The 132,416-nt window shown below is 50.9% G+C and overlaps 1 protein-coding gene across 1 annotated transcript; it reads right to left on the bottom strand.

Annotated features, from left to right (window-relative positions):
* Positions 1-19,873: 19,873 nt before the first annotated feature.
* LRRC38 (leucine rich repeat containing 38) lies at positions 19,874-70,101 on the bottom strand. The gene is made up of 2 exons (XM_082274487.1): positions 69,218-70,101; positions 19,874-20,442 (listed from the first exon to the last, which is right to left on the bottom strand). The coding sequence occupies exons 1-2, from the start codon at positions 69,846-69,848 to the stop codon at positions 20,201-20,203; spliced, it is 873 nt and encodes a 290-aa protein (XP_082130613.1). The 5' UTR covers positions 69,849-70,101; the 3' UTR covers positions 19,874-20,200.
* Between the last annotated feature and the right edge of the window lie 62,315 nt (positions 70,102-132,416).

The raw sequence follows: 132,416 nt of genomic DNA, 5'->3' as shown, positions 1-132,416 counted from the left end.
GTTGGGAGGTATGGAAGTGAAGCGCTGGGAATATTTCCGGATGCTCTTTATTTTATTGTACTGTCAGTGAAATGTCTTCCTTTACATTATACAGTGCTGTGTAAACTGTTGGCACCATATAAATCCTCCTCTATAATAATAATAATATGGCTGCCCCAGTTCAGTTTATCGTTACATTAGACCATGAGTGTCCAACCTGCGGCTTTCCAGCTGTTGTGGAACTTCAAGTCCCATGAGGCATTGCAAGGCTGACAGTTGCAAACATGACTCCCAATGGCAGAGGCATGATGGGGCTTGTAGTTCTGCAACAGCTGGAGGGCCACAGGTTGGACAGCCATGCATTAGACCATTCCTTGCAGACAGGGAGCTCCCCAGCAGATATTTCAATGTATGGCTGAGGGGCGGCTGATTTTCCTTCTCTGATTATTCAACAAATCAGCAGAAATGGGAAATATAGCGGCCAAGGCGGCCATGTCTTGTCTATAGTATTTCCCCCTGCGCTACACCTGGACCCGGCTTCCCATAGGAAGAAGCCACTTCCATTCTCCCTTCGGGTTGGCTCTCCTCTGCTGTCCAATCCAGAGACATCCTGGCAGGCAGAGGCATGACTAGAACCTTCAGGGCCCTGGTGCAAGAACCCATGAAGGCCCCCCCCCGGACCCCTGACTGGGGCCCTTCCCTTCAAGCCTAGGGCTCTTCCCACTGATCCTGGGGCCCTTTACTCTCATTGAGGGGCCCTTTATTACGGTCCCACAGCGGGACCTTTTCACAAGTTCTGCAGTGGGCCCCCTTCCTGCCATCTTGGGGCCTCCCCATGGTGGTGGAATGCCAGGGCCCGGTTGCAAGTGTGACCTTTGCGATCCTGGAAGTTCACCCACTGGTGTCAGTAGTTTTTATTTTTTGGAATTCTAATTGTATTATTTTTTATCATTTTACTTTATTTTTATACAATGTCACTGACTATGACTCTGTCCATTCAGAAAAGGAGGAGCTGGTAAATTACCGACCCCTTCCTGGTTCTCTATTGTGGCACATCCCCTGCAGCAGCCGGCAGGAGAGGGGAGGGAGCACAGTGGGGGGGGGGGGACCAGGGGAGCACACAGGGGCCCAGAGACAGCAGAACACAAGTGAACTGGATAGGAGGAGTGGCGGGGGCTGCATACAGAGGAACCAATCTCATTCATTTTCCTCCTGCAGCTACAGGAGGAAAAAGGAGGACAGTGATTTCTCTACATGCTGCCCCCTCCCCCCATCCAGGTGTACAGGGGAGCCACATGGGCCCTGGAGCATGGGGCCCGGTTGCAATTGCAACCCCTGCAACCCCTGTAGTTACACCCCTGCTGACAGGTAAACCTCTGCTGTGTGGAGGGACGATCCATCATAAAGCTGCTCACATTTCCTAATGAAGTGGCCGATTCTCGCCCTGTGGGACCCTCCTGGCTGCCTCTCGCCTGACATTCCTCAACTGAATAATCAAAGGAGCCAGGCAGAAAATTGTTGGCTGAACAAAGCCGGTCTCCAATCAGACGCGTGCAATGTTGGGGTCTATGGACAGCTGATGGGGCCGCAGCTGGAGATTTGTCCATCAGCACCTTGAATGGAGGGAACGGCCCGGGGGGACAGCTTGGTACGGCTGTGCGTAGAATGTCAGCGCTAACCTTCCAGAAATGTGAATTCCATGAATAAATCTTCTTATGGTCATCCCAGCAGAAACTTTGTCTGTCTTGCTGTTTGCTGTGGCCTTTAATGCTGACTTTTATTATCATCAAGATGTCAAATCGCAGAGGACGAGGCGAACGCACAATGACTGCATCCCCAAGCAGAAAACGGAGGCCGTCCTCCTCCGGAGCTGTCAGCCCGCATTACACCAATGGAGGAGCCGATCCACCGGGACACCGCTGATATTTCCACTCTTCATATTCCTATATGAGTCTCACAGTGGTGTCCCTGACCAATCACAGCAGAGCTCAGCTACAACCTCCAACTCCTGTCCCTGGTCCTCCCTCCTCCACCCAACTACAACCTCCAACTCCTGTCCCTGGTCCTCCACCCATCTGCAGCTTTCAACTCCTGTCCCTGGTCCTCCACCCATCTACAGCCTCCAACTCCTGTCCCTGGTCCTCCCACCCATCTACAGCCTCCAACTCCTGTCCCTGGTCCTCCACCCATCTGCAGCCTCCAACTCCTGTCCCTGGTCCTCCACCCATCTACAACCTCCAACTCCTGTCCCTGGTCCTCCCACCCATCTACAACCTCCAACTCCTGTCCCTGGTCCTCCACCCATCTACAGCCTCCAACTCCTGCCCCTGGTCCTCCACCCATCTACAGCCTCCAACTCCTGTCCCTGGTCCTCCCAACCATCTACAGCCTCCAACTCCTGCCCCTAGTCCTCCCACCCATCTACAGCCTCCAACTCCTGTCCCAGGTCCTCACACCCATCTACAGCCTCCAACTCCTGTCCCTGGTCCTCCCACCCATCTGCAGCCTCCAACTCCTATCCCTAGTCCTCCCTCCTCCACCCATCTACAGCCTCCAACTCCTGTCCCTGGTCCTGACACCCATCTACAGCCTCCAACTCCTGTCCCTGGTCCTCCCACCCATCTACAGCCTCCAACTCCTGTCCCTGGTCCTCCCACCCATCTACAGCCTCCAACTCCTGTCCCTGGTCCTCACACCCATCTACAGCCTCCAACTCCTGTCCCTGGTCCTCCCACCCATCTACAGCCTCCAACTCCTGTCCCTGGTCCTCCCACCCATCTACAGCCTCCAACTCCTGTCCCTGGTCCTCCCACCCATCTACAACCTCCAACTCCTGTCCCTGGTCCTCCCTCCTCCACCCATCTACAGCCTCTAACTCCTGTCCCTGGTCCTCACACCCATCTACAGCCTCCAACTCCTGTCCCTGGTCCTCCCACCCATCTACAGCCTCCAACTCCTGTCCCTGGTCCTCCCACCCATCTACAACCTCCAACTCCTGTCCCTGGTCCTCCCTCCTCCACCCATCTACAGCCTCTAACTCCTGTCCCTGGTCCTCCACCCATCTACAACCTCCAACTCCTGTCCCTGGTCCTCCCACCCATCTACAACCTCCAACTCCTGTCCCTGGTCCTCCACCCATCTACAGCCTCCAACTCCTGCCCCTGGTCCTCCACCCATCTACAGCCTCCAACTCCTGTCCCTGGTCCTCCCAACCATCTACAGCCTCCAACTCCTGCCCCTAGTCCTCCCACCCATCTACAGCCTCCAACTCCTGTCCCAGGTCCTCACACCCATCTACAGCCTCCAACTCCTGTCCCTGGTCCTCCCACCCATCTGCAGCCTCCAACTCCTATCCCTAGTCCTCCCTCCTCCACCCATCTACAGCCTCCAACTCCTGTCCCTGGTCCTGACACCCATCTACAGCCTCCAACTCCTGTCCCTGGTCCTCCCACCCATCTACAGCCTCCAACTCCTGTCCCTGGTCCTCCCACCCATCTACAGCCTCCAACTCCTGTCCCTGGTCCTCACACCCATCTACAGCCTCCAACTCCTGTCCCTGGTCCTCCCACCCATCTACAGCCTCCAACTCCTGTCCCTGGTCCTCCCACCCATCTACAGCCTCCAACTCCTGTCCCTGGTCCTCCCACCCATCTACAACCTCCAACTCCTGTCCCTGGTCCTCCCTCCTCCACCCATCTACAGCCTCTAACTCCTGTCCCTGGTCCTCACACCCATCTACAGCCTCCAACTCCTGTCCCTGGTCCTCCCACCCATCTACAACCTCCAACTCCTGTCCCTGGTCCTCCCTCCTCCACCCATCTACAGCCTCTAACTCCTGTCCCTGGTCCTCACACCCATCTACAGCCTCCAACTCCTGTCCCTGGTCCTCCCACCCATCTACAACCTCCAACTCCTGTCCCTGGTCCTCCCTCCTCCACCCATCTACAGCCTCTAACTCCTGTCCCTGGTCCTCCACCCATCTGCAGCCTCCAACTCCTGTCCCTGGTCCTCCCACCCATCTACAGCCTCCAACTCCTGTCCCTGGTCATCCACCCATCTGCAGCCTCCAACTCCTGTCCCTGGTCCTCCCTCCTCCACCCATCTGCAGCCTCCAACTCCTGTCCCTGGTCCTCCCTCCTCCACCCATCTACAGCCTCCAACTCCTGTCCCTGGTCCTCCCTCCTCCACCCATCTACAGCCTCCAACTCCTGTCCCTGGTCCTCACACCCATCTACAGCCTCCAACTCCTGTCCCTGGTCCTCCCACCCATCTACAACCTCCAACTCCTGTCCCTGGTCCTCCCTCCTCCACCCATCTACAGCCTCTAACTCCTGTCCCTGGTCCTCCACCCATCTGCAGCCTCCAACTCCTGTCCCTGGTCATCCACCCATCTGCAGCCTCCAACTCCTGTCCCTGGTCCTCCCTCCTCCACCCATCTACAGCCTCCAACTCCTGTCCCTGGTCCTCCCTCCTCCACCCATCTACAGCCTCCAACTCCTGTCCCTGGTCCTCCCTCCTCCACCCATCTACAGCCTCCAACTCCTGTCCCTGGTCCTCCCTCCTTCACCCATCTACAGCCTCCAACTCCTGTCCCTGGTCCTCCACGCATCTGCAGCCTCCAACTCCTGTCCCTAGTCCTTCCACCCATCTACAGCCTCCAACTCCTGTCCCTGGTCCTCCACCCATCTGCAGCCTCCAACTCCTGTCCCTGGTCCTCCCACCCATCTACAGCCTCCAACTCCTGTCCCTGGTCCTCCACCCATCTGCAGCCTCCAACTCCTGTCCCTGGTCCTCCCACCCATCTACAGCCTCCAACTCCTGTCCCTGGTCCTCCACCCATCTACAGCCTCCAACTCCTGTCCCTGGTCCTCCCTCCTCCACCCATCTACAACCTCCAACTCCTGTCCCTGGTCCTCCCACCCATCTACAACCTCCAACTCCTGTCCCTGGTCCTCCCACCCATCTACAGCCTCCAACCCCTGTCCCTGGTCCTCACACCCATCTACAGCCTCCAACTCCTGTCCCTGGTCCTCACACCCATCTACAGCCTCCAACTCCTGTCCCTGGTCCTCACACCCATCTACAGCCTCCAACTCCTGTCCCTGGTCCTCACACCCATCTACAGCCTCCAACCCCTGTCCCTGGTCCTCCACCCATCTACAGCCTCCAACTCCTGTCCCTGATCCTCACACCCATCTACAGCCTCCAACCCCTGTACCTGGTCCTCCCACCCATCTGCAGCCTCCAACTCCTGTCCCTGGTCCTCACACCCATCTACAGCCTCCAACTCCTGTCCCTGGTCCTCACACCCATCTACAGCCTCCAACTCCTGTCCCAGGTCCTCCCAACCATCTACAGCCTCCAACTCCTGTCCCTGGTCCTCCCACCCATCCGCAGCCTCCAACTCCTGCCCCTGGTCCTCCCTCCTCCACCCATCTACAGCCTCCAACTCCTGTCCCTGGTCCTCCCACCCATCTGCAGCCTCCAACTCCTATCCCTGGTCCTCCCACCCTTCTACAGCCTCCAACTCCTGTCCCTGGTCCTCCCTCCTCCACCCATCTACAGCCTCCAACTCCTGTCCCTGGTCCTCCCACCCATCTGCAGCCTCCAACTCCTATCCCTAGTCCTCCCTCCTCCACCCATCTACAGCCTCCAACTCCTGTCCCTAGTCCTCCCTCCTCCACCCATCTACAGCCTCCAACTCCTGTCCCTGGTCCTGACACCCATCTACAGCCTCCAACTCCTGTCCCTGGTCCTCCCACCCATCTACAGCCTCCAACTCCTGTCCCTGGTCCTCCCACCCATCTACAGCCTCCAACTCCTGCCCCTAGTCCTCCCTCCTCCACCCATCTACAGCCTCCAACTCCTGTCCCTGGTCCTCACACCCATCTGCAGCCTCCAACTCCTGTCCCTGGTCCTCACACCCATCTACAGCCTCCAACTCCTGTCCCTGGTCCTCCCAACCATCTACAGCCTCCAACTCCTGTCCCTGGTCCTCACACCCATCTACAGCCTCCAACTCCTATCCCTGGTCCTCACACCCATCTGCAGCCTCCAACTCCTGTCCCTAGTCCTCCCTCCTCCACCCATCTACAGCCTCCAACTCCTGTCCCTGGTCCTCACAACATCTACAGCCTCCAACTCCTGTCCCTGGTCCTCCCACCCATCTACAACCTCCAACTCCTGTCCCTGGTCCTCCCACCCATCTACAGCCTCCAACTCCTGTCCCTAGTCCTCCCTCCTCCACCCATCTACAGCCTCCAACTCCTGTCCCTGGTCCTCACACCCATCTACAGCCTCCAACTCCTGTCCCTGGTCCTCACACCCATCTACAGCCTCCAACTCCTGCCCCTAGTCCTCCCTCCTCCACCCATCTACAGCCTCCAACTCCTGTCCCTGGTCCTCCCACCCATCTACAGCCTCCAAATCCTGTCCCTGGTCCTCACACCCATCTACAGCCTCCAACTCCTGCCCCTAGTCCTCCCTCCTCCACCCATCTACAGCCTCCAACTCCTGTCCCTGGTCCTCCCACCCATCTACAGCCTCCAACTCCTGTCCCTAGTCCTCCCTCCTCCACCCATCTACAGCCTCCAACTCCTGTCCCTGGTCCTCACACCCATCTACAGCCTCCAACTCCTGTCCCTGGTCCCTACACCCATCTACAGCCTCCAACTCCTGTCCCTGGTCCTCCCACCCATCTACAGCCTCCAACTCCTGTCCCTGGTCCTCACACCCATCTACAGCCTCCAACTCCTGTCCCTAGTCCTTCCACCCATCTACAACCTCCAACTCCTGTCCCTAGTCCTCCAACCACCACCCATCTAGATCTCCAACTTCTGGCTCTAGTCCTCCCCCTCCAGCAATCTACAGCCTCCAACTCCTGTCCTTAGTCCTCCCACCCATCTACAGCCTCCAACTCCTGTCCCAGGTCCTCCCAACCATCTACAGCCTCCAACTCCTGTCCCTAGTCCTCCCACCCATCTACAGCCTCCAACTCCTGTCCCTGGTCCTCACACCCATCTACAGCCTCCAACTCCTGTCCCTGGTCCTCCCTCCTCCACCCATCTACAGCCTCCAACTCCTGTCCCTGGTCCTCCCACCCATCTGCAGCCTCCAACTCCTATCCCTGGTCCTCCCACCCTTCTACAGCCTCCAACTCCTGTCCCTGGTCCTCACACCCATCTACAGCCTCCGACTCCTGTCCCAGGTCCTCCCAACCATCTACAGCCTCCAACTCCTGTCCCAGGTCCTCCCACCCATCTACAGCCTCCAACTCCTGTCCCTGGTCCTCACACCCATCTACAGCCTCCAACTTCTGTCCCTGGTCCTCACACCCATCTACAGCCTCCAACTCCTGTCCCTAGTCCTTCCACCCATCTACAACCTCCAACTCCTGTCCCTAGTCCTCCCACCCATCTACAGCCTCCAACTCCTGTCCCTAGTCCTCCCACCCATCTACAGCCTCCAACTCCTGTCCCTGGTCCTCCCACCCATCTACAGCCTCCAACTCCTGTCCCTGGTCCTCACACCCATCTACAGCCTCCAACTTCTGTCCCTGGTCCTCACACCCATCTACAGCCTCCAACTCCTGTCCCTAGTCCTTCCACCCATCTACAACCTCCAACTCCTGTCCCTAGTCCTCCCACCCATCTACAACCTCCAACTCCTGTCCCTAGTCCTCCCACCCATCTACAGCCTCCAACTCCTGTCCCTAGTCCTCCCACCATTACCCTTCTACAGCCTCCAACTCCTGTCCTTAGTCCTCCCACCCATCTACAGCCTCCAACTCCTGTCCCAGGTCCTCCCAACCATCTACAGCCTCCAACTCCTGCCCCTAGTCCTCCCACCCATCTACAGCCTCCAACTCCTGTCCCAGGTCCTCCCACCCATCTGCAGCCTCCAACTCCTGTCCCTGGTCCTCCACCCATCTGCAGCCTCCAACTCCTGTCCCTGGTCCTCCCACCCATCTACAGCCTCCAACTCCTGTCCCAGGTCCTCCCAACCATCTACAGCCTCCAACTCCTGTCCCTGGTCCTCACACCCATCTACAGCCTCCAACTCCTGTCCCTGGTCCTCCTACCACCACCCATCTAGATCTCCAACTTCTGGCCCTAGTCCTCCCCCCTCCAGCAATCTACAGCCTCTAACTCCTGTCCTTAGTCCTCCACCTCCACCCATCAACCCATCACACACCTATTTTTATAAACAATTCTCATAAAGCGCAACTCTGACTCCATGCTCTCCCCCTCCAAAGGCCTCTTGTGGTCCCCCCAGTGGTATTTTCTGAATTTTCACACATACCTTTTTCTTATATCTTTTGGAAGGTCACAAAGAACTCTGGGTCCTCTTCTTCTTCTGATATTCTCCAATAGTGGGTGGTTCTCCAATAGTGGGTGGTCCTCCAATAGTGGGTGGTTCCCCAATAGTGGGTGGTTCCCCAATAGTGGGTGGTTCCCCAATAGTGGGTGGTCCTCCAATAGTGGGTGGTTCTCCAATAGTGGATGACCTCAGAGCCCCTCCCCCATCACTAGGCTATGAATGACAACCCTCAGGGGATGGAGCCATAATGTCCTCCAATAATAGTATGACCTCAGTTTTCTGGGTAGAATGATTTAGAACATCTTATGGCAATAAAGAAGTCCCATGGGGGGTATCTCTGAACTGAAGGGGCATTTTGCGGCCTGAGCTGATTTTTTTTTTATTTTCACTATACGGTCAGCAATGGCGGCCTCCATATTTATCTATCTCAGTAATCAGAGTTTTTTTGTAATATACTTACCGGCAGTTATACTTCTCTTACAGCTCCTCCATTTGTGAGTCCAGACCCTCCTTAGCACTTGGAAACCTCCAATGTATGAGACCTCCAATGTATGAGACCTCCAATGTATGAGACCTCCAATGTATAAGACCTCCAATGTATGAGACCTCCAATGTATGAGACCTCCAATGTATAAGACCTCCAATGTATAAGACCTCCAATGTATGAGACCTCCAATGTATGAGACCTCCAATGTATGAGACCTCCAATGTATGAGACCTCCAATGTATGAGACCTCCAATGTATGAGACCTCCAATGTATAAGACCTCCAATGTATGAGACCTCCAATGTATGAGACCTCCAATGTATAAGACCTCCAATGTATAAGACCTCCAATGTATAAGACCTCCAATGTATGAGACCTCCAATGTATGAGACCTCCAATGTATGAGACCTCCAATGTATAAGAACTCCAATGTATGAGACCTCCAATGTATGAGACCTCCAATGTATGAGACCTCCAATGTATGAGACCTCCAATGTATAAGACCTCCAGTGTGCCCGGTTCCTATGTAGAATTCACGGGGTCTCTGCTGTAGCCTCACCTGTGCCAGAAGGAATTCCTGTCCATGAACATCCCAACATTCGCCCTTCTGTCTCCAAGCTGACACGAGGAGGATGAACTTGTTCTTCCTTTAGGACTCCCGAGTCCCACCACCTCTGATTTCACACCCTCATTGCAGAACCCGAGGACAGGCCAGTCTATCCGGTGTCCTGGTGTCACCACAATTCTGTTTTGTCCTTGTCTGCCAGAACAACAGCCTCATCCTCACAGACTCCCATTATTCCTTGGGAGAGGACAGCTGGAGTAACGGGAGAACTCAGTTTATGGGATGCAATAGAACTTCTCATAACGAGTTCCTTACAGCAGCGGTCCTCAACCCTGGCCTACAGGGCCCTCTAACAGGCCAGGTTTTAAGTATTACCTTGGGGAGATGCAGACTAGAATACTGCAATCACTGAGCAGCAAATTATATCAACTGGTAGAAAAGACAAAAAAGAAAGAGGGGCGCACCGACCCAGTGCATTACCATAAAACCATTTATTAAAATATTAAAAAATGTACAAAGTACTCACAAGACTGGTGTGATACAACACACATCAACATAGCATATGCAGTCTCCAAGGTAGCCAAGGTCCCAAATGTAGCGAATAGACATGCAGATTGTCGCATGGGGCTGCTGTGGCTAGGCTGACGCGTTTTAGGGGCGTTTCAGCAGCACTCTTTCTGGCTCTGAGGAAGGGGGTTCACCCCTGAAACGCGTCAGCCTAGCCACAGCAGCCCCATGCGACCATCTGCATGTCTATTCGCTACATTTGGGACCTTGGCTACCTTGGAGACTGCATATGCTATGTTGATGTGTGTTGTATCACACCAGTCTTGTGAGTACTTTGTACATTTTTTAATATTTTAATAAATGGTTTTATGGTAATGCACTGGGTCGGTGCGCCCCTCTTTCTTTTTTGTCTTTTCTACCAGTTGGTTGTGGATACCCTTGTTCCTGAAGGGAGCAGCAAGTCCGATAGCTCTTTTAAGACCTGAGTTTGTAGTGCACCTCTTTTCACTCCATCAGACATCACTCGAGCGCAGGAGATTTTGTTTTACTACAGCAAATGATATCACCTGGGATGTATTTCAGTTATCTTGCAAACCTGGCCTGTTAGTGGGCCCTGTAGGCCAGGGTTGAGGACCACTGTGTTACAGAAATGCAGCATCTGGTAGAGGTTCTCTTGGGGACCGGTGTCCCCTTCCTGTTAGCCGGCCTCTCCCCGATCCTCCTTGGTAATGGACCTTTGGGTGTCTAAAGGGGGAATCCTGTCCACATCTCTCATATTGCCTCATATGTCTTCTCCATCACACATGTAGATGTTGGATTTCTTTCCAGACTGACCTCCACCCCCCAGGAACAGACAGACATTCTTCTGATCGGAGGAGAAAACAAAAGTATCAAATAAGAGTCTACCCAATAAAGCCGGCCATAGACGGTTGGAATCTCGGCCAGTTCAGCAGGGACTGGCCAAGATTTGAACCATGTATGGACAAGCTGATTGTACCCAAGTTGATCAATTGACTTGGATATAACTGGCATCTGCCGATAGCAGTAACCATTGTATTCCGCCAGCCTGGAATGCTCTCCCTGCTGGCAGACAATGGTAGCGCAGCGGGAGGCATTCCGTGGTGGAAGGAGAGAAAATCGTATAATCTATGGCCGGTCTTACACTTGCGGGATGGTGGATCTGCTCCCCTGTATTTCCACGTTTGTGGGCAGATTGAAGAACCCCCACCATATGATTGTTGTGTTAATATTCCAAGTCCCAAAACTGAATTTAATAAAAGTGATTGGAAAGATGGAACAAGGATATCGTATAGTCGGTGTGATCCCGATTGGTGGAAATACCTTCTCATGGGCCACATTCCAGCAGGAGCAGATCATTGGCTGGGATCACAGGTGTATGCTGGGTAATGACAGGCTGAGAGGAGAACTTCCTATCCTAGGTGACAACTCTGCCCGAGCTCAGGAGAAGTACAGCGCCCTCCTCTGTTATTAATAAACCATTGCCAATGACCAGACCAGCCGCGGAATGGACGTCTCTTTATTGGATGGACGACATATTTGTGACACCAAAATCTTCCTCAATAGAAGAATGACAATGACAGTCATTGCATTGTGCAATCATACAATACAGACGAGACATCGGACACATCCAATCCCGCAATCCGCGTCTACAAATGTCCCTCTACAGTCCTCATACATGGCACTGAAATATTTGTCACCCCTCCCCCTCCCGCCAACACTCAGTTCTCAACATTTAAAGGGCAGCCTGCAAAAAAAAAAAAACTCCATATCCCCCCCCCCCCCACAGCCCTCCCCCCACTCGCCAACAACACTTCAGATGGAGAAGCTCCATATTCCCGCTGATGTGGTCCAGGATCATCTCATTATGATAGGTTTTCATGCGCTGGACCCGCCCACTTATCTCAACGCCACGTTTGGTGCATGTGAGGAGGAACCCCGCTAGGGCGGTGCACGCCGGACACAAATCCTGAGATCACTGAGGACCCTGGCAGGGTCACATGGCGCAGAACAGACAAAAGTCCAAACCTCGGGTCTGTAATTGTATTGGGGGGAGGGGGGCAGTTTTTGGGGTAATACTGTACATTTCCAAATTAGAGGAAATTACATTTAGAGGTCACCAATTAAAGGACCTGTGTGACTAGGTTTGATGGAAGCAGCTCACTCCTGTACCACATACATCAATAAACAGAGAGAATAAATGGGGCAACCTACAGGAGTAGCCAATAGGAGGGACTGACGGGGAGATAAAGACAAGTCCTAATATAAAGTATTGATAGAAAATGGCTGAAACCTCTGTCAGGTTTTTATTGCTATTTCAGGTACCCGTCGGGGTCACCTTCCTCCACCCACCTTCCTCCACCCACCTTCCTCCACCCACCTTCCTTCACCCACCTTCCTCCACCCACCTTCCTTCACCCATCTTCCTTCACCCACCTTCCTTCACCCACCTTCCTCCACCCACCTTCCTCCACCCACCTTCCTTCACCCACCTTCCTCCACCCACCTTCCTCCACCCACCTTCCTTCACCCACCTTCCTTCACCCATCTTCCTCCACCCACCTTCCTTCACCCACCTTCCTTCACCCATCTTCCTTCACCCACCTTCCTTCACCCACCTTCCTTCACCCACCTTCCTTCACCCACCTTCCTCCACCCACCTTCCTCCACCCACCTTCCTTCACCCATCTTCCTTCACCCATCTTCCTTCACCCACCTTCCTTCACCTACCTTCCTTCACCCACCTTCCTTCACCCATCTTCCTTCACCCACCTTCCTCCACCCACCTTCCTCCACCCACCTTCCTTCACCCATCTTCCTTCACCCATCTTCCTTCACCCACCTTCCTCCACCTACCTTCCTTCACCCATCTTCCTTCACCCACCTTCCTCCACCCACCTTCCTTCACCCATCTTCCTTCACCCATGTTCCTTCACCCACCTTCCTCCACCTACCTTCCTTCACCCACCTTCCTTCACCCATCTTCCTTCACCCACCTTCCTCCACCCACCTTCCTCCACCCACCTTCCTTCACCCATCTTCCTTCACCCACCTTCCTTCACCCATCTTCCTTCACCCACCTTCCTCCACCTACCTTCCTTCACCCATCTTCCTTCACCCACCTTCCTCCACCCACCTTCCTTCACCCACCTTCCTTCACCCATCTTCCTTCACCCACCTTCCTCCACCTACCTTCCTTCACCCATCTTCCTTCACCCACCTTCCTTCACCCATCTTCCTTCACCCACCTTCCTTCACCCATCTTCCTTCACCCACCTTCCTCCACCCACCTTCCTCCACCCACCTTCCTTCACCCATCTTCCTTCACCCACCTTCCTTCACCCACCTTCCTCCACCTACCTTCCTTCACCCATCTTCCTTCACCCACCTTCCTCCACCCACCTTCCTTCACCCACCTTCCTCCACCCACCTTCCTTCACCCATCTTCCTTCACCCACCTTCCTCCACCTACCTTCCTTCACCCATCTTCCTTCACCCACCTTCCTTCACCCATCTTCCTCCACCCACCTTCCTTCACCCACCTTCCTCAACCCGCCTTCCTTCACCTGACTTTCTCCACCCACCCAGCTTCCTCCACCTACATCCCTCCACCCATCTTCCTTCACCTGCCTCCTCCCACCCACCTTCCTCCAACCATCTTCTTCCACCTACCTCATTCCACTAACCTTCCTCCACTCACCTTCCTTCAACCACCTTCCTCCCACCTGCCTTCCTCCACCTGCCTTTCTCCACCCACCTTCTCCAACCCGCCTCCCTCCAGTCGCCTTCCTGCACCCAACTTCCCCCACCCAACCTCCTCCAAATACCTCTCTCCACCCGCCTCCCTCCACCCACCTCCCTCCATTACCCTTCATCCCACCCTCGTTTTTCCCATCCAGCTTCCTCCAACAACATTCCACCCACCCAGCTTCATTTCACCCCTCTCCCTCCACCCACCTTCCTCCAACCCCCTCCCATCCCACCCAGCTTCTTCCGTCTGCCTTCCTCCTCCCACCTTCCTCCAACCAGCTTCCTTTAGCCCCCTTTCTCCCACATGCCTTCCTCCACCTACCTTCCACCCACCCGCCTTCCTCCAACAAGATTCCTCCCACCCAGCTTCTTCCACCTGCCTTCCTCCATCCACTTTCCTCAAACCCACCTTCCTCCATCCAGCTTCCTCCACCCGCCTTCCTCCACCCGCCTTTCTCCAACCAGCTTCCTTCACCCACCTTCCTCTCCTCCACCTTCCTCCACCTGCCTTCCTTCCGATCCACCTTCCTCCATCCAGCTTCCTCCACCCACCTTCCTCCACCTAGCTTCCCTCAACCAACTTCCTCCACCCGCTTTCCTCCCACCGCCTTCCTCCACCCGCCTTCCTCCACCCGCCTTCCTCCACCCGCCTTTCTCCAACCAGCTCCCTCCACCCACCTTCCTCTCCTCCACCTGCCTTCCTTCCGATCCACCTTCCTCCATCCAGCTTCCTCCACCCGCCTTCCTCCACCTAGCTTCCCTCAACCAACTTCCTCCACCCGCTTTTCTCCCACCGCCTTCCTCCACCGGGCCTTCCTCCACCCACCTTCCTCCACCTACCTTCCTTCACCCATCTTCCTTCACCCACCTTCCTTCACCCATCTTCCTTCACCCACCTTCCTTCACCCATCTTCCTTCACCCACCTTCCTCCACCCACCTTCCTTCACCCATCTTCCTTCACCCACCTTCCTTCACCCATCTTCCTTCACCCACCTTCCTCCACCTACCTTCCTTCACCCATCTTCCTTCACCCACCTTCCTCCACCCATCTTCCTTCACCCACCTTCCTTCACCCATCTTCCTTCACCCATCTTCCTTCACCCACCTTCCTCCACCTACCTTCCTTCACCCATCTTCCTTCACCCACCTTCCTTCACCCATCTTCCTCCACCCACCTTCCTTCACCCACCTTCCTCAACCCGCCTTCCTTCACCTGACTTTCTCCACCCACCCAGCTTCCTCCACCTACATCCCTCCACCCATCTTCCTTCACCTGCCTCCTCCCACCCACCTTCCTCCACCCATCTTCTTCCACCTACCTCATTCCACTAACCTTCCTCCACTCACCTTCCTTCAACCACCTTCCTCCCACCTGCCTTCCTCCACCTGCCTTTCTCCACCCACCTTCTCCAACCCGCCTCCCTCCAGTCTCCTTCCTGCACCCAACTTCCCCCACCCAACCTCCTCCAAATACCTCTCTCAACCCGCCTCCCTCCACCCACCTCCCTCCATTACCCTTCATCCCACCCTCGTTTTTCCCATCCAGCTTCCTCCAACAACATTCCACCCACCCAGCTTCATTTCACCCCTCTCCCTCCACCCACCTTCCTCCAACCCCCTCCCATCCCACCCAGCTTCTTCCGTCTGCCTTCCTCCTCCCACCTTCCTCCAACCAGCTTCCTTTAGCCCCCTTTCTCCCACGTGCCTTCCTCCACCTACCTTCCACCCACCCGCCTTCCTCCAACAAGATTCCTCCCACCCAGCTTCTTCCACCTGCCTTCCTCCATCCACTTTCCTCAAACCCACCTTCCTCCATCCAGCTTCCTCCACCCGCCTTCCTCCACCCGCCTTTCTCCAACCAGCTTCCTTCACCCACCTTCCTCTCCTCCACCTTCCTCCACCTGCCTTCCTTCTGATCCACCTTCCTCCATCCAGCTTCCTCCACCCGCCTTCCTCCACCTAGCTTCCCTCAACCAACTTCCTCCACCCGCTTTCCTCCCACTGCCTTCCTCCACCCGCCTTCCTCCACCCGCCTTTCTCCACCCACCTTCCTCCCACCCACCTTTCTCCAACCAGCTTCCTCCACCCACCTTCCTCTCCTCCACCTGCCTTCCTTGCGATCCACCTTCCTCCATCCAGCTTCCTCCATCCACCTTCCTCCACCCAGCTTCCCTCAACCAACTTCCTCCACCCGCTTTCCTCCCATGCCTTCCTCCACCCGCCTTTCTTCGAGAGGTTGCCAGGATTTCCTTGAGCAATCAGCAATTTCTACCTCTCAGATGGGTGACCGCTGACCACCAATATAATGTGGTCCTCATAGACTTTATAGGGGACCATTTCTGGAACTGATGTATGACATAAGGACTATACAGGGCACGTCTAGTACTATTTCTATGTTCTTGGGATTGATATTGCTGTAACTTATAAAATAAATCTTTCTCTGTAGGAGACAGGTCAACTTTGTTGTTCATTCATCCTCCCTTTACAGTAAATGTTGTTTAGTTTGTGATAATAAATATAATTAAACTGCCATTAAAAATGTATGCAGTTTAAAGGAAACGCCTACTTCCTATACCTAAGTGTTGGACAATATTAAGCTCCGCCCCCACCCTCCTGACCATACCCTGGATATATCAGATATACCCAAATTGTGCAAAATCCTGTCTATTGTTTTCAGAGTCTCGGGTCCAGAATCCGGCTCTGTTCAGCAATGTGCCGGTCATCGGGAAGTCTTACTTATAATTCAGAAAATGAATGTATATTTTTTATTTGGTCCTTAATTAAAGGGTGAGCCCCTTCCAAGCCACACCCACTCAGTCCCTGATCCCAGCCAATAGAATTCCTTCCCTCTTACAGTAAACCCCCCCATACACCTCTCTGGGGTCTGACCCTACCTGATCATTTCTAGTGATGTCCCACCACCCAACTGGACCATCCATAGGAGGAGGTGGAGTCTGGGACACCACAGAGTCATGTGACCTGAATGGAAGACTGCAGTCAGTACTAAGATGTTGGGGGGAAGGGGAAGCAGGATTCTCCTTGACGGGACCACAGGAACTTTCACTCATTCATAAAGTCCTCCTTCAGTACCTTACATACAAACATAATACTGCCGTTTTGTGTTACTTACCTGATACGGGTATAGAAATAATCCAACAGCATAGAGACTTACCTAAAGAGACCCTGTCACCATTCCCAATCAGTGCAAAGCGACAAAGTCTGTGCACCCCCTATCCTCCACCCACTTCATACACCCCTCTCCAGCAATTCCCACATACTCCATCTTCATACACCCCTCTCCAGCAATTCCCACACACTCCATCTTCATACACCCCTCTCCAGCAATTCCCACACACTCCATCTTCATACACCCCTCTACTGCAATTCCCACACACTCCATCTTCATACACCCCTCTCCAGCAATTCCCACACACTCCATCTTCATACACCCCTCTCCAGCAATTCCCACACACTCCATCTTCATACACCCCTCTCCAGCAATTCCCACACACTCCATCTTCATACACCCCTCTCCAGCAATTCCCATACACTCCACCTTCATACACCCCTCTCCAGCAATTCCCATACACTCCATCTTCATACACCCCTCTACTGCAATTCCCACACACTCCATCTTCATACACCCCTCTCCAGCAATTCCCGCACACTCCACCTTCATACACCCCTCTACTGCAATTCCCACACACTCCATCTTCATACACCCCTCTCCAGCAATTCCCACACACTCCATCTTCATACACCCCTCTCCAGCAATTCCCACGCACTCCATCTTCATACACCCCTCTCCAGCAATTCCCACACACTCCATCTTCTACGGCCACTCTGCTGCAAAATACCCCGGTCCTTCCATGGATAGGGGGTCACGTCACCTCTTAAAATCTCCTGAGATGCAGGGCCGGGTCCTAAGTCCCTGAGATCTGACACCAGATGACACCAGGCCGAGGCGTAACTAGAACCTTCAGTGCCCCGGTGCAAGAAACCTCTAGGGTCCTACTGAGCCTCGGCTGGGCCCTTTCCCTCCGAGCCTGGGGCCCTTCACTCCTGTTACCATGTGCTGCCCCTTTCACATGTTCTGCAATGGGCCCCATTCATGCTGTCTTGGGGCCCCCCAACAGTGGTGGAATGCCAGGGCCTGGTCACAAGTGCTACTTTTGCGATCCTGGTAGTTCCACCACTGGTGACAGTATCTTTTTATTTTAGTTTTTCAATTATTTTTTTACCATTTTATTTATTAAATTTAAAATTTTATTTTTTTATTATTTCTTTACAGTTTTTTAGGACCCCTGTTGGGGGGCTTTGGTGAGATATTGGGGGTCCTCTGATGTTTCACCCTTGAGACAGAGAAAGAAGATTGAGGACCCAGCCCCCCCATGTCCATCTCTGCAGCCTCAGCTGTACAGCATGAATGGACAGGAAGAGCTCTGTACAGAGGCTTCCTATTCATTCATAAACTGAAACATAGAAAACACAGTTATGAGTGGACCCAGTTTACTATGCTTCAGTTATGAATGGACGCAGGAGTGATCGGTACTGATCACAAACTCTGTCCATTTAGAAAAGGAAGGGGCTGGTCAATGGCAAAGACCCTTTCCCACTCTCCATACTGCATACTTACAGCATCCCCTGCAGCAGCCGGTGGGAGAGGGGAGCGGGGGGACCAGGGGTGCACATAGGAGATTGGGGGCAGAAGGAGACAAGTAACCCAGACAGGAGGGGCTGCAGGGGCGGCATGTAGAGAAACCGATTCCTTCTGTTTTCCTCCTGTATCCCCTGAATGCCTGCAGGAGGGAGAAGAGGAGAAGCGGGCTTTTAGCAGCTGCAGGAGGAAAATGGAGAGGATTGGTTCCCCTACATGCCACCCCTACAGCCCCTCCTATCCAGGTGTACAGAGTAGCCCCACGGGCCCCCTAGAGCATGGGGTAGGGGTTGCAAATTGTGTCCCATGCAGTTATGCCCCTAAAACCAGGTATTTTGGTGTCGGGCACAACGGAGGAAGGAGTGGTGGGGGAGCACTGAAGAGGGAAGTACACATTGGGGTGGGCTTTATATAGACATTGCAACTTTGTCCTGAATGGGAAAGTAGACAGGGTCTCTTTAAAGGAAACCTTTACAAAAGAAATGCAGGGGCTGTCCCATTGCTCACTCCCCTAAAAATACTAGCTGCCTGGCTGTCTCTGACTTCAATGCTTTCTAAGTCATTGACCTAGAACAAGCATGCAGAAATGCAGAATAGTGAGGGGAGAACTTTTCTAGGTCAGTGCCTCAGAAATATTGGAGCTTGGTGATCAACATGACCGCCAGTCCCCTTTAAGAAGAAGTGATCATCAGAGGCAGAATCCATATTTATCTCAGTATAGGCTTCACCTGTCACCCACCCCCCATCATTCAGAATTGGTATTGGGGGAGGGGGGGGCAACTATTGTCTTCTCTTGTGTAGTCTCTATTGGTAGGATCTCACTGGTGATGGGGGGGGGGGGGGTTCTCCTCGTTTAGCAGCTAGACATGTACCAACCCTTCCTATCCAATCCCTTCCACCAACCCTCCCTCTCCGATCCCTTCCACCAACCCTCCCTATCCGATCCCTTCCACCAACCCTCCCTCTCCGATTCCTTCCTTCAAACCTACTTCTCCGATCCCTTCCACCAACCCTCCCTCTCTGATCCCTTCCACCAACCCTCCCTATCCGATCCCTTCCACCAACCCTCCCTCTCCGATCCCTTCCACCAACCCTCCCTCTCCGATCCCTTCCACCAACCCTCCCTCTCCGATCTCTTCCACCAACCCTCCCTCTACAATCCCTTTCTCTGATCCCTTCCTCAAAACCTACCTCTCCGATCTCTTCCTCCTATCCCTTCCACCAACCCTCCCTCTCCGATCCCTTCCACCAACCCTCCCTCTCCGATCCCTACCACCAACCCTCCCTCTCCGATCCCTTCCACCAACCCTCCCTCTATGATCTCTCTTCCTCCGATCCCTTCCAACAACCCTCCCTCTCTGATCTCTTCCACCAACCCTCCCTCTCCAATCCCTTTCTCTGATCCCTTCCTCAAAACCTACCTCTCCGATCTCTTCCTCCGATCCCTTCCACCAACCCCCCCTCTCCAATCCCTTCCTCCAAACCTACCTCTCCGATCCCTTCCACCAACCCTCCCTCTCCAATCCCTTCCACCAACCCCCCCTTCTCCAATCCCTTTCTCTGATCTCTTCCACCAATCCTCCCGCTCAAACCTCTTCCTCCCATTGTAATGACAATTCATGGCCATGGTGGAGCTGGGAACCAATATACAGAGACCTCTCCATCCCAGGCCCTATGTATGAAGCTACAGATTGGTTTCTCCTATTGCCAATGGAAAGGAAGCTATTTGGTTGGGATAACCATTTACTAAAAAAAGCTATGGTCAAAGAGCAGTAACCGCTGTCGTCCAATCAGCATCCAGCTTTCATTGTCCTGACGGCTGTAAACTGATAAAGGTCCAGTCTGCTGCTTGGGGCTGGTACAATGAGCTCACAATTATTGCTCTTTTTAGTTCCATAAGGGGCTACATGTGCAGTTCCTACTTCTCATCCTCATCCTCATCTTCATCCTTACTCGGCGCACATCTTTGGAAGCAGTGCACAGTTGTCGCCAGGAAGAAGCTGGAAAAAATGGCAGCGATGGAGACAGCGACTCCGGAGAAGATGATGATCAGGAAGTCGGTCAATGACAGGCTGAATTTGCATTCACTGAAGCTGATATCGGACAGCTCGTGCAGGAAGACTTTTCGATCCTCTAAGATGCACTGAATTTCCTCCACACCTGGGGAAAAAAGAGAGAAGTATGAGGCTGAGAGCCGTAAGGGCCACCGGGATTGTAAAGAGACTAACAAAACCTGAAACACACCCGACCTTCAATCAGACCTAAAGCCCGTGTTCTCCTGAGATGTGTACAATTTTGATTGGCTCCCTCTAAACCAGACCTAACCTCAGATATTTTCCAGGTGCGGTGTGATGTTGATAAGTGCTCCTCATGCAGGTATTTGTAGGAAGTGTTGGGCTGCAGTTTGTTTGCGGACCTGAAGGTGGCACTGTGCCACTTCTTCCTGCTGGCAAGAAGCCCATGGGGACTAACGTGTCCCTTACTATGGGCTCCAGGCTGCCCTCTTGGAGAGGGTGGCATCTCCTATTGGATGCCAAACTTAGATGCAAGGTTTGAGTGCCCGTCTTGACAATGATTTGTTTAAATAGCAGATTGTGCTTCATTCAGTGTGCGGGGGAAGGTCTTGGAAAGTCCCTTTTGTTAGGGAAAGGGTAGAAGCAGCGATGGAAGGGGGAGCAGCGATAGAAGGGGGAGCAGCGATAGAAGGGGGAGCAGTGATAGAAGGGGGAGCGGCGATAGAAGGGGGAGCAGAGATAGAAGGGGAAGCAGCGATAGAAGTGGGAGCAGTGATAGAAGGGAAAGCAGCGATGGAAAGGGGAGCAGCGATAGAAGTGGGAGCAGCGATAGAAGGGGGAGCAGCGATAGAAGGAGGAGCAGAGATAGAAGGGGGAGCAGCGATAGAAGGGGGAGCAGCGATAGAAGGGGGAGCAGCGATAAAAGGAGGAGCAGCGATAGAAGGGGGAGCAGCGATAGAAGGGGAGCAGTGATAGAAGGAGGAGCAGAGATAGAAGGGGGAGCAGCAATAGAAGGGGGAGCAGAGATAGAAGGGGGAGCAGCGATAGAAGAGGGAGCAGCAATAGAAGGGGAGCAGTGATAGAAGGGAGAGCAGCGATAGAAGGGGGAGCAGAGATAGAAGGGAGAGCAGAGATAGAAGGGGGAGCAGCGATAGAAGAGGGAGCAGCAATAGAAGGGGAGCAGTGATAGAAGGGAGAGCAGCGATAGAAGGGGGATCAGTGATAGAAGGGGGAGCAGGGATAGAAGAGGAAGCAGCGATAGAAGGGAGAGCAGCGATAGAAGGGGGAGCAGCGATGGAAGGGGGAGCAGGGATGGAAGGGGGAGCAGTGATAGAAGGGGGAGCAGTGATAGAAGGGGAAGCAGGGATGGAAGGGGGAGCAGTGATAGAAGGAGAAGCAGCGATGGAAGGGGGAGCAGCGATAGAAGGGGGAGCAGAGATAGAAGGGAGAGCAGGGATAGAAGAGGAAGCAGCGATAGAAGGGAGAGCAGCGATAGAAGGGGGAGCAGCGATAGAAGGGGGAGCAGCGATAGAAGGGGAAGCAGAGATAGAAGGGGAGCAGGGATAGAAGAGGAAGCAGCGATAGAAGGGGGAGCAGCGATAGAAGGGGGAGCAGAGATAGAAGGGGAGCAGTGATAGAAGGGGGAGCAGCGATGGAAGGGGAGCAGGGATGGAAGGGGGAGCAGTGATAGAAGGGGGAGCAGCGATGGAAGGGGGAGCAGCGATAGAAGGGGGAGCAGCGATAGAAGAGGGAGCAGCGCAGCGATAGAAGTGGGAGAAGAGATACAAGGGAGAGCGGTGATGGAAGGGGAGCAGGGATGGAAGGGGGAGCAGTGATGGAAGGGGAAGCAGCGATGGAAGGGGGAGCAGCGATAGAAGTGGGAGCAGTGATAGAAGGGGGAGCAGCGATAGAAGGGGGAGCAGCGATAGAAGTGGGAGCCGAGATAGAAGGGGGAGCAGCGATAGAAGGGGAGCAGCGATAGAAGGGGAGCAGCGATAGAAGTGGGAGCAGCGATAGAAGGGGGAGCAGCGATAGAAGGGGGAGCAGGGATGGAAGGGGGAGCAGCGATGGAAGTGGGAGCAGCGATAGAAGGGGAGCAGCGATAGAAGGGGGAGCAGGGATGGAAGGGGGAGCAGGGATGGAAGGGGGAGCAGTGATAGAAGGGGGAGCAGGGATGGAAGGAGGAGCAGTGATGGAAGGGGGAGCAGTGATAGAAGGGGGAGCAGCGATAGAAGAAGGAGCAGCGATAGAAGTGGGAGCAGAGATAGAAGGGGGAGCAGTGATAGAAAGGGGAGCAGCGATGGAAGGGGGAGCAAGGATGGAAGGGGGAGCAGTGATAGAAGGGGGAGCAGGGATGGAAGGGGGAGCAGTGATGGAAGGGGAGCAGTGATAGAAGGGGGAGCAGCGATAGAAGAAGGAGCAGCGATAGAAGTGATAGAAGGGGGAGCAGTGATGGAAGGGGGAGCAGTGATGGAAGGGGGAGCAGGGATGGAAGGGGGAGCAGCAATGGAAGGGGGAGCAGCGATAGAAGGGGGAGCAGGGATAGAAGGGGGAGCAACGATAGATGGGAGAGCAGCGATAGAAGGGGAAGCAGCGATAGAAGGGGGAGCAGCGATAGAAGGGGGAGCAGCGATAGAAGGGGGAGCAGGGATGGAAGGGGAGCAGGGATGGAAGGGGGAGCAGTGATAGAAGGGGGAGCAGAGATGGAAGGGGGAGCAGCGATAGAAGGGGGAGCAGCGATAGAAGAGGGAGCAGCGCAGCGATAGAAGTGGGAGAAGAGATACAAGGGAGAGCGGTGATGGAAGGGGAGCAGGGATGGAAGGGGGAGCAGTGATGGAAGGGGAAGCAGCGATGGAAGGGGGAGCAGCGATAGAAGTGGGAGCAGTGATAGAAGGGGGAGCAGCGATAGAAGGGGGAGCAGCGATAGAAGTGGGAGCCGAGATAGAAGGGGGAGCAGCGATAGAAGGGGAGCAGCGATAGAAGGGGAGCAGCGATAGAAGTGGGAGCAGCGATAGAAGGGGGAGCAGCGATAGAAGGGGGAGCAGGGATGGAAGGGGGAGCAGCGATGGAAGTGGGAGCAGCGATAGAAGGGGAGCAGCGATAGAAGGGGGAGCAGGGATGGAAGGGGGAGCAGGGATGGAAGGGGGAGCAGTGATAGAAGGGGGAGCAGGGATGGAAGGAGGAGCAGTGATGGAAGGGGGAGCAGTGATAGAAGGGGGAGCAGCGATAGAAGAAGGAGCAGCGATAGAAGTGGGAGCAGAGATAGAAGGGGGAGCAGTGATAGAAAGGGGAGCAGCGATGGAAGGGGGAGCAAGGATGGAAGGGGGAGCAGTGATAGAAGGGGGAGCAGGGATGGAAGGGGGAGCAGTGATGGAAGGGGAGCAGTGATAGAAGGGGGAGCAGCGATAGAAGAAGGAGCAGCGATAGAAGTGATAGAAGGGGGAGCAGTGATGGAAGGGGGAGCAGTGATGGAAGGGGGAGCAGGGATGGAAGGGGGAGCAGCAATGGAAGGGGGAGCAGCGATAGAAGGGGGAGCAGGGATAGAAGGGGGAGCAACGATAGATGGGAGAGCAGCGATAGAAGGGGAAGCAGCGATAGAAGGGGGAGCAGCGATAGAAGGGGGAGCAGCGATAGAAGGGGGAGCAGGGATGGAAGGGGAGCAGGGATGGAAGGGGGAGCAGTGATAGAAGGGGGAGCAGCGATGGAAGGGGGAGCAGCGATAGAAGGGGGAGCAGCGATAGAAGAGGGAGCAGCGCAGCGATAGAAGTGGGAGAAGAGATACAAGGGAGAGCGGTGATGGAAGGGGAGCAGGGATGGAAGGGGGAGCAGTGATGGAAGGGGAAGCAGCGATGGAAGGGGGAGCAGCGATAGAAGTGGGAGCAGTGATAGAAGGGGGAGCAGCGATAGAAGGGGGAGCAGCGATAGAAGTGGGAGCCGAGATAGAAGGGGGAGCAGCGATAGAAGGGGAGCAGCGATAGAAGGGGAGCAGCGATAGAAGTGGGAGCAGCGATAGAAGGGGGAGCAGCGATAGAAGGGGGAGCAGGGATGGAAGGGGGAGCAGCGATGGAAGTGGGAGCAGCGATAGAAGGGGAGCAGCGATAGAAGGGGGAGCAGGGATGGAAGGGGGAGCAGGGATGGAAGGGGGAGCAGTGATAGAAGGGGGAGCAGGGATGGAAGGAGGAGCAGTGATGGAAGGGGGAGCAGTGATAGAAGGGGGAGCAGCGATAGAAGAAGGAGCAGCGATAGAAGTGGGAGCAGAGATAGAAGGGGGAGCAGTGATAGAAAGGGGAGCAGCGATGGAAGGGGGAGCAAGGATGGAAGGGGGAGCAGTGATAGAAGGGGGAGCAGGGATGGAAGGGGGAGCAGTGATGGAAGGGGAGCAGTGATAGAAGGGGGAGCAGCGATAGAAGAAGGAGCAGCGATAGAAGTGATAGAAGGGGGAGCAGTGATGGAAGGGGGAGCAGTGATGGAAGGGGGAGCAGGGATGGAAGGGGGAGCAGCAATGGAAGGGGGAGCAGCGATAGAAGGGGGAGCAGGGATAGAAGGGGGAGCAACGATAGATGGGAGAGCAGCGATAGAAGGGGAAGCAGCGATAGAAGGGGGAGCAGCGATAGAAGGGGGAGCAGCGATAGAAGGGGGAGCAGGGATGGAAGGGGAGCAGGGATGGAAGGGGGAGCAGCGATGGAAGTGGGAGCAGCGATAGAAGGGGGAGCAGCGATAGAAGGGGGAGCAGTGATAGAAGGGGGAGCAGGGATGGAAGGGGGAGCAGTGATAGAAGAAGGAGCAGCGATAGAAGTGGGAGCAGAGGTAGAAGGGGGAGCAGGGATTGAAGGGGGAGCAGTGATGGAAGTGGGAGCAGCGATAGAAGGGGGAGCAGCGATGGAAGGGGGAGCAGGGATGAAAGGGGGAGCAGGGATAGAAGGGGGAGCAGGGATGGAAGGGGGAGCAGTGATGGAAGGGGAGCAGTGATAGAAGGGGGAGCAGCGATAGAAGAAGGAGCAGCGATAGAAGTGGGAGCAGAGATAGAAGGGGGAGCAGTGATAGAAGGGGGAGCAGCGATGGAAGGGGGAGCAAGGATGGAAGGGGGAGCAGTGATAGAAGGGGGAGCAGGGATGGAAGGGGGAGCAGCGATGGAAGGGGGAGCAGTGATAGAAGGGGGAGCAGCAATAGAAGAAGGAGCAGCGATAGAAGTGGGAGCAGAGATAGAAGGGGGAGCAGTGATGGAAGGGGGAGCAGGGATGGAAGGGGGAGCAGCAATGGAAGGGGGAGCAGCGATAGAATTGGGAGCAGCGATATAAGGGGGAGCAGGGATAGAAGCGGGAGTAGCGATAGAAGGGGGAGTAGCGATAGAAGGGAGAGCAGCGATAGAAGGGGAAACAGCGATAAAAGGAGGAGCAGCGATAGAAGGAGGAGCAGCGATATTTTTTATCAATAATAAGCATCAGGAGATCAATGAAGATAAATTATTTTCACTGTATCAGACTGCTGGAATATTGTAGGAGTTTGTCTCATAGAGGGGTTTGTTATGTGTTTATTGTTAAGTGTCTTCCTCCTATTATTAATTGGATCACCTATTGTTTCTGTCTGTCTACTAGTATTAGGTCCAATCCACCTTGGTAGCAAACTATTGGGGATGTTATATGTTTAAGTGGATTCGTTTATGGGTTAAATAAATCACTATTCAGCTAATAATTGCTAGAAGGGGTGGGGGAAAGGAGGAATTTCTTCAACGGTTCTTCCTGTTGATAAGTCCCTCATATATATGTTTGGTCACACTGGGATATCAATTGGTGATTATCAGTCCAAACGAAACCAAAATGTAGTTTTTAGATCTTATGACCTGAATAATTTTTATCGCTTTTTATATGTTTTGGAGACTCCAGTGTTGAGATCCCCCCCCCCATAATTCACAGTCCCTGTGTGTGGAAGACCAGAATCATTTCTCCTGATATTTTCCTTGAATTGTTTTATTTAAACCTGAATATCTACCACTACAGATAAAATAAGGAATGTCCTGGGGTCTCAAGGAGGCCATTGCCCTATAGGTGGATGGAGCCTATTATTATTATTATTATTATTATTATTATTATTATTATACAGGATTTATATATTATTATTATTATTATTATAAAGGATTTATATATTATTATTATTATAATACAGGATTTATATATTATTATTATATAGGATTTATATATTATTATTATTATTATTATACAGGATTTATATATTATTATTATACAGGATTTATATAATTATTATTATTATTATTATTATTATTATAAAGGATTTATATATTATTATTATTATAATACAGGATTTATATATTATTATTATATAGGATTTATATATTATTATTATTATTATTATTATTATTATTATTATTATACAGGATTTATATATTATTATTATTATTATTATTATTATTATTATTCAGGATTTATATATTGTTATTATTATTATTATATAAGATTTATATATTATTATTATTATTATTATTATTATATAGGATTTATATATTATTATATAGGATTTATATATTATTATTATTATACATGATTTATATATTATTATTATACAGGATTTATATATTATTATTATATAGGATTTATATATTATTATTATTATTATTATTATACAGGATTTATATATTATTATTATTATTATTATTATTATTATTATTATTATTATTATTATTATTATTATTATTATTATTATTATATAAGATTTATACATTATTATTATTATTATATAGGATTTATATATTATTATATAGGATTTATATATTATTATTATTATTATATATGATTTATATATTATTATTATTATTATACAGGATTTATATATTATTATTATACAGGATTTATATATTATTATTATATAGGATTATATGGTGCTAGCAGTTTGCGCAGGTCAGACAGTACAGTTACAATACAATACAGGAGAAATCAGAAGGCCCCGGTTCTGAGAGCTTACCATCTAAAATCATTGCACGCTGCCTATGTTGGTTGGAGAGTCCAAATTATCAGACCCTCAGGGGTGGGGCCTATCAAAAGGGGTGTGGCTGTAGTAAATTAAAACCTCTAGGACTGAGTTTGAGTACATTTGGCTGGTATTTAAATATTCTAATTGTTTAACTATATGAGTGTGTGATCAGCCTCCTGAGGAGCACCGGGGTGTCTTTTATTTCTGGGGCCCCCCCGATGTCAGACCTACCCCCGGGACTATCATTTCTGCTTTTCATATACATTGTATATCATTTTTTACATTTTTTTATTTAAAGGAAAGCTTTAGTGCGCAGAGAAGAATATAGATGGTGAAATGAGACCCCTCCTATGAGCCGAGAATATTCTACATCCTCAAATGTCCATTTATTATTGTAATGGGGAAATGTGAGAGAAGTGAGTGTCACCTGACCCGGGATTGTGTTTTCTCCCCTCCCCCCAGTGACAGGAATTCCGAGAACTCTCCATAAGGTCAGGAGGACAAATGTTATTATATTAAATGTCTTCTCACCCGCCGGCCAGGTCACACCGAGCCGAGATATCTAATGGAGGATCCATTGCGCGGAGGGAAGACTTGGAGAACCAATTGGAAACATTGATGCCGAAAGCCGTGTCTGAACCCATGGAATATCCAGAGTTTATTTCCTATGGAATTCTCCTTCATTCTATCACTGGGTATATTTTGTATTATTAGAAAGGTGGAGGTATTTGGGGAGTGGGCACAGAAAATGCCTTTTATAACTTCCTAATAAAGCCGAACCCCAGCCAAAAAGACCGTCCATTTTTAAAAGCTGAAGAAGTAAAAAAAAAATGGGATGAAGAACTGAGGGGGGAGACAGAGAAATAGGGGGGTTGTATTCCAATAAAATTCTTCCCTTGAAAAGAATGAAAGAATAACTTTGGGCATTGGACTTCTAGAGAATGGCTGCTGCTTTATAAGGACTCCATAGTATTGGAGGTTGGAGGCATCTCAGTGTTTGTCTGAGAAGTTCACCTCCTTCTCCTTCCCCCCAGGAACACACAATGGGCACAGCAACCCCAGAGGCCAGGAGACTTCTGACTGACCTCTAATGGATGGGCAGGGGAGGGCTGATGTTACCAGAGGGAGGAGAAAGAAGGCGGGGAAATCAGAAACTCCAGGCTTTGCCTTTTCTCCTCTCTGCGTGACCCTACAAGAATCACAAGGGGGGCATGGACGGGGGGGGGCAGTGTCTGGGGTACTGTGAGAGGAGTGCTGGGGGGCAGGAAGGTTCAGAGTCAGGGGCGCAGAGGGGGTTCAGAGGTGGGGGTGACTTGGAGACCTCACAGATCCAGGTCATGGTGTATCTAGTAGTAGTTGGTCTCATGGATCCAGGTCACGGTGTATCTAGTAGTAGTTTGTCTCATAGATTCAGGTTATGGTGTATCTAGTAGTAGTTGTTCTCATGGATCCGGGTCATGGTAGATCTAGTAGTAGTTGGTCTCACAGATCTAGGTCATAGTGGATCTAGTAGTGGTTGGTCTCATGGATCCAGGTCATAGTGGATCTAGTAGTAGTTGGTCTAATTAATACAGGTCATGGAGAGTATTCAGTAGTAGTTGGCCTTATGGTTCGAGGTCATGGTAGATCTAGTAGTAGTTAATCTCATGGATCCAAGTCATGGTGTGCCTAGTAGTAGTTGGTCTTGGTATGGGAGCGGTCTGGTATGGAGGAGAGCCGATATAGGAGAGAACTCGTACAAGAGAGACCCGGTATGGTAGAGATCCGGTATGGTAGAGGTCCGGTATGGTAGAGGTCCGGTATGGTAGAGGTCTGGTATGGTAGAGGTCTGGTATGGGAGAGGTCCGGTATGGGAGAGGTCCGGTATGGGAGAGGTCCGGTGTTCTTTTACCTGTATAAACTCTTGAAGGCATGCATCATTTGTGATATTTATCATTTCTAGAATATGGACAATCAGTGTTTGTGGACACCTCCCAATATAAAGCAAGCCCCCCCCCCCCCCACTATCTACAAAAGTGATCTACAGCCAACAGGTCACCAAAGGCGGAGTTCAGGCGGAGCCAGACAATCAGTGGCTTCTCCTCTATGGAGATCTCTTTGTTGTGTTCCAACGGCTGGATTTGGGCTCTATGGTGACAAAATGTTTGAGAACCAGAGAGACAATTTCAGGAAACAATCTACCTCTACCACAGGAGGGCAGCACTGCAACACCCAGAGATATTATCAACCAGAAGACCATCCAGAAAAGGTTTCCCAAAATTATCACCAACTGAATAAATAAGATAAACCACCAAACAGGGAGGCGGAGCCTAAGCCAAAAATCCCCCCCAATCCTGAATCTTCCAGAAGAATCTCCTGGGCTCATTACAAAGCATATTGGGAGGATTTTGTTATAATTAGTAATATTTGTATTAAATAAAATCTATGAACCCCGATGACTGCACTGTGACATCATACACTATACAGGGTATGAGACCCCCCCCCCCCGGGGGTTCAGGTGTTACCATTACCAGTGAAGGGTGCTACTAACACTACAATCAGCCAGAACATTATGACCACCCTCCTAATATTGTGTAGGTTCCCCTTTCCTGACCACCACCCACCCCCACCACTAACCTCACTAGACCTCTGAAGGTACTCTGTGGTATCTGTCACTAAGCCGTCACTAGCAGATCCTTCAAGTCCTGTAATTTGGGGGGGGGGGGGACTCCAAGAATGGGAATTGTTTTCCAGCAACTCCCACAGATGCTTGATTGGATGGAGAATTTGGAGGCCAATTTAACACCTCAAACTCCTTGTTGTGTTTTTAAAACCATACTTGAACTCATCAGACTAGTCCACCTTCTTCCATCACTCCAGTTCTGATGCTCATGTGCCCATTGTAGGCAATATTGGCTGTGGACACGGGTCACCATGGCTCTGCCGCTACACCACCCCGTACACGACAACCTGCGATGACCATCAACTTCAGGTACAACATGTTCACTTTCCCTCTAATATATCCCACCCACTTTCAGGTGTCATTGTCACCAGATAATCCATGCTATCATGTCAGAATGTTCTGGCTGATGGGTGTATACAGAGGGGGGAGGGGTGTACAGTATATGTATCATATACAGGCAGTAGTCAGAATGTTCTGCTTGGTAATCCAAATTGTTAATCAGCCAATCACATGGCAGCAACGCATTTAGGCATCTAGAGGTGGTGAAGACTGTGACAGACGCGGATATCAGATCCTTGTCCTCCTCACTAACTCGTGACGAAGGACCGACCAATCTCACACCCCGCTGTCACTTACGTTACAATGCCACTCTCAGCTGCACCCGGCACAAAGAGTGCCAGCAGCCTGAGACCAGTTGTCACTGGGCTAACTAAGCAATTAACCCTTTCAATGCCACCACCTCCGTTTGGTCCGAGCGGGAGGAAGCTCGTAATTCCAGCAATACCAATTCTGATTTTAGAATAATGATCCGTAACACGCACTGTCACCACAGACAGGAATGTTCAGAGGATTTATCCTATACAGTATCACTCTTCAGGAGACAGCTTCTTTGTTAGCTTGCAGTAAGAGCCTAGGGACAAGGTAACACTTTTCAAAATTAGGTTTTAATAATGAAAAGATCAAAATTGGTGCAAATAAAATATTTACAGAAAAAGGTGTTTCAAAGAAATAGAGAAATAATTCAGCAATAGAAAAATAAGGTAGAATTGAGGAGGAAGATTACTGGCAGTCAATGTCCTGAGCGTTATCAGAGTTTATTCGATGAGCCGGGTGTTATCGGTTCTCAAACTCAAAGACAGATGTTCCTTCTTTGATGTTACCATGAGAACTGATCACTGGTTAGGGGGTCTCCCTTTTTCTCTAGGATCAAAGGGGTGGTGACAGATGCCCTTGACCAATTAAAACGGAGTGGCCTTAGGCTGACCATATAGGGTCCCTCCTCTTTGGACAGTTCCATCACTCTCCACGCCCTTCCATCACACTCTGCCCCCTTCGGCCACTCCCTGCACCCTTCCATTACACTCTGCCCCCTTCCGCCACTTCCTGCACCCTTCCATCACTTTCTGCGCCCTTCCATCACACTCCACACTCCTTCCATCACCTTCTGCGCCCTTCCATCACACTACGCACCCTTCCATCACTCTCCACGCCCTTCCAACACACTCCACGCCCTTCTGTCACACTCCGCGCCCTTCCGTCACACTCCGCGCCCCTCCGTCACTCCCCACACCCTTCCATCACTCCCCGCAACCTTCAATCACTCCCTGCACCTTTCCATCACACTCCATGCCCTTCCATCACACTCCATGCCCTTCCATCACACTCCATGCCCTTCCATCACACTCCGCGCCCTTCCATTACTCTCCACGCCCTTTTATCACTCTCCACGCCCTTCCATCACACTCAGCGCCCTTCCATCACACTCAGCGCCCTTCCATCACACTCAGCGCCCTTCCATCACTCTCCACGCCCTTCCATTACTCTCCACGCCCTTTTATCACTCTCCACGCCCTTCCATCACACTCTGCCCCCTTCCGTCACTCCCCACACCCTTCCATCATTCCCGCACCCTTCAATCACTCCCTGAACCCTTCCATCACACTCCGCACTCCTTCCATCACATTCTGCGCCCTTCTATCACAATACGCACCCTTCCATCACTCTTCATGCCCTTCCAACACACTCCACGCCCTTCCATCACTACCTGCGCCCTTCCATCACTCCTCACATCCTTCCATCACTCCCCACACTCTTCTATCACTCCCTGCGCCCTTCCATCACACTCCACACCCTTCCATCATTTCCTGCATCCTTCCATCACTCCCCACGCCATTCTATCACTCCCTGCACCCCTCCATCACTCCCCACGCCATTCTATCACTCCCTGCACCCCTCCATCACTCCCCACATCCTTCCATCACTCTCCCCGCCCTTCCATCGCTCCCCATGCGCTTCCAGCACTCCCCGCACTCTTCCATCACTCCCTGCTCACTTGCATCACACTTCACATCCTCCTTCCATCACTCCTCGCACCCTTCTATTACTTCAGCACCCTTCTATTACTCCCTACACCCTTCTATCACTCCCTGTGCCCTTCCATTACACTCCACACCCTTCCATCATTCCCCATGTTCTTCCATTACATCTCACATCCTTCCATCACTCCCGACGCCATTCTATCACTCGCGCATCCTCCCATCACTCGCCACACCCTTCTATAACTCCCTGCACCCCTCCATCACTCCCCACGCCATTATATTACTCTCAGCACCCTTCTATCACTCCCCACGTCCTTCCACACTCTCCCCGCCCTTCCATCGCTCCCCATGCGCTTCCAGCACTCCCCACACCCTTCCATCACTCCCCGCACTCTTCCATCACTCCCTGCTCACTTCCATCACACTTCACATCCTTCCATCACTCCTCGCACCCTTCTATTACTTCAGCACCCTTCTATTACTCCCTACACCCTTCTATCACTCCCTGTGCCCTTCCATTACACTCCACACCCTTCCATCATTCCCCATGTCCTTCCATTACATCTCACATCCTTCCATCACTCCCCATGCAATTCCATCACTCCCAGCACCCTTCTATTACTCCTTGCACCCTTCCATCACTCCCTGCACCCTTCTAATACTCCCCCACATCTTTCCATAACTCCCCACACCCTTCTATTACTCCTTGCACCCTTCAATCACTCCCCACAACCTTCCATCATTCCCTGCACCTTTCCCTCACACTCCACACCCTTCCATCACTCCCCACGCTATTCCATTACTCTCAGCACTCCTCTATCACTCACCGCGTCCTTCCATCCCTCCCCGTACCCTTCCATCACTACCCACACTCTTCCATCACTCCCGCACCCTTCCATCACTCCCCACACCCTTTTATCGATACCTGCACACACTCCACACTTCCATCCTCCCTCACATCCTTTCATTACTCCTCACATCCTTCCATCACTCCCCACGCCATTCCATCACTCCCCGCACCCTTTCATCAGTTCCCACAACCTTCCATCATTCCCTGCACCTTTCTCTAACAGTCCACACCCTTCCATCACTCCCCATGTCCTTCCATCATTCCGCACATCCTTCCATCACACCCTACACATTTTTATCACGCCCCGCACCCTTCCATCACTTCCCACACCCTTCCATCACTCTCTGCACCCTTTCATCACTCCCTGCACCCTATTATCACTCCCTGCACACAATCCGCACCCTTCCATCTCTCCCCGCACCCTTCCATCACTCCTGAAGTAACCAGTACAGTGGAGAAAAGTAGTGATGTGGTTCTAGAGATGGTATGTTGGGTGGACAAGATAACTGGACAGTATAGATCTCACCATACATTGAGTCCTGTTTTTGAAGTGAAGGACGATGTCAGTGACTTCGTGGATGGTGGTAAGGACGGGGGGGGGGGCTTTGGGGGTAATTATTAAAGGCATAGCCACACCTATAGCTAGATCCCCCTGAGACTTCACCCTGTATAGATGTGCCCTCCTGAAAAATAATTACCCCCAACCCCCCCCCCCCCCCCCGTCCTTACCACCATCCACAAAGTCACTGACATCGTCCTTCACTTCAAAAACAGGACTCAATGTATGGTGAGATCTATACTGTCCAGTTATCTTGTCCACCCAACATACCATCTCTAGAACCACATCACTACTTTTCTCCACTGTACTGGTTACTACACAGGGGGTCACCAAACTTTTCTTTGGCACCGACTTCACCACCTGTCCCCTGGAGCCCGTTCCTTCAGAACATTTTCCTTACCCCATCGGTCTATTCTACGCTCTCTCATTTATTTCAAACTGTCCCTCTCTACTGGCATCTTCCCATCCCCTAAAACATTTACTTATTATCCCTATAATTATACAGCCCATGCTGAACCCCACTGGTCTAATTGACCCACTCCCTTGCTCCTGGTTACCACCACAGAGTGCCCCCCTAAAACCCACCAATGAGTTACTACTCAAGATCAATAACAACTATCAGTCCCTCCCCTCATGCCCAGGTGCTAGGTGTAATCCAGGACTCTAACCTCTCCTTCTCCCCACATCCAATCTCTATCCAAATCTTGTCGACCTTCACCTCCGTAACATCTCTAAAATTCTATCCCTTCCACACCAACCATACTACCAAGCTACTTATTCACCGCCTTTTTAACTCTCACCTTGACTACTAAAACTCTCTCCTCCTTGGCCAACCACCACACAGTCTATCCTCCCTTCAGTCTTTCATGAATGCTGCTGCCAGACTCTTCCCTCAGTCCCTCTCTGCCAATCCTTCCAATGACTGCTCAATGCCCTCTAACCCTCTCTGCCAATCCCTCCACTGGCCTCAATTCAGTGTCCTCAATGCCCTCCAACCCTCCCTACCAATCCCTCCACTGCCCGCTCAATGCCCTCCACCCCTCTCTACCAATCCCTCCACTGACCGCCATTCAGTGTCCTCCCCCCTCCTCTGCCAATCCCTCCACTGGCCTCCATTCAGTGTCCTTCACCCCTCTCTGCCAATCCCTCCATTGGTCTCAATTCAGTGTCCTCCACCCCTCTTTGCCAATCCCTCCACTGCCCTCCATTCAGTGTCCTTCACCCCTCTCTGCCTATCCCTCCACTGCCCTCCATTCAGTGTCCTTCACCCCTCTCTGCCAATCCCTCCATTGGTCTCCATTCAGTGTCCTCCATTCCTCTCTGCCAATCCCTCCCCTGCCCACTCAATGCCCTCCACCCCTCCATACCAATCTATCCACTGGCCTCCACTCAGTGTCCTCCACCCCTCTCTGCCCATCCCTCCACTGACTTCCTCGCACAAGGAACACAATTCAAAATTTTTGTGTTCTGAACTGACCTGAGTTGAATTGGCCCAGAACGGCGCTGACCGCTTAGTCAGGAATAGGAATTCTGACACCAGCGCATCGGTCTGATCACGACCGTACCAAACACTGCTTGCCTGCCGCAATCAGGCGCCATATAACAGTTTTGTGCATTTCTGTAGGATTCTATACACGCTACAAATACAAATTTACATGTACTTGTAGCCCAACACGTGAGCCATAAGAAGGAATTATTTTCATCTCTCTGCCACTAATATTTTAACTATTATGAGAGATAAAATAAATTCCTTTGATCTGATGATACCAATCAAAGCGTGCAGACTGTTTGGAGGCTATCATCGCCCCCCTGCGGATCCCCGCAGCCAAGATGACCAGCAGCTCTCTTTGAGGCTTCCGGATGGTGACAACTTTTGTTCACTTGCATGGGAGACTTTAATTTGGCATCCAGGTGTCACCTCCATCCCAGGGAATGGCCTTGTCCTTTTCCAATGCTAATAAAAGGACATATGTGTATGACTGATACTAAATACTACATTTCCTAATAACCCAAAATGACACTAAATCTACAATCATACTATTTCTACAGATCACTTCATATCTCACTAATGCAAAGCTACCTTATATCTGACATTTATGTCACAGCTGCTATTTGCATTTCTTGCAGTTTATTTACATGCTCTATCACCCATAGGCAGCAGCAATTTCCTCTCACAACTATATATTCATTTTTTGTGGCGCGAGTGTTTTCTTTTCTTCTTTCTCTTATCTCCAGAGCATCTCCCATTCTCTGAAACTCACTACCCCAATCTATCCAGAGTCTCCCCATTCCAATCTGTTCACAGCCTCCCCCATCCTCTGGAATTCTCTACCTATATCTGTCCAGAGCCAATTCTAGCCAGGTACTCCCTACTCCAATCTGTCCAGAGCCATTCCCCATCTTCCGGAACTCTCTATCCCAACCTGTGTGGATATATCCTAATCTGTCTACTTCTAGGTGATCCCTGAACCCTCAACTCTTCAGAGAAGCCGATCCCACCGCCACCTATCAACTGAACTTTTATTTCCTCCATCACTTCATCTCTCACGGTTATTTGGAATCCCTCGCCCTCCTGTATTGTAGTGTCTCCCTTTATGTTGTAAAGAGATGTGCAAACTGTTGGTGCTTTAGAAAATCTGAATTATAATAATATTATTAATAATAAATCCACAGGACTGTATGACAGCCAGGCAAATAGCATTTTAAAAAGAGGTCAGCGAATGCAGTTTCCAAGTTTCTTAATGACAGATATCCTCTGAAGTTTTCCCCCGCAGCTTCCGGCATTTATACTTCAAACTCCACCAGCCAAGACCACAATACAATCCCTCATTACTCCTATTAGCAGGAAATTCTGCTCCTGGCTGCTCCACGGTGTGGTGGAAATGAATGGGATCTGGCGCATAGAAGTTCACTCGGTGCGCGGAGAAGTTCGCTGCGCTGAAAAGCACATTTGCGGATGGTAATACGCGCCAAGCGCCATTAATCCCTTCTACTGAAAAGTTCAATGTACAGCTCTTTGTATAAAGAAATCCGAACGCGCTCGGTGACAAAGAGAGAAACCAGGCGCACGCTGTGTCACCATCGATGTCATCAGAAAGAGTCCCTTCTTCAACACAGGGCCCTGGATTATTTATAGTCAGGAAAAAGGGGAGGGGACAACTGTACAGCACAACCAATCACACACATTCAAAGGATCAATAGAAAATGGAATGTACATGCAATATTTTATATTCCTTTGTGGAGGATTGCACCCGAATGCGGCTTTAGTGAATGACCCCCACAGCCAGGGAAGTAGTCGGAGAAGCGGAGTCAGAGAAGCGGAGTCGGAGAAGTGGAGTCGGAGAAGCGGAGTCGCTGGCTGAGCTGATGTCATGTTTCAAGGTTAAACCTCTGTGAGACGTTGGTTGTGCGGAGATGTAGAACACAATCTGCTCATCATCAGACGTTCTGACCTGCATGGCATCCGATGCGCGCCTGCGAGGTGTTACCTTCACTTTACCTTTAAAGACGAACGGTGCCAGAGAAAAGCCAATGTTTAATTAAGTGCTTAAAGACTTTTCTGTAATAGCACCGGGGTGTGAGAAGAATATCTCACCTCTGCGAGCGGAGCCGCGTGCCTGGGTTTCCCGCCATTGGGTGCACAAGCGACCATGCACTATTGCTTGATGAAACCCACGTGTAGGAAAAATGCCCGTCAAACACTATACAACGGAACTGGCGTGTATCTCATGAACATTGTCCTAATAATAGGTGTGCATGCACTCCCGTCATAACCTGTTAGAGTGAATCCTATATAATATAGTTCAGGAAAACCATATTTGATAGTGATTATACTATTGTTCCAGTGATTAGAGACGATATCTGCAAAGGACAATAGCAGCCATATTTCAATCATGCGGATCAAGCATAATAGAAAGCCACCAGCCATTATTCCAGCTAAAGGGCAGATAAAAACGATAATAATTCCACATAGATACATAGTTAGTCAGATTGAAAAAAGACACAAATTCCATCCGGCTCAACCAATAAAAAACATAAAAACAAAAGAAACAGTAATTAAAACCCAACCATACAATCCTATATAAACAATCCTATACCCTCCCCAACCATACAATCCCATATACACAATCCTATACCCTCCCCAACCATACAATCCCATATACACAATCCTATACCCACCCCAACCATACAATCCCATATACACAATCCTATACCCGCCCCAACCATACAATCCCATATACACAATCCTATACCCTCCCCAACCATACAATCCCATATACACAATCCTATACCCTCCCCAACCATACAATCCCATATACACAATCCTATATCTGCCCCAACCATACAATCCCATATACACAATCCTATACCCTCCCCAACCATACAATCCCATATACACAATCCTATACCCTCCCCAACCATACAATCCCATATACACAATCCTATATCTGCCCCAACCATACAATCCCATATACACAATCCTATACCCTCCCCAACCATACAATCCATATACACAATCCTATACCCTCCCCAACCATACAATCCCCTATACACAATCCTATACCCACCCCAACCATACAATCCCATATACACAATCCTATACCCTCCCCAACCATACAATCCCATATACACCATCCTATACCTGCCCCAACCATACAATCCCATATACACAATCCTATACCCGCCCCAACCATACAATCCCATATACACAATCCTATACCCTCCCCAACCATACAATCCCATATACACAATCCTATACCCTCCCCAACCATACAATCCCATATACACAATCCTATACCCACCCCAACCATACAATCCCATATACACAATCCTATACCCTCCCCAACCATACAATCCCATATACACAATCCTATACCCGCCCCAACCATACAATCCCATATACACAATCCTATACCCTCCCCAACCATACAATCCCATATACACAATCCTATACCCACCCCCAACCATACAATCCCATATACACAATCCTATACCCACCCCAACCATACAATCCCATATACACAATCCTATATCCTCCCCAACCATACAATCCCATATACACAATCCTATACCCACCCCCAACCATACAATCCCATATACACAATCCTATACCCACCCCAACCATACAATCCCATATACACAATCCTATACCCTCCCCAACCATACAATCCCATATACACAATCCTATACCCTCCCCAACCATACAATCCCATATACACAATCCTATATCTGCCCCAACCATACAATCCCATATACACAATCCTATATCCGCCCCAACCATACAATCCCATATACACAATCCTATACCCACCCCAACCATACAATCCCATATACACAATCCTATATCCTCCCCAACCATACAATCCCATATACACAATCCTATACCCACCCCCAACCATACAATCCCATATACACAATCCTATACCCACCCCAACCATACAATCCCATATACACAATCCTATACCCTCCCCAACCATACAATCCCATATACACAATCCTATACCCACCCCCAACCATACAATCCCATATACACAATCCTATACCCACCCCAACCATACAATCCCATATACACAATCCTATACCCTCCCCAACCATACAATCCCATATACACAATCCTATACCCTCCCCAACCATACAATCCCATATACACAATCCTATATCTGCCCCAACCATACAATCCCATATACACAATCCTATATCCGCCCCAACCATACAATCCCATATACACAATCCTATACCCACCCCAACCATACAATCCCATATACACAATCCTATATCCTCCCCAACCATACAATCCCATATACACAATCCTATACCCACCCCCAACCATACAATCCCATATACACAATCCTATACCCACCCCAACCATACAATCCCATATACACAATCCTATATCCTCCCCAACCATACAATCCCATATACATAATCCTGTACCCACCCCTACCATACAATCCCATATACACAATCCTATACCCGCTGTTGATCCAGAGGAAGGCGAAAAACCCAACAAAGTATGATCCAATTTACTACAGCAGGGGGAAAAAATCCTTCCTGATCCCCCGAGAGGCAATCGGATATTCCCTGTATCAACTTTACCTATAAATATTAGTACCCACTTATATTATGTACACCCAGGAAAGAATCCAGGCCTTTCTTATTGCAATCTACTGAGCTGTCCAGACCCACCTCTGGAGGGAGTCTATTCCACATTTTCACAGCTCTTACTGTGAAGAAACCTTTCTGTATTTGGAGACAAAATCTGTTTTCATCCAGACGTAAAGAGCGCCCCCTTGTCCTCTCTGATGACCTTAAAGTGAACAACTCAACACCAAGTTCACTATATGGACCCCTTATGTATTTATACATGGAGATCATATCCCCCCTTATGTATTTATACATGGTGATCATATCCCCCCTTATGTATTTATACATGGAGATCATATCCCCCCTTATGTATTTATACATGGAGATCATATCCCCCCTTATGTATTTATACATGGTGATCATATCCCCCCTTATATATTTATATATGGTGATCATATCCCCCCCCTTATGTATTTATAAATATTTATATTTATATATGGTGATCATATCCCCCCTTATGTATTTATACATGGAGATCATATCCCCCCTTATATATTTATATATGGTGATCATATCCCCCCCCTTATGTATTTATACAGGTGATCATATCCCCCCTTATGTATTTATACATGGAGATCATATCCCCCCTTATGTATTTATACATGGAGATCATATCCCCCCTTATATATTTATACATGGAGATCATATCCCCCCTTATGTATTTATACAGGTGATCATATCCCCCCCCCCTTATGTATTTATACATGGAGATCATATCCCCCCTTATGTATTTATACATGGTGATCATATCCCCCTTATGTATTTATACGTGGAGATCATATCCCCCCTTATGTATTTATACATGGAGATCATATCCCCCCCCTTATGTATTTATACATGGAGATCATATCCCCCTTATGTATTTATACATGGTGATCATATCCCCCCTTATGTATTTATACATGGAGATCATAACCCCCCTTATGTATTTATACATGGAGATCATATCCCCCTTATGTATTTATACATGGTGATCATATCCCCCCTTATGTCTTTATACATGGAGATCATATCCCCCCTTATGTATTTATACATGGAGATCATATCCCCGCTTATGTATTTATACATGGAGATCATATCCCCCCTTATGTATTTATACATGGAGATCATATCCCCCTTATGTATTTATACATGGAGATCATATCCCCCCTTATGTATTTATACATGGTGATCATATCCCCCCTTATGTATTTATACATGTTGATCATATTCCCTCTTATCCCCCCTTATGTATTTATACATGGTGATCATATCCCCCCTTATGTATTTATACATGGAGATCATATCCCCCCTTATGTATTTATACATGTTGATCATATTCCCTCTTATCCCCCCTTATGTATTTATACATGGTGATCATATCCCCCCCTTATGTATTTATACATGGAGATCATATCCCCCCTTATGTATTTATACATGGAGATCATATCCCCCCTTATGTATTTATACATGGAGATCATATCCCCCCCTTATGTATTTATACGTGGAGATCATATCCCTGCTTATGTATTTATACATGGAGATCATATCCCCCTTATGTATTTATACATGGTGATCATATCCCCCCCTTATGTATTTATACATGTTGATCATATTCCCTCTTATCCCCCCTTATGTATTTATACATGGAGATCATATCTCCCCTTATGTATTTATACATGTTGATCATATTCCCTCTTATCCCCCCTTATGTATTTATACGTGGAGATCATATCCCCCCTTATGTATTTATACGTGGAGATCATATCCCCCCTTATGTATTTATACATGGAGATCATATCCCTGCTTATGTATTTATACATGGAGATCATATCCCCCCCCCTTATGTATTTTTTACATGGAGATCATATCCCCCCTTATGTATTTATACATGGAGATCATATCCCCCCTTATGTATTTATACATGGTGATCATATCCCCCCTTATGTATTTATACATGGTGATCACATCCCCCTTATGTATTTATACATGGTGATCATATCCCCCCTTATGTATTTATACATGGAGATCATATCCCCCCTTATGTATTTATACATGGTGATCATATCCCCCCTTATGTATTTATACATGGAGATCATATCCCCCCTTATGTATTTATACATGGTGATCATATCCCCCCTTATGTATTTATACATGGTGATCATATCCCCCCTTATGTATTTATACATGGAGATCATATCCCCCTTATGTATTTATACATGGAGATCATATCCCCCTTATGTATTTATACATGGAGATCATATCCCCCCTTATGTATTTATACATGGTGATCATATCCCCCCTTATGTATTTATACATGTTGATCATATTCCCTCTTATCCCCCCTTATGTATTTATACATGGTGATCATATCCCCCCTTATGTATTTATACATGGAGATCATATCCCCCCTTATGTATTTATACATGTTGATCATATTCCCTCTTATCCCCCCTTATGTATTTATACATGGTGATCATATCCCCCCCTTATGTATTTATACATGGAGATCATATCCCCCCTTATGTATTTATACATGGAGATCATATCCCCCCTTATGTATTTATACATGGAGATCATATCCCCCCCTTATGTATTTATACGTGGAGATCATATCCCCGCTTATGTATTTATACATGGAGATCATATCCCCCTTATGTATTTATACATGGTGATCATATCCCCCCCTTATGTATTTATACATGTTGATCATATTCCCTCTTATCCCCCCTTATGTATTTATACATGGAGATCATATCTCCCCTTATGTATTTATACATGTTGATCATATTCCCTCTTATCCCCCCTTATGTATTTATACATGGTGATCATATCCCCCCTTATGTATTTATACGTGGAGATCATATCCCCCCTTATGTATTTATACGTGGAGATCATATCCCCCCTTATGTATTTATACATGGAGATCATATCCCCGCTTATGTATTTATACATGGAGATCATATCCCCCCCCCCTTATGTATTTTTTACATGGAGATCATATCCCCCCTTATGTATTTATACATGGAGATCATATCCCCCCTTATGTATTTATACATGGTGATCATATCCCCCCTTATGTATTTATACATGGTGATCACATCCCCCTTATGTATTTATACATGGTGATCATATCCCCCCTTATGTATTTATACATGGAGATCATATCCCCCCTTATGTATTTATACATGGTGATCATATCCCCCCTTATGTATTTATACATGGAGATCATATCCCCCCTTATGTATTTATACATGGTGATCATATCCCCCCTTATGTATTTATACATGGTGATCATATCCCCCCTTATGTATTTATACATGGAGATCATATCCCCCTTATGTATTTATACATGGAGATCATATCCCCCCTTATGTATTTATACATGGAGATCATATCCCCCCTTATGTATTTATACATGGTGATCATATCCCCCCTTATATATTTATACATGGAGATCATATCCCCCCTTATGTATTTATACATGGAGATCATATCCCCCCTTATGTATTTATACATGGAGATCATATCCCCCTTATGTATTTATACATGGTGATCATATCCCCCTTATGTATTTATACATGGAGATCATATCCCCCCTTATATATTTATACATGGTGATCATATCCCCCCTTATATATTTATACATGGAGATCATATCCCCCCTTATGTATTTATACATGGAGATCATATCCCCCCTTATGTATTTATACATGGAGATCATATCCCCCCTTATGTATTTATACATGGTGATCATATCCCCCTTATGTATTTATACATGGAGATCATATCCCCCCTTATATATTTATACATGGTGATCATATCCCCCCTTATATATTTATACATGGAGATCATATCCCCCCTTATGTATTTATACATGGAGATCATATCCCCCTTATGTATTTATACATGGAGATCATATCCCCCCTTATGTATTTATACATGGAGATCATATCCCCCCTTATGTATTTATACATGGAGATCATATCCCCCCTTAATCTCCTCTTCTCAGGAGAGAATAAATTCTGTTCCTCTAATCTCTCCTCATAGCTGAGCTCCTCCATGCTTCTTATCAGTTTGGTTGCCCTTCGCTGCACTTTCTCCAGTTCCCCGATATCCTTTCTGAGAACTGGAGCCCAAAACTGAACTTCATATTCCAGATGAGGTCTTACTATCTACTACATCACAAACAAATCTCCGCAGTGAATACCGGGGCCCCCGGCTGGCTGATATACATTTGTGTGGTGGAGTTCGCATCGCACTGCCATAGACCCGTCTCTGCGTTTCGCTCCAGCAATAGCCGCTCAGAGCGCCCGCTGTTCGGGAGATCAGGTGAGTGGTGTGCAGTCTGCATTTAATGGAAGGTTTCCACTTACAGGTCTTTCCTCAATGCCAGGTAAAGCAATATTCTCTGTACATAGCGATTACCGGGAAACTGACACCGGGAGACATGATGGGAATTTATATAAAAGATTTCCTGAAAAATGCCTACAGAAATGTCATTACAATTCCCACAGCGGCTTCTCTGTAACCTCCTTCACATCTATAGGAATAGAGATTCATCTACTGAATCCGCATCTCAGGAAGCCCTGGAATCAGAGAATCAACATGACAGGCAACTGACGGGTACAAAACTAGGTCAGTTTGTATTTATCCATGACAGCATTGCTTTAAAGCGGAGTTCCGGGCACAAAATCGATCCCTTTTTTTTGTGCCCCTCCGCTAGTTAGACATCACCTGAAAAGGAATCGGATAGTTAGGTTTTTTTTTTGTTTACTCACCTTGTAATTGAAGATCGTAAATACTCACCTCAGAGTACTTCCTCCCTCGGAGCCGCGGCTCCGCCGTCACTTCCTGTCTCGCAATGATTCCTGGGAGCTGAACGTCATAGCTCCCAGGAATCAATGCAACGGCACCGGCCCCGCTCGTCACTTCCGGGCGGCGCTGTGGAGGAATGCGGCGCCGCACCGGAAGTGACGAGAGGGGCCGGTGCAGCGCATTCTGGGACAAGAAGACGCGGAAGAAGACACCGAAGAGGACAGCGCCGGCTTCAGCTGCCCACAAGAGAGATGGAAACACTGGAGAAGAAATTTCATAAGTAAGTATTTCTTCTTGCAGGTAAGTGTGAACCGGGACAGATCAGAGGCTATCCATTGTGGAATGTACCAATCCTGACTGTCCCGGGGGGATGATTATTGAAAAATCATTTCTGTGCCCGGAACTCCGCTTTAAGTGGTCCAAAAGAGGTGCCGGTACTCTTATTATAGCCTATACATTTTTTCTATATCAGGGTCCCCACAGAGGCCCCGCCCCCCACATCAGTTTCCCCACAGAGCCCCCCCACATCAGTTTCCCCACAGAGCCCCCCCTCACATCAGGGCCCCCACAGAGCCCCCCCCACATCAGGGCCCCCACAGAGCCCCCACAGAGCCCCCCCCCCACATCAGGGTCCCCACAGAGCCTCCCCTCACATCAGGGCCCCCACAGAGCGCCCCCCACCTCACATCAGGGTCCCCACAGAGCCTCCCCACAGAGCCCCCCCCCCTCACATTAGGGCCCCCACAGGGCGCACCTCACATCAGGGTCCCCACAGAGCCCCCCCTCACATTAGGGTCCCCACAGAGCCCCCCCATCCCCTCCCATTCCACATCAGGGTCCCCACAGAGCCCCCCATTCCACATCAGGGTCCCTAGAACTGCTCCTACTCACGTTTTTAGGCTGAGGGCCGCTGACACACAGAACTCGCTGTGCGGTGGTGGCCTGGAGTAGCTGGAGGGAGGAGGTTGGTGGAGCCAACACTCGGCGTGCAGCAGAGGAGGAAGGAGGCTCCGCAGTGTATGCTGGGGCCTCGCTCTCCTCCTCCTCAGATGACCTCCCTGGTTGCTAGACGCCGAGTGGCGATAGCAACAAGTGGGCTGGGACTCCAGAGCCAGGGGGACTCACTGGTGGTGACTGGTCTGGCGCAGATTTCCAAAATGAGCGTACCGGTAACGCTAAGGCGCACGGAGAGGTTGCGGTACCCTCAAGAGCCATGTTTGGAAGTGGCGGCACTGAGTACCAGTGCGTACCGGCCCACTTAAAGCACTGCATGACAGGTTCCCTTTACGGCAGTATTGTATGAGGGGATATCAGTAGAAGGTTTCCCGGTGTGAGGGGATAAAGTCTTTGAGCACTTAATTAAACATTGGCTTTTCTCTGGCACCGTTCGTCTTTAAAGGTAAAGTGAAGGTAACACCTCGCAGGCGCGCATCGGATGCCATGCAGGTCAGAACGTCTGATGATGAGCAGATTGTGTTCTACATCTCCGCACAACCAACGTCTCACAGAGGTTTAACCTTGAAACACGACATCAGCGCAGCCAGCGACTCCGCTTCTCTGACTCCGCTTCTCCGACTCCTTCCCTGGCTGTGGGGGTCATTCACTAAATCCTCCACAAAGGAATATAAATGATAAATGTCATCCCAGGCTTTAACCCCTTCAGCTGTGGGACGCACACCGCCTTCTTCTCCTGATATCGTCCTACAAGATTCATTTTTCTTTATTATGCGATCCACAGACAGAGAAATTGTAACAAAATAAAAATAAACTCACATTTTATGAACAGCATTCATATAAAAAATATATTATTAATGCAGATAAAGGGTTAATTTTCCTCATTGGTCCTGAATAGAACTTGTGTTGTCCTCCGGCTCTACAAAGACCGCCCCCTGAGTCAGAGGTAACAAGTGTCATAGACCCGCCCCCTGAGGCAGAGGTATCAAGTGTCATGGACCCGCCCCCTGAGGCAGAGGTAACAAGTGTCATGGACCCGCCCCCTGAGGCAGAGGTAACAAGTGTCATGGGCCCGCCCCCTTAGGCAGAGGTAACAAGTGTCATGGACCCGCCCCCTTAGGCAGAGGTAACAAGTGTCATGGACCCGCCCACTGAGGCAGAGGTAACAAGTGTCATGGACCCGCCCCCTGAGGCAGAGGTAACAAGTGTCATGGACCCGCCCACTGAGGCAGAGGTAACAAGTGTCATGGACCCGCCCCTGAGGCAGAGGTAACAAGTGTCATGGACCCGCCCACTGAGGCAGAGATAACAAGTGTCATGGACCCGCCCCCTTAGGCAGAGGTAACAAGTGTCATGGACCCGCCCACTGGGGCAGAGGTAACAAGTGTCATGGACCCGCCCCCTGAGGCAGAGGTAACAAGTGTCATGGACCCGCCCCCTGAGGCAGAGGTAACAAGTGTCATGGACCCGCCCACTGAGGCAGAGGTAACAAGTGTCATGGACCCGCCCCTGAGGCAGAGGTAACAAGTGTCATGGACCCGCCCACTGAGGAAGAGATAACAAGTGTCATGGACCCGCCCCCTTAGGCAGAGGTAGCAAGTGTCATGGACCCGCCCACTGAGGCAGAGGTAACAAGTGTCATGGACCCGCCCCCTGAGGCAGAGGTAACAAGTGTCATGGACCCGCCCACTGAGGCAGAGGTAACAAGTGTCATGGACCCGCCCCCTGAGGCAGAGGTAACAAGTGTCATGGACCCGCCCCCTGAGGCAGAGGTAACAAGTGTCATGGACCCGCCCCCTGAGGCAGAGGTAACAAGTGTCATGGACCCGCCCCCTGAGGCAGAGGTAACAAGTGTCATGGACCCGCCCCCTGAGGCAGAGGTAACAAGTGTCATGGACCCGCCCCCTGAGGCAGAGGTAACAAGTGTAATGGACCCGCCCCCTGAGGCAGAGGTAACAAGTGTCATGGACCCGCCCCCTGAGGCAGAGGTAACAAGTGTCATGGACCCGCCCCCTGAGGCAGAGGTAACACAAGCAATAATTTAGGTTGGATGAAAAGTTTAGTGCAGGATGCCCCATGCCAATGTAAACCACGCCCCCCGCCGAGTCATTTCCGCACCCCAATCACAAAGAGAAAGAATTCATACAAATAGGAAGATCCAATCAGAACATAGAAAGGAATGAGATTTCCTGAAAGCCGCAATAGGAATCTATCATATTCCATCGGGAGGGTGGGGGAGGGATTACTTTGATGGATCTGGGCTTATTTCTATCCATGGGGGGGGGGGGGGGTTCATTTCTCTCTATGGAGGGGCTCATTGCTCTCTATTGAGGGGCTCATTGCTCTCTATGGGGGGGGCTCATTGTTCTCTATGGAGGGGCTCATTGCTCTCTATGGGGGGGGGGTCATTGTTCTCTGTGGGGGGCTCATTGCTCTCTATGGGGGGTCATTGCTCTATGGGGGGCTCATTGCTCTCTATGGGGGGCTCATTTATCTCTATGGGGGATTCATTGCTCTCTATGGGGGGTTCATTGCTCTCTATGGGGGGGCTTATTGCTCTCTATGGGGGGGGGGGCTCATCGCGCCCTGTGGGTGGGCTCATTGTTTTCTGTGGGGGGCTCATTGCTCTCTATGGGGGGGCTCATTGATCTCTATGGGGGGGCTCATTGCTCTCGGTGTGGGGCTCATTGCTCTCTATGGGGGGGTCTCATTGCTGTCTGTGGGGGGCTCATTGCTTTCTATGGGGGGGCTCATTGCTCTCTGTGGGGGGCTCTTTGCTCTCTATGGGGGGGCTCATTGCTCTCTGTGGGTGGTCTCATTGCTCTCTGTGGGTGGTCTCATTGCTCTCTGTGGGTGGTCTCATTGCTCTCTGTGGGGGGCTCATTGCTCTCTATGGGGGGCTCATTGCTCTCGGTGGGGGGTTCATTGCTCTCTATGGGTGGGCTAGAGGCAGAGGTAACAAGTGTCATGGACCCGCCCCCTGAGGCAGAGGTAACAAGTGTCATGGACCCGCCCCCTGAGGCAGAGGTAACAAGTGTCATGGACCCGCCCCCTGAGGCAGAGGTAACAAGTGTCATGGACCCGCCCCCTGAGGCAGAGGTAACAAGTGTCATGGACCCGCCCACTGAGGCAGAGGTAACAAGTGTCATGGACCCACCCCCTGAGGCAGAGGTAACAAGTGTCATGGACCCGCCCCCTGAGGCAGAGGTAACAAGTGTCATGGACCCGCCCCCTGAGGCAGAGGTAACAAGTGTAATGGACCCGCCCCCTGAGGCAGAGGTAACAAGTGTCATGGACCCGCCCCCTGAGGCAGAGGTAACAAGTGTCATGGACCCGCCCCCTTAGGCAGAGGTAACAAGTGTCATGGACCCGCCCCCTGAGGCAGAGGTAACAAGTGTCATGGACCCGCCCCCTGAGGCAGAGGTAACAAGTGTCATGGACCCGCCCCCTGAGGCAGAGGTAACAAGTGTCATGGACCCGCCCCCTTAGGCAGAGGTAACAAGTGTCATGGACCCGCCCCCTGAGGCAGAGGTAACAAGTGTCATGGACCCGCTCCCTTAGGCAGAGGTAACAAGTGTCATGGACCCGCCCCCTGAGGCAGAGGTAACAAGTGTCATGGACCCGCCCCCTGAGGCAGAGGTAACAAGTGTCATGGACCCGCCCCCTGAGGCAGAGGTAACAAGTGTCATGGACCCGCCCCCTTAGGCAGAGGTAACACAAGCAAAAATTTAGGTTGGATGAAAAGTTTAGTGCAGGATGCCCCATGCCAATGTATACCACGCCCCCGCCGAGTCATTTCCGCACCCCAATCACAAAGAGAAAGAATTCATAAAATAGGAAGATCCAATCAGAACATAGAAAGGAATGAGATTTCCTGAAAGCCGCAATAGGAATCTATCATATTCCATCGGGAGGGTGGGGGAGGGATTACATTGATGGATCTGGGCTTATTTCTTTCCATGGGGGGGGGGGTGGGGGTTCATTTCTCTCTGTGGGGGGCTCATTGCTCACTGTGGGGGGCTCATTGCTCTCTATGGGGGGCTCATTGCTGTCTGTGGGGGGCTCATTGCTCTCTATGGGGGGCTCATTGCTCTCTATGGGGGGGTCATTGCTCTTTGTGGTGGGCTCATTGCTCTCTATGGGGGGCTCATTGCTCTATGGGGGGTTCATTGCTCTCTATTGGGGGGGGGGTCATTGCGCTCTGTGGGTGGGCTCATTGCTTTCTGTGGGGGGCTCATTGCTCTCTATGGGGGGCTCATTGCTCTCTGTGGGGGGCTCATTGCTTTCTGTGGGGGGCTCATTGCTCTCTATGGGGGGCTCATTGCTCTCTGTGGGGGGCTCATTGCTCTCTGTGGGGGGCTCATAGCTCTCTATGGGGGGCTCATTGCTGTCTGTGGGGGGCTCATTGCTCTCTATGGATGAAAAGTTTAGTGCAGGATGCCCCATGCCAATGTATACCACGCCCCCCCGCCGAGTCATTTCCGCACCCCAATCACAAAGAGGAAGAATTCATACCAACAGGAAGATCCAATCAGAACATAGAAAGGAATGAGATTTCCTGAAAGGCGCAATAGGAATCTCTATGAAGGGGCTTATTACTCCCTGTGGGTGGCTTATTACTCCCTGTGGGGGGCTCATTACTCTCTGTGGGGGGCTCATTGATCTCTATGGGGGGGGGCTCATTGATCTCTATGGGGGGGCTCATTGCTCTCTGTGGGGGGCTCATTGCTCTCTGTGGGGGTTCCTCTAATATGAGGTACTCTACCCCTTCCTCTAATATGGGGGGTACTCTACCCCTTCCTCTAATGTGGGGGGTACTCTACCACTTTCTCTAATATGAGGTACCCTACCCCTTCCTCTAATATGAGGAGGTACTCTACTCCTTCCTCTAATATGGGGTACTCTACCCCTTCCTCTAATATGGGGGGTACTCTACTCCTTCCTCTAATATGGGAGGTACTCTACTCCTTCCTCTAATGTGGGAGGTACTCTACCCCTTCCTCTAATATGGGAGGTACTCTACCCCTTCTTCTAACATGGGGTACTCTACCCTTTCCTCTAATATGAAGGGTACTCTACCCCTTCCTCTAATATGGGAGGTACTCTACCCCTTCCTCTAATATGGGAGGTACTCTACCCCTTCTTCTAACATGGGGTACTCTACTCCTTCCTCTAATATGAGGTACTCTACCCCTTCCTCTAATATGGGGTACTCTACTCCTTCCTCTAATGGGGGTACTCTACCCCTTCCTCTAATATGGGGTACTCTACTCCTTCCTCTAATATGGGGGTACTCTACCCTTTTCTCTAATATGGAGGGTACTCTATCCCTTCCTCTAATATGGGGGGTACTCTACCCCTTCCTCTAATGTGGGGGGTACTCTACCCCTTCCTCTAATATGAGGTACCCTACCCCTTCCTCTAATATGGGGAGGTACTCTACTCCTTCCTCTAATATGGGGTACTCTACCCCTTCCTCTAATATGGGGGGTACTCTACCCCTTCCTCTAATATGGGAGGTACTCTACCCCTTCTTCTAACATGGGGTACTCTACTCCTTCCTTTAATATGAGGTACTCTACCCCTTCCTCTAATATGGGGTACTCTACTCCTTCCTCTAATGGGGGTACTCTACCCCTTCCTCTTTTATGGGGGGTACTCTACCCCTTCCTCTAATATGGAGGGTACTCTACCCCTTCCTCTAATATCGGGTACTCTACCCCTTCCTCTAATGGGGGATACTCTACCCCTTCCTCTAATATGGGGTACTCTACCCCTTCCTCCAATATGGGGGCACTCTACCCCTTCCGGTAATATGGGGTACTCTACTCCTTCCTCTAATATGGGGGGAACTCTACCCCTTCCTCTAATGGGGGTACTGTACCACTTCCTCTAATATTGGGTACTCTACTCCCTACTCTAATATGGGGGGTTCTCTACCCCTTCTTCTAATGTGGGGGTACTCTACCCCTTCCTCTAATATGGGGGGAACTCTACTCCTTCCTCTAATGTGGGAGGTACTCTACCCCTTCCTCTAATATGGGAGGTACTCTACCCCTTCTTCTAACATGGGGTACTCTACCCTTTCCTCTAATATGAAGGGTACTCTACCCCTTCCTCTAATATGGGAGGTACTCTACCCCTTCCTCTAATATGGGAGGTACTCTACCCCTTCTTCTAACATGGGGTACTCTACTCCTTCCTCTAATATGAGGTACTCTACCCCTTCCTCTAATATGGGGTACTCTACTCCTTCCTCTAATGGGGGTACTCTACCCCTTCCTCTAATATGGGGTACTCTACTCCTTCCTCTAATATGGGGGTACTCTACCCTTTTCTCTAATATGGAGGGTACTCTATCCCTTCCTCTAATATGGGGGGTACTCTACCCCTTCCTCTAATGTGGGGGGTACTCTACCCCTTCCTCTAATATGAGGTACCCTACCCCTTCCTCTAATATGGGGAGGTACTCTACTCCTTCCTCTAATATGGGGTACTCTACCCCTTCCTCTAATATGGGGGGTACTCTACCCCTTCCTCTAATATGGGAGGTACTCTACCCCTTCTTCTAACATGGGGTACTCTACTCCTTCCTTTAATATGAGGTACTCTACCCCTTCCTCTAATATGGGGTACTCTACTCCTTCCTCTAATGGGGGTACTCTACCCCTTCCTCTTTTATGGGGGGTACTCTACCCCTTCCTCTAATATGGAGGGTACTCTACCCCTTCCTCTAATATCGGGTACTCTACCCCTTCCTCTAATGGGGGATACTCTACCCCTTCCTCTAATATGGGGTACTCTACCCCTTCCTCCAATATGGGGGCACTCTACCCCTTCCGGTAATATGGGGTACTCTACTCCTTCCTCTAATATGGGGGGAACTCTACCCCTTCCTCTAATGGGGGTACTGTACCACTTCCTCTAATATTGGGTACTCTACTCCCTACTCTAATATGGGGGGTTCTCTACCCCTTCTTCTAATGTGGGGGTACTCTACCCCTTCCTCTAATATGGGGGGAACTCTACCCCTTTCTCTAATATGGGGGTACTCTACCTCTTCTTTTAATGTGGGGGGTACTCTACCCCTTGCTCTAATATGGGGTACTCTACCCCTTCCTCTAATATGGGGTACTCTACCCCTTCCGCTAATGGGGGGTACTCTATCCCTTCCTCATATATGGGGGTATTATACCCCTTCCTCTAATATGGGGTACTCTACTCCTTCCTCTAATGGGGGGGAACTCTACTCCTTCCTCTAATGGGGGGAACTCTACTCCTTCCTTTAATGGGGGGTACTATACCCCTTCCTCTAATGGGGGGTACTATACCCCTTCCTCTAATATGGGGAACTCTACTCCTTCCTCTAATGGGGGGTACTATACCCCTTCCTCTAATGGGGGGTACTATACCCCTTCCTCTAATATGGGGTACTCTACTCCTTCCTCTAATATGGGAGGTACTCTACCCCTTCCTCTAATATGGGGTACTCTACTCCTTCCTCTAATATGGGGGGTACTCTACCCCTTCCTCTACTATGGTGGGAACTCAACCCCTTCCTGTAATATGGGGGTACTCTACCCCTTCCTCTAATATGGGGTACTCTACCCCTTCCTGTAATAGGGGGAAACAAAGTTGTTTCCTCTTCAATGTTTTGACCTTCAAGTCTCATCATTCCAGTTGGTTGTCTCCAGACTTCCCCGCCCCCTTCTATCTGCGCCAATTATTCTGATTGGATGGGAAGGCAGACGGACATTTCTGAGTTCAGGAATTGTTTTCTGTAATATGATTAATGGCGGCCATGAGTCTCCACCTTCTATTGTCCTCAGAGGTGGGATCAATGACAAAGCTGGCGATCCTTCCTCCCGGGGGATGGGCTCAGGTGTTGTCTGTAGTGCCCCCTGGGGGGGAGAATGGTGCTAAAGATTGGACCTACTCTCCATCCTAAGGAGAACTTCACTCACACAGGTGTCACCCCTCCCCCCCCAGTCTGTAACGGGGTAAAGGGGTTTGTCGGGGAGAACTGATTTTGATTGGCTCCCACAATCCCTACTAGGCGGGGATGATGTCCCTTGCTCCGCCCCTTCCATCACATGTCCCCTTAAGGACCATTCATAAAGTTCCATACAAGCTTGTGGGGAGCCGGCTGTTTCCTCAGGACGCCACAGCCGCCTCCTGTATCCAAGATGGCGGTACCAGGGGTCCATGGCGGTGGGAAGAACCACGCTGGACCCCAGGACCCGTACCTGAATTATAGAGTATACTTCTGCGACTCGGACACATAAAGTTACATGACAAGTGGCAGCCAAAGTATTTCAATGGAAGTCGTTCAAATCTAAGCAACCTAAAGTCACAGCAACTTTAAAAAGGTTCCTGTACTACTTTGATGCGACTTGAGTGTCATAGGCTGCAATGTAAACTCTCAAAAGTCGCATGAAAGTCGCCTATAAATGTTATCAATGGGAAAGTTTGCAACAGTTAAAGCCAAAGTCACATCCATCCAACACTGCATCAAAGTCACAATGTGAAGCCGCAATGGAAATCGAACAACTCTGGAGTCGCAGAAGTATGAATGGAGTCCTCTTTAGGCCACACATTGGTGAATTTTTGTACAGATATTCCTGGGAACGTTCTTCTATTCGATGAAGAATGCTGGAAAGTTGTATTTGGGGATTTTGACAGGAATGGAGGATTGGGAAAGAACGGAGGATTGGGAAGGAACGGAGGATTGGGAAGGAACGGAGGATTGGGAAGGAACGGAGGACTGGGTGTGAATGGAAGATTGGGAAGTAACAGAGGATTGGGAAGGAATGGAGGATTGGGCAGGAATGGAGGATTGGGCAGGAATGGAGGATTGGGCAGGAACAGAGGATTGAGAAGGAACGGAGGATTGAGCAGAAACGGAGGATTGGGAAGGAGCGGAGGATTGGGAAGGAATGGAGGATTGGGCAGGAACAGAGGATTGGGCAAGAATGGAGGATTGGGTGTGAATGGAAGATTGGGAAGTAACAGAGGATTGGGAAGGAATGGAGGATTGGGAAGGAATGGAGGATTGGGCAGGAATGGAGGATTGAGAAGGAACGGAGGATTGGGAAGGAATGGAGGATTGGGAAGGAATGGAGGATTGAGAAGGAATGGAGGATTGGGAAGGAACTGAGGATTGTGAGGGAATGGAGGATTGGGCAGGAATGGAGGATTGGGCAGGAATGGAGGATTGAGAAGGAACGGAGGATTGGGAAGGAATGGAGGATTGAGAAGGAATGGAGGATTGAGAAGGAATGGAGGATTGGGAAGGAACTGAGGATTGTGAGGGAATGGAGGATTGGGTAGGAATGGAGGATTGGGAAGGAACTGATGATTGGGAAGGAATGGAGGATTGAGCAGAAACGGAGGATTGGGAAGGAGCGGAGGATTGAGCAGAAACGGAGGATTGGGAAGGAGCGGAGGATTGGGAAGGAATGGAGGATTGGGCAGGAACAGAGGATTGGGCAAGAATGGAGGATTGGGTGTGAATGGAAGATTGGGAAGTAACAGAGGATTGGGAAGGAATGGAGGATTGGGCAGGAATGGAGGATTGGCAGGAATGGAGGATTGGGCAGGAATGGAGGATTGGGCAGGAATGGAGGATTGGGTGTGAATGGTAGATTGGGAAGTAACAGAGGATTGGGAAGGAATGGAGGATTGGGCAGGAATGGAGGATTGGGCAGGAATGGAGGATAAGGCAGGAATGGTGGATTGGGCAAGAATGGAGGATTGGGTGTGAATGGAAGATTGGGAAGTAACAGAGGATTGGGAAGGAATGGAGGATTGGGCAGGAATGGAGGATTGGCAGGAATGGAGGATTGGCAGGAATGGAGGATTGGGCAGGAATGGAGGATTGGGAAGGAATGGAGGATTGGGCAGGAATGGAGGATTGGGCAGGAATGGAGGATTGAGAAGGAATGGAGGATTGGGAAGGAATGGAGGATTGGGAAGGAATGGAGGATTGGGCAGGACCGGAGGATAGGGAAGGAATGGAGGATTGGGCATGAATGGAGGATTGTGTGTAAATGGAAGATTGGGTAGGAACGGAGGACTGGGAAGGAACGGAGGATTTGGAAGGAATGGAGGACTGGGTAGGAATGGAGGATTGGGCAGGAATGGAGAATTGGGAAGGAATGGAGGATTGGGAAGGAATGGAGAATTGGGTAGGAATGGAGGATTGGGAAGGAACTGATGATTGGGAAGGAATGGAGGATTGAGCAGAAACGGAGGATTGGGAAGGAGCGGCGGATTGAGAAGGAATGGAGGATTGGGCAGGAACAGAGGATTGGGTGTGAATGGAAGATTGGGAAGTAACAGAGGATTGGGAAGGAATGGAGGATTGGGAAGGAATGGAGGATTGGCAGGAATGGAGGATTGGCAGGAATGGAGGATTGGGAAGGAATGGAGGATTGGGAAGGAATGGAGGATTAGGAAGGAATGGAGGATTGGGCAGGACCGGAGGATAAGGAAGGAATGGAGGATTGGGAAGGAATGGAGGATTGTGTGTAAATGGTAGATTGGGTAGGAACGGAGGACTGGGAAGGAACGGAGGATTGGGAAGGAATGGAGGATTGAGAAGGAATGGAGGATTGGGAAGGAATGGAGGATTGGGAAGGAACGGAGGATTTGGAAGGAATGGAGGACTGGGTAGGAATGGAGGATTGGGAAGGAATGGAGGATTGGGTAGGAATGGAGAATTGGGTAGGAATGGAGGATTGGGAAGGAATGGAGGATTGGGCAGGAATGGAGAATTGGGTAGGAATGGAGGATTGGGAAGGAATGGAGGATTGGGTAGGAATGGAGGATTGGGTAGGAATGGAGGATTGGGCAGGAATGGAGAATTGGGTAGGAATGGAGGATTGGGAAGGAATGGAGAATAGGGTAGGAATGGAGGATTGGGAAGGAATGGAGGATTTGGAAGGAATGGAGGACTGGGTAGGAATGGAGGATTGGGAAGGAATGGAGGATTGGGAAGGAATGGAGGATTGGGTAGGAATGGAGGATTGGGCAGGAATGGAGGATTGGGAAGGAATGGAGGATTGGGTAGGAATGGAGGATTGGGTAGGAATGGAGGATTGGGAAGGAACGGAGGATTGGGTAGGAATGAAGGATTGGGTAGGAATGGAGGATTGGGAAGGAATGGTGCACTCAATGTTAGGAATTTCCTCATCTGAGAACAATTTTCCATTCTGCGTCTTGGAATTTTCTTGTCTTTGTGGTCACAATTAAACATCGATCCCTGCCCCTCCCCCGCTAATGATTGGAGGTAGGTTGTACTGTGTATCGCCAGATTTGGTCCAGCTTGTTTCTGTCCGGGGGTCAGGAAAAGCAGATTGACTTACCTGACCCTCCCCCGGCAGATGGGGTTCCCCAATGCTCTGTGGGGCTATGGTCCCTGCATTGGTCTTGATGACATCAGAGTGTCAGGGAGAAGAGGCTGCGGGGGTCTAGCAGCATGGAGGAGGGGAGGGTCAGGTAAGTAAAAGTGCCCCCCCCCAGGCAGAAATGATAATTTAACCCTTTCATTCCCAGCACAGCTCCACTACAAGGGGGACTTTTATGCAGCCATAGATGATTGGTTAATTCTTCAGCTGATTAAATAAATATGATTGGATTCTTCCATCTACACAATTCATATACAATCATTAAAATCATATTACACATTCCAGTTATATAGTCACAACGGGTATGTTGCACAGATGATCATGGTTTGGTGTCTGGTCCCAACATGTTTCGCCAGAATTGGCTTCTTCAGGAAATTTAAAGATCACTAACAGTCAGCAGACTCAGAACAGCCACCGAGGAGCACCAGGCTGACTGTCCTCATCATTAAGGGAGGAGGGCGCTGTGTGGCCACAGGAGATACATATAGAGCAGAATTATGTAAAGTTCACTTAGGGGTAAACCAAGGGCGCCTAGATTTTACAGGGACAACCAACGTTAGAGATAGAAATGCTGATATGGAACACAGGAAGTTTGTCCTCGGTTTAACCCTAAGTGAACTTTACATAATCTTGGTCTAGATGTATCTCCTGTGGCCACACGGCGCCCTCCTCCCTTAATGGTGCGGGCAGTCAGCCTGGTGCTCTGCGGTGGCTGTTCTAAATCTGCTATTAGTGATCTTTAAATCTCCTGAAGAAGTCAATTCTGGCGAAACATGTTGGGACCAGACACTACACCATGACCATCTGTTCAACATACCTATTGTTATGACCAAATCACTGGCATGTGTAATATCATTTTAATGATTCTATTTTATTCATGTATCAAATAAACAATGTAAATTTTATATTTTGAAGTATATATATATATATATACTATCTTTGTGGCATCGTATTATCCCCTCACATATCTGTTACTCTGTATACATTATTCCAGGGATGGGGTGCCTGATGTCACCCAGCCACAATACCACCAATCCCCAGTATAAATAAATATAGAAATAATAATCCCAGTATAAATCTCGTAGTTTGTGGACTTTAGAACTTTCACACAAATTTTCACTTATTGGGATTTGTTTTACCGATGAGACGGAGCAGAATATAATTTGTTTTTTTCTCTTTTTTTTTTCCCTTTATATCACATAAAATAAAAAAACGCATCAAATCCCACCAAAATAAATCTCTGATTGTGTGAAAATAAAAGATATAAATGTTATGTGGGTACAGCGTCGCACGGCCGCGCAATTACCAGTTAAAGTTGTGCAGTGCTGAATAGCAGAAACTGTTCCGGTCATGGAGGGGGGGGACCTTCCGGAGCTGAGGGGGTTAAAGGAGACCTCCGGTCACAGCATACACCTCCATTCTATGCGATCAGCATTGTAATACGAATACAAACAATCGTTATAACTGACAATCCAATATAAGATTCCTGGAAAATCTCCTTCCATGGTGTGAGCTCTGCCTGTCTGCTTCCTGGCCTCCCAGCATGCTTTGCAGCTTCTCCTTCTTTTCTAAGGACTACATATCCCATGGTGCCTTGCTGATTCCTGTACTGGCTCCGCCTCCTGAAACTCCTCCCCTCAGAAGGCAGGCTCTGTGAAAGGTGTGACCCAGCTGATCCTCCCCACAGGTCATAGTGACTACGTGTCCCAGAATTCCAGGAAGAAAATGGGTGCGGTCTCCTTCAGAGTGATAGGCGGGGGCTGGAGATGATTGGAGGATGATGATGCTGGTGTGGCGATCACAGGTATGCTTTAACCCCCACCCACCCCACAGGGGCATTTATAATCCCCTCTATAGCAGGGATCTGAGGTGGGGGTGGGGTTAATGGACTTTTAGTGTAATAATAATAAATTCCAACAATGAAACCGGCAACTTCAGACAATAAATTGCGCTCGTAAATCTCGGCGATTCGGCGGCTCGGGAAAAAACAAATTCTCTATTTAAAATTTAATTTGAAGAAATGAAAATACAATGAAGTGTTTAATAAGCGGAATGCGTTGCCGGAGTTCTTTATTAGGATGCGTGTAATAACAATGTATCAAAAGACTTGCCTGCATGAGATCCCCAACAGTTACCATGGCAACCGCGGCTCAGCCCAACTTTGCATTCAGCGGAGGTCTCTCTGGGATGGGAAGTCCGCGCGACCGGAATACGAAGTGCTACTCACACCGCGGGCCATCCGGGGGAGGGGGGATATCCGAGCCACTAAGGGACGATCATGGTGTCACCGGAAACACCCGAGGAAGAGGAAATATGGGATGAGGGGGAGGATGGTGTCACCAGAAGTATTCGGGGGGAAGAGGAAAAATCGGATGAGGAGGAGGAGGAGGATGGTGTCACCGGAAGTATTCGGGGGGAAGAGGAAATATCGGATGAGGATGACGATGGTGTCACCAGAAGTATTCGGGGGGAAGAGGAAATATCAGATAAGGATGAGGATGGTGTCACCGGAAACATCCGAGGAAGAGGAAATATGGGATGAGGGGGAGGATGGTGTCAACGGAAACACCTGAGGAAGAGGAAATATCGGATGAGGATGGTGTCACCGGAAGTATCCAGGGGGAAGAGGAACTATCGGGTGAGGATGAGGATGGTGTCACCGGAAACATCCGAGGAAGAGGAAATATCGGATGAGGATTAGGATGGTGTCACCGGAAGTATCTAGGGGGAAGAGGAAATATGGGATGAGGATGAGGATGGTGTCACCGGAAATATCCGAGGAAGAGGAAACATCGGGTGAGGATGAGCATGGTGTCACCGGAAATATCCGAGGAAGAGGAAACATCGGGTGAGGATGAGCATGGTGTCACCGGAAATATCCGAGGAAGAGGAAACATTGGGTGAGGATGAGCATGGTGTCACCGGAAATATCCGAGGAAGAGGAAACATCGGGTGAGGATGAGCATGGTGTCACCAGAAGTATCCAGGGGGAAGAGGAAATATCAGGTGAGGATGAGGATGGTGTCACCGAAACATCCAAGGAAGAGGAAATATCGGATGAGGATGGTGTCACTGGAAGTATCCAGGGGGAAGAGGAAATATCGGATGAGGATGGTGTCACCGGAAACATCTGAGGAAGAGGAAATATTGGGTGAGGATGGTGTCACCGGAAACATCCGAGAAAGAGGAAATATCGGGTGAGGATGAGGATGGTGTCACCGGAAACATCAGAGGAAGAGGAAATATCGGGTGAGGATGAGGATGGTGTCACCAGAAGTATTCGGGGGGGAAGAGGAAATATGGGATGAGGATGAGGATGGTGTCACTGGAAGTATTCGGGGGGAAGAGGAAATATCGGATGAGGATGACGATTGTGTCACCGGAAGTATCCAGGGGGAGGAGGAAATATCGGATGAGGATGGGGATGGTGTCACTGGAAGTATCCAGGAGGAAGAGGAAATATTGGGTGAGGATGGTGTCACCGGAAATATCCAGGGGGAAGAGGAAATATCAGACGAGGATGAGGATGGTGTCACCGGAAATATCCAGGAGGAAGAGGAAATATCGGGTGAGGATGAGGATGGTGTCACCTGAGAGTTGGGAAGGGGTTGGAGAGCACTGGGTGGGGGGAGTTGGGAATTGGGAAGGGGGTGGAGGGAGCACTGGGAGGGGGGCCTGGGAGTTGGGAATGGGGAAGGGGGTGGGGGGAGCACTGGGAGGGGGGCCAGAAAGTTGGGCAGGGGTGGAAGAGCACTGGGTGGGGGGAGTTGGGAAGGGATGGGGGGAGCATTGGGAGGGGGGCCTGGGAGTTGGGAATTGGGAAGGGGGAGCACTGGGAGGGGGACCGGGAGTTGACAATTGGGAAGGGGTGGGGGGAGCACTGGGAGGGGGGGCTGGGAGTTGGGAATGGGGAGCACTGGGAGGGGGACAGGGAGTTGACAATTGGGAAGGGGTGGGGGAGCACTGGGAGTGGGACAGGGAGTTGACAATTGGGAAGGGGTGGGGGAGCACTGGGAGGGGGTGCTGGGAGTTGGGAATGGGGAGCACTGGGGGCAGCAGGAAAGAGGGCAGCTGGGAGTTGGGAAAGGGGCAATGCTGATAATAACCTTTCAGTCTGAGGTGTGATCATACATCCTGTTCATTCTGTTTGCTGCTTGGAACCCCTCGGTGTGAATAATGGGTGAGGGTTGCTCGGGGTTCTCGGACACAGAAGGATGAAGTATTATGGGGTGTCAGCTGGAATCACAGATGGGTATTGGGAATCGCTCGCCCGCTTCCCTCATATAATGTGATGGGGGGTGGGGAGGTGCGGGAGGTAATTAAAGGACTTCAGTAGCTTTGCTTTAATGAATGTTGCGGCAGTGAGCGCCCCTCATCCATCATCTCAGATGAGTCTTCAGGGATAGAATGAATTTCCAGCGTTGTATCCGATCCTTCCACCCGCCGCCGTCTTCCTTATAATGAGATAGTGGGAGGGGCCGCCATTATTTGGAGGGGTAATCGGACTTCAAGGTTTTAATGATTTTCCATCACACGGTCCTTGGATTTGCTGATTTGTACTTCTCCACCTTAAACAGATGGTCACCCCCGTCCTGGATACAGAAACAACAATCAGCAGATAATTAGCGCTGACTGCGAAAAATACGACCCAAAATCGTCCTACACAAATATCGCCCAATCCCTGACAACGCAGAGAAAAACCGCCAGAACCTTCCATGTGGACCGGATCGGTTGCTGACAATTGTCTCCAAGGCCAGTCTTGGGTTTAGGTGATCCCACCGATGGAACGGTTCCTGGAAATGTCTCCACGGATTACAAAGGGTACCTGGGGTAAATGTGAGGATGGTGAAGGGCCGCATGCGGAGAGACGGTAAAACCTAAACTATATATTGGTGACAATCTAAAATAACGTCCTTCCAGGCGCACCGCGTTATTATAGAACCGGTCACAGCAATGTAATGACTGCACTGCAAAATATGTGAACACCACCTGACCTTTACACGGACCTACCGAACATGGCCAAAATTATGTGACCCCCCCCAAATGATGGGGTTCAGGGGTCTCCAGTGAAGGGTCCTGGTAACCCTCCATCATACAAAGACATTGGAGACAATCGTGCTCTTCTAACCTTGTGGTAACATTTTGGTGAAGACCCTTTTCTGTTCCAGTATGACCCCCCCATGTGTACAAAACCAGCTACATAAAGACATGACTGTGCCCCCCCCCCACATACAAAGCCAGCTCCATAAAGACATGACTGGGCCCCCCCCCCCCACATACAAAGGCAGCTCCATAAAGACATGACTGTGCCCCCCCCACATACAAAGCCAGCTCCATAAAGACATGACTGTGCCCCCCCCCCCCACATACAGAGGCAGCTCCATAAAGACATGACTGTGCCCCCCCCCCCCCACATACAAAGCCAGCTCCATAAAGACATGACTGTGCCCCCCCCACATACAAAGGCAGCTCCATAAAGACATGCCTGTGCCCCCCCCCCACATACAAAGCCAGCTCCATAAAGACATGACTGTGCCCCCCCCCCCACATACAAAGGCAGCTCCATAAAGACATGACTGTGCCCCCCCCCCCCACATACAAAGCCAGCTCCATAAAGACATGACTGTGCCCCCCCCCCCACATACAAAGCCAGCTCCATAAAGACATGACTGTGCCCCCCCCCCCCCCACATACAAAGCCAGCTCCATAAAGACATGACTGTGCCCCCCCCCACATACAAAGGCAGCTCCATAAAGACATGACTGTGCCCCCCCCCCACATACAAAGCCAGCTCCATAAAGACATGACTGTGCCCTCCCCCCCCACATACAAAGCCAGTTCCATAAAGACATGACTGTGCCCCCCCCCCCACATACAAAGCCAGTTCCATAAAGACATGACTGTGCCCCCCCCCACATACAAAGCCAGCTCCATAAATTCATGATGTCACCAGTTGGTTGTGGAGGAACTCGAGTGTCCTGTACAGAGCTCTGACCTCATTTGGAGGATTGGAATAAGTGAGGTCTTCTCAATCAACCATAAAGACGTGGGGTGACCAGTTTGGTTGTGGAGGAACTCCAGTGTCCTGTACAGAGCCCTGACCGAGGAAAGATTCACATAGATTCACACAGGAAAGATTCACATAGATTCACACAGAAAAGATTCACATAGATTCACACAGGAAAGATTCACCTAGATTCATTTATCCACACAGGAAAGATTCACATAGATTTACACAGGAAAGATTCACCTAGACTCATTTATCCACACAGGAAAGATTCACATAGATTCACACAGGAAAGATTCACATAGATTCACACAGGAAAGATTCACCTAGACTCATTTATCCACACAGGAAAGATTCACATGGATTTTGAATCCAATCAAGTTTCTGACATTAGCTGAAGCCCCAACAAAGGGGGGGGGGGATTCACCCCTCAAAATGTCTGGGGACCACTGTTGGGCGCTAAGGGTTAATCATCCAATGGGGGAAGTTAAGAACTTCCTGTCACATTCCCAGAACAGGAAGTCAAAGGAAATCTCTCTAAGTGGGACACATCGATTCCCCACCTCGAAGAAGAACTCTCAATTAGTCGTATTATAAAAACACACTTTCCTAAAATAAGGCATCTCAGGTATACTGATCTACGCCTCCATATACACCGGTGACATCTCATAGGACGAAACGCATCGGACAGAACTACAGTGGTGACGTCATCACGCCTGCTGAGGCATTAATCATGTATACCTCAGATGCTGTTTTACTCTTTTTACTTTGTGAGTAGACGACTTATTTTATTAAAGTGTGTTTATATAATACGGCACTGAGAGTTCCTCTTCTGACTCGGTGTACATGGATTCGATTTTTGGACCGTTTGGGTTACAGTGGATTGCTGTGAAAAAAGTTATCCCAGATGGTGAGTGACTTGTGATCATCCCATAAAACATTTGAAATACACATGGGTAGTTCTCCTCTTAATGGGGGATTTTTAGGGCAATCAGGGAAAAGAATAAATCCAAAATAAAATATGAATATTTATTAAAGCGGTAGTATCCCGCTTTTTGACACTTTTACCTACAGGGAAGCCTATAATGCGGCCTATAATAAGGATTACCTGTAGGTACAAATAATATCTCCTAAACCGGCATGGTTTAGGAGACATTTACAGTGCATGCAGCCGCTCTCGCGAGCGGCGCATGCGCTCTGAAGGTCCGGGGGGACCTTCAATTAATTTGCGTGGGAGTGACGTCATCGCGGCTCCGGCCAGTCATCGCGCCGGAGCCGTCTCTTCCGGCAATCACCGCGCCGGAGCCGCCGAACCCGGAAGAGACGCCGAGGGATCATGGCAGCGCCCGCAGCGATGTCCGGGGGTCCGTGTGGGGGCTTCGTTCTAAGGTAAGTTACACATAATGGGCTAGTATGCGATGCATACTAGCCCATTATGCCTTTGTCTTGCAGGTTTTTTTTTTTTTTCCTAGGGTTTACAACCGCTTTAAGAACTGGTTAAAATGATACAGATACAAATATTGAATAACCACATTGCCGAGCCCTGATCATATGGCCAAACTGGAAAATACCACGGTGGACCATAAGCAGGTGGAACCACATATGATACTCAGTCAAGAATTGAGACAAAAGAAAGAAAAGGGGAAAACATGACTCCCATCATGGGAAAGAAAACCCCCCATGGGGGGAGAATGATAAATCCAACGCGTTTCGAAATACTTTGCCAACTTTGAGTTCATCAGGGATGTGTACATGTGAACTATGTAACTATGTAACTATGTAACTATGTACATGTTGTGATCCCCTTTCTAGAAAAAAAGTAGAAAAGAAAAAACAAACAAACAAAAAAAGAAAATACATATATATTACATCACTGATTGATAAGAAGGGCCTTTTTCCAATCAGTGATGTCATTTTATGTATTCTCTTTTTTTGTTTGTTTGTTTTTTCTTTAACAGGAAGTGGAGGAAATCACCCCATTGGAAGACTTCCTCTATTCCTTGTGATAAAATCCTACAGGGGCTCCAATCCCTCCATCCAACACCAGAATCACATGGCTGGCACTAAATAGACTTTACCTGACCCAAGGTATCTGTCATCTACTATGAGGAACACTGGGTGAGGACAGACACGTATGTGGACAGACACGTATGTGGACAGACACGTATGGGGACAGACACGTATGAGGACAGACACCTATGGGGACAGACACCTATGGGGACTGACACGTATGGGGACTGACACGTATGGGGACTGACACGTATGAGGACAGACACGTATGAGGACAGACACGTATGGGGACTGACACGTATGGGGACTGACACGTATGGGGACTGACACGTATGGGGACTGACACGTATGAGGACAGACACGTATGAGGACAGACACGTATGGGGACTGACACGTATGAGGACAGACACGTATGAGGACTGACACGTATGAGGACTGACACGTATGAGGACTGACACGTATGGGGACTGACACGTATGAGGACAGACACGTATGAGGACTGACACGTATAAGGACAGACACGTATGGGGACTGACACGTATGGGGACTGACACGTATGAGGACAGACACGTATGAGGACTGACACGTATGAGGACAGACACGTATGAGGACAGACACGTATGGGGACTGACACAAATCGGGACAGACACGCATAGGGACAAACCTGTATGAGGACAGACATGTATGACAACACACATATAATGAGAGATACGTATGGGGACAGAAACGTATGACAAGACACGTATGAGGACAGACACATATGACAAGACAGGTGTGAGGAGACACAGGCTTGGGGACAGACACGTATGAGGAGAGACACACATGAGGAGAGACACTTATGGCAACACATGTATGAGGAGAGACATGTATGAGGACAGACATGTTTGGGGATAGACACATATGGGGACAGACAAGTATGTGGACAGACACCTATGGGGACAGACACGTATGTGGACAGACACCTATGAGGACAGACCCGTATGTGTACAGACACGTATGTGTACAGACACGTATGAGGACAGACACGTATGAGGACAGGCACGAATGTGGACAGACACGTATATGGACACACATGTATGAGGACAGACACGTATGGGGACAGACACGTATGGGGACAGACACGTATGGGTAGAGACACGTATGAGGACAGACACGTATGGGGAGAGACACGTATGAGGACAGACACGTATGAGGACAGACACGTATGAGGACAGACACCTATGGGGACTGACACGTATGGGGACAGACACGTATGGGGACAGACACGTATGAGGACTGACACGTATGAGGACTGACACGTATGGGGACTGACACGTATGGGGACTGACACGTATGAGGACAGACACGTATGAGGACTGACACGTATGAGGACAGACACGTATGAGGACAGACACGTATGGGGACTGACACGTATGAGGACAGACACGTATGAGGACTGACACGTATGAGGACTGACACGTATGGGGACTGACACGTATGGGGACTGACACGTATGAGGACAGACACGTATGAGGACTGACACGTATGAGGACAGACACGTATGGGGACTGACACGTATGAGGGACTGACACGTATGAGGACAGACACGTATGAGGACTGACACGTATGAGGACTGACACGTATGAGGACAGACACGTATGGGGACTGACACAAATTGGGACAGACACGCATAGGGACAAACCTGTATGAGGACAGACATGTATGACAACACACATATAATGAGAGATACGTATGGGGACAGAAACGTATGACAAGACACGTATGAGGACAGACACATATGACAAGACAGGTGTGAGGAGAGACAGGCTTGGGGACAGACACGTATGAGGAGAGACACACATGAGGAGAGACACTTATGGCAACACATGTATGAGGAGAGACATGTATGAGGACAGACATGTTTGGGGATAGACACATATGGGGACAGACACGTATGTGGGCAGACACCTATGGGGACAGACACGTATGTGGACAGACACGTATGAGGACAGACCCATATGTGTACAGACCTGTATGTGTACAGACACGTATGAGGACAGACACGTATGAGGACAGGCACGAATGTGGACAGACACGTATATGGACACACATGTATGAGGACAGACACGTATGGGGACAGACACGTATGAGGACAGACACGTATGGGTAGAGACACGTATGAGGACAGACATGTATGGGGAGAGACATGTATGGGGACAGACACGTATGAGGACAGACACGTATGGGTAGAGACACGTATGAGGACAGACACGTATGGGGAGAGACACGTATGGGGAGAGACACGTATGAGGACAGACACGTATGAGGACAGACACGTATGGGGACAGACACGTATGGGGACAGACACGTATGGGTAGAGACACGTATGAGGACAGACACGTATGAGGACAGACACGTATGAGGACAGACACGTATGTGGATAGACACGTATGGGGACAGACACGTATGAGGACAGACATGTATGTGGACAGACACATATGGGGACAGACACATATGGGGACAGACACGTATGTGGACCGACACCTATGGGGACAGACACGTATGCGGACAGACATGCATGAGGACAGACCCGTATGTGTACAGACACGTATGTGTACAGACACGTATGAGGACAGACATGTATGAGGACAGACACGTATGAGGACAGGCACGAATGTGGACAGACACGTATATGGACACACATGTATGAGGACAGACACGTATGGGGACAGACACGTATGGGGACAGACACGTATGGGTAGAGACACGTATGAGGACAGACACGTATGGGGAGAGACACGTATGGGGAGAGACACGTATGGGGACAGACACATATGAGGACAGACACGTATGAGGACAGACACGTATGGGGACAGACACGTATGAGGACAGACACGTATGGGGACAGACGCGTATGGGGACAGACACGTATGTGGACAGACACGTATGGGGACAGACACGTATGTGGACAGACATGTATGAGGAAAGACACGTATAAGGACACACAATTATGAGGACAGACACGTATGGGGACAGACACGTATGGGGACACACACGTATGAGGACAGACACATATGAGGACAGACAAGTATGTGGACAGACACCTATGAGGACAGACATGTATGTGGACAGACACATATGAGGACACACAATTATGAGGACAGACACATATGGAGACAGACACGTATGGGGACAGACACATATGGTTACACACACGTATGAGGACAGACACGTATGTGGACAGACACGTATGTGGACAAACACGTATGTGGACAAACACCTATGAGGACAGACACGCATGTGGACAGACACGTATGTGGACAGACACATATGGGGACAGACACGTATGAGGACAGACACGTATGAGGACAGACACGTATGAGGACAGACACATATGGGGACAGACACGTATGAGGACAGACACGTATGAGGACAGACACGTATGTGGACAGACACGTATGTGGACAGACACGTATGTGGACAGACACGTATGAAGACAGACATGAATGGGGACAGACACGAATGAGGACAGACATGTATGTGGACAGACACGTATGAGGACAGACATGTATGGGGAAAGACACGTATGAGGACAGACACGAATGAGGACAGGCACGTATGAGGACAGACACGTATGAGGACAGACACGTATGGGGACAGACACGAATGAGGACAGGCACGTATGTGGACAGACATGTATGTGGACAGACACGTATGTGGACAGACACGTATGAGGACAGACACGTATGAGGACAGACACGTATGAGGACAGACACGTATGTGGACAGACATGAATGAGGACAGACACATATGTGGACAGACACGTATGGGGACAGACACGTATGTGGACAGACACGTATGTGGACAGACACGCATGTGGACAGACACGTATGTGGACAGACACATATGGGGACAGACACGTATGAGGACAGACACGTATGAGGACAGACACGTATGTGGACAGACACGAATGAGGACAGGCACGTATGTGGACAGACACGTATGGGGACAGACACGTATGGGGACAGACACGTATGTGGACAGACACGTATGAGGACAGACACGTATGAGGACAGACAGGCCACATTTCGGGTTCCCATCTGTGGAGCAGTGAAGGAGTGGAAGGGATGGCTGGCATTTCCCTGGAATCTGGGGGTACGTAGATGGTGGGGTCTACTCAAACATGGAAGGGTTTGGGGTTCACACATGGAACTCTCTAACATGTCATTGGGTGACGGTGTGACCCACCTTTCTGCAGTTTATTGGAATTCTCATCAATCCAGAAAAAGAGGTTGGCAAACTCGCAGTCGCATAGCCAAGGGTTCCCCTCCAGGCGGACGGTCCGGAGAGACGGCAGCGATTCCAGCACCGCCACGCTTAAACTTTGCAGATTATTGTCATTGAGTTCCAGCACTTGGAGAGCGTCCAGGTTCTCGAAGGCTTCTTGGTGAACCTCGGAGAGATTATTGTTCCCAAGACTCAGCTTGATGAGCCGGTCGGCCGATTTGAAAATCCCGGCTTCCAGCTGGGTCAGGTTGTTGTAACTTAAATCCAGGAAGACCAGGCGGGTGGAGGTGCTGAAGGTGCCCTCTTCCAGGGCGGTCAGCGAGTTGTTCCGGAGGTCCAGGTAGACCAGGTCGGCGTAGAACAAGAACAGGTCCGCCGGGATGGACTGGATGTGGTTGTTGGCGGCCAGAAGTTTCCGAATGTCCAAGGGGAAGAGATTGGGAAGGCTGGGAAGTCCTTGGTCCCGGCAGTCTATGGTGTGATAGTCCAAGCAGATGCAGACTGAAGGGCAGAGGAGACTTCGAGGTAACATGAGGAAGAGGCAAACCAGGCAGAAGAGAGGCGAGGCGTAGCAGAGGACGCATGGCAGCATTGTAGAGGATTTCCAGCAAGGACTAGGACAGAGACATTGTCCTCCGCTCCTTCTATGTGAATGGATCCTGGAGATCGCATAACATCACAGATCAGATGGCAGCAGACTTGGGGGAGGGGAACACACAGGGAATTACTTGGAATAAAATAGCTTCAGTGTAAGTCACTCACCCAATCTGCCGAGAGAAAACCAATCACATCCACCATGGATCCTTCCCCGGAGCACCTGTGGAGGAGACGTCAGGAAATTTACTGACAGCGTCACATAATGTACATCCTATGGGGGGGGATTTACTACAGGCCACTAGACTGCGCACTCTGCAAGAGATTCCTACATGAGGGGAAGCTTCACTTTACAAAGAATAGCCAATCACAGGCAAGGAATATAAAAAAAACAACAACATTTTTGCTTGCACATGATTGGATGATGGAAGTCAGAAGTCCCCCCCCCCCCCCATTTACTAATCTCTGGAGGAACTGCACTTTGCAGAGTGTGCAGTCTATTTGCCTTTAGTAAGCCCCGGAGATCGCATGTAATTCGGATCGCACTGCTCCTAAATGACATGCGATCTCTTTGTATGGCTGCATTCGCACCGCATCCGCACTAAACTCGCACATGAGGCTTTTTTTTATCCACAGCAGAATCGGATCGCAAAGTGGTTCACACTAGTGCGATCCGATTCTGTGCAAACTTGCAGATCGCACTGCGATTAACTGGGGGTGTCGTTAACATTTAATTGACACCCCCTGCGTATCGCATATGGCAATGTGAACTGCCAGAGGTGCGGATGCGATGCGGGAACACGCTGCATATTCCCAGCGTCCCTGCATGGCACAAATGTGAACCGAGCACATAATCCCCCCCCCCCCCCATCTCTGCCATCCTCACACATTCCATAGTTACATAATTACATAGTTAGTGAGGTTGGGAAAAGACATCAGTCCATCCAGTTCAACCTATAATGTGTTTGTGTGTTTGTTGTTAAGCGTACATTGTATACCCCTGTATGTTGTACATTGTATACCCCCTGTATGCTGTACATTGTATACCCCTGTATATTGTACATTGTATACCCCTGTATGTTGTACATTGTATACCCCTGTATGTTGTACATTGTATACCCCTGTATGTTGTACATTGTATACCCCTGTATGTTGTACATTGTATACCCCTGTATGTTGTACATTGTATACCCCTGTATGTTGTACATTGTATACCCCTGTATGTTGTACATTGTATACCCCTGTATGTTGTACATTGTATACCCCTGTATGTTGTACATTGTATACCCCTGTATGTTGTACATTGTATACCCCTGTATGTTGTACATTGTATACCCCCTGTATGTTGTACATTGTATACCCCTGTATGTTGTACATTGTATACCCCTGTATGTTGTACATTGTATACCCCTGTATGTTGTACATTGTATACCCCTGTATGTTGTACATTGTATACCCCCCTGTATGTTGTACATTGTATACCCCTGTATGTTGTACATTGTATACCCCCTGTATGTTGTACATTGTATACCCCTGTATGTTGTACATTGTATACCCCTGTATGTTGTACATTGTATACCCCCTGTATGTTGTACATTGTATACCCCTATATGTTGTACATTGTATATCCCCTGTATGTTGTACATTGTATATCCCTGTATGTTGTACATTGTATATCCCTGTATGTTGTACATTGTATACCCCTGTATGTTGTACATTGTATACCCCCTGTATGTTGTACATTGTATACCCCTGTATGTTGTACATTGTATACCCCCTGTGTGTTGTACATTGTATACCCCCTGTATGTTGTACATTGTATACCCCCTGTATGTTGTACATTGTATATCCCTGTATGTTGTACATTGTATACCCCTGTATGTTGTACATTGTATATCCCTGTATGTTGTACAATGTATACCCCTGTATGTTGTACATTGTATACCCCCTGTATGTTGTACATTGTATACCCCCTGTATGTTGTACATTGTATACCCCCTGTATGTTGTACATTGTATACCCCCTGTATGTTGTACATTGTATACCCCTGTATGTTCTACATTGTATACCCCCTGTATGTTATACATTGTATACCCCCTGTATGTTGTACATTGTATATCCCTGTATGTTGTACATTGTATACCCCTGTATGTTGTACATTGTATATCCCTGTATGTTGTACATTGTATACCCCTGTATGTTGTACATTGTATACCCCTGTATGTTGTACATTTTATACCCCCTGTATGTTGTACATTTTATACCCCCTGTATGTTGTACATTGTATACCCCCTGTATGTTGTACATTGTATATCCCTGTATGTTGTACATTGTATACCCCCTGTATGTTGTACATTGTATACCCCCTGTATGTTGTACATTGTATACCCCTGTATGTTGTACATTGTATACCCCTGTATGTTGTACATTGTATACCCCCTGTATGTTGTACATTGTATACCCCTGTATGTTGTACATTGTATACCCCCTGTATGTTGTACATTGTATACCCCCCTGTATGTTGTACATTGTATACCCCCTGTATGTTGTACATTGTATACCCCGTGTATGTTGTACGTTGTATACCCCTGTATGTTGTACATTGTATACCCCCTGTATGTTGTACATTGTATACCCCCTGTATGTTGTACATTGTATACCCCTGTATGTTGTACATTGTATACCCCCTGTATGTTGTACATTGTAAACCCCCTGTATGTTGTACATTGTATACCCCTGTATGTTGTACATTGTATACCCCCCTGTATGTTGTACATTGTATACCCCCTGTATGTTGTACATTGTATACCCTTGTATGTTGTACATTGTATACCCCTGTATGTTGTACATTGTATATCCCTGTATGTTGTACATTGTATACCCCTGTATGTTGTACATTGTATACCCCCTGTATGTTGTACATTGTATACCCTTGTATGTTGTACATTGTATACCCCTCTATGTTGTACATTGTATACCCCTGTATGTTGTACATTGTATACCCCCCTGTATGTTGTACATTGTATATCCCCTGTATGTTGTACATTGTATATCCCCTGTATGTTGTACATTGTATACCCCTGTATGTTGTACATTGTATACCCCCCTGTATGTTGTACATTGTATATCCCCTGTATGTTGTACATTGTATACCCCCTGTATGTTGTACATTGTGTACCCCATGTATGTTGTACATTGTATACCCCCCTGTATGTTGTACATTGTATACCCCTGTATGTTGTACATTGTATACCCCCTGTATGTTGTACATTGTATACCCCTGTATGTTGTACATTGTATACCCCCTGTATGTTGTACATTGTATACCCCTGTATGTTGTACATTGTATACCCCCTGTATGTTGTACATTGTATACCCCTGTATGTTGTACATTGTATACCCTTGTATGTTGTACATTGTATACCCCTCTATGTTGTACATTGTATACCCCTGTATGTTGTACATTGTATACCCCTGTATGTTGTACATTGTATACCCCTTTATGTTGTACATTGTATACCCCTGTATGTTGTACATTGTATACCCTTGTATGTTGTACATTGTATACCCCTCTATGTTGTACATTGTATACCCCTGTATGTTGTACATTGTATACCCCTGTATGTTGTACATTGTATACCCCTTTATGTTGTACATTGTATACCCCTGTATGTTGTACATTGTATACCCTTGTATGTTGTACATTGTATACCCCTGTATGTTGTACATTGTATACCCCCTGTATGTCGTACATTGTATACCCCCTGTATGTTGTACATTGTATACCCCTGTATGTTGTACATTGTATACCCCCCTTTATGTTGTACATTGTATACCCCTGTATGTTGTACATTGTATACCCCTGTATGTTGTACATTGTATACCCCCTGTATGTTGTACATTGTATACCCCTGTATGTTGTACATTGTATACCCCTGTATGTTGTGGTCTTTAAGGTGCCCATCTAATAGTTTTTTTAAACTATCGATGCTCCCCCGTTCTGTCTCTTTAAAGACGGAACGGAAATATGCGGTCTCTGGTTCAGGGGGTTGTAGCGGCGGGGGGGTGGCTGCAGATAGAGGAGTCACCCTGATACCGGTGTTCAGAGGGGACAGAAGGGAAATACACGGCCTTGGATTCAGGGGGTTGTAGCGGGGGGATGGGTGCAGATAGAGAAGTCACCCCAGTATCGGTGTTCGGAGGGGACGGAAGGGAAATACGCGGCCCTGGGTTCAGGGGGTTGCGGTGCAAATCACATGCGATGTCTGACATCATATATGTGTGAACCGCCACTAACAAAAGACTAATGCAGACATAACACCGAAGGACAAGTAGGATGTAATATGACATTTCTGTTATCAGGTTTATATATGTAGCACTCTCCTAGGTAGGTGCTAGTGAGGACATGGGTTGGTTTGGCGGGGGGTGAATGTAGCGCCCTCCTATGTAGGTGCTAGTGAGGACACAGCTCGGTTTGGTGGGAGGTGAGTGTAGCATCCTCCTAGGTAGGTGCTAGTGAGGACATGGCTCGGTTTGGTGGGGGGTGAGTGTAGCACTCTCCTAGGTAGGTGCTAGTGAGGACATGGCTTGGTTTGGCGGGGGGTGAGTGTAGCACCCTCCTAGGTAGGTGCTAGTGAGGACATGGCTTGGTTTGGCGGGGGGTGAGTGTAGCACTCTCCTAGGTAGGTGCTAGTGAGGACATGGCTTGGTTTGGCGGGGGGTGAATGTAGCGCCCTCCTATGTAGGTGCTAGTGAGGACACAGCTCGGTTTGGTGGGAGGTGAGTGTAGCACCCTCCTAGGTAGGTGCTAGTGAGGACATGGCTCAGTTTGGCGGGGGGTGAATGTAGCACCCTCCTAGGTAGGTGCTAGTGAGGACATGGCTCGGTTTGGTGGGGGGTGAATGTAGCGCCCTCCTAGGTAGGTGCTAGTGAGGACATGGCTTGGTTTGGCGGGGGGTGAGTGTAGCACTCTCCTAGGTAGGTGCTAGTGAGGACATGGCTTGGTTTGGCGGGGGGTGAGTGTAGCACTCTCCTAGGTAGGTGCTAGTGAGGACATGGCTCAGTTTGGCGGGGGGTGAGTGTAGCACCCTCCTAGGTAGGTGCTAGTGAGCCCCAGAGGGGCTGCAGGTAAATCTATATTGTTCTCTGCCTATCAGAGAGCAGGATCTGTTAGTGAGGTCTGCTCATTGTGCTCAGAGTGCCACTCATTCGGTCTGGAGAATGTTTCACACTGGTCCAATAGGGAGGCATGTTGGACAGTGGGAGGAAACCTGACAAATGAATGCACAGGCTTTTGATACAGTCCTGTTGATTGGCAGAGGGAAAGTCGCCTTGGTGCATGCTAGCATACTGTATAAAAGCCAGGAGCATATGTGTTCGGGGTCTTTTGTTGGATAGCGGAGTCCTGGAGGGAGGGGGCGGCTGTCTCCTCCTTTGTAGAGGTGCCATGCGGCCTCAGGAGGTCGTCCTGAGGACCATAGAAGTGGTCGACAGGAACTGAACCCAGAGGTCCAGGAAAGCTGACTGAGAGGGGAGACGCTGGAGACCCTGGGACTGCAGTATTGTGAGTACAGGAACTCGTGTCAAGGGGCCTGACCTGAGGGGGGCCACCCTGCTCCTAGGATAGTCAGTGGATGGGTGTCTGAAGATAAGAGTTTGTCCATCAAGTCGTCTTGAAGGAACCAAGAGACTTAATTCCTATTCATCCAAAGTGTCAGAATGGAATGGCAGCCTGGATGTTCCACATCTAGAAGCAAAGTAGGGAAGACAGAAATCCTCCAATACCCTGAATCGGAGTTTCCCATTATTCCCTTCTCCTATCCCCAATATAAAATAAACAACCAAATACCCCAAATACCCCGGACTGATTATTGGAGTGACGAGAGACGAGGGAGAAGGAAATTGCTTATAGCCGTGGGACCCGGGGACCGCAGAGAGAATATCTGACAGCTCATACGGGGGCGGGGCTACATATATATTATATTCTTCTTCTATCTTACAGACAATGAAATGTCACTTTCCATTTATTTTATGTATTTCTTCATGACGGTCAGAGATAAAATTATTATCATCACTTATAATCATATTTAACTCTCCTAAAAAATGTTTTTTTTTACAACAAACACGTGATACTTCCCAGCTCTGCAATGGCTTCCTCTTCTTCTGGGGTGCCCCTGACCCCTCCCTCCTACCGGTGGTCCTGGCCCCTCCCTCCTGCCAGTGGTCCTGACCCCTCCCTCCTACCGGTGGTCCTGGCCCCTCCCTCCTGCCAGTGGTCCTGACCCCTCCCTCCTACCGGTGGTCCTGGCCCCTCCCTCCTGCCAGTGGTCCTGACCCCTCCCTCCTACCGGTGGTCCTGGCCCCTCCCTCCTGCCGGTGGTCCTGGCCCCTCCCTCCTGCTGGGGGTCCTTGCCCCTCCCTTCCAAGCAGCTTGCTATGGGCGGAGCCCAGGCAGGCTCACTTCCAAGCTGCAGCTCTGCTTGTCCATTCACACACAGAGCAGTGGCTCTGCCCCACCCCTCTCTCTCCTGATTGGCTCAGTGGCTGTGATCGCCAATGGCTTCTGCTGCTGTTTTAGCCAATGAGGAGGGAGATTCCTTTGGGAGCTGAGGCTCTCTTGTACATCACTGACTGGAGATGGAACTCAGGTATTAGGGGGACTGAAGGACTGGGGGGGGAGGGGCACACAGAAGATTTTTTTTACCTTCATGCATCGCCTTTACAACCACTTTAAAGGGGATTTCCACCCTGGGAAAGTTTTTTTTAATAAAAATCCCCCCGGGACAGTCAGGAATAGTACATTCCATAATGGCTAGCCTCTGATCTGTCCCGGGTCGCACTTACCTGCAAGAAGAAATACTTACCTTGTATTGTCCAGCGCTGCCATCTCAGGTGTGGGCAACTTGAAGCCGGCGCGATCCTCTTCTGTCTTCTTCGGTCCCATGATGCACTGCGCTGGCCCCGTTGTCACTTCCCAGATGCTGTATAGCAAGGTATGACGGCGCCTGCACCGGAACTGACGTCGGGGGCGGGGCAGGCGCATTGATTTCTGGGAGCGATGACGTTCAGCTCCCAGGAATCATTGCAGAGCCAGGAAGTGACGAATCGCCGTGGCCGCCGAGGGGAGGAAGAGGAAGTAAGGTGAGTATATTTTCTTCTAAACCAGGTAAGTAAAAAAAAATAAAAATTGCGATTATCCATTTGTTTTTCAGGTGACCCCGGGCATGAAGATGGAGGTAAGTATCATTTTAGGGTGGAACTCCGCTTTAAATATAAAATGTTCTGTGTTGATGTTTTGTTTCCAGCCAGCAGGTGGAGCCCTTGCCTCCCTTTCACATGCTTACCTCTATTTCTATCCCCTCTGATGATAGCAGATATACAGAGCTCAAAAGCTCAAGCTGAACTTCACAGACCCAGATAAATGGGTCAGAGCAGCAACCCATCCCCCGTCTCTGAACAGACAGACACAATGGGGGGGGGGGGGGGGAGATAGACTGAGCACTCCGCAAAGTGCAGGTCTTCTAGAGCTTAGAAAACAGGGGGGGGGGGCTCTGCTGACTTCCTTTATCCAATCATGTGCAAGCAAAATACTGTTGTTTTATTTTCCTTGCATGTGATTGGCTATTCTTCACAAAGTCTAGCTTCGTCTCATTTACTAAGCTCTGGAGGAACTGCACAGCGCCCGCCTATTTTCCATTAGTAAATCCGCCCCAAAGAGTTGAGTGAACAGTTCCGGGAGAAGATCATCCGGCGCACCGGGCAGAGATAGAAATAAAATGTATAAATATTACAGGAAATACTACGGACCCTGAATTGTGGGGAATGCCGGTCGCCTGGCTGTCTCTGTCTGAATGTGAGAGCAGGAAATAGTGAACTCATTTCGGGGTAAGACTCCTTCCTCGGGTTTGGGAATGTGGGTCAGTCCATGGGGGGTCCCTGGTATGATCTACCTGAGGTCACATGACAAGCGGAGTGCTCAATTCCCAGCGGCCAATGGTGTCAGCGGCCCCGCAGCGGCCCCCAGGGTGCTCCCCAATGATATAATAATGATATTTATGTTCTTGGCGTTCAGAGAATGCGCAGAAAATCGCACTGTGTGTTTGCGTGTGCGTCCCTCGCCTTCAGTGGGCGGTCCCGTCCATCCTCATGCCGTTTCTGAGCGTTCAGCTTCGCAGGTAACCGCGTGTTTTGCCGCGATTGTTGAGCGTTTAAAGGTGCAGAAAAACACGGATATGCGCGCTGCGTTTAGGGCGGCATTAACAATGAATCGCACCGCAATTGTGACGTGATTTTTGCATGTTTCACGATTGTGCAGAAATACCGTCATTACCTCCGAAGCCGCCTGTCATCGCCCTCCTCCAATCTGATTGATGGGTGTGTGGACATTTCCCAGCATGCAGCAGTCAGATGAGTGAGACAAGCGGATCATTACCACAGACAGCGATCGGGGGAGGGAAATGTCCTCATCTGGGTTCAGTTTTATGAAGATAAATGAGGGGCGTGGCCTTGTATGAAGAGACGCACGGCGAGGAAAAAAACGCCATTTCATACAGTGACAGATAAAGAAGGAATCTGACCCAAACCATCCATATGGGAGAGCGCATTTTACAGGTGTATAGTACAGGTGTATAGTACAGGTATATAGTACAGGTGTATAGTACAGGTATATAGTACAGGTATATAATACAGGTGTATAGTACAGGTATATAGTACAGGTATATAATACAGGTGTATAGTACAGGTGTATAGTACAGGTATATAGAACAGGTATATAGTACAGGTATATAGTACAGGTATATAGTACAGGTGTATAGTACAGGTATATAGTACAGGTATATAATACAGGTGTATAGTACAGGTATATAGTACAGGTATATAGTACAGGTGTATAGTACAGGTGTATAGTACAGGTATATAGTACAGATATATATAGTACAAGTATATAGTACAGATATATATAGTACAGGTGTATAGTACAGGTATATATAGTACAGGTATATAGTACAGATATATATAGTACAGGTGTATAGTACAGGTATATATAGTACAGGTATATAGTACAAGTATATAGAACAGGTATATAGTACAGGTGTATAATACAGGTATATAGTATATTATTGTATAGTACAGGTATATAGTACAGGTATATAGTACAGGTGTATAGTACAGGTATATAGTACAGGTATATAATACAGGTGTATAGTACAGGTATATAGTACAGGTGTATAGTACAGGTGTATAGTACAGGTATATAGTACAGGTATATAATACAGGTGTATAGTACAGGTATATAGTACAGGTATATAGTACAGGTATATAGTATAGGTGTATAGTACAGGTATATAGAGCAGGTATATAGTACAGGTATATAGTACAGGTGTATAGTACAGGTATATAGTACAGGTATATAGTACAGGTATATAATACAGGTGTATAGTACAGGTATATAGTACAGGTATATAGTACAGGTATATAGTACAGGTGTATAGTACAGGTATATAGTACAGGTATATAGTACAGGTATATAGTACAGGTGTATAGTACAGGTGTATAGTACAGGTATATAGTACAGGTATATAGTACAGGTATATAGTACAGGTGTATAGCACAGGTATATAATACAGGTGTATAGTACAGGTATATAGTACAGGTATATAGTATATTATTGTATAGTACAGGTATATAGTACAGGTATATAGTACAGGTATATAGTACAGGTATATAGTACAGGTGTATAGTACAGGTATATAATACAGGTGTATAGTACAGGTATATAGTACAGGTGTATAGTACAGGTGTATAGTACAGGTATATAGTACAGGTATATAGTACAGATATATATAGTACAGGTATATAGTACAAGTATATAGTACAGGTATATAGTACAGGTATATAGAACAGGTATATAGTACAGGTGTATAATACAGGTATATAGTATATTATTGTATAGTACAGGTATATAGTACAGGTATATAGTACAGGTATATAGTACAGGTATATAATACAGGTGTATAGTACAGGTATATAGTACAGGTGTATAGTACAGGTGTATAGTACAGGTATATAGTACAGGTATATAATACAGGTGTATAGTACAGGTATATAGTACAGGTATATAGTACAGGTATATAGTACAGGTGTATAGTACGGGTATATAGTACAGGTATATAGTACAGGTATATAATACAGGTGTATAGTACAGGTATATAGTACAGGTATATAGTACAGGTGTATAGTACAGGTATATAGTACAGGTATATAGTACAGGTATATAGTACAGGTATATAGTACAGGTGTATAGCACAGGTATATAATACAGGTATATAGTACAGGTATATAGTATATTATTGTATAGTACAGGTATATAGTACAGGTGTATAGTACAGGTATATAGTACAGGTATATAGTACAGGTATATAGTATATTATTGTATAGTACAGGTATATAGTACAGGTGTATAGTACAGGTATATAGTACAGGTATATAGTACAGGTATATAGTACAGGTGTATAGTACAGGTATATAATACAGGTGTATAGTACAGGTATATAGTACAGGTGTATAGTACAGGTGTATAGTACAGGTGTATAGTACAGATATATAGTACAGATATATAGTACAGGTATATAGTACAGGTATATAGTATATTATTGTATAGTACAGGTATATAGTACAGGTGTATAGTACAGGTATATAGTACAGGTATATAGTACAGGTGTATAGTACAGGTATATAGTACAGGTATATAGTATATTATTGTATAGTACAGGTATATAGTACAGGTATATAGTACAGGTATATAGAACAGGTATATAGTACAGGTGTAGTAAAGGTGTATAGTACAGGTATATAGTACAGGTGTATAGTACAGGTATATAGTATATTATTGTATAGTACAGGTATATAGTACAGGTGTATATAGTATGGTTTATAGTACAGGTATATAGAACAGGTATATAGTACAGGTATATAGAACAGGTATATAGTACAGGTATATAGAACAGGTATATAGAACAGGTATATAGAACAGGTATATAGTACAGGTATATAGTACAGGTATATAGTACAGGTATATAGTACGGTATATAGTACAGGTGTAGTAAAGGTATATAGTACAGGTATATAATACAGGTGTATAGTACAGGTATATAGTACAGGTGTATAGTACAGGTGTATAGTACAGGTGTATAGTACAGGTATATAGTACAGATATATATAGTACAGGAATATAGTACAAGTATATAGTACAGGTATATAGTACAGGTATATAGAACAGGTATATAGTACAGGTGTATAATACAGGTATATAGTATATTATTGTATAGTACAGGTATATAGTACAGGTATATAGTACAGGTATATAATACAGGTGTATAGTACAGGTATATAGTACAGGTGTATAGTACAGGTGTATAGTACAGGTATATAGTACAGGTATATAATACAGGTGTATAGTACAGGTATATAGTACAGGTATATAGTACAGGTATATAGTACAGGTGTATAGTACAGGTATATAGTACAGGTATATAGTACAGGTATATAATACAGGTGTATAGTACAGGTATATAGTACAGGTATATAGTACAGGTGTATAGTACAGGTGTATAGTACAGGTATATAGTACAGGTATATAGTACAGGTATATAGTACAGGCATATAGTACAGGTGTATAGCACAGGTATATAATACAGGTGTATAGTACAGGTATATAGTACAGGTATATAGTATATTATTGTATAGTACAGGTATATAGTACAGGTGTATAGTACAGGTATATAGTACAGGTATATAGTACAGGTATATAGTACAGGTGTATAGTACAGGTATATAATACAGGTGTATAGTACAGGTATATAGTACAGGTGTATAGTACAGGTGTATAGTACAGGTGTATAGTACAGATATATAGTACAGATATATAGTACAGGTATATAGTATATTATTGTATAGTACAGGTATATAGTACAGGTGTATAGTACAGGTATATAGTACAGGTATATAGTACAGGTATATAGTATATTATTGTATAGTACAGGTATATAGTACAGGTATATAGTACAGGTATATAGTACAGGTGTAGTAAAGGTGTATAGTACAGGTATATAGTACAGGTGTATAGTACAGGTATATAATATATTATTGTATAGTACAGGTATATAGTACAGGTGTATATAGTACAGGTATATAGTATGGTTTATAGTACAGGTATATAGAACAGGTATATAGTACAGGTATATAGAACAGGTATATAGTACAGGTATATAGAACAGGTATATAGAACAGGTATATAGAACAGGTATATAGTACAGGTATATAGTACAGGTATATAGTACAGGTATATAGTACGGTATATAGTACAGGTGTAGTAAAGGTGTATAGTACAGGTATAGTGCAGCTGTATAGTATAGGTATATGGTAAAGGTGTATAGTACAGCAGGTATATAGCAGTTTGACCACTCTGGCAATGTGACCGCTCCGCAGTGTGACCGCTCCGGCAGTGTGACTTCTCTGGCAGTGTGACCGCTCCGCAATGTGACCGCTTCGCAGTGTGACCGCTCCAGCAGTGTGACCGCACCGGCATTATGAGTGCTCCGTAATGTGACCGCTCCAGCAGTGTGACTGCTCCACAGTGTGACCGCTCCGGCAGTGTGAGTGCTCCGCAGTGTGACCGCCCTGGCAGTGTGACCGCTCCAGCGGTGTGACCGCTCCGCAATGTGACCGTTTCGGCAGTGTGACCGCTCCGGCAGTGTGACTGCTCCGCAGTGTGACCGCTCCGGCAGTGTGACCGCTCCGCAATGTGACCGCAGTGGCAGTGTGACCGCTCCACAAAATGACCGTTCCGGCAGTGTGACTGCTCTGGCAGTGTAATATCTCCGCAGTGTGACCACTCCGCAGTGTGACCGCTCCGGCAGTGTGACCGCCCTGGCAGTGTGACCGATCCGCAGTGTGACCGCTCCGGCAGTGTGACCGCCCTGGCAGTGTGACCACTCCAGCAGTGTGACCGCTCCGGCAGTGTGACCCCCCTGGCAGTGTGACCGCTCCGCAGTGTGACTGCTCCGCAATGTGACCGTTTCGGCAGTGTGACTGCTCCGGCAGTGTGACCGCTCCACAGTGTGACTGCTCTGGCAGTGTAATTGCTCCACAGTGTGACCGCTCCGCAGTGTGACCGCTCCGGCAGTGTGACCGCCCTGGCAGTGTGACCGCTCCGCAATGTGACCGTTTCGGCAGTGTGACTGCTCCGGCAGTGTGACCGCTCCACAGTGTGACCGCTCCACAGTGTGACCGCAGTGGCAGTGTGACCGCTCCACAAAATGACCGTTCCGGCAGTGTGACTGCTCTGGCAGTGTAATTGCTCCACAGTGTGACCGATCCGCAGTGTGACCGCTCCGCAATGTGACCGTTTTGGCAGTGTGATTGCTCCGCAATGTGACCGCTCCGCAGTGTGACCGCTCCGACAGTGTGATGGATGAAGACATGGATGTATGGAGACATGGATGGAGACATGGATGGATGAATGGATGGATGGAGACATGGATGGATGAATGGATGGATGGAGACATGGAAAGGATGGATGAAGACATGGATAGATGGAGACATGGATGGAAGAAGACGTGGATGGATGGATAAAGTTGTGGATGGATGGATGGATGGATGGATGGATGGATGGATGGATGGATGGATGGATGGATGCAGACATGGATGGATAAATGGAGACATGGATAGATGGAGACATGGATGGAAGAAGACATGGATGGATGGATGGAGACATGGATGGAAGAAGACATGGATGGATGAAGATGTGGATGGATGAAGACATGGATAGATGGAGACATGGATGGATGGAGACATGGATGGATGGAGACATGGATGGATGGAGACATGGATGGATGGAGACATGGATGGATGGATAAAGTTGTGGATTAGCCCAAATTGGAAAGATACGATTATTTGAAGTATGGCAACAGGGCCCTGTGCCCACCCATGGGGAGATTGCTGCATGGATTAGATCTGGACCACTTGATAATCTACCAACTACGACATTTTCTCCTCTCTGTTGGACAAAGGGGCTTCATACCAAGGGTCTTAACCCCTATTGAATCTTTATGTAGAGCAGGGGATCCCCTCAAACATAATCTGTCCCTATTTTACTCAATGTGGACAGAGGAACCGGAGGGACAACATCTGTCGTTTCTATCTCAATGGGAGCGGGAGCTTGCAATTACTTTGACACAAATAATAAGATCCTAAGACTGGTACATAAATCTTCTATGGACTGCAAATATCAGGAGGTGGGATATAAAATATTACTGGGTGGTGCAGAGTCCCCGTGTTGCTGCATAGGATGGGAGCAGACTGTTCAGATAAGTGTTGGCGTTGTGGGTCGGAGGTGGGGTCAATGTTCCATATTTTTTGGACTTAAGCCTCGTACACACGCACAGATTGTCGGCTGAACGATCGGCCGTCTTTTGTCCAGTGTTGTTTGTTGGTTGGAATGGGCTCTAGACTTGCACTGGACTTTTGTTGGCCAACAAAATCCAACTTCAGAAGTGATGTCATGTGATGGTTGACTTTCCCTGTGTTTTTTCTTCTCTGAGCATGCCCAGTCTTGCTAATCTGATTTTTGTCTACCGGAATCTGTACTGACTGACGAACAATTGGCCGTTGTGGTGATGGCCTACAAAAATTTTATAGCATGCACACCAGATTTTGTTAGGCCGAAAAGTCGCAGTCGGTTGTCGGAAGCATCATACTAACAAGCCGACAATTGGCCGATTGGACGTTGGCCAACAATCGGTGCGTGTGTATGAGGCTTTACCCCCTTCTGCGACCCTTTTGGATTAAAGTTGCGGCAGTCATTAAGCCAACTGACTGCAGTGGAGGTTGGAGATGATCCAACGTATTCTCTCCTCCACCTCACGAGAAGTTCAATCCACAGATATAAGATGTCCCTGACACTCCAACTTCTTAATGCTGCAAAGGCATGAATCCCAGCCGTGGGGAGACAAACTCAACCTCCGGGAAGTAGTTTATGGTATTCAAAAGTTAATGAGATTTATAAGAAGGAGGAGTTAACTGCCACATTAAAAGAACTGGGAGGAGCAGACTAGAGACCGATGGAGGCCATGGGTGAATTTCACTGCTACAGAGGCTTATCAATGGGAAGTCATGTAATGTGGCTCCCTATGGGGTGCACTTTATTTTTATGTTGGGCTCTATTCTGAACTGTGCTTTTTTCTTTTCTTTGGGGTTGGATTACAATCGGCATTTTTCCGAGGCACAGAGATAAATGCCTCTCTAACTCGGTGGACGATGATAGGAGACTCATTATGGGAAAATTTCTTCTCTTTTTTTATTCACTTAGGGGGATTGTACTTTACCACCATGTTTTAAGTTTGTATTTGTATTCCTAATATTTTTTGACACGAGGAGGATATCACAATTGCATGAGGACTCGAGGGCATACAATGCGATTAGAGGAGAAGCGTTTTAACCTCAGGCAACGTGGGGGGTTCTTTACTGTTAGGACTACAAGATTGTGGAATTCTCTACCACAAGAGGTGGTTTCTGCGGGAAGTATGGTGACTTTCAAAAGACTCTAAAGGGCCGTACACACTTGACGAAAATCTGACGAAATATCCTCCGATTTTTCTCTCTATTGCTCGCGTTCACAACCGTTTTTAGTAGAGTGCATAAATGTTCACGAAATTTCTCGTCCGATTTGTTTTTTTTTTTTTGGGGACATTTTTTCCTAGACTTCCGGGTCGTCAGCAACTTCAGACCAAGCGCGGCCTTTCGTATCCGATTTTTCACGGACGTACTGCATACAGATTAAACGAAAATTGGTTGTCTGGGGACGGACGATAAAAATTTTGGTGTTTGTCCCTCCGTTTTTTTACGTTGAAAATTTCGGCATCGGCTGCTGAAAGTTGTGTACACACTAGCCGAAAATCGGACGATTTTACCTCAGACGGGAATTTTCGGCAGATTTTCTACAAGTGTGTACCCCACTTTAGACTTACATCTCAAGGATCAGAACATTCAGGGGTATGAGAGATGATTACAGCCACACACACCTACACAGGGGGAACTCCACCCACACACACCTACACAGGGGGGACTCCGCCCACACACACCTACACAGGGGGAACTCCGCCCACACACACCTACACAGGGGGAACTCCGCCCACACACACCTACACAGGGGGGACTCCGCCCACACACACCTACACAGGGGGAACTCCGCCCACACACACCTACACAGGGGACTCCGCCCACACACACCTACACAGGGGACTCCGCCCACACACACCTACACAGGGGGAACTCCGCCCACACACACCTACACAGGGGGAACTCCGCCCACACACACCTACACAGGGGACTCCGCCCACACACACCTACACAGGGGACTCCGCCCACACACACCTACACAGGGGGAACTCCGCCCACACACACCTACACAGGGGGAACTCCGCCCACACACACCTACACAGGGGACTCCGCCCACACACACCTACACAGGGGGAACTCCGCCCACACACACCTACACAGGGGGAACTCCGCCCACACACACCTACACAGGGGACTCCGCCCACACACACCTACACAGGGGGAACTCCGCCCACACACACCTACACAGGGGGAACTCCGCCCACACACACCTACACAGGGGACTCCGCCCACACACACCTACACAGGGGGAACTCCGCCCACACACACCTACACAGGGGACTCTGCCCACACACACCTACACAGGGGGAACTCCGCCCACACACACCTACACAGGGGGAACTGGATGGACTATTGTCTTTATTCACCCTCACCTACTATGTAACTATGTTTATCATACGGTTTGAGTTTATTTATTTTTTTTCTCTCTTCCCTTCTGCGATGCTTCATATTCACATTTTTCACTGATAAGAATATTTGTAGCACAACATTTAAAATATTGTTGGCAAACACTCACTGTGTGTTTTTTTTTTTCTCCCTTGAATTGATTGTCTCCTCTTTTACGATCATTTCTCTATTAAGGGTAAATGTTCCATGGAAAATGTAATATTTTGTTTTTTGTTATATTTTAAACTGAAAAATTAATAAAAATGATAAAATTAAAAAAAAAAGTTGTGGATGGATGGATGGATGGATGGATGGAGACATGGATGGATGGGGACATGGATGGATGGTTGGAAACATGGGTTGTTGGAGACATGGATGATTGGAGACATGGATGGATGGATGGATGAAGATGTGGATGGATGGAGACATGGATGGATGGATGAAGATGTGGATGGATGGAGACATGGATGGATGGATGAAGATGTGGATGGATGGAGACATGGATGGTTGGAGACAAGGTTGGATGGAGACGTGGATGGATAGAGGCATGGATTGTTGGAGAAATGGATGAAGACGTGGATGGATGGAGACATGGATGGATGGATAGAGACTTGGATGGAGACATGGATGGATGGAGATGTGGATGGATGGAGACATGGTTGGATGGAGACTTTGATGGTTAGACACATAACTGGATGGATGGAGACATGGATGGATGAATGGAGACATGGTTGGATGAAGACTTGGATGGTTGAATGGATGATGGATGGATGATGGATGGATGATGCATGGATGGATGATGGATGGATGGATGGATTATGGATGGATGGATGATGGATGGATGATGGATGGATAAATATTGGATGGAGGAATCATGGATGGAGATGGATGGAGGCATGGATGGATGATGGATGGATGGATGATGATGGATGGATGGATGGATGATGGATGAATGGTGGATCAGCGTTTTTCCCTCGTGGTCATGTTTCCTGGTGGTGAAATTCCTCCATGTGACATCTCCTAATAAAACGTCAAATCCAATCAGATCATCCGCTGATCGCCCGGCACCTCCGCCAGACGCCTATTTATAGAGTGCTGCCACCGCACCAATCATAGGCAGCCATTGTAATGTGGGTGAGGGGAGCGCAGAGCGGAGGTAATGTCCTGGTAAAGTTTTTAATTGCAGATTTCCTGACACGGCGCGATCTCTGCCATCTGATTGATGAGGCGGAACAGAAACATTCGTCACCTTCCACCAATCAGACATTCCACTTCTCCCCATCAATTACTGAGAAATATCGGCAATTCTAACCCCCCAACCCCCCCCCCCCCCCGTAGGAGCGCCACAATCCCCCCCCCCCCCCGGAGCAATCCACCGCGATCCAAACCCCCCCCCCGGAGCCATCCACCGCAATCCCAACCTCCCCCCCCCCCCCGGAGCCATCCTCTGCAATCCCAAACCCCTGCTGGAACGATCCGCCACAATCCCAACCCCCCCTGGTGCCATCCACCACAATCCCAATTTTTGTTTATTAAAAGTCTTGCAATCAATAATCATAAAATCAATATACATAAATAAATATATACATATTTACATGAAAAGGGAAAACATACATAGCAAATTCTGCTCTCAAATAAAGACTGCCTTTACAGCAAAAACAAAACTCACATCATGAAACACATCATTACCGGGAAAAATAATCTTAATAAAACTCACACCACCACACCAGACATCCAACCTGCGAGGTGTAGAAACAAAACCACTCCCATTATGCATGCAGCCCTTCTTCAAAAATGAAGATAATAACCAACAAAAGCTAAGGGTGTGAAAGAAATAGCATAGGAAAAAAGCTTTTCACCCAGAGATGGACAGTTCACCAAAGGCAGGTCTGATATTCCTCCACGCCCTTATCCAGACCGCTCGAGGCTCCCTGCCCTTCTCAAGACCCCGAATCTTCCCAACCTCACCCAGAATATCGTACACCACCACCTCGACAGGGAGGACTTTCTTCCGCAGGGTAATCTGGCACCGTGCATTCCACGTGAAGTAACGGACAACTATACTAACTAGAAAAAGTGTATCCAAATCAAAATCCCAGAGAGTCGGGAATGCCCCGTACACCCACTCCGCATAACTCATGCGATAGAGAAAGGGGATGCCTAGAGCCCTCCCCACCCTTTTATACACCTCTATGTTAAAGGGACACTGGAGCAAAAAGTGGTCCATAGACTCCACTTTACCAACACACTCCGCTCTAGGACAATCCCGATCATCCACAGGGCGATGCTTCAGGTTCCCTCTCACATAGAGCCTTCCATGGAAAGCGAGCCAGGCTTGATCCCTAAACTACAAAGGGATTCTTCCTAAGTTAATTAAACGCAACCCCTCCCTCATTACGGGGCCTGGACAATCCCTTAAGGTCAGCGACACACTGAAAGCAGAGCCCAAAATCCTCTTCTCCAGAAGCTTTCTGGGGAGGGACTTGATATCCTCCACTGTCACCTGCCACTGCCTAAGTATTTTCAGACACGGGGCAACGTAAGCCGGAAGCTTGCCATGTCGGACTCTCAGACTTTTCACTGGCCCTCCATCTTCCCAGCATCGCAGAAAAGGCCTAAACCAAGATTGAAAAATACCCACCCATCCCGGCGGGGTCTCTGCTAACATATTACCAAGATTATACTTTAAAAAGAGCAGAGAAAAGAAAACTATAGGGTTGACCATTCCTAGACCACCCTCCCGCCTGGACAGGTAAGTTACATTGCGTCTGATCAGGTTCAGCCTATTTCCCCATAACAGTTGGAAAAAGCAGCTGTACACCCTTGCATAGAGAGATTCCGGCAAGATACAGACAAAGCTGACATATAAAAAGATTGGGATCAGGTAAGTTTTAATCAAGTCAACCCTTTCCCTCAAGGAAAGTTTCCATTTCTTCCAGCTTGCCACCTTGGCATTGGCATTCAACAACCTGCTTTCCCAATTTCGATGACCATAGTCACCAGGACCAAATTTGATGCCCAACACTTTAATTTCCTGCTGGGGCTCTGGGAAGGCATCCGGAAGTTCGAAGCTTTCACCCTCCTCACCCATCCAGAAAACTTCACTCTTTTCATGATTGATTTTAGAGCCAGAAGCCTCAGTGTACTGCTCTATCACAGAGACCACCTCCTGCGCCTCCTCCATCCCAGAGATAATAACAGGGGCATGTACGCCGGTCACTACATTGAAGGGGGCATGTACCATCTCCTGTACCATATCTGAGCAATCCACAGCAATCCCAACCCCCCCCCCCCCCCCGGAGCCATCCATCGCAATCCCAACCCCCAGAAAGATCCACCGCAATCCCAACCCCCCCAGAGCCATCCACCGCTGCTTCCACACTGAGAGCAAGACTCCTCCTCTGCAGAGAGGCCGCTGCTTCAACACCGAGAGCAAGACTCCTCCTCTGCAGAGAGACCGCTGCTTCCACACTGAGAGCAAAACTCTTCCTCTGCAGAGAGACCGCTGCTTCAACACCGAGAGCAAGACTTCTCCTCTTCAGAGAGAGACCACTGCTTCCACACTGAGAGCAAGACTCCTCCTCTGCAGAGAGACCGCTGAGACTCCTCCTCTGCAGAGAGACTGCTGCTTCCCCACTGAGAGCAAGACTTCTCCTCTGCAGAGAGACTGCTGCTTCCCCACTGAGAGCAAGACTCCTCCTCTGCAGAGAGTTCGCTGCATCAACACTGAGAGCAAGAATCCTCCTCTGCCGAGAGACCGCTGCTTCCACACTGAGATCATGACTCCTCCTCTGTAGAGAGACCACTGCTTCCACAATGAGAGCAAGACTCCTTCTCTGCAGAGAGACCGCTGCTTCCACACTGAGAGCAAGACTCCTCCTCTGCAGAGAGACCGCTGCTTCAACACTGAGAGCAAGACTCCTCCTCTGCAGAGAGACCGCTGCTTCCACACTGAGAGCAAGACTCCTCCTCTGCAGAGAAACCGCTGCTTCCACACTGAGAGCAAGACTCCTCCTCTGCAGAGAAACCGCTGCTTCCACACTGAGAGCAAGACTCCTCCTCTGCAGAGAGACCGCTGCTTCCACACTGAGAGCAAGACTCCTCCTCTGCAGAGAGTTCGCTGCATCCACACTGAGAGCAAGAATCCTCCTCTGCCGAGAGACCGCTGCTTCCACACTGAGATCATGACTCCTCCTCTGTAGAGAGACCACTGCTTCCACAATGAGAGCAAGACTCCTTCTCTGCAGAGAGACCGCTGCTTCCACACTGAGAGCAAGACTCCTCCTCTGCAGAGAGACCACTGCTTTAATACCGAGAGCAAGACTTCTCCTCTGCAGAGAGACCACTGCTTCCACACTGAGAGCAAGACTCCTCCTCTACAGAGAGACCGCTGCTTCCACACTGAGAGCAAGACTCCTCCTCTGCAGAGAGACCACTGCTTTAATACCGAGAGCAAGACTTCTCCTCTGCAGAGAGACCACTGCTTCCACACTGAGAGCAAGACTCCTCCTCTACAGAGAGACCGCTGCTTCCACACTGAGAGCAAAACTTCTCCTCTGCAGAGAGACCGCTGCCTCCCCAACGAGAGCAAGACTCCTCCTCTGCAGAGAGACCGCTGCTTCCACACCGAGAGCAAGACTCCTCTGCAGAGAGACCACTGCTTCCACACTGAGAGCAAGAGTCCTCTGCAGAGAGACCGCTGCTTCCACACTGAGAGCAAGACTCCTCTTCTGCAGAGAGACCGCTGCTTCAACACCGAGAGCAAGACTTCTCCTCTGCAGAGAGACCGCTGCTTCCACACCGAGATCATTACTCCTTCTCTGCAGAGAGACCGCTGCTTCCACACCGAGAGCAAGACTCCTCCTCTGCAGAGAGACCGCTGCTTCCACCCTGAGAGCAAGACTCCTCCTCTGTAGAGAGACCGCTGCTTCCACACCGAGAGCAAGACTTCTCCTCTGCAGAGAGACCGCTGCTTCCACACCGAGAGCAAGACTCCCCCTCTACAGAGAGACCGCTGCTTCCACACTGAGAGCAAGACTCCTCCTCTGCAGAGAGACCGCTGCTTCCACACCGAGAGCAAGACTCCTCCTCTGCAGAGAGACCGCTGCTTCCACACTGAGAGCAAGACTCCTCCTCTGCAGAAAGACCGCTGCTTCCACACTGAGAGCAAGACTCCTCTGTAGAGAGACCACTGCTTCCCCACCGAGAGCAAGACTCCTCCTCTGCAGAGAGACCGCAGCTTCAACACCGAGAGCAAGACACCTCCTCTGCAAAGAGACCGCTGCTTCCACACTGAGAGCAAGACTCCTCCTCTGCAGAGAGACAGCTGCTTCCACACCGACAGCAAGACTCCTCCACTGCAGAGAGACAGCTGCTTCCACACCGACAGCAAGACTCCTCCGCTGCAGAAAGACCACTGCTTCCACACTGAGAGCAAGACTCCTCTGCAGAGAGACCGCTGCTTCCACACTGAGAGCAAGACTCCTCCTCTGTAGAGAGACAGCTGCTTCCCCACCGACAGCAAGACTCCTCCTCTGCAGAGAGACAGCTGCTTCCACACTGAGAGCAAGACTCCTCCTCTGTAGAGAGACAGCTGCTTCCACACCGAGAGCAAGACTCCTCCTCTGCAGAGAGACCGCTGCTTCCACACTGAGAGCAAGACTCCTCCTCTGCCGAGAGACCGCTGCTTCCACACCAAGAGCAAGACTCCTCCTCTGCAGAGAGACCGCTGCTTCCACACCGAGAGCAAGACTCCTCCTCTGCAGAGAGACCGCTGCTTCCACACCGAGAGCAAGACTCCTCCTCTGCAGAGAGACCGCTGCTTCCACACTGAGAGCAAGACTCCTCCTCTGCCGAGAGACCGCTGCTTCCACACCAAGAGCAAGACTCCTCCTCTGCAGAGAGACCGCTGCTTCCACACCGAGAGCAAGACTCCTCCTCTGCAGAGAGACCGCTGCTTCCACACCGAGAGCAAGACTCCTCCTCTGCAGAGAGACTGCTGCTTCCACACCGAGAGCAAGACTCCTCCTCTGCAGAGAGACCGCTGCTTCCAAACCGAGAGCAAGACTTCTCCTCTGCAGAGAGACTGCAGCTTCCACCCTGAGAGCAAGACTCCTCCTCTGCAGAGAGACCACTGCTTCCACACCGAGAGCAAGACTCCTCCTCTGCAGAGAGACGGCTTCTTCCACACCGAGAGCAAGACTCCTCCTCTGCAGAGAGACCGCTGCTTCCAAACCGAGAGCAGTACTCCTCCTCTGCAGAGAGACCGCTGCTTCCACGCCGAGAGCAAGATTCCTCCTCTGCAGAGAGACCGCTGCTTCCAAACCGAGAGCAGTACTTCTCCTCTGCAGAGAGACCGCTGCTTCCACACCGAGAGCAAGATTCCTCCTCTGCAGAGAGACCGCTGCTTCCAAACCGAGAGCAAGACGTCTCCTCTGCAGAGAGACTGCTGCTTCCACACCGAGAGCAAAACTCCTCCTCTGCAGAGAGACCGCTGCTTCCAAACCGAGAGCAAGACTCCTCCTCTGCAGAGAGACCGCTGCTTCCACACTGAGAGCAAGACTCCCCCTCTGCAGAGAGACTGCTGCTTCCACACTGAGAGCAAGATTCCTCCTCTACAGAGAGAACGCTGCTTCCACACTGAGAGCAAGGTTCCTCCTCTGCAGAGAGACTGCTGCTTCCACACTGAGAGCAAGACTCCTCCTCTGCAGAGAGACCGCTGCTTCAACACTGAGAGCAAGACTCCTCCTCTGCCGCGAGACCGCTGCTTCCACACCAAGAGCAAGACTCCTCCTCTGCAGAGGGACCGCTGCTTCCACACCTAGAGCAAGACTCCTCCTCTGCAGAGAGACCGCTGCTTCCACACGAGAGCAGGACTCCTCCTCTGCAGAGAGACTGCTGCTTCCACACCGAGAGCAAGACTCCTCCTCTGCAGAGAGACCGCTGCTTCCAAACCGAGAGCAAGACTCCTCCTCTGCAGAGAGACTGCTGCTTCCACACCGAGGGCAAGACTCCTCCTCTGCAGAGAGACCGCTGCTTCCCCACCGAGAGCAAGACTTCTCTGCAGAGAGACCGCTACTTCCACACTGAGAGCAAGGTTCCTCCTCTGCCGCGAGACCGCTGCTTCCACACCAAGAGCAAGACTCCTCCTCTGCAGAGAGACGGCTTCTTCCACACCGAGAGCAAGACTCCTCCTCTGCAGAGAGACCGCTGCTTCCACACCGAGTGCAAGACTCCTCCTCTGCAGAGAGACGGCTTCTTCCACACCGAGAGCAAGACTCCTGCTCAGTAGAGAGACCGCTGCTTCACAACCGAAAGCAAGACTCCTCCTCTGCAGAGAGACCGCTGCTTCAACACTGAGAGCAAGACTCCTCCTCTGCCGAGAGACCGCTGCTTCCACACCAAGAGCAGGACTCCTCCTCTGCAGAGAGACCGCTGCTTCCAAACCGAGAGCAAGACTTCTCCTCTGCAGAGAGACTGCTGCTTCCACACCGAGAGCAAGACTCCTCCTCTGCAGAGAGACCGCTGCTTGCAAACCGAGAGCAAGACTTCTCCTCTGCAGAGAGACTGCTGCTTCCACACCGAGGGCAAGACTCCTCCTCTGCAGAGAGACGGCTTCTTCCACACCGAGAGCAAGACTCCTCCTCAGTAGAGAGACCTCTGCTTCACAACCGAAAGCAAGACTCCTCTGCAGAGAGACCGCTGCTTCCACACCGAGAGCAAGACTCCTCCTCTGCAGAGAGACTGCTGCTTCCACACCGAGAGCAAGACTCCTCCTCTGCAGAGAGGCCGCTGCTTCCACACCGAGAGCAAGACTCCTCCTCAGTAGAGAGACTGCTGCTTCCACACAGAGAGCAAGACTCCTCCTCTGCAGAGAGACTGCTGCTTCCACACTGAGAGCAATGTTTGTCCTCTGCAGAGAGACCGCTGCTTCACAACCGAAAGCAAGACTCCTCTGCATAGAGACCGCTGCTTCCACACTGAGAGCAAGACTCCTCCTCTGTAGAGAGACTGCTGCTTCCACACTGAGAGCAATGTTTGTCCTCTGCAGAGAGACCGCTGCTTCCACACCGTGAGAAAGACTCCTCCTCTGCAGAGAGACCGCTGCTTCCACACTGAGAGCAAAACTCATCCTCTGCAGAGAGACCGCTGCTTACACACCGAGAGCATGATTCCTCCTCTTCAGAGAGACCTCTGCTTCTACACCGAGAGCAAGACTCCTCCTCTGTAGAGAGACCGCTGCTTCCACACCGAGAGCAAGGTTCCTACTCTGAAGAGAGACCGCTGCTTCCACACAGAGAGCAAGACTCCTCCTCTGCAGAGAGACCGCTGCTTCCCCACTGAGAGCAAGACTCCTTCTCTGCAGAGAGACTGCTGCTTCCACACCGTGAGCAAGGTTCCTACTCTACAGAGAGACCGCTGCTTCAACACCGAGAACAAGATTTCTCCTCTGCAGAGAGACCACTGCTTCCACACTGAGAGCAAGACTCCTCTGCAGAGAGACCGCTGCTTCCACACCGAGAGCAAGACTCCTCCTCTGCAGAGAGACCGCTGCTTCCACACCGAGAGCAAAACTCCTCCTCTGCAGAGAGACCGCTGCTTCCACACCGAGAGCAAGATTCCTCCTCTGCAGAGAGACTGCTGCTTCCACACTAAGAGCAAGACTCCTCTGCAGAGAGACCGCTGCTTCCACACCGAGAGCAAGACTCCTCTGCAGAGAGACCGCTGCTTCCACACTGAGAGCAAGACTCCTCCTCTGCAGAGAGACCGCTGCTTCAACACTGAGAGCAAGACTCCTCCTCTGCAGAGAGACCGCTGCTTCCACACTGAGAGCAAGACTCCTCCTCTGCAGAGAAACCGCTGCTTCCACACTAAGAGCAAGACTCCTCCTCTGCAGAGAGACCGCTGCTTCAACACTGAGAGCAAGACTCCTCCTCTGCAGAGAAACCGCTGCTTCCACACTGAGAGCAAGACTCCTCCTCTGCAGAGAGACCGCTGCTTCCACACTGAGAGCAAGACTCCTCCTCTGCAGAGAGTTCGCTGCATCCACACTGAGAGCAAGAATCCTCCTCTGCCGAGAGACCGCTGCTTCCACACTGAGATCATGACTCCTCCTCTGTAGAGAGACCACTGCTTCCACAATGAGAGCAAGACTCCTACTCTGCAGAGAGACCGCTGCTTCCACACTGAGAGCAAGACTCCTCCTCTGCAGAGAGACCACTGCTTTAATACCGAGAGCAAGACTTCTCCTCTGCAGAGAGACCACTGCTTCCACACTGAGAGCAAGACTCCTCCTCTACAGAGAGACCGCTGCTTCCACACTGAGAGCAAGACTCCTCCTCTGCAGAGAGACCGCTGCATCCATGCTGAGAGCAAAACTTCTCCTCTGCAGAGAGGCCGCTGCCTCCCCAACGAGAGCAAGACTCCTCCTCTGCAGAGAGACCGCTGCTTCCACACCGAGAGCAAGACTCCTCTGCAGAGAGACCACTGCTTCCACACTGAGAGCAAGACTCCTCCTCTGCAGAGAGACCGCTGCTTCAACACCGAGAGCAAGACTTCTCCTCTGCAGAGAGACCGCTGCTTCCACACCGAGATCATTACTCCTTCTCTGCAGAGAGACCGCTGCTTCCACACCGAGAGCAAGACTCCTCCTCTGCAGAGAGACCGCTGCTTCCACCCTGAGAGCAAGACTCCTCCTCTGTAGAGAGACCGCTGCTTCCACACCGAGAGCAAGACTTCTCCTCTGCAGAGAGACCGCTGCTTCCACACCGAGAGCAAGACTCCCCCTCTACAGAGAGACCGCTGCTTCCACACTGAGAGCAAGACTCCTCCTCTGCAGAGAGACCGCTGCTTCCACACCGAGAGCAAGACTCCTCCTCTGCAGAGAGACCGCTGCTTCCACACTGAGAGCAAGACTCCTCCTCTGCAGAAAGACCGCTGCTTCCACACTGAGAGCAAGACTCCTCTGTAGAGAGACCACTGCTTCCCCACCGAGAGCAAGACTCCTCCTCTGCAGAGAGACCGCTGCTTCCACACTGAGAGCAAGACTCCTCCTCTGCAGAGAGACAGCTGCTTCCACACCGACAGCAAGACTCCTCCGCTGCAGAAAGACCACTGCTTCCACACTGAGAGCAAGACTCCTCTGCAGAGAGACCGCTGCTTCCACACTGAGAGCAAGACTCCTCCTCTGTAGAGAGACAGCTGCTTCCCCACCGACAGCAAGACTCCTCCTCTGCAGAGAGACAGCTGCTTCCACACTGAGAGCAAGACTCCTCCTCTGCAGAGAGACCGCTGCTTCCACACTGAGAGCAAGACTCCTCCTCTGCCGAGAGACCGCTGCTTCCACACCAAGAGCAAGACTCCTCCTCTGCAGAGAGACCGCTGCTTCCACACCGAGAGCAAGACTCCTCCTCTGCAGAGAGACCGCTGCTTCCACACCGAGAGCAAGACTCCTCCTCTGCAGAGAGACTGCTGCTTCCACACCGAGAGCAAGACTCCTCCTCTGCAGAGAGACTGCAGCTTCCACCCTGAGAGCAAGACTCCTCCTCTGCAGAGAGACCGCTGCTTCCACACCGAGAGCAAGACTCCTCCTCTGCAGAGAGACGGCTTCTTCCACACCGAGAGCAAGACTCCTCCTCTGCAGAGAGACCGCTGCTTCCAAACCGAGAGCAGTACTCCTCCTCTGCAGAGAGACCGCTGCTTCCACGCCGAGAGCAAGATTCCTCCTCTGCAGAGAGGCCGCTGCTTCCAAGCCGAGAGCAGTACTTCTCCTCTGCAGAGAGACCGCTGCTTCCACACCGAGAGCAAGATTCCTCCTCTGCAGAGAGACCGCTGCTTCCAAACCGAGAGCAAGACGTCTCCTATGCAGAGAGACTGCTGCTTCCACACCGAGAGCAAAACTCCTCCTCTGCAGAGAGACCGCTGCTTCCAAACCGAGAGCAAGACTCCTCCTCTGCAGAGAGACCGCTGCTTCCACACTGAGAGCAAGACTCCTCCTCTGCAGAGAGACTGCTGCTTCCACACTGAAAGCAAGACTCCTCCTCTGCAGAGAGACTGCTGCTTCCACACTGAGAGCAAGACTCCTTCTCTGCAGAGAGACCGCTGCTTCCACACCGAGAGCAAGACTCCTCCTCTGCAGAGACTGCTGCTTCCACACTGAGAGCAAGTTTCCTCCTCTGCAGAGAGACTGCTGCTTCCACACTGAGAGCAAGACTCCTCCTCTGCAGAGAGACCGCTGCTTCAACACTGAGAGCAAGACTCCTCCTCTGCCGCGAGACCGCTGCTTCCACACCAAGAGCAAGACTCCTCCTCTGCAGAGGGACCGCTGCTTCCACACCTAGAGCAAGACTCCTCCTCTGCAGAGAGACCGCTGTTTCCACACGAGAGCAGGACTCCTCCTCTGCAGAGAGACTGCTGCTTCCACACCGAGAGCAAGACTCCTCCTCTGCAGAGAGACCGCTGCTTCCAAACCGAGAGCAAGACTCCTCCTCTGCAGAGAGACTGCTGCTTCCCCACCGAGAGCAAGACTTCTCTGCAGAGAGACCGCTACTTCCACACTGAGAGCAAGGTTCCTCCTCTGCCGCGAGACCGCTGCTTCCACACCAAGAGCAAGACTCCTCCTCTGCAGAGAGACGGCTTCTTCCACACCGAGAGCAAGACTCCTCCTCTGCAGAGAGACCGCTGCTTCCACACCGAGTGCAAGACTCCTCCTCTGCAGAGAGACGGCTTCTTCCACACCGAGAGCAAGACTCCTGCTCAGTAGAGAGACCGCTGCTTCACAACCGAAAGCAAGACTCCTCCTCTGCAGAGAGACCGCTGCTTCAACACTGAGAGCAAGACTCCTCCTCTGCCGAGAGACCGCTGCTTCCACACCAAGAGCAGGACTCCTCCTCTGCAGAGAGACCGCTGCTTCCAAACCGAGAGCAAGACTTCTCCTCTGCAGAGAGACTGCTGCTTCCACACCGAGAGCAAGACTCCTCCTCTGCAGAGAGACCGCTGCTTGCAAACCGAGAGCAAGGTTTCTCCTCTGCAGAGAGACTGCTGCTTCCACACCGAGGGCAAGACTCCTCCTCTGCAGAGAGACGGCTTCTTCCACACCGAGAGCAAGACTCCTCCTCAGTAGAGAGACCGCTGCTTCACAACCGAAAGCAAGACTCCTCTGCAGAGAGACCGCTGCTTCCACACCGAGAGCAACACTCCTCCTCTGCAGAGAGACTGCTGCTTCCACACCGAGAGCAAGACTCCTCCTCTGCAGAGAGGCCGCTGCTTCCACACCGAGAGCAAGACTCCTCCTCAGTAGAGAGACTGCTTCTTCCACACAGAGAGCAAGACTCCTCCTCTGCAGAGAGACTGCTGCTTCCACACTGAGAGCAATGTTTGTCCTCTGCAGAGAGACCGCTGCTTCACAACCGAAAGCAAGACTCCTCTGCATAGAGACCGCTGCTTCCACACTGAGAGCAAGACTCCTCCTCTGTAGAGAGACTGCTGCTTCCACACTGAGAGCAATGTTTGTCCTCTGCAGAGAGACCGCTGCTTCCACACCGTGAGAAAGACTCCTCCTCTGCAGAGAGACCGCTGCTTCCACACTGAGAGCAAAACTCATCCTCTGCAGAGAGACCGCTGCTTACACACCGAGAGCATGATTCCTCCTCTTCAGAGAGACCTCTGCTTCTACACCGAGAGCAAGACTCCTCCTCTGTAGAGAGATCGCTGCTTCCACACCGAGAGCAAGGTTCCTACTCTGAAGAGAGACCGCTGCTTCCACACAGAGAGCAAGACTCCTCCTCTGCAGAGAGACCGCTGCTTCCCCACTGAGAGCAAGACTCCTTCTCTGCAGAGAGACTGCTGCTTCCACACCGTGAGCAAGGTTCCTACTCTACAGAGAGACCGCTGCTTCAACACCGAGAACAAGATTTCTCCTCTGCAGAGAGACCACTGCTTCCACACTGAGAGCAAGACTCCTCTGCAGAGAGACCGCTGCTTCCACACCGAGAGCAAGACTCCTCCTCTGCAGAGAGACCGCTGCTTCCACACCGAGAGCAAAACTCCTCCTCTGCAGAGAGACCGCTGCTTCCACACCGAGAGCAAGATTCCTCCTCTGCAGAGAGACTGCTGCTTCCACACTAAGAGCAAGACTCCTCTGCAGAGAGACCGCTGCTTCCACACCGAGAGCAAGACTCCTCTGCAGAGAGACCGCTGCTTCCACACAGAGAGCAACACTCCTCCTCTGCAGAGAGACCGCTGCTTCAACACCGAGAGCAAGACTCCTCCTCTGCAGAGAGACCGCTGCTTCCACACCGAGAGCAAGACTTCTCCTCTGCAGAGAGACCGCTGCTTCCACACTGAGAGCAAGACTCCTCCTCTGCAGAGAGACTGCTGCTTCCACACTGAAAGCAAGACTCCTCCTCTGCAGAGAGACTGCTGCTTCCACACTGAGAGCAAGACTCCTTCTCTGCAGAGAGACCGCTGCTTCCACACCGAGAGCAAGACTCCTCCTCTGCAGAGACTGCTGCTTCCACACTGAGAGCAAGGTTCCTCCTCTGCAGAGAGACTGCTGCTTCCACACTGAGAGCAAGACTCCTCCTCTGCAGAGAGACCGCTGCTTCAACACTGAGAGCAAGACTCCTCCTCTGCCGCGAGACCGCTGCTTCCACACCAAGAGCAAGACTCCTCCTCTGCAGAGGGACCGCTGCTTCCACACCTAGAGCAAGACTCCTCCTCTGCAGAGAGACCGCTGTTTCCACACGAGAGCAGGACTCCTCCTCTGCAGAGAGACTGCTGCTTCCACACCGAGAGCAAGACTCCTCCTCTGCAGAGAGACCGCTGCTTCCAAACCAAGAGCAAGACTCCTCCTCTGCAGAGAGACTGCTGCTTCCCCACCGAGAGCAAGACTTCTCTGCAGAGAGACCGCTACTTCCACACTGAGAGCAAGGTTCCTCCTCTGCCGCGAGACCGCTGCTTCCACACCAAGAGCAAGACTCCTCCTCTGCAGAGAGACGGCTTCTTCCACACCGAGAGCAAGACTCCTCCTCTGCAGAGAGACCGCTGCTTCCACACCGAGTGCAAGACTCCTCCTCTGCAGAGAGACGGCTTCTTCCACACCGAGAGCAAGACTCCTGCTCAGTAGAGAGACCGCTGCTTCACAACCGAAAGCAAGACTCCTCCTCTGCAGAGAGACCGCTGCTTCAACACTGAGAGCAAGACTCCTCCTCTGCCGAGAGACCGCTGCTTCCACACCAAGAGCAGGACTCCTCCTCTGCAGAGAGACCGCTGCTTCCAAACCGAGAGCAAGACTTCTCCTCTGCAGAGAGACTGCTGCTTCCACACCGAGAGCAAGACTCCTCCTCTGCAGAGAGACCGCTGCTTGCAAACCGAGAGCAAGACTTCTCCTCTGCAGAGAGACTGCTGCTTCCACACCGAGGGCAAGACTCCTCCTCTGCAGAGAGACGGCTTCTTCCACACCGAGAGCAAGACTCCTCCTCAGTAGAGAGACCGCTGCTTCACAACCGAAAGCAAGACTCCTCTGCAGAGAGACCGCTGCTTCCACACCGAGAGCAACACTCCTCCTCTGCAGAGAGACTGCTGCTTCCACACCGAGAGCAAGACTCCTCCTCTGCAGAGAGGCCGCTGCTTCCACACCGAGAGCAACACTCCTCCTCTGCAGAGAGACTGCTGCTTCCACACAGAGAGCAAGACTCCTCCTCTGCAGAGAGACTGCTGCTTCCACACTGAGAGCAATGTTTGTCCTCTGCAGAGAGACCGCTGCTTCACAACCGAAAGCAAGACTCCTCTGCATAGAGACCGCTGCTTCCACACTGAGAGCAAGACTCCTCCTCTGTAGAGAGACTGCTGCTTCCACACTGAGAGCAATGTTTGTCCTCTGCAGAGAGACCGCTGCTTCCACACCGTGAGAAAGACTCCTCCTCTGCAGAGAGACCGCTGCTTCCACACTGAGAGCAAAACTCATCCTCTGCAGAGAGACCGCTGCTTACACACCGAGAGCATGATTCCTCCTCTTCAGAGAGACCTCTGCTTCTACACCGAGAGCAAGACTCCTCCTCTGTAGAGAGATCGCTGCTTCCACACCGAGAGCAAGGTTCCTACTCTGAAGAGAGACCGCTGCTTCCACACAGAGAGCAAGACTCCTCCTCTGCAGAGAGACCGCTGCTTCCCCACTGAGAGCAAGACTCCTTCTCTGCAGAGAGACTGCTGCTTCCACACCGTGAGCAAGGTTCCTACTCTACAGAGAGACCGCTGCTTCAACACCGAGAACAAGATTTCTCCTCTGCAGAGAGACCACTGCTTCCACACTGAGAGCAAGACTCCTCTGCAGAGAGACCGCTGCTTCCACACCGAGAGCAAGACTCCTCCTCTGCAGAGAGACCGCTGCTTCCACACCGAGAGCAAAACTCCTCCTCTGCAGAGAGACCGCTGCTTCCACACCGAGAGCAAGATTCCTCCTCTGCAGAGAGACTGCTGCTTCCACACTAAGAGCAAGACTCCTCTGCAGAGAGACCGCTGCTTCCACACCGAGAGCAAGACTCCTCTGCAGAGAGACCGCTGCTTCCACACAGAGAGCAACACTCCTCCTCTGCAGAGAGACCGCTGCTTCAACACCGAGAGCAAGACTCCTCCTCTGCAGAGAGACCGCTGCTTCCACACCGAGAGCAAGACTTCTCCTCTGCAGAGAGACTGCTGCTTCCACACCGAGAGCAAGACTCCTCCTCTGCAGAGAGACTGCTGCTTTCACACCGAGAGCAAAATTTCTCCTCTGCAGAGAGACCGCTGCTTCCACACCTAGAGCAAGACTCCTCCTCTGCAGAGAGACCGCTGCTTCCACACTGAGAGCAAGACTCCTCCTCTGCAGACAGACCACTGCTTCCACACTGAGAGCAAGACTCCTCCTCTGCAGAGAGACTGCTGCTTCCACACCGAGAGCAAGACTCCTCCTCTGCAGAGAGACCGCTGCTTCCAAACCGAGAGCAAGACTTCTCCTCTGAAGAGAGACCGCTGCTTCCACACCGAGAGCAAAACTCCTCCTCTGCAGAGAGACTGCTGCTTCCACACCGAGAGCAAGATTCCTCCTCTGCAGAGAGACTGCTGCTTCCACACTAAGAGCAAGACGCCTCCTCTGCAGAGAGACCGCTGCTTCCAAACTGAGAGCAAGACTCTTCTGCAGAGAGACCGCTGCTTCCACACAGAGAGCAAGATTTCTCCTCTGCAGTGAGATCGCTGCTTCCAAACCGAGAGCAAGATTCCTCCTCTGCAGAGAGACCGCTGCTTCCACACCGAGAGCAAGACTCCTCCTCTGCAGAGAGACCGCTGCTTCCACACCGAGAGCAAGACTCCTCCTCTGCAGAGAGACTGCTGCTTCCACACCGAGAGCAAGATTTCTCCCTTGCAGAGAGACCGCTGCTTCCACACCGAGAGCAAGACTCCTCCTCTGCAGAGAGACCGCTGCTTCCACACTGAGAGCAGGACTCCTCCTCTGCAGAGAGACTGCTGCTTCCCCACCGAGAGCAAGACTCCTCCTCTGCAGAGAGACAGCTGCTTCCACACCGAGAGCAAGACTCCTCTGCAGAGAGACCACTGCTTCTACACTGAGAGCAAGACTCCTCTGCAGAGAGACCGCTGCTTCCACACTGAGAGCAAGACTCCTCTGCAGAGAGACCGCTGCTTCCACCCTGAGAGCAAGGTTCCTACTCTACAGAGAGGCCGCTGCTTCAACACCGACAGCAAGACTCCTCCTCTACAGAGAGACTGCTGCTTCCACACCGAGAGCAAGACTCCTCCTCCGCAGAGAGACTGCTGCTTCCAGACTGAGAGCAAGACTCCTCCTCTGCAGAGAGACCGCAGCTTCAATACCGAGAGCAAGACTTCTCCTCTGTAGAGAGACTGCTGCTTCCCCAACGACAGCAAGACTCCTCTGCAGAGAGACCACTGCTTCCACACTGAGAGCAAGAATCCTCTGCAGAGAGACCGCTGCTTCCACACCAAGAGCAAGACTCCTCTCCAGAGAGACCGCTGCTTCCACACTGAACGCAAGACTCCTCCTCTGCAGAGAGACCGCTGCTTCCTTACTGAGAGCAAGACTCCTCCTCTGCAGAGAGACCGCTGCTTCCACACTGAGAGCAAAACTCCTCCTCTGTAGAGAGACCGCTGCTTCCCCACTGAGAGCAAGACTCCTCCTCTGTAGAGAGACCGCTGCTTCCCCACTGAGAGCAAGACTCCTCCTCTGTAGAGAGACCGCTGCTTCCACACCAAGATCATTACTCCTTCTCTGCAGAGAGACCGCTGCTTCCACACCGAGAGCAAGACTCCATCTCTGCAGAGAGACCGCTGCTTCCACACTGAGAGCAAAATTCCTCTGCAGAGAGACCGCTGCTTCCACCGTGAGAGCAAGGTTCCTACTCTACAGAGAGGCTGCTGCTTCAACACCGAGAGCAAGACTCCTCCTCTTCAGAGAGACCACTGCTTCCACACCGAGAGCAAGACTCCTCTGCAGAGAGACTGCTACTTCCACACTGAGAGCAAGACTCCTCCTCTGCAGAGAGACCGCTGCTTCCACACCGAAAGCAAGACTCCTCTGCAGAGAGACCGCTGCTTCCACAATGAGAGCAAGACTCCTCCTCTGTAGAGAGACTGCTGCTTCCCCACCGACAGCAAGACTCCTCTGCAGAGAGACCACTGCTTCCACACAGAGCAAGAATCCTCTGCAGAGAGACCGCTGCTTCCACAACGAGAGCAAGACTCCTCTCCAGAGAGACCGCTGCTTCCACACTGAACGCAAGACTCCTCCTCTGCAGAGAGACCGCTGCTTCCTTACTGAGAGCAAGACTCCTCCTCTGCAGAGAGACCGCTGCTTCCTTACTGAGAGCAAGACTCCTCCTCTGCAGAGAGACCGCTACTTCCACACTGAGAGCAAGACTCCTCCTCTGCAGAGAGACCGCTGCTTCCACACTAAGAGCAAAACTCCTCCTCTGCAGAGAGACCGCTGCTTCCCCACTGAGAGCAAGACTCCTCCTCTGTAGAGAGACCGCTGCTTCCCCACTGAGAGCAAGACTCCTCCTCTGTAGAGAGACCGCTGCTTCCACACCGAGATCATTACTCCTTCTCTGCAGAGAGACCGCTGCTTCCACACTGAGAGCAAAATTCCTCTGCAGAGAGACCGCTGCTTCCACCCTGAGAGCAAGACTCCTCCTCTTCAGAGAGACCACTGCTTCCACACTGAGAGCAAGACTCCTCCTCTGCAGAGAGACCGCTGCTTCCACACCGAGAGCAATACACCTCCTCTGCAGAGAGACCGCTGCTTGCAAACCGAGAGCAAGACTTCTCCTCTGCAGAGAGACTGCTGCTTCCACACCGAGAGCAAGACTCCTCCTTTGCAGAGAGACCGCTGCTTCCACACCGAAAGCAAGACTCCTCTGCAGAGAGACCGCTGCTTCCACACCGAGAGCAATACACCTCCTCTGCAGAGAGACCGCTGCTTGCAAACCGAGAGCAAGACTTCTCCTCTGCAGAGAGACCGCTGCTTCCACACCGAGAGCAAGACTCCTCCTCTGCAGAGGGACCGCTGCTTCCACACCGGGAGCAATACACCTCCTCTGCAGAGAGACCGCTGCTTCACAACCGAGAGCAAGACTCCTCCTCTGCAGAGAGACCGCTGCTTCCACACCGAGAGCAAGACTCCTCCTCTGCAGAGAGACCGCTGCTTCCACACCGAGAGCAAGACTCCTCCTCTGCAGAGAGACCGCTGCTTCCACACCGAAAGCAAGACTCCTCTGCAGAGAGACCGCTGCTTCGAAACCGAGAGCAATACACCTCCTCTGCAGAGAGACCGCTGCTTCCACACCGAGAGCAAGACTCCTCCTCTGCAGAGAGACCGCTGCTTCCACACCGAGAGCAAGACTCCTCCTCTGCAGAGAGACCGCTGCTTCCACACCGAAAGCAAGACTCCTCTGCAGAGAGACCGCTGCTTCGAAACCGAGAGCAATACACCTCCTCTGCAGAGAGACCGCTGCTTCCACACCGAGAGCAAGACTCCTCCTCTGCAGAGGGACCGCTGCTTCCACACCGAGAGCAATACACCTCCTCTGCAGAGAGACCGCTGCTTGCAAACCGAGAGCAAGACTCCTCCTCTGCAGAGAGACCGCTGCTTCCACACCGAGAGCAAGACTTCTCCTCTGCAGAGAAACTGCTGCTTCCACACCGAGAGCAAGACTCCTCCTCTGCAGAGAGACCGCTGCTTCCACACCGAGAGCAAAACTCCTCCTCTGCAGAGAGACCGCTGCTTCCACACCGAGAGCAAGATTCCTCCTCTGCAGAGAGACTGCTGCTTCCACACTAAGAGCAAGACTCCTCTGCAGAGAGACCGCTGCTTCCACACCGAGAGCAAGACTCCTCTGCAGAGAGACCGCTGCTTCCACACAGAGAGCAACACTCCTCCTCTGCAGAGAGACCGCTGCTTCAACACCGAGAGCAAGACTCCTCCTCTGCAGAGAGACCGCTGCTTCCACACCGAGAGCAAGACTTCTCCTCTGCAGAGAGACTGCTGCTTCCACACCGAGAGCAAGACTCCTCCTCTGCAGAGAGACTGCTGCTTTCACACCGAGAGCAAAATTTCTCCTCTGCAGAGAGACCGCTGCTTCCACACCTAGAGCAAGACTCCTCCTCTGCAGAGAGACCGCTGCTTCCACACTGAGAGCAAGACTCCTCCTCTGCAGACAGACCACTGCTTCCACACTGAGAGCAAGACTCCTCCTCTGCAGAGAGACTGCTGCTTCCACACCGAGAGCAAGACTCCTCCTCTGCAGAGAGACCGCTGCTTCCAAACCGAGAGCAAGACTTCTCCTCTGAAGAGAGACCGCTGCTTCCACACCGAGAGCAAAACTCCTCCTCTGCAGAGAGACTGCTGCTTCCACACCGAGAGCAAGATTCCTCCTCTGCAGAGAGACTGCTGCTTCCACACTAAGAGCAAGACGCCTCCTCTGCAGAGAGACCGCTGCTTCCAAACTGAGAGCAAGACTCTTCTGCAGAGAGACCGCTGCTTCCACACAGAGAGCAAGATTTCTCCTCTGCAGTGAGATCGCTGCTTCCAAACCGAGAGCAAGATTCCTCCTCTGCAGAGAGACCGCTGCTTCCACACCGAGAGCAAGACTCCTCCTCTGCAGAGAGACCGCTGCTTCCACACCGAGAGCAAGACTCCTCCTCTGCAGAGAGACTGCTGCTTCCACACCGAGAGCAAGATTTCTCCCTTGCAGAGAGACCGCTGCTTCCACACCGAGAGCAAGACTCCTCCTCTGCAGAGAGACCGCTGCTTCCACACTGAGAGCAGGACTCCTCCTCTGCAGAGAGACTGCTGCTTCCCCACCGAGAGCAAGACTCCTCCTCTGCAGAGAGACAGCTGCTTCCACACCGAGAGCAAGACTCCTCTGCAGAGAGACCACTGCTTCTACACTGAGAGCAAGACTCCTCTGCAGAGAGACCGCTGCTTCCACACTTAGAGCAAGACTCCTCTGCAGAGAGACCGCTGCTTCCACCCTGAGAGCAAGGTTCCTACTCTACAGAGAGGCCGCTGCTTCAACACCGACAGCAAGACTCCTCCTCTACAGAGAGACTGCTGCTTCCACACCGAGAGCAAGACTCCTCCTCCGCAGAGAGACTGCTGCTTCCAGACTGAGAGCAAGACTCCTCCTCTGCAGAGAGACCGCAGCTTCAATACCGAGAGCAAGACTTCTCCTCTGTAGAGAGACTGCTGCTTCCCCAACGACAGCAAGACTCCTCTGCAGAGAGACCACTGCTTCCACACTGAGAGCAAGAATCCTCTGCAGAGAGACCGCTGCTTCCACACCAAGAGCAAGACTCCTCTCCAGAGAGACCGCTGCTTCCACACTGAACGCAAGACTCCTCCTCTGCAGAGAAAACGCTGCTTCCTTACTGAGAGCAAGACTCCTCCTCTGCAGAGAGACCGCTGCTTCCACACTGAGAGCAAAACTCCTCCTCTGTAGAGAGACCGCTGCTTCCCCACTGAGAGCAAGACTCCTCCTCTGTAGAGAGACCGCTGCTTCCCCACTGAGAGCAAGACTCCTCCTCTGTAGAGAGACCGCTGCTTCCACACCAAGATCATTACTCCTTCTCTGCAGAGAGACCGCTGCTTCCACACCGAGAGCAAGACTCCATCTCTGCAGAGAGACCGCTGCTTCCACACTGAGAGCAAAATTCCTCTGCAGAGAGACCGCTGCTTCCACCGTGAGAGCAAGGTTCCTACTCTACAGAGAGGCTGCTGCTTCAACACCGAGAGCAAGACTCCTCCTCTTCAGAGAGACCACTGCTTCCACACCGAGAGCAAGACTCCTCTGCAGAGAGACTGCTACTTCCACACTGAGAGCAAGACTCCTCCTCTGCAGAGAGACCGCTGCTTCCACACCGAAAGCAAGACTCCTCTGCAGAGAGACCGCTGCTTCCACAATGAGAGCAAGACTCCTCCTCTGTAGAGAGACTGCTGCTTCCCCACCGACAGCAAGACTCCTCTGCAGAGAGACCACTGCTTCCACACAGAGCAAGAATCCTCTGCAGAGAGACCGCTGCTTCCACAACGAGAGCAAGACTCCTCTCCAGAGAGACCGCTGCTTCCACACTGAACGCAAGACTCCTCCTCTGCAGAGAGACCGCTGCTTCCTTACTGAGAGCAAGACTCCTCCTCTGCAGAGAGACCGCTGCTTCCTTACTGAGAGCAAGACTCCTCCTCTGCAGAGAGACCGCTACTTCCACACTGAGAGCAAGACTCCTCCTCTGCAGAGAGACCGCTGCTTCCACACTAAGAGCAAAACTCCTCCTCTGCAGAGAGACCGCTGCTTCCCCACTGAGAGCAAGACTCCTCCTCTGTAGAGAGACCGCTGCTTCCCCACTGAGAGCAAGACTCCTCCTCTGTAGAGAGACCGCTGCTTCCACACCGAGATCATTACTCCTTCTCTGCAGAGAGACCGCTGCTTCCACACTGAGAGCAAAATTCCTCTGCAGAGAGACCGCTGCTTCCACCCTGAGAGCAAGACTCCTCCTCTTCAGAGAGACCACTGCTTCCACACTGAGAGCAAGACTCCTCCTCTGCAGAGAGACCGCTGCTTCCACACCGAGAGCAATACACCTCCTCTGCAGAGAGACCGCTGCTTGCAAACCGAGAGCAAGACTTCTCCTCTGCAGAGAGACTGCTGCTTCCACACCGAGAGCAAGACTCCTCCTTTGCAGAGAGACCGCTGCTTCCACACCGAAAGCAAGACTCCTCTGCAGAGAGACCGCTGCTTCCACACCGAGAGCAATACACCTCCTCTGCAGAGAGACCGCTGCTTGCAAACCGAGAGCAAGACTTCTCCTCTGCAGAGAGACCGCTGCTTCCACACCGAGAGCAAGACTCCTCCTCTGCAGAGGGACCGCTGCTTCCACACCGGGAGCAATACACCTCCTCTGCAGAGAGACCGCTGCTTCACAACCGAGAGCAAGACTCCTCCTCTGCAGAGAGACCGCTGCTTCCACACCGAGAGCAAGACTCCTCCTCTGCAGAGAGACCGCTGCTTCCACACCGAGAGCAAGACTCCTCCTCTGCAGAGAGACCGCTGCTTCCACACCGAAAGCAAGACTCCTCTGCAGAGAGACCGCTGCTTCGAAACCGAGAGCAATACACCTCCTCTGCAGAGAGACCGCTGCTTCCACACCGAGAGCAAGACTCCTCCTCTGCAGAGAGACCGCTGCTTCCACACCGAGAGCAAGACTCCTCCTCTGCAGAGAGACCGCTGCTTCCACACCGAAAGCAAGACTCCTCTGCAGAGAGACCGCTGCTTCGAAACCGAGAGCAATACACCTCCTCTGCAGAGAGACCGCTGCTTCCACACCGAGAGCAAGACTCCTCCTCTGCAGAGGGACCGCTGCTTCCACACCGAGAGCAATACACCTCCTCTGCAGAGAGACCGCTGCTTGCAAACCGAGAGCAAGACTCCTCCTCTGCAGAGAGACCGCTGCTTCCACACCGAGAGCAAGACTTCTCCTCTGCAGAGAAACTGCTGCTTCCACACCGAGAGCAAGACTCCTCCTCAGTGGAGAGACCGCTGCTTCCACACCGAGAGCAAGACTCCTCCTCTGCAGAGAGACCACTGCTTCCACACTGAGAGCAAGACTCCTCCTCTGCAGAGAGAACGCTGCTTCCACACTGAGAGCAATACTCCTCCTCTGCAGAGAGACCACTGCTTCCACACCGTGAGCAAGACTCCTCCTCTGCAGAGAGACCGCTGCTTCCCCACCGAGAGCAAGACTCCTCCTCTGCAGAGAGAACGCTGCTTCCACACTGAGAGCAAGACTCCTCCTCTGCAGAGAGACCGCTGCTTCCACACCGTGAGCAAGACTCCTCCTCTGCAGAGAGACCGCTGCTTCCCCACCGAGAGCAAGACTCCTCCTCTTCAGAGAGACCGCTGCTTCCACACCGAGAGCAAGACTCCTCCTCTGCAGAGAGACCGCTGCTTCCACACCGAGTGCAAGAATCCTCCTCTGCAGAGAGACCGCTGCTTCCACACTGAGAGCAAGACTCCTCCTCTGAAGAGAGACCGCTGCTTCCACAAAAAGAGTAAGACTCCTCCTCTGTAGAGAGACCGCTGCTTCCACACTGAGAGTAAGACTCCTCCTCTGTAGAGAGACCGCTGCTTCCACACCGAGAGCAAGACTCCTCCTCTGCAGAGAGACCGCTGCTTCCACACTGAGAGCAAGACTCCTTTGCAGAGAGACCGCTGCTTCCACACCAAGAGCAAGACTCCTTTGCAGAGAGACCGCTGCTTCCACACTGAACGCAAGACTCCTCCTCTTCAGAGAGACCGCTGCTTCCACACCGAGAGCAAGACTCCTCCTCTGCAGAGAGACCGCTGCTTCCACACCGAGAGCAAGAATCCTCCTCTGCAGAGAGAACGCTGCTTCCACACTGAGAGCAAGACTCCTCCTCTGAAGAGAGACCGCTGCTTCCACACTGAGAGTAAGACTCCTCCTCTGCAGAGAGACCGCTGCTTCCACACCGAGAGCAAGACTCCTCCTCTGCAGAGAGACCGCTGCTTTCACACCGAGTGCAAGAATCCTCCTCTGCAGAGAGACCGCTGCTTCCACACTGAGAGCAAGACTCCTCCTCTGTAGAGAGACCACTGCTTCCACACTGAGAGCAAGACTCCTTTGCAGAGAGACCGCTGCTTCCACACCAAGAGCAAGACTCCTTTGCAGAGAGACCGCTGCTTCCACACTGAACGCAAGACTCCTCCTCTGCAGAGAGACCGCTGCTTCCACACTGAGAGCAAGACTCCTTTGCAGAGAGACCGCTGCTTCCACACCAAGAGCAAGACTCCTCTCCAGAGAGACCGCTGCTTCCACACTGAACGCAAGACTCCTCCTCTGCAGAGAGACTGCTGCTTCCCCACTGAGAGCAAGACTCCTCTGTAGAGAGACCGCTGCTTCCCCACCGACAGCAAGACTCCTTTGCAGAGAGACCACTGCTTCCACACTGAGAGCAAGACTCCTCCTCTGCAGAGAGACCGCTGCTTCCACACCGAGAGCAAGACTCCTCCTCTGCAGAGAGACCGCTGCTTCCACACTGAGAGCAAGACTCCTCCTCTGTAGAGAGACCGCTGCTTCCACACCGAGAGCAAGACTCCTCCTCTGTAGAGAGACCGCTGCTTCCCCACTGAGAGCAAGACTCCTCTGTAGAGAGACCGCTGCTTCCCCACCGACAGCAAGACTCCTCCTCTGCAGAGAGACCACTGCTTCCACACTGATAGCAAGACTCCTTTGCAGAGAGACCGCTGCTTCCACACCAAGAGCAAGACTCCTTTGCAGAGAGACCGCTGCTTCCACACCGAGACCAGGACTCCTCCTCTGCAGATAGACTGCTGCTTTCACACCGAGAGCAAGACTCCTCCTCTGCAGAGAGACTGCTGCTTCCAAACCGAGAGCAAGACTTCTCCTCTGTAGAGAGACCGCTGCTTCCACACTAAGAGCAAGACTCCTCCTCTGCAGAGAGACCGCTGCTTCCACACCGTGAGCAAGACTCCTCCTCTGAAGAGAGACTGCTGCTTCCACACTGAGAGCAATGTTTGTCCTCTGCGGAGAGACCGCTGCTTCCACACTGAGAGCAATACTCCTCCTCTGCAGAGAGACCGCTGCTTCCCCACCGAGAGCAAGGTTCCTACTCTGCAGGGAAACCGCTGCTTCCAAACCGAGAGCAAGGTTCCTACTCTGCAGAGAGACCGCTGCTTCCCCACCGAGAGCAAGGTTCCTACTCTGCAGAGAGACCGCTGCTTCCCCACCGAGAGCAAGGTTCCTACTCTGCAGAGAGACCGCTGCTTCCCCACCGAGAGCAAGGTTCCTACTCTGCAGAGAGACCGCTGCTTCCACACCGTGAGCAAGGTTCCTACTCTACAGAGAGACCGCTGCTTTAACACCGAGAGCAAGACTCCTCCTCTGCCGAGAGACCGCTGCTTCCACACTGAGAGCAAGACTTCTCTGCAGAGAGACCGCTGCTTCCACACCGAGAGCAAGACTCCTCCTCTGCAGAGAGACCGCTTCTTCCACACTCAGAGCAAGACTCCTCCTCTGCAGAGTGACTGCTGCTTCCACACTGAGAGCAAGACTTCTCCTCTGCAGAGAGACCACTGCTTCCACACTGAGAGCAAGACTCCTCCTCTTCAGAGAGACCACTGCTTCCACACTGAGAGCAAGACTCCTACTCTGCAGAGAGACCGCTGCTTCCCCACCGAGAGCAAGGTTTCTACTTTGCAGAGAGACCGCTGCTTCCACACCGTGAGCAAGGTTCCTACTCTACAGAGAGACCGCTGCTTCCACACCGAGAGCAAGACTCCTCTGCAGAGAGACCGCTACTTTCACACTGAGAGCAAGACTCCTCCTCTGCAGAGAGACCGCTGCTTCCACACCGAGAGCAAGACTCCTCCTCTGCAGAGAGACTGCTGCTTCCACACCGAGAGCAGGACTCCTCCTCTGCAGAGAGACCGCTACTTCCACACCGAGAGCAGGACTCCTCCTCTGCAGAGAGACCGCTGCTTCCACACCGAGAGCAAGACTCCTCCTCTGCAGATAGACCGCTGCTTCCACACCGAGAGCAAGACTCCTCCTCTGCAGAGAGACCGCTGCTTCCACACCGAGAGCAGGACTCCTCCTCTGCAGAGAGACCGCTACTTCCACACCGAGAGCAGGACTCCTCCTCTGCAGAGAGACCGCTGCTTCCACACCGAGAGCAAGACTCCTCCTCTGCAGAGAGACCGCTACTTCCACACTGAGAGCAAGGTTCCTCCTCTGCAGAGAGACCGCTGCTTCCACACCGAGAGCAAGACTCCTCCTCTGCAGAGAGATTGCTGCTTCCAAACCGAGAGCAAGATTCCTCCTCTGCAGAGAGACCGCTGCTTCCACACCGAGAGCAAGACTCCTCCTCTGCAGATAGACCGCTGCTTGCAAACCGAGAGCAAGACTTCTCCTCTGCAGAGAGACTGCTGCTTCCACACCGAGAGCAAGACTCCTCCTCCGCAGAGAGACCGCAGCTTCCACACCGAGAGCAAGACTTCTCCTCTGCAGAGAGACTGCTGCTTCCACACCGAGAGCAAGACTCCTTTTCTGCAGAGAGACCGCTGCATCCACACTGAGAGCAAGACTCCTCCTCTGCAGAGAGACCGCTGCTTGCAAACCGAGAGCAAGACTCCTCCTCTGCAGAGAGACTGCTGCTTCCACACCGAGAGCAGGACTCCTCCTCTGCAGAGAGACCGCTACTTCCACACCGAGAGCAGGACTCCTCCTCTGCAGAGAGACCGCTGCTTCCACACCGAGAGCAAGACTCCTCTGCAGAGAGACCGCTACTTCCACACTGAGAGCAAGGTTCCTCCTCTGCAGAGAGACCGCTGCTTCCACACCGAGAGCAAGACTTCTCCTCTGCAGAGAGATCGCTGCTTCCAAACCGAGAGCAAGATTCCTCCTCTGCAGAGAGACAGCTGCTTCCACACCGAGAACAAGACTCCTCCTCTGCAGAGAGACCGCTGCTTCCACACCTAGAGCAAGACTCCTCCTCTGCAGAGAGACTGCTGCTTCCACACCGAGAGCAAGACTCCTCCTCTGCAGAAAGACCGCTGCTTCCAAACCGAGAGCAAGACTCCTCCTCTGCAGAGAGACCGCTGCTTCCACACCAAGAGCAAGACTCCTCCTCTGCAGAGAGACTGCTGCTTCCACACCGAGAGCAAAACTCCTCCTCTGCAGAGAGACTGCTGCTTCCACACCGAGAGCAAGACTTCTCCTCTGCAGAGAGACCGCTGCTTCCACACCGAGAGCAAGACTTCTCCTCTGCAGAGAGATCGCTGCTTCCAAACCGAGAGCAAGATTCCTCCTCTGCAGAGAGACCGCTGCTTCCACACCAAGAGCAATACACCTCCTCTGCAGAGAGACTGCTGCTTCCACACTGAGAGCAAGACTCCTCCTCTGCAGAGAGACCGCTGCTTCCACACTTAGAGCAAGACTCCTCCTCTGCAGAGAGACCGCTGCTTCCACACCGAGAGCAAGACTCCTCCTCTGCAGAGAGACCGCTGCTTCCAAACCGAGAGCAAAACTTCTCCTCTGAAGAGAGACTGCTGCTTCCACACCGAGAGCAAAACTCCTCCTCTGCAGAGAGACTGCTGCTTCCACACAGAGAGCAAGATTTCTCCTCTGCAGAGAGATCGCTGCTTCCACACCGAGAGCAAGACTCCTCCTCTGCAGAGAGATCGCTGCTTCCAAACCGAGAGCAAGATTCCTCCTCTGCAGAGAGACCGCTGCTTCCACACCGAGAGCAAGACTCCTCCTCTGCAGTGAGACGGCTGCTTCCACACCGAGAGCAAGACTCCTCCTCTGCAGAAAGACCGCTGCTTCCAAACCGAGAGCAAGACTCCTCCTCTGCAGAGAGACCGCTGCTTCCACACCGAGAGCAAGACTCCTCCTCTGCAGAGAGACTGCTGCTTCCACACTGAGAGCAGGATTCCTCCTCTACAGAGAGACCGCTGCTTCCACACTGAGAGCAAGACTCCTCTGCAGTGAGACCGCTGCTTCCACACTGAGAGCAAGACACCTCCTCTGTAGAGAGACCACTGCTTCCCCACCGAGAGCAAGACTCCTCCTCTGCAGAGAGACCGCAGCTTCAACACCGAGAGCAAGACACCTCCTCTGCAGAGAGACCGCTGCTTCCCCACTGAGAGCAAGACTCCTCTGTAGAGAGACCGCTGCTTCCCCACCGACAGCAAGACTCCTTTGCAGAGAAACCGCTGCTTCCACACTGAACGCAAGACTCCTCCTCTGCAGAGAGACCGCTGCTTCCACACTGAGAGCAAGACTCCTCCTCTGCAGAGAGACCGCTGCTTCCACACTGAGAGCAAGACTCCTCCTCTGTAGAGAGACCGCTGCTTCCAAACCGAGAGCAAGGTTCCTACTTTGCAGAGAGACCACTGCTTCCACACCGAGAGCAATACACCTCCTCTGCAGAGAGACCGCTGCTTCCACACTGAGAGCAAGACTCCTCCTCTGCAGAGAGACCGCTGCTTCCACACTGAGAGCAAGACTCCTCCTCTGCAGAGAGACTGCTGCTTCCACACCGAGAGCAAGACTCCTCCTCTGCAGAGAGACCGCTGCTTCCAAACCGAGAGCAAGACTTCTCCTCTGAAGAGAGACTGCTGCTTCCACACCGAGAGCAAAACTCCTCCTCTGCAGAGAGACTGCTGCTTCCACACCGAGAGCAAGATTCCTCCTCTGCAGAGAGACTGCTGCTTCCACACTAAGAGCAAGATTCCTCCTCTACAGAGAGACCGCTGCTTCCAAACCGAGAGCAAGACTCCTCCTCTGCAGAGAGACCGCTGCTTCCACACTGAGAGCAAGACTCCTCTGCAGAGAGACCGCTGCTTCCACACAGAGAGCAAGATTTCTCCTCTGCAGAGAGATCGCTGCTTCCACACCGAGAGCAAGACTCCTCCTCTGCAGAGAGATCGCTGCTTCCAAACCGAGAGCAAGATTCCTCCTCTGCAGAGAGACCGCTGCTTCCACACCGAGAGCAAGACTCCTCCTCTGCAGAGAGACCGCTGCTTCCACACCGAAAGCAAGACTCCTCTGCAGAGAGACCGCTGCTTCGAAACCGAGAGCAATACACCTCCTCTGCAGAGAGACCGCTGCTTCCACACCGAGAGCAAGACTCCTCCTCTGCAGAGAGACCGCTGCTTCCACACCGAGAGCAAGACTCCTCCTCTGCAGAGAGACCGCTGCTTCCACACCGAAAGCAAGACTCCTCTGCAGAGAGACCGCTGCTTCGAAACCGAGAGCAATACACCTCCTCTGCAGAGAGACCGCTGCTTCCACACCGAGAGCAAGACTCCTCCTCTGCAGAGGGACCGCTGCTTCCACACCGAGAGCAATACACCTCCTCTGCAGAGAGACCGCTGCTTGCAAACCGAGAGCAAGACTCCTCCTCTGCAGAGAGACCGCTGCTTCCACACCGAGAGCAAGACTTCTCCTCTGCAGAGAAACTGCTGCTTCCACACCGAGAGCAAGACTCCTCCTCAGTGGAGAGACCGCTGCTTCCACACCGAGAGCAAGACTCCTCCTCTGCAGAGAGACCACTGCTTCCACACTGAGAGCAAGACTCCTCCTCTGCAGAGAGAACGCTGCTTCCACACTGAGAGCAATACTCCTCCTCTGCAGAGAGACCACTGCTTCCACACCGTGAGCAAGACTCCTCCTCTGCAGAGAGACCGCTGCTTCCCCACCGAGAGCAAGACTCCTCCTCTGCAGAGAGAACGCTGCTTCCACACTGAGAGCAAGACTCCTCCTCTGCAGAGAGACCGCTGCTTCCACACCGTGAGCAAGACTCCTCCTCTGCAGAGAGACCGCTGCTTCCCCACCGAGAGCAAGACTCCTCCTCTTCAGAGAGACCGCTGCTTCCACACCGAGAGCAAGACTCCTCCTCTGCAGAGAGACCGCTGCTTCCACACCGAGTGCAAGAATCCTCCTCTGCAGAGAGACCGCTGCTTCCACACTGAGAGCAAGACTCCTCCTCTGAAGAGAGACCGCTGCTTCCACAAAAAGAGTAAGACTCCTCCTCTGTAGAGAGACCGCTGCTTCCACACTGAGAGTAAGACTCCTCCTCTGTAGAGAGACCGCTGCTTCCACACCGAGAGCAAGACTCCTCCTCTGCAGAGAGACCGCTGCTTCCACACTGAGAGCAAGACTCCTTTGCAGAGAGACCGCTGCTTCCACACCAAGAGCAAGACTCCTTTGCAGAGAGACCGCTGCTTCCACACTGAACGCAAGACTCCTCCTCTTCAGAGAGACCGCTGCTTCCACACCGAGAGCAAGACTCCTCCTCTGCAGAGAGACCGCTGCTTCCACACCGAGAGCAAGAATCCTCCTCTGCAGAGAGAACGCTGCTTCCACACTGAGAGCAAGACTCCTCCTCTGAAGAGAGACCGCTGCTTCCACACTGAGAGTAAGACTCCTCCTCTGCAGAGAGACCGCTGCTTCCACACCGAGAGCAAGACTCCTCCTCTGCAGAGAGACCGCTGCTTTCACACCGAGTGCAAGAATCCTCCTCTGCAGAGAGACCGCTGCTTCCACACTGAGAGCAAGACTCCTCCTCTGTAGAGAGACCGCTGCTTCCACACTGAGAGCAAGACTCCTTTGCAGAGAGACCGCTGCTTCCACACCAAGAGCAAGACTCCTTTGCAGAGAGACCGCTGCTTCCACACTGAACGCAAGACTCCTCCTCTGCAGAGAGACCGCTGCTTCCACACTGAGAGCAAGACTCCTTTGCAGAGAGACCGCTGCTTCCACACCAAGAGCAAGACTCCTCTCCAGAGAGACCGCTGCTTCCACACTGAACGCAAGACTCCTCCTCTGCAGAGAGACTGCTGCTTCCCCACTGAGAGCAAGACTCCTCTGTAGAGAGACCGCTGCTTCCCCACCGACAGCAAGACTCCTTTGCAGAGAGACCACTGCTTCCACACTGAGAGCAAGACTCCTCCTCTGCAGAGAGACCGCTGCTTCCACACCGAGAGCAAGACTCCTCCTCTGCAGAGAGACCGCTGCTTCCACACCGAGAGCAAGACTCCTCCTCTGTAGAGAGACCGCTGCTTCCCCACTGAGAGCAAGACTCCTCTGTAGAGAGACCGCTGCTTCCCCACCGACAGCAAGACTCCTCCTCTGCAGAGAGACCACTGCTTCCACACTGATAGCAAGACTCCTTTGCAGAGAGACCGCTGCTTCCACACCAAGAGCAAGACTCCTTTGCAGAGAGACCGCTGCTTCCACACCGAGACCAGGACTCCTCCTCTGCAGATAGACTGCTGCTTTCACACCGAGAGCAAGACTCCTCCTCTGCAGAGAGACTGCTGCTTCCAAACCGAGAGCAAGACTTCTCCTCTGTAGAGAGACCGCTGCTTCCACACTAAGAGCAAGACTCCTCCTCTGCAGAGAGACCGCTGCTTCCACACCGTGAGCAAGACTCCTCCTCTGAAGAGAGACTGCTGCTTCCACACTGAGAGCAATGTTTGTCCTCTGCGGAGAGACCGCTGCTTCCACACTGAGAGCAATACTCCTCCTCTGCAGAGAGACCGCTGCTTCCCCACCGAGAGCAAGGTTCCTACTCTGCAGAGAAACCGCTGCTTCCAAACCGAGAGCAAGGTTCCTACTCTGCAGAGAGACCGCTGCTTCCCCACCGAGAGCAAGGTTCCTACTCTGCAGAGAGACCGCTGCTTCCCCACCGAGAGCAAGGTTCCTACTCTGCAGAGAGACCGCTGCTTCCCCACCGAGAGCAAGGTTCCTACTCTGCAGAGAGACCGCTGCTTCCACACCGTGAGCAAGGTTCCTACTCTACAGAGAGACCGCTGCTTTAACACCGAGAGCAAGACTCCTCCTCTGCCGAGAGACCGCTGCTTCCACACTGAGAGCAAGACTTCTCTGCAGAGAGACCGCTGCTTCCACACCGAGAGCAAGACTCCTCCTCTGCAGAGAGACCGCTTCTTCCACACTCAGAGCAAGACTCCTCCTCTGCAGAGTGACTGCTGCTTCCACACTGAGAGCAAGACTTCTCCTCTGCAGAGAGACCACTGCTTCCACACTGAGAGCAAGACTCCTCCTCTTCAGAGAGACCAGTGCTTCCACACTGAGAGCAAGACTCCTACTCTGCAGAGAGACCGCTGCTTCCCCACCGAGAGCAAGGTTTCTACTCTGCAGAGAGACCGCTGCTTCCACACCGTGAGCAAGGTTCCTACTCTACAGAGAGACCGCTGCTTCCACACCGAGAGCAAGACTCCTCTGCAGAGAGACCGCTACTTTCACACTGAGAGCAAGACTCCTCCTCTGCAGAGAGACCGCTGCTTCCACACCGAGAGCAAGACTCCTCCTCTGCAGAGAGACTGCTGCTTCCACACCGAGAGCAGGACTCCTCCTCTGCAGAGAGACCGCTACTTCCACACCGAGAGCAGGACTCCTCCTCTGCAGAGAGACCGCTGCTTCCACACCGAGAGCAAGACTCCTCTGCAGAGAGACCGCTACTTCCACACTGAGAGCAAGGTTCCTCCTCTGCAGAGAGACCGCTGCTTCCACACCGAGAGCAAGACTCCTCCTCTGCAGAGAGATTGCTGCTTCCAAACCGAGAGCAAGATTCCTCCTCTGCAGAGAGACCGCTGCTTCCACACCGAGAGCAAGACTCCTCCTCTGCAGATAGACCGCTGCTTGCAAACCGAGAGCAAGACTTCTCCTCTGCAGAGAGACTGCTGCTTCCACACCGAGAGCAAGACTCCTCCTCCGCAGAGAGACCGCAGCTTCCACACCGAGAGCAAGACTTCTCCTCTGCAGAGAGACTGCTGCTTCCACACCGAGAGCAAGACTCCTTTTCTGCAGAGAGACCGCTGCATCCACACTGAGAGCAAGACTCCTCCTCTGCAGAGAGACCGCTGCTTGCAAACCGAGAGCAAGACTCCTCCTCTGCAGAGAGACTGCTGCTTCCACACCGAGAGCAGGACTCCTCCTCTGCAGAGAGACCGCTACTTCCACACCGAGAGCAGGACTCCTCCTCTGCAGAGAGACCGCTGCTTCCACACCGAGAGCAAGACTCCTCTGCAGAGAGACCGCTGCTTCCCCACCGAGAGCAAGGTTTCTACTCTGCAGAGAGACCGCTGCTTCCACACCGTGAGCAAGGTTCCTACTCTACAGAGAGACCGCTGCTTCCACACCGAGAGCAAGACTCCTCTGCAGAGAGACCGCTACTTTCACACTGAGAGCAAGACTCCTCCTCTGCAGAGAGACCGCTGCTTCCACACCGAGAGCAAGACTCCTCCTCTGCAGAGAGACTGCTGCTTCCACACCGAGAGCAGGACTCCTCCTCTGCAGAGAGACCGCTACTTCCACACCGAGAGCAGGACTCCTCCTCTGCAGAGAGACCGCTGCTTCCACACCGAGAGCAAGACTCCTCTGCAGAGAGACCGCTACTTCCACACTGAGAGCAAGGTTCCTCCTCTGCAGAGAGACCGCTGCTTCCACACCGAGAGCAAGACTCCTCCTCTGCAGAGAGATTGCTGCTTCCAAACCGAGAGCAAGATTCCTCCTCTGCAGAGAGACCGCTGCTTCCACACCGAGAGCAAGACTCCTCCTCTGCAGATAGACCGCTGCTTGCAAACCGAGAGCAAGACTTCTCCTCTGCAGAGAGACTGCTGCTTCCACACCGAGAGCAAGACTCCTCCTCCGCAGAGAGACCGCAGCTTCCACACCGAGAGCAAGACTTCTCCTCTGCAGAGAGACTGCTGCTTCCACACCGAGAGCAAGACTCCTTTTCTGCAGAGAGACCGCTGCATCCACACTGAGAGCAAGACTCCTCCTCTGCAGAGAGACCGCTGCTTGCAAACCGAGAGCAAGACTCCTCCTCTGCAGAGAGACTGCTGCTTCCACACCGAGAGCAGGACTCCTCCTCTGCAGAGAGACCGCTACTTCCACACCGAGAGCAGGACTCCTCCTCTGCAGAGAGACCGCTGCTTCCACACCGAGAGCAAGACTCCTCTGCAGAGAGACCGCTACTTCCACACTGAGAGCAAGGTTCCTCCTCTGCAGAGAGACCGCTGCTTCCACACCGAGAGCAAGACTTCTCCTCTGCAGAGAGATCGCTGCTTCCAAACCGAGAGCAAGATTCCTCCTCTGCAGAGAGACAGCTGCTTCCACACCGAGAACAAGACTCCTCCTCTGCAGAGAGACCGCTGCTTCCACACCTAGAGCAAGACTCCTCCTCTGCAGAGAGACTGCTGCTTCCACACCGAGAGCAAGACTCCTCCTCTGCAGAAAGACCGCTGCTTCCAAACCGAGAGCAAGACTCCTCCTCTGCAGAGAGACCGCTGCTTCCACACCAAGAGCAAGACTCCTCCTCTGCAGAGAGACTGCTGCTTCCACACCGAGAGCAAAACTCCTCCTCTGCAGAGAGACTGCTGCTTCCACACCGAGAGCAAGACTTCTCCTCTGCAGAGAGACCGCTGCTTCCACACCGAGAGCAAGACTTCTCCTCTGCAGAGAGATCGCTGCTTCCAAACCGAGAGCAAGATTCCTCCTCTGCAGAGAGACCGCTGCTTCCACACCAAGAGCAATACACCTCCTCTGCAGAGAGACTGCTGCTTCCACACTGAGAGCAAGACTCCTCCTCTGCAGAGAGACCGCTGCTTCCACACTTAGAGCAAGACTCCTCCTCTGCAGAGAGACCGCTGCTTCCACACCGAGAGCAAGACTCCTCCTCTGCAGAGAGACCGCTGCTTCCAAACCGAGAGCAAAACTTCTCCTCTGAAGAGAGACTGCTGCTTCCACACCGAGAGCAAAACTCCTCCTCTGCAGAGAGACTGCTGCTTCCACACAGAGAGCAAGATTTCTCCTCTGCAGAGAGATCGCTGCTTCCACACCGAGAGCAAGACTCCTCCTCTGCAGAGAGATCGCTGCTTCCAAACCGAGAGCAAGATTCCTCCTCTGCAGAGAGACCGCTGCTTCCACACCGAGAGCAAGACTCCTCCTCTGCAGTGAGACGGCTGCTTCCACACCGAGAGCAAGACTCCTCCTCTGCAGAAAGACCGCTGCTTCCAAACCGAGAGCAAGACTCCTCCTCTGCAGAGAGACCGCTGCTTCCACACCGAGAGCAAGACTCCTCCTCTGCAGAGAGACTGCTGCTTCCACACTGAGAGCAGGATTCCTCCTCTACAGAGAGACCGCTGCTTCCACACTGAGAGCAAGACTCCTCTGCAGTGAGACCGCTGCTTCCACACTGAGAGCAAGACACCTCCTCTGTAGAGAGACCACTGCTTCCCCACCGAGAGCAAGACTCCTCCTCTGCAGAGAGACCGCAGCTTCAACACCGAGAGCAAGACACCTCCTCTGCAGAGAGACCGCTGCTTCCCCACTGAGAGCAAGACTCCTCTGTAGAGAGACCGCTGCTTCCCCACCGACAGCAAGACTCCTTTGCAGAGAAACCGCTGCTTCCACACTGAACGCAAGACTCCTCCTCTGCAGAGAGACCGCTGCTTCCACACTGAGAGCAAGACTCCTCCTCTGCAGAGAGACCGCTGCTTCCACACTGAGAGCAAGACTCCTCCTCTGTAGAGAGACCGCTGCTTCCAAACCGAGAGCAAGGTTCCTACTTTGCAGAGAGACCACTGCTTCCACACCGAGAGCAATACACCTCCTCTGCAGAGAGACCGCTGCTTCCACACTGAGAGCAAGACTCCTCCTCTGCAGAGAGACCGCTGCTTCCACACTGAGAGCAAGACTCCTCCTCTGCAGAGAGACTGCTGCTTCCACACCGAGAGCAAGACTCCTCCTCTGCAGAGAGACCGCTGCTTCCAAACCGAGAGCAAGACTTCTCCTCTGAAGAGAGACTGCTGCTTCCACACCGAGAGCAAAACTCCTCCTCTGCAGAGAGACTGCTGCTTCCACACCGAGAGCAAGATTCCTCCTCTGCAGAGAGACTGCTGCTTCCACACTAAGAGCAAGATTCCTCCTCTACAGAGAGACCGCTGCTTCCAAACCGAGAGCAAGACTCCTCCTCTGCAGAGAGACCGCTGCTTCCACACTGAGAGCAAGACTCCTCTGCAGAGAGACCGCTGCTTCCACACAGAGAGCAAGATTTCTCCTCTGCAGAGAGATCGCTGCTTCCACACCGAGAGCAAGACTCCTCCTCTGCAGAGAGATCGCTGCTTCCAAACCGAGAGCAAGATTCCTCCTCTGCAGAGAGACCGCTGCTTCCACACCGAGAGCAAGACTCCTCCTCTGCAGAGAGACTGCTGCTTCCACACTGAGAGCAGGATTCCTCCTCTACAGAGAGACCGCTGCTTCCACACTGAGAGCAAGACTCCTCTGCAGTGAGACCGCTGCTTCCACACTGAGAGCAAGACTCCTCTGTAGAGAGACCACTGCTTCCCCACCGAGAGCAAGACTCCTCCTCTGCAGAGAGACCGCTGCTTCCACACTGAGATCAAAACTCCTCCTCTGCAGAGAGACCGCAGCTTCAACACCGAGAGCAAGACACCTCCTCTGCAGAGAGACCGCTGCTTCCCCACTGAGAGCAAGACTCCTCTGTAGAGAGACTGCTGCTTCCCCACCGACAGCAAGACTCCTCTGCAGAGAGACCACTGCTTCCACACTGAGAGCAAGAATCCTCTGCAGAGAGACCGCTGCTTCCACACCGAGAGCAAGACTCCTCTCCAGAGAGACCGCTGCTTCCACACTGAACGCAAGACTCCTCCTCTGTAGAGAGACCGCTGCTTCCCCACTGAGAGCAAGACTCCTCCTCTGTAGAGAGACCGCTGCTTCCACACCGAGAGCAAGACTCCATCTCTGCAGAGAGACCGCTGCTTCCACCCTGAGAGCAAGGTTCCTACTCTACAGAGAGGCCGCTGCTTCAACACCGACAGCAAGACTTCTCCTCTACAGAGAGACCGCTGCTTCCACACTGAGAGCAAGACTCCTCCTCTGCAGAGAGACCGCTGCTTCCACAACGAGAGCAAGACTCCCCCTCTACAGAGAGACCGCTGCTTCCACACTGAGAGCAAGACTTCTCCTCTGCAGAGAGACCGCTGCTTCCACACTGAGAGCAAGACTCCTCCTCTGCAGAGAGACCGCTGCTTCCACACTGAGATCAAAACTCCTCCTCTGCAGAGAGACCGCTGCTTCCAAACCGAGAGCAAGACTCCTCCTCTGCAGAGAAACCGCTGCTTCCACACTGAGAGCAAGACTCCTCCTCTGCAGAGAGACCGCTGAGACTCCTCCTCTGCAGAGAGACCGCTGCTTCCCCACCGAGAGCAAGATTTCTTCTCTGCAGAGAGACTGCTGCTTCCACACTGAGAGCAAGACTCCTCCTCTGCAGAGAGACCGCTGCTTCCACACCGAGAGCAATACTCCTCCTCTGCAGAGAGGCCGCTGCTTCCACACTGAGAGCAAGACTCCTCCTCTGCAGAGAGACCGCTGCTTCCACACCGAGAGCAAGACTCCTCCTCTGCAGAAAGACCGCTGCTTCCAAACCGAGAGCAAGACTCCTCCTCTGCAGAGAGACCGCTGCTTCCACACCGAGAGCAAGACTCCTCCTCTGCAGAGAGACAGCTGCTTCCACACCGAGATCAAAACTCCTCCTCTGCAGAGAGACCGCTGCTTCCACACTGAGAGCAAGACTCCTCCTCTGCAGAGAGACCGCTGAGACTCCTCCTCTGCAGAGAGACCGCTGCTTCCACACCGAGAGCAAGACTCCTCCCCTCCTTTCCCTTCTTTCCTCCAGTTAGTTGTCAGTCATGACCCCCCCCCTCCCCCTACAGTGTTCCCCGCCTCCATACTGGAAATCCCACCCCCAGCAACCCAATTCCCCAATCATGTCCATCCTTTCCCTCCTTTCCTCCAGACTGGGCAGATGAAGTTCCTGAAAAACCAGAGAAGGGTGCACTGACTTTAGTGCAATACTAATAAAATATTTATTGAAGAATAAAAGGTGACACACATTATAAATGTCACAATACTGCATAGAGGGGCGGCCCCCAGGACATCGACCAATCCAATGCTGCCGGGAGACCGGATGGCTGGGCGCAGGGTGCGGGGGGGGGGCGCAGGGTGCGGGGCGCAGGGCGCAGGGTGCGGGGGGTTCGCTCAGCTGCCATTTGTCTTCAGTAGGGTTTTAGATAGCGCCTCACCGTCACCTCCGACGCCCGGCACTGTCACCTCCGACGCCCGGCATCGTCACCTCCGACGCCCGGCATCGTCACCTCCGGCGCCCGGCACCGTCACCTCCGGCGCCATCTAGAGGCCAAGCCGGAATCCATCGTGTGAGCGGTGAGCGGCGGGCGGAAGGGGCGGGTCCACTGTTACTAAACCCTCACCCATTGGGTGAAGAAAATCTACAACTAATGGGGTAATTGCAGCAGTGATCAATCATCGGCCTCATCCAATAACACCATTCCAGGGTCTCTCAGGGGCATTTACATTCTTCAAGTTTCTTAACTACTTCAGTCCCAGGAGATTTACCCCCCTTAATGACCAGGGCATTTTTTGTGATTCGTCACTGCATTAATTTAACTGACAATTGCGCGGTCGTGCGACGCTGCACCCAAATACAATTGAGGTTCTTTCTTCCCCACAAACAGAGATTTCTTTTGGTGGTATTTTATCACCCATGAGATTTTTATTTTCTGCACTATAAACAAAAAAAAGAGTGAAAATTCGGGAAATAAAAATATTACTTCTATATGACATCCCCCCCCCCCCCCCCCCAAAAAAAAATTAAAATTGAATTTTTTTCATCATTTTCGGCCAATTTGTTTTCTGTTACGTATTTTTGGTTAAAAGAAATCCCAATAAGTGTTTATTGATTGGTTTGTGCAAAAGTTATCGCATCTACAAACTAGGGGAAAGATTTCTGTCATTTTATTTATTTTTTTTTTACTAGTAATGGCGGCGATCTGCGATTTTTAGCGGGACTGCGACATTGCGGCGGACAGATCGGACCCCTGACTGACATTTATGACACTTTTGGGGGGACCAGTGACATTTCTACAGTAATCAGTGCTAAAAATATGCACTGTCACTGTACTAATGACACTGGCAGGGAAGGGGTTAACACCAGGGGGTGATCAAAGGGTTAAATGCAAGCCTAGGGGGTGTTTTCTAACTGTATGGTGGAGGGACTCTGTGTTCATTCCAGAGAGATGAATGGTCTGCTGTGTTTATAACATCCGACCGTCCTTCTCTCTCCACGGGGAGCGATCGCCGGTGCCCGGTGCCAATCGTGGATCCGCTTCCCCCACGGCCTAATTTGGGCATGAGCGCGCCTCTGGTGGCGCACGCCCCAAGGAGCGCTCCTGTGAACCGCCATACAGAAATGAACCAGTCTGCCACAGTATACCTGGGGCGGGCGGTCGGCAGGTAGTTAAAGCCGCACTCTTATCCCCGTACACACGCTCAGATAATCGGACGACTTATCGTTGGCATTTTGTTGCATGACACTAACATCGAATTCAACAATGGATATAAACCGGATGATTTGTCGTACGATTCGGGAAAAGCTTCCTGGTTGCTGAGCTACGTATCAGAGGGTGCAAAACAAAAGCAATGGCAGCCAGGCTTTTCCGTGCTATTTTAGTGTTTCTGATCATGTGCCGTCTTTGTCGATCGATTTTTAGCAGACGCATACTGAAACGATTGTCGTTCGCGGGGCGATCGTACGACAGAAGTTTTCCTGTTTGTCCCTTAGGATTTTGTTGGATGAACTGTCGGGATCGGCTGTGGAAAGCTGCACAATTCGATAGCGAGTTTTATGGTACGATTATCGGAACGATTGTACGGGGCATTACTCTGCTAGTGATAAGGGGAAACATAGAAAAAATGAAATTATAGATGAAAAAACATAATACTGTATATCTATACTAAACCAGACACATAAATAGGGACCGGGCTGGAACAAGGAACAGCTAATAAAGGTACAAAGGTTGGGATAACGGAAAAAAATTTAAGTTTAATAATAAAAAAACACAAGATAACAAAAAATAAAAATAATGAATTTACCGGGACAACTGTCCCTCTGGGAAAAGATGGGGTTCCGGAGACACAATGATGGGGTTCCGGAGACACAATGATGGGGTTCCGGAGACACAATGATGGGGTTCCGGAGACACAATGATGGGGTTTCGGAGACACAATGATGGGGTTCCGGAGACACAATGATGGGGTTTCGGAGACACAATGATGGGGTTCCGGAGACACAATGATGGGGTTCCAGAGACACAATGATGGGGTTTCGGAGACACAATGATGGGGTTCCGGAGACACAATGATGGGGTTTCGGAGACACAATGATGGGGTTCCGGAGACACAATGATGGGGTTCCGGAGACACAATGATGGGGTTCCGGAGACACAATGATGGGGTTCCAGAGACACAATGATGGGGTTCCGGAGACACAATGATGGGGTTTCGGAGACACAATGATGGGGTTCCGGAGACACAATGATGGGGTTCCGGAGACACAATGATGGGGTTTCGGAGACACAATGATGGGGTTCCAGAGACACAATGATGGGGTTTCGGAGACACAATGATGGGGTTCCGGAGACACAATGATGGGGTTCCGGAGACACAATGATGGGGTTCCGGAGACACAATGATGGGGTTTCGGAGACACAATGATGGGGTTCCGGAGACACAATGATGGGGTTTCGGAGACACAATGATGGGGTTCCGGAGACACAATGATGGGGTTTCGGAGACACAATGATGGGGTTCCAGAGACACAATGATGGGGTTCCGGAGACACAATGATGGGGTTCCAGAGACACAATGATGGGGTTACGGAGACACAATGATGGGGTTCCGGAGACACAATGATGGGGTTCCAGAGACACAATGATGGGGTTTCGGAGACACAATGATGGGGTTCCGGAGACACAATGATGGGGTTCCGGAGACACAATGATGGGGTTCCGGAGACACAATGATGGGGTTTCGGAGACACAATGATGGGGTTCCGGAGACACAATGATGGGGTTTCGGAGACACAATGATGGGGTTTCGGAGACACAATGATGGGGTTCCAGAGACACAATGATGGGGTTCCGGAGACACAATGATGGGGTTCCAGAGACACAATGATGGGGTTACGGAGACACAATGATGGGGTTCCGGAGACACAATGATGGGGTTTCAGAGACACAATGATGGGGTTCCGGAGACACAATGATGGGGTTCCGGAGACACAATGATGGGGTTCCGGAGACACAATGATGGGGTTCCGGAGACACAATGATGGGGTTCCAGAGACACAATGATGGGGTTCCGGAGACACAATGATGGGGTTTCGGAGACACAATGATGGGGTTCCGGAGACACAATGATGGGGTTCCGGAGACACAATGATGGGGTTTCGGAGACACAATGATGGGGTTCCAGAGACACAATGATGGGGTTTCGGAGACACAATGATGGGGTTCCGGAGACACAATGATGGGGTTTCGGAGACACAATGATGGGGTTCCGGAGACACAATGATGGGGTTTCGGAGACACAATGATGGGGTTCCGGAGACACAATGATGGGGTTTCGGAGACACAATGATGGGGTTCCGGAGACACAATGATGGGGTTCCGGAGACACAATGATGGGGTTCCAGAGACACAATGATGGGGTTACGGAGACACAATGATGGGGTTCCGGAGACACAATGATGGGGTTCCAGAGACACAATGATGGGGTTTCGGAGACACAATGATGGGGTTCCGGAGACACAATGATGGGGTTCCGGAGACACAATGATGGGGTTCCGGAGACACAATGATGGGGTTTCGGAGACACAATGATGGGGTTCCGGAGACACAATGATGGGGTTTCGGAGACACAATGATGGGGTTCCGGAGACACAATGATGGGGTTTCGGAGACACAATGATGGGGTTCCGGAGACACAATGATGGGGTTTCGGAGACACAATGATGGGGTTCCGGAGACACAATGATGGGGTTTCGGAGACACAATGATGGGGTTCCAGAGACACAATGATGGGGTTCCGGAGACACAATGATGGGGTTCCAGAGACACAATGATGGGGTTACGGAGACACAATGATGGGGTTCCGGAGACACAATGATGGGGTTCCAGAGACACAATGATGGGGTTTCGGAGACACAATGATGGGGTTCCGGAGACACAATGATGGGGTTCCGGAGACACAATGATGGGGTTCCGGAGACACAATGATGGGGTTTCGGAGACACAATGATGGGGTTCCGGAGACACAATGATGGGGTTTCGGAGACACAATGATGGGGTTCCGGAGACACAATGATGGGGTTTCGGAGACACAATGATGGGGTTCCAGAGACACAATGATGGGGTTCCGGAGACACAATGATGGGGTTCCAGAGACACAATGATGGGGTTACGGAGACACAATGATGGGGTTCCGGAGACACAATGATGGGGTTTCAGAGACACAATGATGGGGTTCCGGAGACACAATGATGGGGTTCCGGAGACACAATGATGGGGTTCCGGAGACACAATGATGGGGTTCCGGAGACACAATGATGGGGTTCCAGAGACACAATGATGGGGTTCCGGAGACACAATGATGGGGTTTCGGAGACACAATGATGGGGTTCCGGAGACACAATGATGGGGTTCCGGAGACACAATGATGGGGTTTCGGAGACACAATGATGGGGTTCCAGAGACACAATGATGGGGTTTCGGAGACACAATGATGGGGTTCCGGAGACACAATGATGGGGTTTCGGAGACACAATGATGGGGTTCCGGAGACACAATGATGGGGTTTCGGAGACACAATGATGGGGTTCCGGAGACACAATGATGGGGTTTCGGAGACACAATGATGGGGTTCCAGAGACACAATGATGGGGTTCCGGAGACACAATGATGGGGTTCCAGAGACACAATGATGGGGTTACGGAGACACAATGATGGGGTTCCGGAGACACAATGATGGGGTTCCAGAGACACAATGATGGGGTTTCGGAGACACAATGATGGGGTTCCGGAGACACAATGATGGGGTTCCGGAGACACAATGATGGGGTTCCGGAGACACAATGATGGGGTTTCGGAGACACAATGATGGGGTTCCGGAGACACAATGATGGGGTTTCGGAGACACAATGATGGGGTTCCGGAGACACAATGATGGGGTTTCGGAGACACAATGATGGGGTTCCAGAGACACAATGATGGGGTTCCGGAGACACAATGATGGGGTTCCAGAGACACAATGATGGGGTTACGGAGACACAATGATGGGGTTCCGGAGACACAATGATGGGGTTTCAGAGACACAATGATGGGGTTCCGGAGACACAATGATGGGGTTCCGGAGACACAATGATGGGGTTCCGGAGACACAATGATGGGCCCCTGACGTGGCCACTGTTAGTAATTATAGTGGGGCTCACCAGGGCAGTCTTTAATATTTATTGGACCCCGGGCAAACATTTTCTTGGGCCCTCCCGAATCCATTTATCAACTATTTGTAGGCAGTGTGGGGCTCAAGGGGCAGCTGCTTTGGGCCCCACACCAATGACTGGGCCCTGGGCAGCTGCCCCTTTTGCCCCGTGTTAAAGACGGCCCTGGGGCTCACGTATATAGAGCTACAGGACTAAACAGGTCTATTACCTAAGATAAAATCAGGGAAAGGGAAAGGAAAGGACCCATAGAGGTCACAACTACTGAATACATCCATCCATCCCTCTGACCAGAAATCTCCACAGATAGAATGTGGGGGAGCAGAAATTAGAGTCACATCGCAGAGTGAAGCTTTATTTCTTCATTTAACCCTTTAGGTGTCAGGAAACCCTTCGGTGTCTTCGACTGTTATCCAAATCCTTCCCAATAACTTCAATGCCGGAGACCTTCAGGCCCTCTGTGCTACTGTTATGTACATCTGCAAAGTGCTGAGGGACTGAGTAGTTGTCTTTCATGGTTATAATACTACTCTTGTGTTTGTCTATTCTCACCCTTAGTGGATAGGATGTACGGCCCACATACAGGAGCCCACATGGCACAGTAGACGGTAAATCACGTAAGAGGTGCCACAGTTAATAAATTGCTGACTCCACATCCAGGGGTGGACTGACAACTCATGGGGCCCCTGGGCAATCAGAGATCATGGGGCCCCCTGTGTCCACACTCAAGCCACACAAAGCCCCACCTACAAATTGCAGCTCATCCACATAGAGGGGGCATTTAAATATCTACCCCAGCATAGCCTGCATGGAAGTTCCTGGCTTCTTTCTGTAGTGTGTAGCCTCTCATGGGGCCCCCTACTGACCCTGGGCCCTCAGGCAGTGCCCTAATCCCCGAATGGTCAGTCCACCCCTGTCCACATCTATAGCTCACCTTTATGTCAGAGCTGGTGGTCCAAGGGCTGCTTAGTTTGCTCTTCCTGCTAGGTGCTACCAAACTCCTCAGATCTTTTGGTCTCCTAGAGATCAGGTTCGGATGAGAGGGCAAATTGTTTTTCAAAAAGGGATCTCGTCTCAGTATTTTCCAATTCTTCTTCAGAATCTTTTGGATCAGCGTTGCTTTGTTATTAAATCTCATACAGAATCCTATTTGCATTTTTCATGCTATTGACCTGGGTGCGTTTGCTTGATGTTTTAGGGACACTTTCCCTATATTTGTACTATGATCGCTCCAAGTGGCTTTCTTCGTATCCTTTCTCTCTCAATTTGTTCTTTAGGATCACACTTTGTTCCTCTCTGCGGGTATATGTGTGCCTTAGTCTACAGATTTGGGCAAAGGAAAGTTTTGGATCCATCTGGGATGGTGATGGCTATGGGCTTGGAGGTATGAGTTACACGCGCTGGGTTTAACCACTTAAGCCCCGGAGGATTTTCCTGCTCAAAGACCAGGGCCTATTTTGTGATTCAGCACTGTGTGACTTTAACTGACAATTGCGCGGTCGTGCAACGCTGTACCTAAATGAAATTTATGTCCTTTTTTTCCCACAAACAGAGATTTCTTTTGGTGGTATTTGATCACCTGTGCGATTTTTATTTTTTGCGCTATAAACAAAAAAAGAACGACAATTCTGAAAAAAATAACAATATTTTTCACATTTTTTTTATATGAAATTCCCCCCAAAAAAAATGTAAAAATCAAAATTTTTTTACATTTTTAGGCCAATTTGTTTTCTGCTACATATGTTTGGTAAAAAAAATTGCAATAAGCGTATTTTGATTGGTTTGCGCAAAAGTTATTGCATTTACTAACTATGGGAAAGATTTATGTCATTTTTATTGTTTTTTTTTTAAACTAGTAATGGCGGCGATCTGCGATTTTTTTTGCGGGACTGCGACATTGCGGCGGACAGATCGGACCCCTAACTGACATTTTTGACACTTTTGGGGGTACCAGTGACATTACTACAGTAATCAGGGCTATAATTATGCACTGTTACTGTAAAAATGACACTGGCAGGGAAGGGGTTAACTTTATTAGTGATCAAGGGGTTAAGTGTGTCCCCAGGGGCGTGCTTTTAACTGTAAAGGGGCGTGGCTTGTGATGTAACCAGAGACATACAATCCTACATAGCAGGTTCGTATGATCTCTGCAGTTACATCAGGGACAATGACAGACGGCTTTGTTTACATCAGCCGCCTGCCTTTCTCCTTCTCCAGCGGGAGATAGCG

The sequence above is a fragment of the Pelophylax lessonae genome, assembly GCF_965119305.1.
Source record: "Pelophylax lessonae genome assembly, chromosome: 12".
Lineage (NCBI taxonomy): Eukaryota > Metazoa > Chordata > Amphibia > Anura > Ranidae > Pelophylax > Pelophylax lessonae.
This window is presented reverse-complemented; position numbering and strand designations above follow the sequence as displayed.

Excerpts from the sequence above, each read along its gene's own strand:
- LRRC38 (XM_082274487.1), bottom strand. The coding sequence starts at position 69,848 with ATGCTGCCATGCGTCCTCTGCTACGCCTCGCCTCTCTTCTGCCTGGTT. Across the intron at positions 20,443-69,217 it reads TTCCAATAAACTGCAGAAAG|GTGTGGAGGAAATTCAGTGC; the intron begins GTGGGTCACACC and ends TTTTTTCCCCAG.